At 59.9% G+C, this 121,896-nt stretch overlaps 3 protein-coding genes across 15 annotated transcripts in view; 2 read left to right on the top strand and 1 right to left on the bottom strand.

Moving 5' to 3' along the window:
- The first annotated feature begins 6,098 nt into the window (after positions 1-6,098).
- DCTN3 (dynactin subunit 3) lies at positions 6,099-21,428 on the top strand. Its single transcript, XM_045022094.1, is given in 9 exon segments — positions 6,099-6,221; positions 6,960-7,044; positions 8,188-8,220; positions 8,223-8,270; positions 9,411-9,494; positions 12,182-12,222; positions 12,672-12,749; positions 16,034-16,149; positions 20,919-21,428. Coding segments are annotated over 9 exon segments (567 nt in total). The 5' UTR covers positions 6,099-6,158; the 3' UTR covers positions 20,938-21,428.
- A 22,829-nt stretch (positions 21,429-44,257) lies between these two features.
- IL11RA (interleukin 11 receptor subunit alpha) lies at positions 44,258-109,691 on the top strand. Of its 13 annotated transcripts, none has more exons than XM_045021136.1 (13): positions 44,258-44,368; positions 93,103-93,202; positions 95,487-95,547; positions 96,016-96,182; positions 96,550-96,664; positions 101,277-101,309; positions 102,609-102,775; positions 103,006-103,169; positions 103,249-103,390; positions 104,939-105,034; positions 105,690-105,789; positions 107,622-107,704; positions 109,204-109,689. In XM_045021136.1, the coding sequence occupies exons 2-13, from the start codon at positions 93,103-93,105 to the stop codon at positions 109,218-109,220; spliced, it is 1,245 nt and encodes a 414-aa protein (XP_044877071.1). In that variant the 5' UTR covers positions 44,258-44,368; the 3' UTR covers positions 109,221-109,689. The 13 variants fall into 13 exon arrangements, with proteins under 13 accessions (XP_044877071.1, XP_044877070.1, XP_044877072.1 ...); XM_045021135.1 differs by lacking the exon at positions 44,258-44,368 and adding an exon at positions 44,763-44,826 and having other exon boundaries at positions 109,204-109,688; XM_045021137.1 differs by lacking the exon at positions 44,258-44,368 and adding an exon at positions 44,891-45,262 and having other exon boundaries at positions 109,204-109,691.
- A 7,020-nt stretch (positions 109,692-116,711) lies between these two features.
- LOC123373218 overlaps positions 116,712-121,896 on the bottom strand; it is a 6,612-nt gene continuing 1,427 nt past the window's right edge. The window contains exons 3-8 of the mRNA XM_045022084.1: positions 121,253-121,324; positions 121,074-121,151; positions 120,166-120,222; positions 119,700-119,776; positions 118,049-118,125; positions 116,712-116,893 (exon numbers count right to left, since the gene is read on the bottom strand). Coding sequence (XP_044878019.1) covers positions 118,053-118,125; positions 119,700-119,776; positions 120,166-120,222; positions 121,074-121,151; positions 121,253-121,324 — 357 coding nt within the window. The 3' untranslated portion in view covers positions 116,712-116,893; positions 118,049-118,052. The remainder of the gene's footprint in view (positions 116,894-118,048; positions 118,126-119,699; positions 119,777-120,165; positions 120,223-121,073; positions 121,152-121,252; positions 121,325-121,896) is intronic.

The following is a 121,896-nucleotide window of genomic DNA, read 5'->3' as shown; positions in this document are numbered from 1 at the left end:
CAAAGTGCTGCCTGGGTGTCACTGCACAGACTGGCTGGGTGCATTAGTCCCTGCAGAGTGCGCACGTCTCCGCCCGGGGTTTGGATCCGTGGGACGCGCTGGGCAGAGCTCACGGGGGGCAGTAGGAAAGCTGGAGCCCCGAGGCTCAGTGGCTTACCCTGGGGGCAGAGAGACACCCCCCGGGGCCGGGGGGCTGGCACCCTACCTCCCAGAGACTGTTGAAAGCCGGGGGCCTAGCACCGGTCCTGTGGCTGCGTGACCCCCACGTTGCCACGTGGCTGTCTGAAGGCTGGGCTGCCTGGCTCCCCAGCGTAGCCCCCGGGGGACCCCAGGCGGGGAGAGCAGGTCAGGACTGAGCGGCATCGGCAGAGCTGCAGGCAGGAGCAGGACACCACCTGTGCTATCGCCGCTCTGGCCGCAAGCAGCCGAACGCTCCCCCGGCTCCAGGCTGAATTCGCCCCTGCGGGGATTTCTGCTCAGGCCTGCCTGCTGCCTGGGCTAATGGGGGCAGGCAGGGCCGGTCACTCCAGGCTGGGCCCTGCACCCCCGGCCCTGGCATTGCCCCTGCAGCTACCGCACCTCCAGCCCAGCGCTGGGCTCTGGCCACCTGCCGCCAGCAGGCGGGTATTGAACCGGAACCAGAGCAGAGCCAAGGAGCATGTGGCTGAACCTGTTCGGAGGGGGCAGGGCCCTGATCCCCCTGGGCAGGGCCCTGTGGGGTACAGGGCGGCCCCGCAGACTTGGCAGTTCACCTGCTGCTCGCCCAGGGGTCCGGCCCAGGCAGAGGGATCTAGCCCCGTGTGCCCAGTCGCTGCGGGGGAGACGCAGGACAGCCACGGGGGCTGTGCACCCGGCAGGGCTCAAGGGGCCCCTGCTCCCCAGTCCAGCCCTGCCCTGGCAGCTCCCCGTGTCTCAGCCCCCTCCCCCCGCCATGCCCTTGGCTGCCCCAGGCAGCTGTGCCCAACTAACCCCAATTCCGTTTCAGCGTCACCCTTAAGAAACCCAGCCCAGTGGGGGCCGTGCCCCACTCTGTGCCCCCAGTGAGAGCCCAGGGAAGGGGGTGTCCATGGGGGCAAGAGAATAACAAGCCCCCACATCCGTCTGTCCCTCCCAGCAGCAGCCCCCACCTCTGCAGGCTGAGCCGCGCGTGCTGATTAGACACAGATTAAGTGCCATTGATTTCCTTTGCTCATTAACTCGTCCACTTGAGGCCGCGGTCCCGAGCCCCATCCCCTCGCTAATCCCAGGAGCCAGGCTGCCAGCAACTCTTTTCTTCTGCGCCGTCGATATCGTGCTGACACTCAGTCTCCCCCGCGCCGCCTCGGCGGGGAGAAATCGATGCTGGAAAGCTGCACTGTGGCTCCTTGGGCAAGGGGCCACCGGCCGGGTAGTAGCCTCTGATTGCCACAGGGGTGTGGGATCGGGGGTGCCAGGAGGCAGGGCTGGGAATGGCGGCCGGTGGGATCGGGGGGGCCAGGAGGGTGGGCATGGCTGGGAATGGTACGGGGCTGTAGCAAAGTTCTCCTTGTCCCAACCCTGCAGCAAGGGAGGAGAAAGAGGAGGAACTGGGACTCTAAGGGTCTCCTATAAGTGTGGTGCAGCTACCCATCACCATTCCTATAGGGCTGTGCCTAAAGCTACAACCTAGCCCTATATAGTTTGCGTCAACCTGTTTGTGCTCCTAACTCACTTAACCGCTTTTGAAAATCCCGCCTTTCCCTATGGCTCTGTGGCAGGGCTGCACAGTGGCTGGCTGCGCTAGCTCAGATGGAAAGGTTGCTTATCGGAAACCTTTATCCACAAAGCCAGCACGGGGAATCGATAAGCCCACGTGTGTTCTGTACGGCCGCTTTTGCTCAGAACGTTACATTGTTGAATGGGATGTTTTTAGGAGCACAGGGGATAGTCCCACTAAATATTCAAAATGCTGTAAAGCCCAAACTAAGGCTAAACACCACTTTTTCGCAAGGAGTAAATCCTTTTTCTACCCATTTAGGATTTGCTACTGGCCAAAGACCTGTCCCATGGCCTTGAACAAGGACTGCACTTGTTCCCGTATTGGTCACAGCTAGCTGTTGGTTCTACTTCTGGGCATGCTAAGCCTGGGGCTTGTGCTAACGTTCGCTTGAGCAGAATGAATGCATCCTGGTGTTCTAGTCCCCATTCCCACATATTACCTTTTATCGTAACTTACAGAGCAGACTGGCCTTTTCTGGGTAATATTCTATGACATCCCTCGAGAAATTAGGCATTCCTAAGGATGACCTTAAAATTGATATATCTGTAGGGGCTGGTAACTTTTGCAGTATTTCCACCCTTTGCTTATCTGGTGACCATCCTTCTTGCCCTAATGTTACTCTTGAGTAATTTACTTGTTGCTGACATATTTGGGCCTTTCCTGGGTTAACTTTGAACCCTGTTTCTTTTATCTTTCGTAGAACCTGATCTAATATCTCCAGATAGTACAAACACTAAGTAAGACAAACAAGGATATCATCTACGTAGGACATAACTGCGACGTTGCACTCTGTGTGCTTTATGGAATATGTCTGTAAGTGTGACTATGAGGTAACTGGAATATGCTTTATGCAAAAGGTCTCTTGTAAGGTATCATTACAAAGGTTATCTACTGAATACATGCATCTTTTTGAATGAACGTATCATTCCTGTATCTAAAACTAGAATAGGAAGTATAACTCTGAGGTCCTATTGTAATTATGCAAAGTGTGGGCCATTAATGGTGGTTTAAAATCTTGATGGCTCCCATTGACTAGGACAATTGGTTGTAAATGGCTCTGGTTACTTGCAAACCTTCCGAGGTACATGCAGCCCAGCCCTGGAAGAATGGAGACTAGGGATCTCACAGGACATGTGACCATATCACCTGATACTGGAATCCATTTTAAACCTGGTGCTTTTCCATTTAGAAGGAGGGGTGGGGACCCAGAAAGATAAAGGATTCCTGCCTTGTGCCAAAGCTATAAAAGGGGGTGGAACAGAACAAAGAGGGTCCCCAGTCCTAGGAAAACCCCTGCTTTTCACCTAAGATGCCTGCTGGAATTAACAAGGACTGTACCAGGGGAAAGGATTGGGCCAAGACTAGTCTTTGAAAGAAACTTATTGGAACATCTGAGATTTATCTGCAATCAGTTTCTTAATGTATTAGGCTTAGACTTGCATGTTTTGTTTTTATTTTGCTTGGTAACTTACTTTGTTCCGTCTGTTATTACTTGGAACCACTGAAATCCTACCTTTTTATACTTAATAAAATCACTTTGTTTCTTGATAAACCCAGAGTAAGTGATTAATACCAGGGGGAAGCAAACAGCTGTGCATATCTCTCTATCAGTGTTATAGAGGATGGACAATTGATGAGTTTGCCCTGTATAAGCTTTATACAGAGTAAAAGGGATTTATTTGGGGTTTGGAGCCCATTGGGAACTGGGTGTCTGGGTGCTGGAGATAGGTGACCTGCTGAGCAGTTTTTGGTTAGTCTTCAGCTTTGGGGGCATGGGACCAGACCTGGGTCTGTGCTGCAGTAGGTTAGTGTCTGGCTCAACAAGGCAGGGTTCTGGAGTCCCAAGCTGGCAGGGAAAACGGGCTCAGAGGTGGGTTCAGCACATCAGGTGACAGTCCCAAGGGGGTCTCTATGACCAAACCCGTCACAATAATGTTATCTTTGTTGCGTATAACAAAGAATGCATTTGCCAAATCCAAACCTAAACCACTGGCCCCCTCCCATAATAGAGGCTATTACTTCTGGATATTTGGCTGCCACTGGAGCAGTCATTGGAGTTACCTTGTAGAGTGGTCTGAAATCACTGGTTAACCTCCAGGTTTTACCATCTGCCTTCAGAACCAGCCAAATGGCTGCGTTATTTGTACTTTGTTCTAGTATAAGCCCTTGTCCAAGACCCCTTGAATAGTTTTTATTAGACTAGGTTCTGCTTCTTTGGGATACTGACACTGTTTTTGGGGTGGAAGATCAGGTCCAATAATTAAAACTTCTGCATTATTTTACCGCACTCTATTTTATTGGTGGCCCAAACCTCTGTTTCTGTGCAATCCTTAGTGCTTCTAGTGGCCAACTGGGTCATTCACCCTGGAGCTGGCTGCAGCTGCTCGGGGCCTGGAGACTCCTAATCTATGCAGAGTCAGGCAGGTGCTGAGGGGGGGGTGTCCCACCACCGTCGTGTGCATGGGCAGCACACGCCCGTCATCCCAGGCTCTGCCCCACTGAGAGCGTCCAGGGGGCAGTTGGGACAAGGCTTCGAGGCTGCTGCCCCCAGCACATTCAGAGCAGGGATAATTAGCCAGCCAGCCCAGCTCTGGAGGTTTCGGGCTGCAAGAGCAGCGCTGCAGAAGGGCCACCTGGGAATCTTTCCCTGATGGGATGAAACAAGCATGTGTGGTCACACCAAAAATATTGTTTAAATTCCACTTCAAACTTGCACAGTTGTTTCCCAGCTCTCTAATTTGTTGTGAACGGCAGTGCCCCAAGTGTGCCCATTTATTCTGCCAGTTAGTCTCCCTTGTCTCTGAGAGTCTTTCCTTTGCCTGCGATGGGCTTTGGGTCAGGTTACCAGGCAGGTCCATATAGGCTGTTACACAGAAACACTGATTCCTCTGGGAATGCCTTGATCTTACCAAATCTCCCCAGGGCTGCACTTTTTTTTTTATTACTCTTCATCGTTCACCTTTGCTAGCACGGTGCAGGTGCAGGACATTGTGCTATTTAATTTACATATTAATACTCAAATATTTATCAGTGAATAGTTGCTATTAGTTTTAGCAATGACCTTTGTTTCCAGTAGAGCAGTTGCTGTATTTTTTTACTGTGATTTTTAATTTGGAATTTTAATTTGACATTTGAGTGACTCTTTCCTGAGACACCAGGATGGAATGAAGTGGGTATCGATCGACCAGGTGGTGTAAAACCGTTGCATGGGAAGGCGCCTCTTTCTGCAGTGCAAATCAGAATTGATTTGCTTTAACTTTTTGTGTTTGGCTTTGAGATCGGCTTCACATCTCCCGCTTGGCTCCAGAAAGCCAACTTCCATGACCTGCCCTTGCGTATTTTGCCACCATGCTGTAGTCCCGACCTCACTAAGCCTCTTCTGAGGAGGCAGACACGTGAGCTAGAGTTTAGCTTAGCACCTGGGGGTTTTGATGCTTAATCCTTATAAGTGGTTCTTTTAAAATCTAGCAAAAAGCCTAAGTTCTGAATGTATTTTTTTTGTTTTTAATAAAATTTACCTTTTTTAAAAAACAAAAAACAAAAAAAAAGATTGGATTTTTGTGTCCTAAAAGATTTGTGCATGTTTAATTAGCTGGTGGTAACAGGTGATTTCCTTTGATTTCTTTCCCGGCTCTTCCCCGGGGGGGGGGGCTGAAAGGGCTTGGAGGGGTCCCACAGGAAGGGATTCCCACGTGCTCCTTCCTGGGCGCTTAAAGGGTTTTTTGCGCTTGGGTGGTGGCAGCAGCTGCCCAGCCACGGCCAGAGAGAAGCTGTAACCCTGGGCGTGGCCCCCACCTTCCGCAGTCCAAGTGCCGGGGGGACTCAGCCCTGAGATGGTGGCGGGATCATTTCACAGTCGCTGTCCCCACCCTGGTCCGGCGGTGGGTAATCCACCCCCACGGTCTGTGCTGTATCCGCGCAGGGAATCACCGTCCCCAGAGCCCGTGGGCCAGGCTGGCTCCTTTCACACGCTGACCCCGTGGATTCTGCGCTTTCCCGCCCAGCTCTGCGGCTGAGTTGGGGACCAGGCCCCAATCACTCCCCCTGGGACAGGAAGGGAGCACTCGGCCCCACAGGCGCGGGGCTGACAGGAGCTCCCTCCGCCCCGGGCCGCTGAGGGGGTCTGGACGGACAGCGCAGTGCAGGCCGCGGGCACTGTCTCCATGGCAACACTTGGAGCTGGGGAGCAGGGCATGCTGGGACATATCTCCATGGCAACACTTGGAGCTGGAGAGCAGGGCATGCTGGGACATATCTCCATGGCAACACTTGGAGCTGGGGAGCAGGGCATGCTGGGACATATGAGCGGTTAACCACTCCCCCTTTTCCGTCGTTTTTCCGTCACTTCCGGAGAGGCCGCGTTTCATTGGTTCCTGTGAGAAGTCCCGCCCCCACTTCCGGCTTGCTTGGTGTTGACAGGATGGCGGAGACCGGGTGGAAGCGCTGGAGCGCCGGGTGTCCGGCCCGGGTGGGGCCGCGCAAGGTGCGGGGGCGGGCGGGCTCCTCAGCACCCCCCGCCCGGCCTGCGTGTGACACCCGCCCCCGGAGCGGGGCCCAGGCGGGGAGCTGCCGCCCTCCCCCCCCGGGGACCGTCCCGGTGCGGGGCCCGTTCCCTGCGGCTCGGGGCCGAGTGCCGGGGCAGGTGGCTCCAGCCACTGCATTGGGGGCAGCAGCCCGGGGGGGGGGCTCGCGGTGGGGGGGGGGTTGGCCCCCGAGGGGTTCACGAGGCGGGGGGGGGTGTTGGCCCCTGAGGGGTTCACGCGGGGCGGGGGCAGCCAAGCTCTGGCTGTTTGTTCTTTCAGCAGCCAGGCCCCGCCCCGCCCCCTCCCGCCCCCCGGCTGCGGGTTCTTCTCCCGCGGGCCTTGCTCGCTCCACTCCTGCCCTGAGCGACGCTCACGGGGGGCCCGAGAATAGCGCGGAGCCTTTTCTCCCAGTGCCCCGGACGGGCCGCCTGCCTCAGGCTGCTTCATTGACTTCTGAACTGCAGCCACCTCTGGGGTGCGACCTGGGCGCTGTGCAGCAGCCTGTCGTGGCGTTACGGACCCATTCAGGCCGCTGGTTGAAATATGCTGCGTGTGAATGTCAGTCACTGAAACAGCTTTAAATAGACGTTTTATCTTCTCTCACCGCTGGTCTGTTCCTGACAGTTGAGTTGTGGGATCCTGGTTAGAAGTGTCACTTAATCACGGTTTGGTTTATAACACCATCGCTTTCCTTCCAGGCAGCAGATGGCTTGGTGAAAGTTCAGGTGGCTTTGGGGAACATCGCAAGCAAAAGAGAGAGGATTAAAATTTTGTATAAGAAAAGTAAGTATTTGTCCAGCATTTGTGTGTTGTGGTTTTTTTTTTACCCCCAGGGTTTAGATCCAAATTGTATTTTACATGGTAGTCTCAAACAGGCCACCCAACAAGATCATTTGAGTTGGGTTTTGGAGTGAGTTTAAAAACAACCCTCATCATTAGTTCCTTGGGAGGAAAAGGACTGAGTAGACAAGCTGGGATCTCTGGAGTGCAGTGCACCTCTCGAGAGGTGAGAGTAAGGAATCTGCTTTGGTTTCTGTGTCGGTATCAGAGATCTAAAACCTAAGGGTTCAGCTTTACTCCTTCCTGTGTGTGCTCTCCACTGTGATCAGATCCCCCTAGAAATCTGCAGCCCGTCAGGCCTGGTGTCGTCAGAAAGGGGTAGGATATGTTCAGTGTATGTCCACCTGCAGAAAATCGTGGGCTTTGACTTCTCACTGGCATTGGAGCTTATTTCTCCCTGTTGAGCCTATCAAGGACAACTGAGATTGCAAGCAACCTTGGGTTTTTTGTAACAGAGGAGAGGTGTCGCAGGAACAGCATGTTGTGCCTGGAGGAGACAGAGTGGTGCCACTTTAGCACACCCTCAGCCTGCTTCAGAAGGCAAGACTTGCATGTGTAGGAAAGACATTTCAGAGGGCAGGGGAAGTAGCAGGCCACATGATGGAAAGTGAGCACTCTGTGCCCTCTCTTTAAAGAATGGACTGTGAATTCTGCAGTTGAATTTAAAATTGGCTAATGTGATACTTAGCAGGTTAGTGGCACCTTCTGTAAATAATGGGCACCTATTGCTGTTGGGCCATGTGTACACACACTTTAAATAAAATCAAACAAGGAAACTTAGGGGGGCTTGGTGCAGCAGCAACTTTGTACTGTTGAGCTCAGCCATTCCTTTCTGATCCCCCACTGAGGATGCCTCTGCATCTTTGTACATCTGAATTGTTGTCTAAAATAGTTAGCTGGCTCAAATTTGTAAGCTCATTCATGTGGTCTATAAAATGCTGTGAATGGTCATGGTACTGTAGAAGTACTGTAGCTGCTGATTCTTTTTAGTGAAGTCTTGTAGTGAGTAGGAAATTGTGACAGGCAGTACTTCCAGAACTAGTCACTTCTCCTCTCTCCCTCTCTGTCACCTACTTCTGATCTTAGTTGAAGATTTAATAAAATATCTGGATCCTCAGTACATCGAATGGCAGTTCCTGATGCCATGAAACTGCAGTTCATCTTAGCAGGTACGTCATGAAATGGAAGGAGTATGCTCATTCCCCAAAAGCTCACAAGACAAGGTGGGGGGTGGGATTTTAATTGAATGCAATTCATTTAATCTCTCTCAGTCATGGGCTTAGGACAGAAATGCCTCCTTTGGTGTCTAGTCTTCCTCTGTAAACTGGCTAATGCTTCAGTAAAAGATCAGAAATGGAGAAACTACAGTCTGAATTGTACAGAGAAGAACAAGCGTGGTTCAGTCCCCAGGCTCTGGCTCCCTGGCAAGCACTTGGAATGCAGCTGGCACAGTGGAGCCAGTGCCCGCATGAGGAGTGATTTTCTCGCTATTGAAGGCCTTCCCTTAATGAGTGACTCTGAGTCTGTCTGGCCTTTGGTCAGAAGTTTGGAGGGGGAATTGTTGTCCTAAGTCTAGCAACTGTTACAGTAACAAAATGGCTCTTATGAACACTGAAGTGTGTATATACTGTGAACTTCTAACCCTGTCCAGCTCTCTCACAGGGGATCTGAGTCGCCCCGTTCCTGTGGTAGGTGGGTGTAACTCCATTGTCTCCAGTGGCATTTCCCCCGATTCAGACTGGTGTCAGTGAGGGAGAGTCAGAGCCATGAGGTTGACTTGTAATGGGACTCAACAACTGAGCCAATGAAAGAGCAAAATGCATGTGCTTTTTCCATCGCTAGCTTAGTGAGGAACATCCTGGCTTCTGCTCCTGGTTCTTCCCTTTATGTACTGTGTGCCGCCTTTGAGCTTCCGTTTCCCCATCTGATAATACCTACCCCAGAAAGGGCGGGGGGTGTTTGCGAAAGGCACAGAGATCCTTGGTTGGAAGGTGCAATAGTAACGTAAAGCATCATTGTGGTGACGTCTTTCTGCTGCATGTAGGTTTGATTGCCTTGTGAGAAGGGGAAGCTGAACCAGGCCAAAAGGGATAGCTCAGTGGTTTGAGCATTGGCCTGCTGGGCCCAAGGTTGTGAGTTCGACCCTTGAGGGGGCTGTCTGGGGATTGGGCCTGCTCTGAGTAGGAGGTTGGACTAGATACCTCCTGAGGTCCCTTCCAACCCTGAGATTCTAGGATTTTTTTTTCTCATCTGTGAAAAGCTGAAATAGTCTTTGACTTAAACTTCTCCTTCTCTGTCTTTTAAACCAGAGGAGCAGTTTATTCTTTCCCAAGTCGCCCTTCTGGAACAGGCGAACAACCTCCAGCCGTTCTTGGACAGTGCACACATCAAAGGTAACACATGCTCATCTGCAAGCTGCCTTTTCATAGCTGCTGTCCTGCAGCTAGTGAAGACAAGTGGCCTCTCTTTCGTTACCCTGGGCACTAAGAACAGTGTGGAAATGCTGTTTTTAAAAGTTCTCTAGCTGTCTGCCTCAAATAACCGGAAACCACTGTAAGTGTTTCCAACTCTGACGAGTTTGCAATCTAAGGAGGCTGTAGGCATTAAAGAGTGCAGCAGCTTGCAGAACAAATGCAGAATGTGGCGTGGTCATCTTCAGCGACATGGGCGTGAATGTATTCTCCTGGCTACGATACTGCCACTGTACAGGGAGGCTGAATTTAAGTGACCCCAGAGCCATGTTATACTGGCAAGGTATTCCTGAGATGCTGGTCCAGTGAGCCAGTGTAATTGTGCGGGGAAAATGGAGGCCAACAAATGCACACGTTGCTCTACACAATCCTTAGAATCTTATAGGGGAAAAACTCAGTAGAACGTCTCCTTTCTAAGGTGCAGCTTCCTGTTCACTGCGTATCTCTGCCCCTTGCATGGTGAGTCTCTGTAGTCTCCATGCAGTTGCTTATCAGTAATAGTCACACACAGTAATCCAGTTGCCTGCTTCATACAAGTCTCTTGGGCATCTAATCCTCAGTTTGGGACCCACATCTCATGGCCCCAGAGGCAGCAGAGAGGTGACTTTGGAAAGTTGTTTTCAGTTGGTTCTGATCAGCGTATACACAAACAACTAAAATGTTGGCATTTCACTTACTTTGCAGTAAAGTGGCAGTAAGCAGTGGTGGTCTGGTGGCCAGCAATATTTATCTTCGGGGCATTTCCGAGCTGTAATGTGCTTCGACTGACAAGAAATGTATTGAATTAATCCCAATAGAAAGATTTTAAATATGCTCTTAGACAGTCGTCTCTACTTTGGGAACTGCAATTCCTGGATATCAAAACTAAGCCGGGACTGACTTTTGTTCTGTGCTTTGCAGCTGCTCCTGACCATGCTGCCAAACTGCAGCGACTTGCTCAAATCCACATACAGCAGCAGGTAGAGTGAATACTATGACATTATCAGTGTAATATAATATTTCATTGAAAGGTGACAGGGCCAGAAAGAGTTAATCAACTCACAGACTGACCTGACCCATGGGTGAACCTTAAGGACTGGTTAGGAAGACATGTAAATGAGTAGAGCTTTGAAATGCAAGTCTGCATTGCTAGAGGTAGAAGGGTAGATGTTTGCTACATCACAAGACCTGAGCAAACAAGTCCTGTCTATTGCTATAGTTTTAATTCAAAGATCAAAAGAGAAATATTAACATGTATGATGATACTTGAGTGAAATAGTATTATTGTCTGTGTGTGTCTTTGAAGGTTGTGGTAACCTGTATCTGAACTGTTTAATAGATAAATTACCCTGTGCTAATTGCCAGGATGTTTGGGAGAGGGAGTTAAGCCTATTTTCTCAGGCCAAAAGGCTGCTGGAAATGTATAAAAACCCTGGGCCACGATCCTTCTTAATCTCAGATCTGCTTTGGGTTTCAAGAGGGGGAAACCTTAAGCCACAAGGATTGAGATCCCCAGTCATTGACTGGAGCCACCCTGAATATGGACATTGGACTGTAACCTATGGACTATTTCTAAAAGGACTTCTGGCAACTACAAGCTCATCTCTGCTATGCATCTGAACCTCAAGAATTGAATTCAAGTCTGTCTGTATATTAATCTTTTAACCAACACTCTCTCTTTTCTTTTTTAATAAATTTTAGCTTAGTTAATAAGAATTGGCTATAGCATGTATTTTGGGTGTGTGGCTGATCCTTTGGGATTGGAAGAACCTTTTCTTTCATATGATGAAGTAAGATTCTCAGGAATCATCATCATATCTGACAGGTGTGTCTGGACGGAGGCCTGAGGCTGGGCACTTTAAGGGAACTGCGTGGTTTGGACTTCTAAGTGACCAGTGAGGTACTGTAGAAGCTGTTTTGTGCTGGTTGGTAAATCTAAGTATTGGAATAACCACCAGCGTTTGGGGTTTGTCTGCCCCGTTTGGTTTGCGGTTCACCCTGATTGAGTGACCTCAGCTGGCTCCCACGGGCAGCACCGTCAAAAATACTCATCATGGTTAATCTTCAGTGGGCAGGGATGGGGCCTCTTGTTAACCATAGGTGGGCAAGGATGGGGTAATTAGTAGCACAGACTACAGCCACTCTAGTTAAGATTATCAGTGTTTCTTCTTTCCATTACGTTATTTTCAGTTTGTCCAGATCATGGAATTTCCAGGAGTCAGAAGAGATCTCTGCTCTGGAACATCTCAGTGTACAAGTAGCTTTGGGTGGCTTTTTAAAAGCCGCAATGGGCTACTAACGCCTAACTGCTAATTCCCCCAATACTAGGCCGAGACCGTGACGGCCTAGCGAGGCAGTGTGGCCTCCCTCCGACGCAGAGGGGGGAGACCACCACCACCCGAGTACAGTCCCCTTCCCAGTTCAGGTGGGTGGGAATCTGAAAGTCAGTTCACATAAAGTAAGCAGCTCGGTTTACAACACTGGGTAAAGGGCCTGGCTCAAGGCCGAATCCATTGAGCATATTGTGTCTGATTCCAAGGAGAGGAAGGAGCATTTGCCCTGCCTTCCTTGAGTAGTCTTCACTGAGGCTGTGCTAGTGGCTAATATATTTGGTTGCGTTTCTCTGACAGGAACTGACAGAACTGTTCCAAACAGAGCTGAAGTCACTGCGGTAAGAAGGATTTCTTGATGGTGAATTGATTCCCTACTTCAGTGGAGTTGTCACTGCAACTCTCTGGCTAAATGTGCATGATTGTCCCCTTCTGGTATCTGGTCCACTTGGAGGATTAGCGCTGGCTTACTCTGCTAACAGAGTAAGCAGTACAGGGGCTCTTGCGGCTGAAGGTCCTGGGTTCTATCCCTAGCAATGAAGTGGTGTCCACACAAATACAGCCTCAGGTTAACCACAGTGCTCCCAGTGCATGAATGCAGCAGGGGTCCCAGACATACCAGAGGTGGCCTGACAACTGGTACCAAGGAAAACTCATTCTCCTAAAAACAGGGACTATGGGACAAGCTTGTCCATCCAAACAGAAAAAAGAGGCACAGGTGTATTTGCAGTCTCCTGTTCTCTTTGAATGCTGAATGGTGTCTAATATCTGGTTTTTCCACATTTTCAAGGCAGTCAGAGTTTATTACAAGCAACAAGTCCAAGATAATGGAACACCGGATGTATTGACATCTGCACGCAGACATCAGGTCGGTGTTTGATGGCCTGCTGCACACAGTTAAAGAAATCATGGAGAAGAGCTACACCCCAGGAGAGATGTAAGAGGCTGGAATTGTATAATTAGACCTTTCTGTAGCTCTCTCCATTCCCTCACACTGCTTCCTGCCATACCCTTCCTTGCCAATGAGGTCCTGTCACTGCTTGCTATGGGCCTTTACGGATGGGATTTTCAGAAGCACTCAGCGCTACCCTGACAGCTATTGAAGTCAGGGGGAGACTGACCATAGACTTCGCTGGGAGCAGAGTTGCACCAGTGCAGAGCACTTTTGAAAATCTCACCCTAGGAACTTTCTCACTGCTGTGCCCTGCCAGGATCTGAGCACTCTTAACATGACCAGATGGATGGCACTACACCAAGGAAATGTTTAGGTTTTCACTTGTTCCTGGAAATGTATAATCTGGAGTTCCAAAGTCCTGCAACAGTTGGTCCCAAATTACATCTAGAGTCCTGAGGTGTCCCTTACAGGATAGCAAACATAATTACAGAGGCAGTGTGGTGTAGTGAATAAGGCATTGGATTGAGAGTCTGGAAAGCTGGATTGTATCCCCGGCCCTGCTACTGACTTGCTTTGTGACCGTGGGTATGTCACTTAACCTCTTTATGCATGTATGGTTCCATTTGTACAACTGAGATGACAATACTTGGCTTTCTTTATGAAGTGCTTGGAAATCCTTGGAAGGAAGCACTGTATAAGTACATCTTATAATACTAAGGGTTAGTGGGCTTTGGTTTTTAAACTTAACCCTCTCTTCTCATCATGGAAACTTGATCATTTGGGTTCCTTAGCCTTGAAAGACCAATGTTCCCTCTAATGTTTTACATCCATGTGCAGAATGAATTTTCTTATGTGATGGAGGTGAGGTGTGATGGGGCGGGGGGGGCGCGAGGGGTTGAGTGTGGGAGAAGGCTGGGGTGTGGCCCCTCCCACTTGAATTCAAGTGGTTTGCATGAGAGGTGCTGAGTCGCACACTTTGATTATGTAGAGTGGGATATTTTTCAAAAGCAGCCTGCATTGGCTTAACTCTGCTCCCACTGACGTTCTCCCATTGACCCCGGTGGAGGGGAGATAAGCAAACAGCAAGTGCTTCTGGAAATCCCCCCCCCCCCCCAACTGTAATCCTTCCTCAAATGCAGGTTTACTGACCCAAATGGGAGTAATGGAATCAATTGTAATTTGAAAAGAACTTTGTCATACCTCCAACACTGAAGCTGATTATTTAAAAAAAAAAAATAATAACCCAGACAACACCGCTGGTGTTTGCTTTTTTTAACTCTTTAAAGATGCCTGTGTAGAAGTTTATAATATTTGCTGTTACTTTGATTGGGCATTCGTACTTTTGATGTCAGGATATGCTCAGGGGCAGAGCATTGCTGGCGTAAAACCAGCAGAGGGAGCTGCATTACTTTTCGGGGTAGTGTAAAGGTTTTTACTAGAGATGGTCAAAATATTTCATACTTCTGAATTTGGAAAGCCTTTTTTCCTTGAAATTTTGACACATAGGAATAAAATTGTGCCGAAAAGTTGTTTTTTTTCCCCCTCCTATCCCCCCCCAAAAAGAGTTTTTTACTGGCTTCTTTTTGTACCAGATTTGTGTGCATTTGGTCCATGATGATATACAGAATTTTGCTTGATTATTCAATAGAAATCATTAAGACAGAGTACATTCCCAACTGAATTGAAGGTAGCACAGCTTTTTGTGCTCACGCTGTTTGATAATACTATTTCTTATAGTTGATAACTTTGCATCAGGAGCAGTCATTTAAATGACACCTTTGTGCTGGTAAAACGTGGCAGTAGTAGTTACAACTAAATGGCAGTTCATGGTACAAAACCATATAAACCTTGCCGTGTACACGTCTTTTGCACTCCCAGTTCTTTTCTAGTAGATGATCTTAAATAGGTTCTAATCTTTTAACCATTAGTAACCCCAGCACCCTTTCCCAGGAGTGTGAGCATCATAAGAGCCAAGTTTTACCCTTCGAAACTAGTTGAAGTGAATGCACGGCAGCTTGGAGCTGCTGCAGCAGGGAGAGGCGCCTTTCCCCGCCACAGCGCTGCACGCCCCAACTTGCTCCCTGCTCACCCCCTGCCTCTGTCCTCTCCAGGCCCTTGTGGCTGCAGTAGGGAGAGGCGCCTGTCCCCACTACAGCCCTGCACGCCCCAACTTGCTTCCCACCCCCTACCTCTGTCCTCTCCAGCCCCTGTGGCTGTGCGCCTCCGCAGCCCTTGATAGCCTGCCGAGCAGCCTCGCAGCTTAGGGGGAGCTTAGATTGTAGCCTATTGTCAAGGCTGCGCAGCTGCACAGCAGGCTCTCAAGGGCCATGCACGCCACAGGGGCCTGGAGAGGACAGAGGTAGGCGTGCAGGGCTGCGGCGGGGACAGGTGCCTCTCTCCCCACCACAGCCCTGGGGCAGCCAGCACCCAAACCCCCTCCCACACTCCAAACCCCTCATCCCCAGAGCCTGCACCCCCCAGCCAGAGCCCTCACCTCTGCCCTAGCCCTGAGCCCCCTTGTTAACCCCTCATCCCTGGTGCCATCCCAGAGTCTGCACCCCCAGCCAGAGCTCTCACTTCCCACATCCCAATCCTCTGCCCCAGCCCTGGGCCCCTTCCCACACTCCGAACCCCTGGGCCCCACCCCTGCCACACATCCCCTCCATATTGGTGCACATAACAAAATTCATTCTGCACATGGATGTAAAAAACTAGAGGGCACATTGGCAAGGATACGAATAGCATTCTGCTCTTTTATATAGTACCTTTACAAAGCTCAGTCTAGTTACTCCTCCTTACTGACTATGTTCAAAAAGGATGTCAGGGACATAACCTAAGTCAGCAGAATCCCTGTCCTCCCCCTGACCACTTTGCCATGATGTCTCTAGTAATGTTCTAACTTTTGAGAAGTATCTTTTCCTCTGCAGTGATTGACACCCTTGACCAAAGGTGAATGATGAGATCGTGATTTTCCTTACCAGAGTGTGACATCAACCCACTCTGTATTTTTATCCATCATTTATACCATGCTAGTCTCCACATGAGATCATCATGGGATGTTCTCAACATCCTATTGTAAGATGAATTCAGCCGTAAGATATTGTATCCACTGTTTTTCTTTGACACCAAGGCTCTCATACCACCATGAGGAATAGAGGATGGATAGACTGATGGTCTATCTGTGACATTAGAAATGCCTTGTAATCTGCTTGTTGCAGGGTCTGGCCTCTGTTAATCTGCTGATGTTTTAATTGCAGGTGCCACTGCTGATTCAGTCAAAATGTCGAAGACATATGAACTTGTCAGAACAGAGGGGTATTGCTGGAGCCCATCATTCTTTTCTTTTGCAAACCTTCCAGCTACTATTTCACAGGTAGAGCACATCTGTCCACTTTGGGGATTCTTTTGCACTGCTTTCAAATGTCCTCATTCAAAAACCTTCTCAAGAACCAGTTCTTCAGTGATGGACCTACAGAATTAGCCCACTAATTAAGGCTATGTTGAGGGGCAGTCAGATATAGATAATATGCATTTAGTCATGCTGTTCTGCTGTGGATTAATGAGTCATTGAAGCGGGGGACTGGACCCAGTGTCACTGTGCCTCAGTGGGTTCACTGCTGACAGTGCCAAATTCAGGACAAACTGCTGTGAAATAGGGTAGACTCACCCCAAACTGGTGGTGGTTCTTATTGGATCATACCAAACCAGTAACAAAAGTAAACTTCTGTCTCGCCACACCGGTCAACACGATGTCAAAAATACAGTCTCCAGGCACTCCAGCCCTTGTCTCACCATCCAGATACTGGATTCTGTGATGAGTGGTTACCAAAAACCAATTTAATCAAATATAGGGTCCTTCTAATCTCAAGAGATCTGCCACTTAACCAGGTCAATATATAACTTAGATCTTACCTAATAATCACGCTGATGCCAATCCTTGAGTAACTAAATACTAAAGTTTAATAATAAAAGAAGAAAGTTAATAAACCATCTCTCTCTCTCACACACACTCACTCACTCACTAATTGGCAAGTCCTTATATCAGGTTTGTAGCAGTGATGGAATAGACTGCTGGCCTGTGAAGTCTCTCTCTGGTAACATCCAAAAAATTGGCAGGGCTTCAGTCCATAGTTCAAAATGCTCCTTTTAGTTGTAAAGCCACAGTCCAGAGAATCAGGGCAGGAAAGAGACAAAATGGAGATAGCTCAGGGGTCTTTTATATCCTTTGCCACATGCTTGGAAATGTACTGGCCTAAGATGGAGTCCAGGGTCACATGAGCTTAACACATGTCCTTGCATAGCTTGATGACTCTCAGGGGGTAGCCATTGCCCATATTCTTGCTGAGGTGTCCACATGCCCTGCATCTGAAGTGAGGTTTTTTTTTTACCCATGAAAGCTTATGCCCAAATAAAACCGTTAGTCTTTAAGGTGTCACTGCACTCCTTGTTGTGTTTGTAATTACCTGAACTGAAATTTCACTAGGACACTGGAGGACGGATAAGTACACATACAAGAAATGCTTTAGGATCTTCAGTGACCACAACTGGTTTAACGTCTTGTCCAAAAGACACCTCTGTCAGTACAGCACCAGAGATGGAGAGTGGAGCGGTGTTGAATCAGAGAGGAATTCCTCGTAGGGTACATCTGCATTGAAAAACAAAACAAAAGCTACAGCGAATCTCAGAGCCTGGGTGTGACAGGTTCCCTGAGGTACAACCTAGAACTGAAGTACCACTGAGCCTTCTGTCCCAACAGTCTGGATTTCCTTTCACACTGAGATGTTGTGATGAACTGCAAACCTACTGCACTCGCACAAACATCCACAGGCTGGGACACACCCAGCTGAGTTACATGAATGCTTTTGCCAGCCACTCATGAACCAACACTAGAGAGGCTCCAGCCGGTTCTCCCAGCTCCCCAGTCTTGCCCCCCTGAATTGTACCTTCTTACCCTGGTTAATAGCCTGATCAGTGTAAGTTTATTATCCAGCCTTCCTCTCCCGCAAGGGGAAAAGGGTGTGTATAAGTTTTTGTTAACTGAGCTAGGATTTTTTTTCCATGCACTTCACGCAAGGGCCACTATTTTAGATAAAATATAAAACTGATTTATTAACTACAGCAAGGTAGAGTAGTGATTATAAGTAATAAGTGTACAGATCAAAGTAGGTTATACCTTAGAAATAAAATTACAAGCTGAGTTCTATAAACTAGACAGGATTTGAATCAAATCCTGTCTCATCTTGATGGTCTAGTTTCTTAATACACAAATTGGGATTCTCCTTTCCAGCTTGGGATCACCTCCCCAGTCAAAGGCTTTGTCCTCCAGGCATGTTTCCAGGAGCTGAGCTGGGAGGGGAGTGAGGCCAAGTGATGATGTCACTTCCCCCTCTTATAGTTTCTTCCAGCTTGCTGGCAAGATCTTTGCTTATGATGTGGGGGTCCAAGCTGCCCCCCAGTCCAGCGTCCTCCATTGCCTATGTGCTCCCTCTGAGAAGCCTCCATTGCAGGGGTCCCCAACGTGGTGCCCGCAGGTGCCATGGCGCCCACCGGGGCATCTAAGGGTTTGGCTACACTAGCAGCTGTACAGCACTGGGAGTTAAACCTGTCTTCGTACAGCTGTGTAGGGAAAGCGCTGCAGTCTGGCCACACTGCCAGCTGCCAGCACACAGTCGTGGCCACATTTGCAGCATCTGCAGCGGCATTGGGAGCGGTGCATTTGGGCAGCGATCCCAGCGTTCAGGTGGCTGCAACATGCTTTTCAAAAGGGTGGGGTGGGGTGGAGTGTGACAGGGAGTGTGGGGGGAGAGAGAGTGGATTTTTGGAGCCGACGCTGTGTCAGCTCCCTGCCTTTTAACATTAGCTTCGAAGCCATTGGGTTTTTTCTTCCTTTTAAAATATGGGTCTGTTACAAACAGTACAGTGGAAAAATTAAAATTACTCAAGTTTGTAATGAAAAAAAAAAAAAGTTCCGACCCCCCTACCTCTTCCACCCCTCTCTCACTCACTGAAAGCAAACAGCAGCTGTTTGTTTTTTTCCTCACATACCAGGTAAGCAGCCGCTAGCGGAAATGGACCCTTCCTCCTTCCCCCCGCACACCGCCTCTCTTTCAAGCAAACATTAGCTGTGGGCGTTCCAAAGGAAGCCCCCCTGCCTGCCTCTCACTCATTCACAGCAAACAGTAGTTGTGTTTGGTTTTTTGATAAGCAGCTCCCCGAGCCTGGAGTTCACAAAAAAACAGAGAGGCATCACAACAAAACAAGGAGAGGAACCTTCACCTAAAAGGATTATGGGGAATTTCCGGAGGTCAGTCACTGCGTAATAAGGTTACTCCCCGTTTACACTGGAACACCAGTGTCTCAGCCACTCCGCAGCAGCTGTTCTTCTTCTCTGGGAGGTGGAGTACCTGCAGCGCTGTAGCCATGGAGATCCAGCGCTGTATGTGCCTTGCCAGTGGGGACGGGGAGTGAGTTACAGAGCTGTGGGTGGCTTTATTGCACTGTAATTCTCAAGTGTAGCCAAGGCCTAAGTGCGCCCGCATACTGGCTGGCGGACGAGCATCTGCTGAAATGCCGCCGACAAGCTGCGTCATCCAGAGGCGTCGCTGATGAAATGCTGCCAATTTTCAGAGGTATTTTGGTGGCGACTCCTCTGGATGACACTGCTTATCAGCAGAATTTCGGCGGCGATGCCTATTGACGTTGCCGCTTGTCGGCAGAATTTCGGCGGATGCTCGTCTGCCGCCATGGTCCTCCATGGCTCACCAGATGAAAAAGGTTGGGGACTACTGCTTCATTGTATATAGTTCCTGAGGTGGTCCCTGGGTGTGTGGGTTCCTTTTAATGGGGCCATTAGCACTGTCTAGCTTCTCCATTGTTGTACCTGAAAGGTTGGTTGTGGGTGTTTCCAACTTCACGACATAGTTTGGTGAGACATAGCAAAACTTCATAACTTCCCATACAGTGACAGCACATACAATCCTACAGGCTATTAATGTTCAACAGATCATGGCTTTTAGATTGATACCCCACAAGGCCTACTTTGTACAAATATATAAGCATATCACCAAGGTAAATATGGGTGTGCCAGAGTGTTGCTTTGGGGTACAGAGTGTCACACTGGATCAGCTGACTTAGCTCATGCTCCGAGGCTAAAAACAGCAGTGTAGATGTTCCTACTGGGGCTGGATCTCAGGCTCTGAGACACCCTTCCAGTAGTTGGGTTTCAGAGCCTGAGCCGTAATGTCTATGCTACGATTTTTAGCTCAGTAGCAAGAGACCAAGTCAGTTGACCTGGGCTCTGAGACTTGGTGGCGTTTGGTTTGGTTTGTTCTTTTGCAATATAGATGTACCCTTACTGATTAACCAATCCCACTTGATACATAGATCTTCCCTGGAAGCCTCTGATACAGATATTGCCCCACTCCAACCCTGCTTAGTTTGAAACTTTAATAAAAATAAAATAAAAAAGCAATAATTGAATTTGCAAACCCTCAAAGTATTCCTTAACCTGACCATTCTTGTGCTACTAGCTGGTGTTATATCCCACAGAAGGTGGCTACCTGTCCCTTATTTTCAGAGATCCCTGATTCGGAGTCTGATGTTCCAAATCCCCAACAATTCAATGTAGGGCACACTGTCTTGTGCTTCATCAGTGCTGGGGCAATGACCAGCCACCGGGATGGAAATGTATGATTTTGTACAAAAGTAAGACATTGCAGGGTTGTTTCCCTTTAAAAATAAGATTCATCCTGTACTTGCCATACAGTTTCCCTTTATTTCAGAATCCTACAATACCACCAGCAGGGCGTCCCAGATCATTACACTCGTCTGTTATGACAGGCTTAGCAAACATGGGGTGGGATGTCGGGTTTGCCACTCATTCGGTGCAGGCTGCTTAACTCAAGAAAAGGCATCCTGTGTCAGTAGCAGCTTTTTCTAACTTTTGGAGACTTCCATATGGCTCCCCAAATTCCCAGGCTGTTTTCTCCTCACCACGATGATGGTTTATAAAGGAACAGTAAACTCACCGGGTGGACTACACCGTTCCCTAGCACCTACAGTGCTGAATGGAAAACATGGTTAAGAGTAATTTTGTTTACATTCCAATAATTGGTTCCAGCTCTCTTCCCACTCTGATTTTAGGTACTGGATGAGGAAATAAAGGAAGAAACTCTCTTTGGAAGTTTCACATATTCTTCTGGAAAAGAAGCTATTGAAATTTTCCAACTGAAGGTACTTTAAGGGGTGGCAAGATTGGGGCAGATGGCACTGCAGACAGAGGCTTGCCTGCAAGTCTTTGGAGAGGATGTGGAAATCTCTCTCTGCTGAGAGGGGATTTCAAAGTGATTAAACTGGCGGTTTTGGAGAACAGAACTGTATTGTGGGTGGGTGTGGGAAGGGATACCTGACACTGTCAGTTCCTGTGTGAACTTTGGTTTTAAGGGAGGCCCCTGGCTGAATTAACTGCTTTTGGCAAAGTCCCGCTCCCCTACCAGCCATCCTAAGTTGCAGAAGACAGTGGTTCTGTGTTAGGATATAGATATTCAGGCCTGTCTGCAAAGGCCTGTACTTTAAGAATGTAGGTGTGTTCTTATCACTTAGCTAGTTATAGAGGTATAAAAGAAAAAATCAAAAATCACTGTCTGTGGAATGGCCTTCTCTTACTGTGACGGTCTGAGGCCTGGTTCTTCGACTAAGCAGCAAAGGCAGCCGTAAGCTGGGAAGTGTATGGTCACATCCTCACATTCCAAACCAGTCGCATTGAAATAAGGTGTGATTGGGCTGTTAGGAATACAATCCTGCCCTGATATTCCTATCACCTCCAGAGAAAGGGAAGAGCCTAGAAGATTTAAAAGGAAACTTAGTTTAATAGCATCCTGTCTGGCAAGAACTCACTTATCAATAGACACAGCTGGAAAACCCTTATGTCTGTATAGATGTAGTTGTGAAATCCTCACTTCTGTATTGTTTTGTATGTTTATTTGCATGGTCTCTGTCTGGTTCTGTAATTGTTTCTGTCTGCTGTATAATTAATTTTGTTGGGTGTAAACCAGTTAAGGTGGCGGAATATAATTGGTTAAATAACCATGTTACAATATGTTAGGATTGGTTAGTTACATTTCAGTAAAACGATTGGTTAGGGTATAGCTAAGCAAAACTCAGGTTTTACTATATAGTCTGCAGTCAATCAGGAAGGTGGGGGGGGGAAAGGAAACAGGGACTGGGGGTGGGGGAATTGGGATCATGTATTGCTAAAGGGGGAAATGGGAACAGGGGATGGGAACAGGGACACAGGCAAGGCTCTGTGATGTCAGAGCTGGGAAGGGGGGACACTAAGAAAGGAAACTGGAATCCTGCTTGCTGGAAGTTCACCCCAATAAACATAGAATTGTTTGCGCCTTTGGACTTCGGGTATTGTTGCTCTCTGTTCATGCGAGAAGGTCCAGGGAAGTGAGAGGGTGAAGGAATAAGCCCCCTAACACTCTGCAGGGAGCAAAAGATTTGTAGGGCCAAACTCAGCAAGCAGGTGCATCCGCACCAACTTCAGAGACGACAACACATCAGAGTTGAATTTAGACTCTGTTCTTCTGTACTTCTACTTTTCTCCCTCAATCAGCCATCTCCCCCCCCCCCCAACATTTTGTACCCAAAGCAATGGAGGGAAAGTGCGAAGAAGCTAGGCAGCTGGACTGTGACACCAGGTGACACCTTTGCCCGGGAAATGGACAGAGGCTGGGGGAGGAGCCGGGGAGACGGCTGGAGGGAATTTCAGTTTGGAGCTGGCTGGGAAATGCAGGGGAGCCCAGACAGGGCTCTGGCCTCCCTGGGGCCCCCCACGATGGACCTAACTGAGGGGGTCCTGTGTCTGTACCTGCAAAACCTGTCTTGGACTGTGTTCCTGTCGTCTAAATAAACCTTCTGTTTTACTGGCTGGCTGAGAGTCACGGTGAATCGCAGGGAGCCGGGGATGCAGGGCCTTGTCTCCCCCAGCTCCGTGACAGCCTTTCCACCAGTGCCGTTGATCCACAAGGTCCTGCTAAAGGTGAAGCAGGAGAAAGCAAATGTCATCCTGATAGCCCTGACGTGGTCTTGCCAACACTGGTTCGGTGTGCTGCTGAGCCTTTTGTTAGCCGCCCCGCTGCAGCTGCCCCTTCGGCCGGGTCTGCTGTCCCAGAACCGCTGCAATCTGCTGCATCTGAACCTGGTGATGCTTCACTTGAAAAGCTTGGCTACTGCATGGCTAAGTTCAAACAGGCACGTTCTGCTGGTGTCCAACAGGTTTTTTTGGGCAGCAGAAAACCCTCCACAAGAGCAACCTACTTGACAAGGTGGAAACGGTTCATGTGTTGGGCCTCAGATTGGCACATTCGGGCTGAAGAGGCCCTGCTGCAGGACCTCCTGGACTGTTTGCTGCACCTTAAGCTCCAGGGCCTGTCGCTCTCTTCGGTCAAGGTCCACATGGCGGCCATTTCCCCTTTCCACCCTCCGTTTCAAGGCAGGTTGGTCTTCGCCCATTCTGTGACGGCACGGTTCTTACCTGCACGGCTGGGACCCCGTTTCCCCCTTGGGACCTGAATCTTGTGCTGTCAAGGCTCATGGGTCCTCCCTTGGAACCCTTGGCTTCCTGGTGGTCCCTCCTGCTTCTCTCCTGGAAGGCTTCTTTCTTGGTCGCTGTAGCTTCAGTCCACAGGGTGCGTGAGATCAGGGCGCTCACCTTGGACAAGGTTCAGTTGTGCCTGCACCTGGCATTTCTGCCGAAGGTCATTTCCCAGTTTCATACTGGTCAGGGGCCTGTGCGCTGGGCCACAGCCAATTGGGGGGCCCCTGGAAAAGTGGGCACCCCTGCACCCTGACCGGCTCCCGGAAGGAGCGCTGCGGGGCGGGCAGGAGGGGACTGCAGGCGGAATGGGTGGTGGGGGGCCACACTTGCTCTGGCTCAGAGGCCCCAAACCTCTAATCTGCCTCTGGCACCCAGCACCATCCTCCCCAAGTGACAGCCCAGTGCCTGTTGTGTCCTAGCCAAGACCAGTGTCAAGAGAAGAAAAGATTCCTGCTCACCTGTTACCTGCTATTTCCTGATTCTGTTCCGGTGGTTCCTTGTGGTCCTGGTCTGTGGGTGTGGTTCTAGTTCTGCTGAGTGTCTGCAAGACATAGATATGGTGATGTTCTGGTTTACCTGTTCATACCTACCTGTATTGTTTGGGGGGGGGGGTCCCCGGCTTCAGGCCAATCTTGTGGGGTTTAACAGCCAACTTCTCTGTACTTTGCTTATTGCTTTGAGATCCTGTTTTAATTAATATCTGTTTGTTTATACTTCATATTGCTTCCCTAGTATCTTTGAGTAACTCGGTCACCACTGGTGATAGATACGGTAGGGGGAAGAGACATGTAGGGTCTGGGTTTTGGTTGAAACATTAGCTCCCTGGGTGGAAGTTATCCATTTCAGTCTTCTCTCAATTAACAGCTGAGCATGGAAGGGAGATGCCTAAACCTGAGCCATTCTTTTTAGGTGATAAATCTAAGGAACTGCCCTGGTGTGAGGTGTCCTTAGAGGAGATTTTGGAGAGCAGCAGTCAAAAAAGCAAACAGTGTTGGGAATCATTAAGAACGGGCTAGATAACAAGACAGAAAATATCATGTTGCCTCTATATAAATCCATGATACACCCACATCTTGAATGCTGTGTGCAGATGTGGTTGCCCCATCTTGGAAAAGATTTATTGGAATTAGAAAAGGTTCAGAAAAGGGCAACAAAAATTATTAGGAGTATAGAACAGCTTCCATATGAGGAGAGATTAATCAGACTGGGATTTTCAGCTTGGAAAAGAGACGGCTAAGGGGAGATATGATAGAGGTCTATAAAATCATGACTGGTGTGGAAAAAGTAGATAAGGAAGTGTTGTTTACTCCTCATAAAACATGAACTAGGAGTAGTCAAATGAAATGAATAGGCAGCAGGTTTAAAACAAACATAGGACGTATGTCTTCACACGATGCACAGTCAGCCTGTGGAACTCTTTGCCAGAGGATGTTGTGAAGACCAAGACTATAACAGGGTTCAAAAAAGAACTAGATAAGTTCATGGAGGATGGGTCCATTAATGGCTATTAGCCAGGCTGGGCAGGGATGGTGTCCCCAGCCTCTGTTTGCCAGGGAATGGGCGACAGGGGAGGGATCACTTGATGGTTACCTGTTCTGTTCACTCCCTCTGGGGCACCTGGCATTGGTCACTGTCGGTGGACAGGATACTGGGCTGGATGGACCTTTGGTCTGACCCAGTGTGGCCGTTCTCATGTTCTTAATTACCCCACCCCTGAGTGTGCACCCCTCTGAATGACAGAGTGCTAGATGCTTGCTCACCTGGCTGTGCTGGAAGCTGGGGCAGCGCTTGGTTGGTCCAGTGAACCAGTCCAGCTAAGCCGAGGGCCACGTTTTGGTGGGGAAATTGTATGCAGGGCCGGGGCAGGGAGTTGGGGTACAGGAGGGAGTGTGGGAGGGGGTGCAGGGTGCAGGAGGGGGCTCAGGGGAGGGGTTGGGGTGCAGGAGGGGTGCAGCAGGGGGCTCAGGACAGGGGGTTGGGGTGCAGGAGGGGTGCAGAGTGTACAAGGGGGCTCAGGGCAGGGGTTGCGGTGCAGGACGGGTGCGGGATGTACGAGGGGGCTCAGGACGGGGTTGGGGTGCAGGGTGTACGAGGGGGCTCATGGCAAGGGGTTGCGGTGCAGAGGGGGTGCGGGGTGTACGAGGGGGCTCAGGGCAGGGGTTGGGGTGCAGGGTGTACGAGGGGGCTCAGGGCAGGGGTTGGGGTGCAGGAGAGGTGCAGGGTACAGGCAGGGAGTTGGGGTGCAGGAGTGGTGCAGAGTGTACGAGGGGCTCATGGCAAGGGGTTGCGGTGCAGGAGGGGTGTGGGGTGTACGAGGGGGCTCAGGGCAGGGGTTGGGGTGCAGGGTGTACGAGGGGGCTCAGGGCAGGGGTTGGGGTGCAGGAGGCGTGTGGATTTATGAGGGGACTCAGGGCAGGGGTGCAGGGTGTACGAGGGGGCTCAGGGCAGGAGGGTGGGGTGCAGGGTGTACGAGGGGGCTCTGGGCAGGGGGTTGGGGTGCAGGGTGTACGAGGGGGCTCAGGGCAGGGGGTTGGGGTGCAGGGTGTTCGAGGGGGCTCAGGGCAGGGGGTTGGGGTGCAGGGTGTACGAGGGGGCTCAGGGCAGGGGTTGGGGTGCGGGGTGTACGAGGGGGCTCAGGGCAGGGGGTTGGGGTGCAGGAGGCGTGTGGGATTTATGAGGGGGCTCAGGGCGGGGTGCAGGGACGAGGGGGCTCAGGGCAGGGGTTGGGGTGCAGGGTACAGGCAGGGAGTTGGGGGGCGGGGTGCAGCAGGGGGCTCAGGACGGGGTTGGGGTGCAGAGTGTATGAGGGGCTCATGGCAAGGGGTTGCGGTGCAGAGGGGGTGCGGGGTGTACGAGGGGGCTCAGGGCAGGGGTTGGGGTGCAGGAGGCGTGTGGGATTTATGAGGGGGCTCAGGGCGGGGTGCAGGGACGAGGGGGCTCAGGGCAGGGGTTGGGGTGCAGGGTGTTCGAGGGGGCTCAGGGCAGGGGTTGCGGTGCAGGACGGGTGCGGGGTGTACGAGGGGGCTCAGGGCAGGGGGTTGGGGTGCAGGGTGTACGAGGGGGCTCAGGGCAGGGGGTTGGGGTGCAGGGTGTACGAGGGGGCTCAGGGCAGGGGTTGGGGTGCAGGGTACAGGCAGGGAGTTGGGGGGCGGGGTGCAGGAGGGTTTTGGGCTCCAGCCTGACGCCGCTTACCTAAAGCGGCTGCGGGGTGGCAGCGGTGCGCACCGGGGCCAGGCCAGACTCCATGCCCGCCCGCCCTGTCCTCGGCCCCCCGCCACTCCAGGAAGCGCTGCAGCCCCGGGGGGGCGAAGGGATCCATGTGCACTGTCCTTGCTGTGCCTCCAGGTCCCTCCCCCGAAGCTCCCATTGGGGGCGGATCCCTGTTCCCAGCCAATGGGAGCTGTGGGGGGCGGAGCCTGGAGCCAAGGGCAATGCACGGAGCCCCCTGCCTGGGGGCCGCAGGGAGGTGGGGCCGGCCGCTTCTGAGAGCGGCGCGGGACCCCCGGCGCCACGGGGTGCAATGCCACGGGCCGGATCCAAAGCCTGAGGGGCCGGACCTGGCCCGCAGGCCGTAGTTTGCCCACCCCTGGGTTAAGCCGACAAGGGGGAGAGTGATTGTAACCTGGGCTCATTCCAAGCGCCCAGCCTCTCTGCGGCCAGGAGTTGTTCTAGGCAGAGGTCAGTAACCCAGCTGTGACAGCATGGGAAATTTCTGTAAATGCTGAGTGCTGTGTGCGCCCTGGGTTCCCCTACATGCTGCATTGTTAACAAGATGGTGGGGAAAGACTGTTTGTTTCTTTCAGGTGTGAATGGGACCTAGCTGTCTCGGGCTTGGGGGCCTGGGCCAATGGAGAGTCCATGAAGACAATGGCAAATCCAGGCACCGGGGCATCTGTGGATTGGTGACAGGTGGTGTCAGAAGTGGGATGCTGAATGCCCAAGATGCATTTTGCAGTCAGTGACTTGCAGCAGTAAAACAAGGCTTGGCAGAGGAAACAGCAAGAACATGGCAAATAACCCCCTTGCTAACGGACATCACCAACCTGTGCAGGGGGGAGAGTTAGGTCCTGGGACTCTCAACAAGGTGCAGCTCGCTGAGAAGGATGAGCAATCTAAGAAGCAGGTTTCAGACCCACGTGGGCTCCAAGGGGGACTGAGAGTGACCAAGATGGCAGCAGGAGGACGCCCTGCTGCTGCCAAGTTCCCTGTCCAGCAGGGGGTCTTCACGACCCGGCTCCTCCTCGACAGATCTGAGCTGGGTAGAGTTGGAGCTGAAGCCAAGGAGCTAGAGGACTGGGAGGAGCAGTGATAGCATGAGGCGAAGCAGCGGAAGCATAAACAGGAGATGGAGAAGCGGAGGGGCAAGAGGACCCCCCCTGAGGGGGAAGTGGGGAAGGACCAATTCCGCAGGGAACCTAGATACCAGATTGTTGTCCCAGTTTAAGGGCGAGAGGGATATAGATGTGACCTCACTGCCCTTGGGGCAAGGCCTGTGATTGGAACCAGATTCACCTTGCGGACCAACTCCGCTGACTCACCCTCTTACTCGGCCCCAGAGCCAGAGAGGTGCACAGCCAGAGGGACGGAGTGGACACGGGACTATGGACTCTTTAAAAGAGCTCTGCTGTCAGTTTGAGCTGACCCCGGAGGTGTGGAGGAAGAGGTTTCGGGGTATGCAAAAGACCCCGGGTGTGACCTGCATGGAAGTCACCATCTCTCCACAAATGGGGTAGGGGTGCCGGGGTCACTGCGCTGGCACATCTGTATAACCTGGGTGGGCCGGAGCAGCTGTGAGATCTGTCCTCGGGACCTGGCAATGCGGTTAGTGGACAGGAAGCCCAAAGACTTGTGGAGGGCAGTTTGTGGACCGTAGGTCTTGCTATGGAAAGAGACCCAAAGGGGAATGGCCTAAGCATGGCTGGGGCAAGGCGACCCATGGAGGCCCCCCAGAAGTGGGGCTCAGGTAAACCCAGAGTTGGGGCAGCGGCTGATGGGGGCAGACCTTCTCCAAGGGACCTCAGGGACTGAGCTGTGATATCTGCAGGCAGACAGGGCATAAGTGGGTGAAATGAGGTTTGGCCAAGGCAGAGAGGCTGTATCATCCTCTGTCCCCCCAGGGAGGCAGCCTGGAGCTCAGGCTCCAGGAGTGAGTATGTGACATTGTGACAGACCTTTCAGAGGGAAGCAGGCACCCAGGCAGCTCCTTGGGGGCACAGGGGGTGGCAGATGGGCTCCCACATGTCCTGTTGGACTCTCCTGGGCTCAGGCACATCTGACCCCTTGTGACGCAGTAGGGAGCGGGGTGGATTGACCTGAGAAATGTCGTCTAGTTTGGCTGGGACTGTCTGCATGGGGGATGGGAGAGCAGGGGATGACTTTATTTGAATGCTGACAAGCTGGGTGACCTGGGGGAAGGTCCCCTCTGAGGAGCCATTCGCCCTGCCTATGGCTCTGATCCCTGGGCAGACACAGGAGGGGTGGGAAGTTGGGGTTCTCCAGAATCGTAGAATCCTAGAACTGGAAGTGCCATCAAGAGGTCATCCAGTCCAATCCCTTACACTCGAGGCAGGACTAAGTATTGTCTAGCCCAGGGGTTCTCAAACTGGGGGTCAGGAACCCTCAGGGGGTCGCAAGGTTATTATATGGGGTTGTCGTGAGCTTTCAGCCTCCACACCAAACCCCGCTTTGCCTCCAGCATTTATAATGGTGTTAAATATATTTTAAAGTGTTTTAATTTGTAACGGGGTCGCACTCAGAGGCTTGCTATGTGAAAGGGGTCACCAGTACAAAAGTTTGAGACCCACTGATCTAGACCATCCCTGACAGGTGTTTGTCTAAGCTGCTCTTAAAAACCTCCAGCGATGGAGATGCCACAACCTTCCTGGGCGATTTATTCCAGTGCTTAACCACCCTGACAGGAAGTTTTTCCTAATGTCCAACCTAAACCTCCCTGGCTGCAATTTAAGCCCATTGCGTCTTGTCCTGTCCTCAGAGGTTAAGAAAAATATTTTTTCTTCCTCTTCCTTGTAACAACCTTTTACATACTTGAAAACTGTTATCATGTCCCTTCTGTCTTCTCTTCTCCAGACTAGACAAACCCAATTTTTTCAATCTTCCCTCCTAGCTCATGTTTTCTAGACCTTTCATCATTTTTATTGCTATTCTCTGGACTTTCTCCAATTTGTCCACATCCTTCCTAAAATGTGGTGCCCAGAACTGGACACAATACTTCCGTTGGGACCTAATCGGCATGGAGCAGAGCAGAAGAATCACTGCTTGTGTCTTGCTCACAACACTCCTGCTAATACAGCCCAGATTGATGTTCGCTTTCTTTTGCAACAGCGTTGCCTCATATTTAGCTTGTGGTTCACTCTGACCCCCAGATCCCTTTCCGCAGTATCCTTCCTAGGCCGTCATTGCCCACTTGTGTGTGTGCAACTGATTGTTCCTGCCTAAGTGGAGCACTTTGCATTTGCCCTTATTGAATTTCATCCTATTTACTTCAGACCATTTCTCCAGTTTGTCCAGATCATTTTGAATTTTAATCCTATCATCCAAAGCACTTGCAACCCCTCCCAACTTGGTATCATCCGCAAACTTTGTAACTGTACTTTCTATGCCATTATCTAAATCATTGATGAAAATACTGAACAGAACCGGACCCGGAACTGATCCCTGCGGGACCCCACTCGTTATGCCCTTCCAGCATGACTGTGAACCACTGATAACTGCTCTCTGGGAACGGTTTTCCAACCAGTTTTGCGCCCACCTTATAGTAGCTCCATCTAGGTTGTATTTCCCTAGTTTGTTTATGAGAAAGTCACGCGAGACAGTATCAAAAGCTTTACTAAAGTCAAGATATACCACGTCTACCACTTCCCCCATCCACAAGGCTTGTTACCCAGTCAAAGAAAGCTTTTGTTCTTGACAAATCCATAGTGATCGTTACTTATCACCTTATTATCTTCTAGAGGTTTGCAAATTGACAGCTTAATTATTTGCTCCATTATCTTTCTGGGTGCAGAGGTTAAGCTGACTGGGCTGTAATTCCCCGCATGGGCGGCGAGTCCTATGGACCCATGGTGCCCGGGCACCAGGAATATTCCTGGCCTGGGCCCAGCTCCAGCAGTGTTTGGGGCCAGGGCTCTCCCACGCATCCCCCGGGCCATTTAAAAGAGCCCAGGGCCCCCACTCACCACCAGCAGCGCAGCGGAGCTGAGCGGCTTCCTCCCAGCTCGCTCCACGTGGCTGCTGGTCCCTCCCTGCAGCCCCTGGGCGGGGTAGGCGGGGGCAGTGCCTGGGGATAGCAGCACATGGAGACTCCCAGCCTGCCCTGCCTAGGAGCCCCAGGTAAGCACTGCACCCTCCCACCCCCTCCCAGAGCCCGCATCCTCTCCCCCCCAGTCCAGAGCCAGCACCCAAACTCAGTCCCAACACCTGCACCCCTCACCCCTTCTTGCACACTCACCCCCTGCCCTAGCTTGGAGCCTGCACCCAGCACCCAAACTCCCTCCCAGAGCCTGCATCCCTCACCCCCTCCTGTACTCCCATCCCTTGTCCAAGCCCAGAGCCTGCACCTAGAACCCAAACTCCCTCCCAGAACCCAACCTCTCACCCATCCTGCACCCCAATCCCCTGCCCCAGCCCAGGGCCTGCACCCCAGACCTCCTCCCGCCCCAAACTCCCTCCCAGAGCCTTAGGCAGGTGGGGGGGTGGAGTTTGAGTGGGCGGGTTTGGGGCACTGGAATGTCTCCCATCTTCCATGACTTTTCAAAGATAATTGCTGATGGCTCAGCTATCTCCTCAGTCAGCTGCTTGAGTTCCTAGGATGCATTTCATCAGGCCCTGGTGACTTGAAGACGTCTGACTTGTCTAAGTCATTTTTAACTTGTTCTTTCCCTATTTTAGCCTCTGACCCTACCTCATTTTCACTGGCTTTCACTACGTTAGACGTCCCATCGCCACCAACCTCCTTGATGAAAACCCAAACAAAGACGTCATTTCCACATTTTCTGTTATTAGAACAGGAGTCCTTGTGGCACCTTAGAGACGTACACATTTATTTGGGCATAAGCTTTCGTGGGCTACAGTCCACTTCATCGGCTGCATGCAGTGGAAAATACAGTCGGAAGAAGTCTATACACAGAGGACATGAAACAGTGGGTGTTACCATACACACTCTAACGAAAGTGAGTGATCAGTTAAGGTGAGCTATTACCAGCAGGAGAGAGCAACTTTTTGTAGTGGTCATCAAAATGGTCCGTTTGCAGCAGTTGACAAGAAGTTGTGAGGAACAGTGTGGGGTGGGGGGGGCAATAAACATGGGGAAATCGTTTTACCTTGTGTAATGACCCATCCACTCCCAGTCTTTATTCAAGCCTAGTTTGATGGTCTCCATTTTGCAAATTAATTCCAATTCCGCAGTCTCTCGTTGGAGTCTGGTTTTTGAAGTTTTTTTGTTGTAATATTGCGACTTTTAGGTCTGTAATCGAGTGGCCAGGGAGGTTGAACTGTTCTCCGACTGGTTTTTGAATGTTATAATTCTTGACGTCTGATTTGTGTCCATTTATTCTTTTGCGTAGAGACTGTCTGGTTTGGCCAGTGTACATGGCAGAGGGGCATTGCTGGCACGTGATGGCATCTATCACACTGGTAGATGTGCAGGTGAACGAGCCTCTGATGGTGTAGCTGATGTGATTGTCTTTCCCTCCTCACTGAGTAACGGGCCTACCCTGTCCTTGGTCGTCTGCTTGCTTCTCATGTATTTGTGGAATGTTTTCTTGTTCCCCTCTATGTCTCTGGCTAGTTTGAGCTCGTTTTGTGCCTTGGCCTTTCTCATTTTGTCCCCACAGACTTGTGGTGTTTGTTTATATTCATCCTTTGTAGTTTGACCGAGTTTCCACTCTTTTTTGAGTTCCAGATCATTGAAGATCTCCTGGTTAAGCCAGGGTGGTCTCTTGCCAGACTTCTTATCTTTGCTACGCAGTGCGATAGTTTTCTCTTGTGCCCTTAAGTAATGTCTCTGAAAAACTGCCAACTGTCTTCAATTGTTTTTCCCCTTAGACTTGCTTCCCATGGGATCGTACCTACCAACTCCTGGAGTTTGCTAAAGTCGCCATCTTGAAATCCACTGTCTTTATTGTGCTGTTCTCCTCCTACCATCCCTTAGAACCATGAACTCGACCATTTCATGAGCACTTTCACCCAAGCTGCCTTCCACTTTCAGATTCTCAACCAGTTCCTCCCTATTTGTCAAAATCACATCTAGACCAGCCTGCGACGTTCTGAGTGTGATACAATATCTCATTGAAAGGTGACAGGGCCAGAAAGTTAACTAACTCACAGACTGACCTGACCCAGGGCCAAACTTTAAAGACTGGTTAGGAAGATCTGTAAATGAACAGAGCTTTGAAATCAGCCTGTATTGTTAGAGATAGAAGGGGAGATGTTTGCTCAGGTCTTGTGATGTACAGGGCCGACGAACGGGGGAGAAGCTGGTACAAATTACCGGGGCCCGGTGGTCCAGAACAGGGCCCAGGCCCCGGCTTCCCTGGCTTCGTCAGCCCTGTTTAGCCAGTCCGCCCTTGCTGGGAGATCTGAAGAAATTATTTCACCAGGGCCCGAACCCGCTCTCGGCGGCCCTGGTGATGTAAGCAAACAAGTCTTGTCTATTGCTATAGCTTTGATTCAAAGATCAAAAAGGAGTATTAGTATTTAGGAAGACACTTGAGGGAAACAGCACTATTGTCTATGTGTCTCTCTGAAGGCTGTGGTAACCTGTGTCTGAACTGTTTAATGGATAAATTACCCTGTGCTAATTGCCAGGATGTTTGGGAGAAGCAAAGTTAAGCCTGTTGTTTTCTCAGGCCAAAAGGCTGCAGGAAATGTATAAAAACCTTGGGACACGATCCTTCTTTTCATATCTGCTTTGAGTTTCAAGAGGGGGAAACCTTAAGCCATAAGGATTGAGATCCCCAGTCACTGTTTGGAGTCACCCTGGACTGTAACCTCTGGACTATTTCTAAAAGGACTTTTGGCAACTACAAGCTCATCTCTGCTGTGTATCTGAACCGCAGGAATTGAATTCACGTCTGTCTGTATATTAATCTTTTAACCAACTCTCTCTCTCTTTTTTCTTTCTTAATAAATGTTAGTTTAGTTAATAAGAATTGGCTGTAGCGTGTATTTTGGATAAGATCGAAGTTATCATTTGACCTGGGTCTGAGGCTTGGAGAACCTTTTCTTTTATATGATGAAATAAGATTTTCAGAATTTATCATCATATGTTTGACAGGTGTGTCTGGCTGGAGGCCTGAGGCTGGGCACTTTAAGGGAACTGTGTTGTTTGGACTTGTGAGTAACCAGTGAGGTACACCTCTATCCCGATATAACGCTGTCCTCAGGAGCCAAAAAATCTTACCGCGTTATAGGTGAAAGTGCGTTATATCGAACTTGCTTCGATACACTGAAGCGCGCAGCCCCGCCCCCCCAGAGTGCTGCTTTACCGCATTGTATCTGAATTTGTGTTTTATCAGGTCGCGTTATATCTGGGTAGAGGTGTAATACAGAGGCTGTTTTGGGCTGGCTTGGTAAATCGAAGTATTGGAATATCCACCAGCTTTGGGGGTTTGTCTGCCCCGTTTTGTTTGCAGTTCACCCTGACCTCAGGTGGCTCCCACAGGCAGCACTGTCACACAGCCTGTCCCCTGGTAGCTGTCTCCAGCTTCTGAAATAAAAAATTGTCTCCAATACAGTGCAATAACTTGTTGGATAATCTGTACCCTACTGTGTTATTTTCCCAACAGATGTCTGGGTAGTTGAAGTCCCCCATCACCACCAAGTCCTGTGCTTTGGATGATTTTGTTAGTTGTTTAAAAAAAGCCTCATCCACTGAGGGATAGCTCAGTGGTTTGAGCATTGGCCTGCTAAACCCAGGGTTGTGAGTTCAATCCTTGAGAAGGCCACTTAGGGATCTGGGGCAAAAATTGGTCCTGCTAGTGAAGGCAGGGGGCTGGACTCGATGACCTTTTGAGGTCCCTTCCAGTTCTAGGAGATGGTAATAATTGAAGGTCATCTCCAGGGGGCTGGACTCGATGACCTTTTGAGGTCCCTTCCAGTTCTAGGAGATTGGTATATCTTCAATTATTACCATCTCCTAGAACTGGAAGGGACCTCAAAAGGTCATCGAGTCCAGCCCCCTGCCTTCACTAGCAGGACCAATTTTTGCCCCAGATCCCTAAGTGGCCTTCTCAAGGATTGAACTCACAACCCTGGGTTTAGCAGGCCAATGCTCAAACCACTGAACTATCCCTCAGTGGATGAGGATGATGGTCCTGCTAGTGAAGGCAGGGGGCTGGACTCGATGACCTCTCGATGTCCCTTCCAGTTCTAGGAGATTGGTATATTTCCAGTTATTACCTTTATTACCTCTTCTTCCTGGTTTGGCGGTGTGATGTTATTGATATAAACTGGGACCATATAGAACATGGTTTGCAACCAAGGTCCTGTAGTGGCACCAAATCTTAGGTAAAGGGGGTCATATAAGGTGTCTAAGACCAGGTTATGGGTTGCTGGTTAGGATTATGCTGTCTGTATGTCTGTGTATCATTTTGTAGTTGAAGTTATGAATATTGGCTCTGTACTGTCTATATTTTGTATTTGTGCTCTGCTTCTGGGTGACATCCCAGACAAGTTGGTGTTAGCTCTGCCTGGCCTGCTTGATGGCCCATTAAGGACCATCAGCTACACAATTAACCCATGGAGAGAAGGCGACACGCCTTGTGACTCAGCAAAGTATGCAGGGACTGGCCCATGTGACTCCAGACTCCATTTTGCTGTAATTTTCCACAGTAAGGACAAAGAAGTTCTTACACCTGGAAAAGTCTATATAAGGCTGATGCCTCATCTTCATCTTGTCTTCAATCCTGCTTCTTACCTCTGGAGGGACTTTGCTACAAACTGAAGCTCTGCACAAAGGACTGAATGACCCATCCCAGCTGGGGATGTTCCAGAGACTTGATTTGAACCTGCAGTTTACTCCATCACTGCTACAAGCCTGAACTAAGAACTTTGCCATTACTGTATGGAATTGATTCCATTTAACCAATTCTAGCTCTCATCTCTACCTTTTTCCCTTTATGAATAAACCTTTAGATTTTAGATTCTAAAGGATTGGCAACAGCGTGATTTGTGGGTAAGATCTGATGTGTATATTGACCTGGGTCTGGGGCTTGATTCTTTGGGATCGAGAGAACCGTTTTCTTTTATTGGGGTGTTGGTTTTCATAACCATTCCTCCCAGGATGAGTGGGACTGGTGGTGATACTGGGAAACTGGAGTGTCTGAGGGAATTGCTTGTGTGACTTGTGGTTAGCCAGTGGGGTGAAACCGAAGTCCTTTTTGTCTGGCTGGTTTGGTGCCTTAGAGGTGGAAAAACCTCAGCCTAGGGCTGTGACTGCCCTGTTTGAGCAATTGGTCCTGAATTGGCACTCTCAGTTGGGTCCCGCCAGAACCGCCTCGTCACAGGCGGTCTGTAGTAGACCCCTACCATGACATCACTCTGGTTTTTTACCCCTTTTATCCTTACCCAGAGACTTTCAACAAGTCTGTCTCTTATTTCTATCTCCACCTCAGTCCAAGTGTATGCATTTTTAATATATAAAGCAACACCTCCTCCCTTTTCTCCCTGCCTGTCCTTCCTGAGCAAGCTGTACCCTTCTATTCCAATATTCCCATGTGTATTATCCCAGCAAGTCTCTGTGATGCCAACTAGGTCATAGTTGTGTTTATTTACTAGCATTTCGAGTTCTTCCTGCTTATTCCCCATACTTCTCGCATTAGTATACAGACATCTAAGCTACTGATTTGATTTAACGCCCCAGTTCTGACTTCTCTCCCTTATTTCTGCTATAACTGCCCATGCTCCCACCAGATTCCGACCCTTCTCCCAGGTCTCCATGTTTTTTACTTACCTGTGGGCTTTGGTCACCTGCCCCCGTTGAACCTAGTTTAAAGCCCTCCTCACCAGGTTAGCCAGTCTGTAGCCAAGTATGCTCTTCCCCTTCTTCAGTGGGTGGACCTGATCTCTGTTTAGCAGTCCTTCTTCCTGGAACAGCATCCCGGGGTCAAGGAAGGCAAAGCCCTCCTGGTAACAGTCTTCGCAGCCAGGCATTCACCTCCAGGATGCATCTGTCTCTGCCACGGCCCCTACCCTTGACTGGAAGGACTGAAGAGAACACAACCTGCACTCCCAACTCCCTCACCCTTACTCCCAGAGCCCTGTAGTCATTTCTGACCTGCTGAGGGTCAGACCTCGCAGTATCATGAGTGTCCACATGGATGAGTAGCAGGGGGTAGTAGTCAGAGGGCTGGATGATCATCCAGCTCCCGCTGGTCAGAAGGCTGGAGACAATCCCTCCGTAATGTCTCAGATAGGGGCCCTGGCAGGCAGCATGCCTCCCGGGGTGCCATGTCAGGGTGACAGATGGGTGCCTCCGTCCCCCTCAGAAGAGTCTCCACTTCCACTACCCTACATTTCCTCCTAGGAGCGGTGGTTGTGATCCTCCCAGCCTTGGGGGTACATGGCTTCTCCTCCTCCCCTGGGGGTGATTCCTCGTCATAACCAGCAGCCAGTGTCCTCCCTGTACCAGAGCCATATCCTCCTCCCCAGTGGTGTGCCAGCAATCCTCTCTAGCTGCATAGTGTCCTCAGCCTTGAAGTCTCCATATGAATACTCGAGGGATTCCTCATGGGCTCAGAGGAAGCTCCTCAGCCCAGCCACCTCCTCCTGTAGCTCTCCCACCTGCTTCCTGAGATCCCACCAGCAGGCACCTCTCACACGGGATGGTCCCCCCAGCCTGGCGGTCTGAGAGTGGGAAATGCAAGTCCAGACCAGGATCTGGGGAGAGGCATCCACGGCTAGCTTGTCTGGCTGGATACCGGCGCAGGTGGAGGAGACAGGAGCAGCGCTGGCACTGGTGATAGTCGCTGTGGTTAGGAAGGGCCATATCTCACGTCTCCCTCCCATAAACTCCCTCTCAGCCTCCCCTGTTTGCTAGTCCCCTTGGGCGCTTGACTGGCTTTTAAGGCCTTTTCTCTTAGGCCAGTCCTACCCCCTCGTTAATCACACGGAGGGGGGTGATCACAAAGCTGATTGAGGCTGATCAAGGATGATCCAGGGAACAAAAGCTCAAACAGGCTCCAGCCCCACAATCCCAACTGACCCAGTAACTGAAATAACCTGAAAGAGAGAGAAAAACACAAACACCCCAACAGACTCACTCGCCCCTTCCAATACCAGCTCTGACATCACAGGCATGAGAACTAGGGCTGCGGGGGGGTAGGAGGCCCAGCTTGGGGGGGGGGGGTGCGTGGACAGGGGGAAGGGGACTTGCTTTCAGCTTCCCCACTATTAAATATGTTCCAGCGCCAGGTCGGGGAGTGCCTATCACTTTAAGACAGGATCTGGTCCCGGCGTGTAATGGCCAAGGATGTGAATGCAGGAGCCAGAAGGCTGCGGGTGCAGGTGTCAGGGAAGATGCAAATAGCCCGGCTGGCAGGGAGGGGATTTCCCCTGGGCTGGTAACATACAGGAAAGGCTGCTCAGCCCAGGACACCTGCCTGTCTGTAACCGGGGCCCTGGGCCTGGCGGGGCAGAGGATCCCTCCCTCCCCCATCTCACACAGGCTCAGATGCGGTGACGGAGGGGCCGGCTCACCGCCTGCCCTCGCTGGGAAACCGAGGCAGAGCTGAGACCCCAGCTGAGCGCGGGGAGAGCCAGGCAGGGCAGGACAGCTGCCAGGCATAGTCGCCTTGTCCTGGGGTGAGAGCGGCCCCAGGGGAGGCGGGCGGCTGGCAGGACGCTGCTGGTAACAGGCGCCTGGTCAGAGGGTGGTCACAGCCATGGGGGGTTTCCTTACCCAAGAGACCCCCGAATCTCAGCCCTCCAGGAAGGGGGGCTGGGAGGGGGCTCTGCCCTGGGGGTGAGGGTGACAGGGAGCCCCCAAAAGGGGAGATGGGCTCCTGGCACACACAGCTCCAGAGGGGGCCTGCCCCAGATCATCAGAGCCCCAGAGATCTGGCTGGGGTAAGAACCAACGCTCAAGGGGTCACTCCCTGTTCCACCCTAGGGGTCAGGGGACCCCAGGCTGCGGCCCAGACGCTGACACATGGAGCAGGTGGGGTCACTGCCCTCCCCACTCCCTGGCAGACGAGGGGAGGAGGCAGTGGCAGGACCCCAGCCCAGTTTCAAACCCAAAGGTGTTGGGGTGGGGAAAGGGCCCTCCTGTGCCGCCTGCTAGAGCCACACTCGGGCTCAGAGAGGACGTGACGCTGCTCTGAGCCGTGTGGTTTTGGTGTGATTGGTTAGCAAGGCCTCGAAATAAATCTCGCAAGCGCCTGGTGGAACAGCTGCCAGGGACATGGGAGAGATACTGTAGCATCTGTGGCTAACGCTGGGGAGTTTGAACTTCCCCAGCTGTGACGTTGTGAGTGAGATATAATATTTCACTGGAAGGTGACAGGGCCAGAACGAGTTAATTAACTCACCTCCCAGACTGACCTGACCATGGGTGAACCTTAAGGACTGGTTAGAAAGGTCTGTAAATGAACAGAGCTTTGACATGCAGCCTGCACTGGTAGAGATCTCAAGGGTAGATGTTTGCTCAGGTCTTGTGATGGCAGCAAACAAATCTTGTCTATTGCTAGAGCTTTGATTCAAAGATCAAAAAGGGGTGTTAGTATTTAGGGAGGCACTTGAGGGAAACAGCACTATTGTCTCTGTGTCTCTTTGCAGGCTGAGGTAACCTGTGTCTGAACTGTTTAATGGATAAATTACTCTGTGCTAATTGCCAGGATGTTTGGGAGAAGGAGTTAAGCCTGTTGTTTTCTCAGGCTGAAAGGCTGCTGGAAATGTATAAGAAGCCTGGGACACGATCCTGCTTCAGCTCAGATCTGCTTTGGGTTTCAAGAGGGGGAAACCTTAAGCCACAAGGATTGAGATCCCCAGTCACTGACTGGAGCCACCCTGAATGTGGACATTGGACTATAACCTCTGGACTATTTCTAAAAGGACTTTTGGCAACTACAAGCTCATCTCTGCTGTGTATCTGAACCTCAAAAACTGAATTCAAGTCTGTCTGTAGATTGATCTTTTAACCAACACTCTCTCTCTTTTCTTTTTTAATAAATTTTAGCTTAGTTAATAAGAATTGGCTGTGGCGTGTATTTTGGGGTAAGATCTAAATTATAATTGAACCTGGGTGTGTGGCTGATCCTTTGGGACTGGAAGAACCTTTTCTTTCATATGATGAAGTAAGATTCTCAGGAATCATCATCATATCTGACAGGTGTGTCTGGACGGAGGCCTGAGGCTGGGCACTTTAAGGGAACTGCGGGGTTTGAACTTCTGAGTGACCAGTGAGGTACTAGAGAAGCTGTTCTATGCTGGCTGGTAAATCTAAGTATTGGAATAACCACCAGCGTTTGGGGTTTGTCCGCCCCGTTCTGTTTGCGGTTCACCCTGATTGAGTGACCTCAGCTGGCTCCCACGGGCAGCACCGTCACACCAGCTCACTGGTTAATGTGACCCTGCTCAGTTCTGTCTCAGAGGGGAAGAGGTGGGCCGGAATGGAAGTTTTCTATAAATATTTTGTATAACGACTGTGTGTGGCTCAGTTTCCCCTACGTGCTGCATTAGTGAGGTGGTGGGGAAAGGCTGTTTACTCTCGGGGAGGCTGTGACAAAGGTGTGAATGGCCCCAGGTGTCTCGGGTTTGGGGGCCTGGGTCAATGGAGAGGCCGTGAAGACAATGGCAAGCCCAGTCTGGTTCCAAAGCCTGGGCCATAGCCCCGATCCTGGGGATCCGGGACACCGACAGGGCCACTTTGCCGTCTGCAGCCTCAGAGGAACCCCGTTACGGTCTCTGTGCCGCCCCAAACAAACCGGCAGTGGCCGACCTCGCTCAGTTCTGGGCCCGGCAGCTGGCTCTGGCGAAGCCCAGCAGCACCTCCTGAGGCTCCCCAGCGGGTTCCCGTATCCTGCGGCTGAGCCCGGGTAAACACCCAGCAACCCAGCACATGGCACACGCCGCTCCAGAGCTTGGACAAGCTTCTGCTGGCCTCCGAGAGCAGAGCTGCCAGCTCGCGGGGGGAGGGCTGGCTGGGGGGTGGAGATGTCGGGGTATCCCCAACTGCAGGCAGGCCTGGGGTCAATGGGTGTCGCTTGGCCATTTCTCACCAGCTCTGTGCTGCCAGGCGCACCTGAGCCCTGTCTGTGGGCACGCTGCGTGGGGACTGGCACGGCTCCCCGCTTTTTGGCCATTCGCCCTTTCGGGGGGGGCTCCTGGCCTGAGCCCGGGGGCGTGAGGAAGAACAGGGCCTGGCTGCGGTGGACTCAAAGCTCTGGCAGCCAGAAAGCAGGGAGCTAGACCGGGGTGGCACAGGTGCCCTGGCATTTGCCCTGGCCTGGGCCAATCTCAGCCCTGGGGCCGTGAGAAGAGAACGCGGCCCCTTGAGCTTGGGAGACAAAGGCCGTGCTCGGAGACGGGAGAGCTGCAGCCCTGGCCCCGCTGCGGAAGGAACCGACTCCCCGGGGTTGCTCTGAAGTACCCGGTCCAGAAGAGGGCAGCCGGGCACAGAGCCACCAGCTGGCGCTAGCAGCGCTCGCCCCCGGGGCGCACATTGCCCACTGGCCTGTTCTGGGGGGAGCCAGCAGGGGGCAGTGCCCACTGCAGCACATCTGGCGAGGGCAATGGGGGGCTGGGTGGAGGCATAGACAGAACCCCTCTGCTGCGCTGTGTGCCAGGTGTGTCGGCTTCTCCAGTCCAGCCGTGCCCCCTCCGGCTCGTCCCCAGGGCACAGGGCCCCAGAATACACGGCTTCCCCTGTCCCACCCTTGCTGGGGGGACCCCTGTGCCGGCTTCGGTCAGAGGCTGGAGGTCACTGAAGAATGAATTTGGGGCTTGGCTCCCAACCCTGGTCACTGAGGCCTCTGTCTCCTGCCCAGAAGCTGCATGGGCAGTGCCCGTGCCATGGTGCCCCGCCCACAACAGTGCAGTGCCCGTGCTGTGGTGCGCCATGCCCAGCGGCACAGTGCCCGTGCCATGGTGCCCTGCCCCCGACAGTGCAGTGCCCGTGCTGTGGTGCGCCATGCCCAGCAGCGCAGTGCCCATGCCATGGTGCCCCGCCCACAACAGCGCAGTGCCCGTGCCGTGGTGCACCATGCCCAGTAGTGCAGTGCCCGTGCCATGGTGCCCCGCCCCTGACAGCGCAGTGCCCGTGCCATGGTGCCCCACCCCCGACAGCGCAGTGCCCGTGCTGTGGTGCGCCATGTCCAGCAGTGCAGTGCCCGTGCCATGGTGCCCTGCCCCTGACAGTGCAGTGCCCGTGCTGTGGTGCGCCATGCCCAGCAGTGCAGTGCCCGTGCCATGGTGCCCCGCCCCTGACAGTGCAGTGCCCGTGCTGTGGTGCGCCATGCCCAGCAGTGCAGTGCCCGTGCCATGGTGCCCCGCCCCTGACAGTGCAGTGCCCGTGCTGTGGTGCGCCATGCCCAGCAGTGCAGTGCCCGTGCCATGGTGCCCCGCCCCTGACAGTGCAGTGCCCGTGCTGTTGTGCGCCGTGCCCAGCGGCGCAGTGCCCGTGCCCAGCGGCACACTGCCCATGCAGAGATGGGCTGCAGAGTTCCACAGGCTGCCATGCCATCCGGCTCCGCAGCCACACAGCCCTGTGCCCGGGCTTCTCTCTCCAGCTGGGCAAAGGCTTCTGGGCCGTGGCGGAGCCCCTCAGGCTGCAGCTGAGTGGGACTGAGCAGCGCCAGGGAGCCGCTGGCGGGTGGGCCAGGACCGGCCGGCCAGGGACCCTGCGCCAGTGCAAAGGGTCAGGAGCAGCCTCTTGCTGAGTGGGTGCAGCCACCCTCACACCAGCCCCTCAGCTCCTCAGCAGCAGCTGCTCCCCGGGCCCAGCACTTGTGCTGAATCGACTCGGGGCCCTGAGCGCCCCTCCCGCACCCACCCCATCTGCCCCTCCCTGGAGTGGCTACTGCTCAGCTCCTCCGGGGGGGCCTGGCCTCCCTCCCTGCTCCCAGCCCGCAGTTCCCAGCCCAACCCCGGCCCTGCTCCACCACTGGCCCAAGAGCCCCCCGGCCTGCTTCGCGCAATGCAGCTGTTTCCATCGGCAACCCAAGGTCTGTGCCTCTTGGGCTTGGTCCCGGGGGTCCCAGCGATCCTGCCCTGATGCCCTGCCAGGCCCTGGCAATGCTGCCTCCTGCAACAGCCGCAAGCTTGGCACCCAAATACAGCCATGCCTCTGAGCTCCAGAGCGCCTCCTGCAGGGCGCCTGCCAGCCCCCCCGCACCTGTGTCTGGCCAGCGGGGACCCTGCCTTCGTCTCAGCCACCCATTTACCTCCGGGCACGCTGCAGCTGGCACGTCCCCGAACGTATCACCTACACGTGCTGCCTCCGGCACCTTCACCGCTCCAGCCCCCCAGTCCCATGGAGGGGGCGGCCGGCTCTGCTCCCGGGCAGCCCTTCCCCGGGCCCAGCCTGCAGAGGGAGCCGCCGGAAGGTACCGTGCCCTGAGCATGCCGGGGCTCTCACCCGCCCTGGGGCCCTGGCCCCGTCCAGGAGCAGGGCCAGAGGAGGCCAGCAGGGCTGCAGGAGAGAGGAGGCTGGGGCAGGGGGGAAGTTTTGTGGGCCCAGATCTGCCTGTGTGTGCCCCGGTGCCAGCCCCCCCGGCCGACCCTACAATAACAGAGAGCAGCGGGACTGAGCCATCTGGCAATAACCAGCCATCCTGCAGCCGTACAGTCCCAAGCAGCCTGGGTGCCTCCGGGTGCGTCTGCTCAGCTATAAAACACCCGCCGCTGGCCCGGTGCCCAGCCCCGCCGTACCGCGGCAGCGCTGTCAGGTCTGCGTGTCTGGGGGAGGGTTACGGTGTAACTGGCTGGGTTCAGCCTCCCGCCTGGGCTGTGGAGGTCATGGAGCAGTGCCCTAACCCTGCTCTCCTCTCTCCTCCCCCATTTGGGGGGGGGAAGCCCCCAGGCTAGAACCACTGCCCGTCACGGGGGTCCCTGCTCCGGATTCCCGTTCGGAGTGTCCGGCTCGTTCAGCACATCACAGGCCCGGCCGTGCCCGGTGGGCGGCGGTGTGGCCCCCGGCTGCGGCTAATCCCCGCCTGCTTCTCAATGGCAGCCTGGGATGCTGGGGGGCTACCAGGGAGCAGGGGAGCTGCAGCCCCTTCCCCAGGAAGGCTCCTGACCTCCGGTTTCTGCGTCTTGGAGGGAAGTTGGGTTTGGTGATTTGAGGTGAGCCCACCCCAACCCCCGCATCCCCCCAGCCCAGCAATTACCAGTGACACTAACGACTCAGAGCAGCACAGCTCACTCCCCCCCATCGCCCCACTCCCCCCCGCCCCGGTGGCCCTGGAGTGTGTCTGGGGGCTCCGTGACGCGGGTGAGTGCCAGGCCGAGGGCCCCAGCTGCTAGTGCTATCGGAGCACCGGCTCCCCCTCGGGTGGCACGGCACAGGGAGGGAGTGGGCTCTGCTGGGTCCGGCCCTGCTGGGTTTAACACCGTCTCCTGCAGCCGGGGCTGCGGTGGGTGAATAGGCCCCTCCTGGGGGTGGCGGGACCCAGTTAGCACCCAGTGGAGCCCTGCTCCAGCTAAGCGTCTGGCAGACAGCAACACGCCTGCTGCCAGGGCCCTTGGCAGACCTGCAGCCTCCCGTGCCCACCCCCGCACTTCAGCCGTCCTCCATGACCTCCGCGGCTCCCCTCCCCCAGGCGGGAGGCTGAACCCAGCCAGTTACACCGTAACCCTCCCCCAGACACGCAGACCTGACAGCGCTGCCGTGGTACGGCGGGGCTGGGCACCGGGCCAGCGGCGGGTGTTTTATCGCAGAGCAGACGCACCCGGAGGCACCCAGGCCGCTTGGGACTGTACGGCTGCAGGACGGCTGGTTATTGCCGGATGGCTCAGTCCTGCTGCTCTCTGCAGGCTGGTGTGTTATTGTAGGGTCGGCCGGGGGGGCTGGCACAGGGGCACACACACTCCTGGGCCCTGCGATCAACATGGGGCGTCGCTGGGATGTGGGTGTTGCCGGGATGTGGCTCAGGGCATCGTTGGGACATGGGTGTCACCAGGACGTGTGTCACCGGGACGCGGCTCAGGCCGTCGCTGGGACGTGGGTGTCGCTGGGATGTGGCTCAGGATGTTGCTGCTCAAAACTTTTTTGCTGAATATTTTTTTAATTAGAAAATGGGGATTTGACAACCACGATTTTTTTCACTGAAAACAAATCATCTTCATTGTAATTTCCAAGGAAACCAGAAACATCCTCTCTCTCTCTCTCTCTCTCTCTCTCACACACTTTTTAAATTGCGGTGCAAATCTCATCGTGTCCCACCCCCTCCCCCGGCACCTTCCCCCGTGGAGGAAAAGGAGGGAAAGTTGTGCAAAGTGAGGAGGAAAAGGGGATTTTGCCCAACAAAACGAAAATGAAAAAGAAAAAAAAAGAGGTTGTGAAAGTTTCCCTCAAAACACCCGCGTTTGGCGAAACGTTTCACACAAACCGACAAAGCTTCATTCTGACCCCCCCGATTCCCGAGGCCGCGCCCGCCGATCGCCCGCGGCGGTGGGGCGGGTCCGGCCCGGGGCCAGGCAGGGGGAGCCCGCAGGCCCGGCCCGGATTGGCGGGGCCGGGGGGATTCTGCCATTGGGCTGCGGGAGCCCCCGCCCCGGGGCAGCGCCTCCTCCGACGGGCCGGGGGGAGGCTCCGGCAGCCCGGCCGGGGCGCGCCGTGGCGAGGGGCGCAGCGCAGCGCAGCGGGAGCCCCGGAGCGGAGCGGAGCGCGCCCGGCCGCCATGCGGCTCCCGGCCCGGTGACGGCGGGGAAGGTAAGAGCGGGGCGCCCAGACACCGCCGGGATGGGCGCGGAGCGGCCACCGGGGACACCCCGGCCCGTTTGCGGTGGGGGCTGGGGCGGGGCCGGGGCTCCCCCCCCTGCGCTCCGGGGTCCCCCGGCGGGACACGAGCGATGCGCCGCTGTTTGTGGTGCGAGCCCCGAGCAGCCCCCGCGGCCCGGCCCGGCCGCCCCGGGGGAGCCGGTCTCTGGAGCCGGACTCCCGCAGCCCAGGGCTGCTCCGAGCCGCCCCAGGGAGAAGCCTGCGCTGCCAGCTGCTACTTGTGGGTCCGGAGCTGACCCAGCCCCGCCCCGCCCCGCGTTGGGGGTCAGGGCCGCAGGGGGCTCGCGGTGGGGGCCGAGGCCGGGGCCGGGGCCGGGGCCGGGTTTCGCTCCGACCTGCAGCGGGAGCAGGACCAGAACCGCTGCCTGGCGAAGGGACGCTCAGGGGCCCGTGGATCCCGGGCTCGGTGCCGCCGCCCTGCTGGCAGCTGGCGTGGGACCGGGCTGGGCCCTGGACGGGGCCAGCCCCTCGGGCCGGAGCTTGCCCCAGCCCCAGGTGTTTGCCCCCGTGACCCCGGGTGTTAGTGCGGGCGCAGGTCACTGCCAAGCCGTGCCCGGGGCTGCGGGCGCTGCGGCGCCGTCCAAGGGCCTGCACGGATCCGCCGGGTCCGAGCGAACCTCCAGCCGCCCCGCGCTGTGGCCCAGGATCCCCTGACGGGGGCCAGGCCGAGGGGGCAGGGTCTCTGCTGATCACCAGGCAGGGGTCCCGGCGCACAGAGCACCCTGGGCCCCGCAGGGCTGGGGGGCATCTCAGACAGGGCCCGGCAGAGTGGGGGGCCCTGGCGGAGCTGCGGGGGGGAGCCTGGCACGGGAATAGCAGGGGGTCGTGGCTCAGCATTGAGGGGGACTGGCCCAGCCCTTCCTCTGCCTGCGCCCAGGGTGCCCAGCTGGCCCCAGCTCTTGGCTCTTGCAGAAACCGAAGGGGGAAAAGCTGACGCGCAGATGAGTCCTGCTAAGCCGCTTTTTCCCCGGCTGGTGAAGTCCCTGGGCTCGGTGGTGGCCCGGGGGAAGGGCGCTTGGCCTGTGCGGCGCCGGCTGTGAGGGAGGTGAGCGAGTGACTCGTGCCCACGGAGACACTTGAACCCAGCCCCGGTTCCCCGTCGCAGCTGCCGGGTTTGTGGGAAGCCCCTGCGCTCAGTTTAGCCCCCGTGGCCCTCCTGCTGCAGAACATCCAGGAGCAGAGCCGGGCCCCAGCCCTGCCTGGCAGCTCCGCTGTCTGTGCCCAGCCGAGCTCTGCCAGGGGGCGGCGCTGGCTCAGCAGAGAGCCCAGCTCCCTGGGGAACGCGTCCTCCTGAGAGCAGGGCAGGGCTGGGAAGCAAAGGGCGTCGGCATCCACCGGAACTGAGCCCAGGTCCCAGGTTTCCACTGGGACATGTCATAGAATCACAGAATCTCAGGGTTGGAAGGGACCTCAGGAGGTATCTAGTCCAACCCCCTGCTCAAAGCAGGACCAACCCCAACTAAATCATCCCAGCCAGGGCTTTGTCAAGCCTGACCTTAAAAACCTCTAAGGAAGGAGATTCCACCACCTCCCTAGGGAACCCATTCCAGTGCTTCACCACCCTCCTAGTGAAATAGTGTTTCCTAATATCCCACCTAGACCTCCCCCACTGCCACTTGAGACCATTGGTCCTTGTTCTGTCATCTGCTACCACTGAGAACAGTCTAGATCCACCCTCTTTGGAACCCCCTTTCAGGTAGTTGAAAGCAGCTATCAAATCCCCCCTCATTCTTCTCTTCTGCAGGCTAAACAATCCCAGTTCCCTCAGCCTCTCCTCATAAGTCATGTGCTCCAGCCCCCTAATCATTTTCATTGCCCTCCGTGGGACTCTTCCCAATTTTTCCACATCCTTCTTCTAGTGTGGCGCCCAAAACTGGACACAGTACTCCAGATGAGGCCTCACCAATGTTGAATAGAGGGGAATGATCACATCCCTCTATCTGCTGGCAATGCCCCAACTTATACAACCCAAAATGCCGTTAGCCTTCTTGGCAACAAGGGCACACTGTCGACTCATATCCAGCTTCTCGTCCACTGTAACCCCCAGGTCCTTTTCTGCAGAACTGCTGCCCAGCCATTCGGTCCCTAGTCTGTAGCAGTGCATGGGATTCTTCCGTCCTAAGTGCAGGACTCTGCACTTGTTCTTGTTGAACCTCCTCAAATTTCTTTTGGCCCAGTCGTCCAATTTGTCTAGGACACTCTGGATCCTATCCCTACCCTCCAGCGTATCTACCTCTCCCCCCAGTTTAGTGTCATCCACAAACTTGCTGAGGGTGCAGTCCACACCATCCTCCAGATCATTGATAAAGATACTGAACAAAACCGGCCCCAGGACTGACCCCTGGGGCACTCCGCTTGAAACCGGCTGCCAACTAGACATGGAGCCATTGATCACTCCCCGTTGAGCCCAACGATCCAGCCAGCTTTCAATCCACCTTATAGTCCATTCATCCAGCCCAGACTTCTGTAACTTGCTGGCAGTGTCAGGTACATTGGAGCCTGGGGGCTCCCCCTTCCTCCCCCAAACTGGAATGTCCCTGGGCATTAGCCACAGGCACTAGATTGGGAGTCTCAGGCCAAGTGTGTGTGTGTGTGTCCGTCCGTCCGTCCGCCCTACAGGAGGAATGGCTCAGAGGCACTGCGATACAGGGCGCTCATACCCACCTCTGGGTGTGTGCCCACTGGGTAGGGGCACGCTCCTGTCTCCCCGGGTGCAGGTGGGGGCCCCCATCTCACTCAGTGGGGCAGGACGCCCAGATCCCTTCCCCACGGGTGCCCGTATGCAGCTGGCTGACAGTGGATGGTTACGCTGCTTGTGTGATGGACGCGCCTCTCTCCAAGTATCCGTGCGGCCCTTGTTGCCAGAGCATCTGACCGCCTCCCCGTCGCTGGCGTAGTGACCCGCAGGCAGGGCAGTGCCCCCCCCATTGTACGGACGGGAACCGAGGCACAGAGTAGATTAAGTGACTTGCCCAGGGTCAGGTAGGAAGTCTGTGGCAAAGCAGGGACTTGAATCCAGGTTTGTTGGGGCGCCAGTTTAGTGCTCCACCCACTAGCCCTTCCATCCCCCTGGTTTCCCCGGGGAAGCGCTGCAGAGGGGAATGGCTCCCACGTCACGGCAGGAGACGCAGGCCAGCGGCGGGAGCTGCCAGTGGCTCTGAGTGTCATAAGTGCTCCGTCCCCCTCCCCAGCTGGTGGCTGAGTGTCCCTAGCAGAGGGCGGGGCGAGGCGGGGGAGAGGACGTGTGTTGTGCTCTGGCTGGGATCTGCGGGGCTGGCAGTGGCTCTGGACGAGCCCAGGCGCTGGTTATGCCGGCGCAATCATTTTGTGACATGGTTCTCCAGGCAGCCCCCTCTGCGACCCGACAGAACCATGTTGCATACAGCGCTGGCGAGACGGGGGGCCCGCGCTGGTGTGATGGGGTCTGGGGGGCATTGGGCCTCAGTCGGGATGAAGGCTGCTTGGATTGAGAGCAGCCGCTTATAAACTTCCCATCAGAAACTTGGCTAAAGTCTGATTTTGTGCATGCACACGCGTGAATGCACAGACCCACGTGGGGGGGGGTGTATGCCTGGGGGCGCACACGGACACGGACCCACGCTGGGGGGTGTATGCCTGTGAGCGTGCACAGACACAGACCCACGTGCGGGGGGTGTATGCCTGTGAGCGCGTACGGACACGGACCCACGCGGGGGGGTGTATGCCCGGGGGTGCGCACGGACACAGACCCACGTGGGGGGGGTGTATGCCTGGGGGCGCACACGGACACGGACCCACGTGGGGGGGTGTATGCCTGTGAGCGTGCATGGACACAGACCCACGTGCGGGGGGTGTATGCCTGGGGGCGCACACGGACACAGACCCACGCGGGGGGGTGTATACCTGTGAGCGTGCACGGACACGGACCCACGCGGGGGGGTGTATGCCCGGGGGTGCGCATGGACACAGACCCACGTGGGGGGGGTGTATGCCTGGGGGCGCACACGGACACAGACCCACGCGGGGGGGTGTATGCCTGTGAGCGTGCACGGACACAGACCCACGTGGGGGGGGTGTATGCCTGTGAGCGTGCACGGACACAGACCCACGTGGGGGGGTGTATGCCTGGGGGCGCACACGGACACAGACCCACGTGGGGGGGGTGTATGCCTGGGGGCGCACACGGACACAGACCCACGTGGGGGGGGTGTATGCCTGGGGCGCGCACGGACACAGACCCACGTGGGGGGGTGTATGCCTGGGGGCGCACACGGACACGGACCCACGCGGGGGGGTGTATGCCTGTGAGCGTGCACGGACACAGACCCACGTGGGGGGGGTGTATGCCTGGGGGCGCACACGGACACAGACCCACGCGGGGGGGTGTATGCCTGTGAGCGTGCACGGACACAGACCCACGTGGGGGGGGTGTATGCCTGGGGGCGCACACGGACACGGACCCACGCGGGGGGGTGTATGCCTGTGAGCGTGCACGGACACAGACCCACGTGGGGGGGGTGTATGCCTGGGGGTGTGCACGGACACAGACCCACGCGGGGGGGTGTATGCCTGTGAGCGTGCACGGACACAGACCCACGTGGGGGGGGTGTATGCCTGGGGGTGTGCACGGACACAGACCCACGCGGGGGGGGGTGTATGCCCGGGGGTGCGCACGGACACAGACCCATGTGGGGGTGCACATGCATAACGTCCCCGCCCCCCCCGCCCCCTCCCCGCCGCAGTGATTTTTTCCCTGTGCTCTGTTCCACTAAAGGAAAATCCCTCTCAGGGGAACTGGCTGGAGGCCAGGCCCACAGGACGGGAACTTCCCTTGTTTCCATCTGCCCCAGCTTGGCACTTCCCTTTTTTCCCAGAGAGGCGTCTGAGCTGGGGGTGGATTCGGGGCATGTCCGGATCTCAGGGTTTGGGGTAGGGTGACCAGACGGCCTGAGTTTATAGGGACAGTCCCCATTTTTGGGTCTTTTTCTTATATAGGCTCCTATTACCCCCCACTCCCGTCCCGATTTTTCACACTTGCTGTCTGGTCACCCTGGTTTGGGCTCTGCCCATTCCAGAGACATGGGCCAGGAATTGGGGTGCAGACAGGGACTGCCCCGGACGCCGAGTACGACGGCTGGTGCCTCTGCCCAAACCCAGCAGTAAGTAGTGGCTCCAGGCTCTCCGGGGATCTCTGGGCTGGCTTCAGAGGTGATGTTTTCGTAACGAGAGTGACAATAGTTTGAACATTTTCCATCTGGTTTTGTGCTGTTTGTAAAACCAATCAACCAACCAAAAAACCCTCTCCGTGAAAATTCATTTCATTTGTAACTTTCCTTTTTTGGATGCAAAACCAAGACTGGTTCAGTTGTTAAAAGCCCGGCAGTGTTTGGGTTTCAAAGAAAAAGAAAAGGGTTTGTTTCTGCAGAATATCTTTGTGGGGAATTCGCCCGCTCTGAGGCAAACGGGGGACCCGGGGAGAGGGATGTGAAAATCGGCCCCTTCCCATCCAAACAGTGCGGAAACTCTGACACGGGCTCTAAGGCACATTTCTCCGCAGTGTGACACGTGTGCCTGGGGCAGGGGCCGTCTCTTTCTTCTGCCTTTGTGCAGCACCTCCTAGCGTGACTGCGGCACGACAAACGATCAAACGAATCGAGTTTCACCTGCACTCCTGTGGGAAGAGCTGCAGCATTCCTGCCTTTGCCCTTGTCATTAACGTGGTGAGCCCAGGTTCTCCCTCAGACTCTCTGCACCCCGCAGCCACGTTTCTGTCTCTCTCCCCTCGTCACTCGTGAGGGTGGGAAAATGTGCCGATGTCGGACAGTTGGTTCGCTGATGGCCTGGCCTAGCTGTTGCTGCAGCCAGTGGAAAGGCGTCCGGTGACTGCAGTGGGAATTGGACCAGGCTCAGCGCTAGACAAGCCTGCGAGGGGATGTGACAAAGTGGGGCTGTTCTTAATGTTTCCTCTGAATACCTTGGGGGGGCCTCAGTTCCTGGCCGACCCTCTGTCTTCATGGCAACTAACGGCCAGGCCCTTCCCCCCTGCAAGGGGTTGCTAAAGGTGGGGGAGAACAAAGAGATCAGGTGACCTCCTGGCCTGGGAAAGAGAAAAGGTCAGAAAGGAGGGGCTGGAGGGGGTCAGTCTGGGGCTGGCTGGGGACGGGAAGTGAGGGCAGACGTGGGGATCTGCCTCGCTGGGCCCCAGAATGGACCTGGCTGAGGGGTCCGGTTCGCGGTACCTACAAGCTCTGTTTTAGACCCTGATCCTGTCATCGAATAAACCTCTGTGTTACTGGCTGGCTGAGAGTCACGTCTGACTGCAAGTGGGGGGGCAGGACCCTGTGGCTTCCCCAGGACCCCGCCTGGGGCGGACTCGCTGTGGGAAGCGCACGGGGGGGCAGAGGATGCTGAATGCTCCAAGGTCAGACCCAGGCGGTGAAGCCGTGGGAGCTTCTTGCCCTGCAGACAGGCTGCTCCGAGGGAGAGGAGGCTCCCAGAGTCCTGCCTGGCTTGGTGGGGAGCAGTTCCAGAGCAGCGCCCGGGGACCCCATGACAGGGGAGCTTCAGAGGAACTGAACACAGCTGGGTGCTTGGGCTGTGTGACGGCTGGTTAAACAAGTGCGAGGAGGGCAGGTTGGAAGGATGCTTTCAAACGATCACACACGGTTCTGGGTTCAGTTGACTGTAACCGCTCAGGAGAAATATCCAGGCATCATTGTGGGCCGCTCGGTGACGTGTGCAGTGGTGGGCAAAAATGCAGGAAAGTTGTTCGGCCCCACTGAGAGAGGGCTGGAGAATGCAGCTGAAAATATGGTGGCGCTACCCTCTAAATCAGTGGGATGCCCTTACATGGGCGAGCGTGTTCAGTTCTGGTCCCCTCGTCTCAAAAAGGATAGAGCAGAAATAGAAACAGGCTAGTAAAAATGATTGCCGGCCTGGAGAGACTGGCTTAAGAGGAGCCTGGCAAAGACCAGGGCTGTCACACCGAGCCAGGAGTGCTGTGGACGGGTACAGCGCGTGAAGGGGGGGGTGAGTCACTGGGCCTTTCTTTCTACCCTGTCTTGTAACACAGGAACAAGGTAACGTTCAGCAAAACTGAAAAGCAACAAATTCAAAACTGACCCAGGACAATGTGTTATTAAGTAACCCGATGAACCCGTGGAACTCACTGCCACAAGATATCGCTCCAGCCAAGAGATCAGAGGGACTCAATAATGTCCGAATAGTGATGATAGTGACGTGTGTTGGGGAACCAAATCTATAGCTTAGGATACAGACCTATCAACGTCTGACAGGGTGTGACAGTGCGGTTCTGGCGGGACCCAACTGAGAGTGCCAAATCAGGACCAATTGCTCAAACAGGGCAGTCACAGCCCTAGGCTGGGGTTTTTCCACCTCTAAGGCAAACCAAACCAGCCAGACAAAAAGGACTTTGGTCTCACCCCACTGGCTAACCACAAGTCACACAAGCAATTTCCTTAGACACTCCAGTCTCCCAGTATCACCACCAGTGCCACTCGACCTGGGGATGAATGGTTATGAAAACCAACACCCCAATAAAAGGAAAAGGTTCTCTCGATCCCAAAGGACCAAGCCCCAGACCCAGGTCAATATACACATCAGATCTTACCCACAAATCACGCTGTTGCCAATCCTTTAGAATCTAAAATCTAAAGGTTTATTTACAAAGGGAAAAAGGTAGAGGTGAGAGGTATAATTGGTTAAATGGAATCAATTACATACAGTAATGGCAAAGTTCTTAGTTCAGGCTTGCAGCAGCGATGGCATAAACTGCAGGTTCAAATCAAGTCTCTGGAACATCCCCCGCTGGGATGGGTCGTTCAGTCCTTTGTGCAGAGCTTCAGGTTGTAGCAAAGTCCCTCCAGAGGTAAGAAGCAGGATTGAAGACCAGATGGAGATGATGCATCAGCCTTATATAGGCTTTTCCAGGTGTAAGAATCTCTTTGTTCTCACTGTGGAAAATCACAGCAAAATGGAGTCTGGAGTCACATGGACAAGTCTCTGCATACCTTGCTGAGTCACAAGGCGTGTCTGCCTTCTCTCCATGGGTCAATTGTGTAGCTGATGGTCCTTAATGGGCCATCAAGCAGGCTAGGCAGAGCTAACACCAGCTTGTCTGGGAGGCTTCCCCCAGAAGCACGGCACAAACTTGAAATACAGACAGCATAATTATAACCAGCAACCCATAATCTGGTCTTAGACACCTTAGATGACCCCCTTTATCTAAGATTTGGTGCCACTGCAGGACCTTGGTTGCAACCCATGGTCTATATGGTCCCAATTTATATCAATAACGTCTCACAGGGTTAGACAGAAACGTCCCCCGGACGCATGTATGGCATGTGGTCGTTCTCGGCGTGTGCCATAGTCCTCCTAAGTGGGGCACTGGTGGGCGAGGGGACTGGGTCGGCTCCCAGTGACGTCCATGGACCGGCATTGACTCACCCGAGCTTTCTGCAGCACTTTCCTGTGGGGCTCAAACCCCACACAGGTCGTCTCAGCCCCGACATTATTAACAAAGTTCTTTGAGTCCCTGTTATGTGTGGGGAGCAGAGGGGAGGGAAGGGGCTCGTAGGAACATACGAATGGCCGTACTGGTCCAGCCAGCCCAGGATCCTGTCTGCCAGCAGTGGCCGGTGCCAGGTGCTTCACAGGGAATGAACAGAGCAGGGCAGCGATCGAGGGACCCACCCCCTGTCGCCCATTGCCAGCTTCTGGCAGCTTCTGGCAGGCAGAGGTTTAGGGACACCCAGGGCGTGGGGTTGCACCCGGCCCCTCCTGGCTAACTGCCATTGATGGACCCGTCCTCCAGGAACTTGTCTAGCTCTTTCAAACCCAGTTATGCTTTTTTCTGCTTCTAAAAAGAGCGATTGAGACGAGTTGTTTTTTCTGCTCAATTAGCAAGAAGAGCAGAAGGACTTTGACGCCAGCTTGGGGCCGTGGCGAGCCCTGCGCTGGGGGGTGGCAGGTGAGGAGAACAGCGCTATTCTGAGTGCCGAGCAGTGCGGGGGGGCCCGTGCGGGCACGTTCCCATGCAGAGGACGCAGCGCAGAACGTTCCCGTAACGCTCCAGTTGGGGCATCTCAGCTGTTACCCGTAAAAGCCCCGGGCCTGCTCTGACCTGTGTGAGCTGAATGCAGCACCTGCACTGAATTCATTCCTTGCAGGCTCGGCCCTGGGGAGGGGGAGTCTTTCCAGCGACGCCCATGGGTTTTGGATCCAGCCCCAGATCTGAGACGCTGCAGATGGGCGTGACCTGCTCTCGCATAGCGCCTCTCCCTGGGGTTGATGCCTTTGCGTTCTCCAGGGCTTTGGCCTGTCTTGTGTCACGGCGCCCACCGTGCCCCAGTCCGCAGCCTCCCTGGGCCATCCAGTGCCATCCGCTTTGATTTCTGGGCACAGTTCAGCTGAATAACTGATGGCCCGAGGCAGCCCCCAGCTGCACCTAGGCAGCCTCAGGTTCCCGGTCCCGGTTCCCTCCCGCCTTGGGGTGCTTTGCCTGTTATCATGTCCTTGGAGTGGTTACCGACCGTTACCCTGATCTGAACCCCGCCTAGCCGCGTCTCTTCTCAGCTCCCTTGGCCTCTGCTCTGAACTCGCTCCAGTTTGTCCGTATCCTGGGGTCCCGACCCAGCGCGTATCTCAGGCCTGGGCTCGGCTGCCCTGTCATTTTGATCCCTGTACACACGTGGCTGGCCGGGTGCGAAGTCCAGTCTACCCTCAGGGGACGACGGCAGCAGCGTCCCCTGGGTGCAGCTGTACAATCTCCCCGGCCTGAGAGAAGTGACCCCGGAGCATGGAACTTTGACCTCACTTAGTTGACTGAACGTGCTTCAAAGTCACCGAGTTCCCCAGACTCTGCTCAGGAACTTCAGCCGGGACCTCACTGCAGCCCACACGAATGCTTTAAACCTGTGGTCCCCAACCTTTCTGTTGCAATAGCATAGTCATGTTCCCAGAAGAGTGTGGTGGGCGCCGGACGACCAGCCGCCGAAATGCCACCGAGAAGCAGCCGCATTTCGGCCGTGACGCTTCTTGGCATTGCTGCTTCTCGGCGGCGTTTCGGCGGCGGGTTGCCCGGCGGCCGTGCTCCCTTGTCAGGAGGCGGGTGCACGTAAATGCCCCGGCGGATGCCATGGCACCCACGGGCACCCCATTGGGAACCACTGCTTTAAAATGGCAGACAGTTGTAAAGCCTCCATGGAACAGAAACTGCCCAGCGCTTGGCCGGGGAAGCAACATCCAGCCTTGTGGGCCGACCCGGCCTGGCCCTTCTGGCGTGGCAGGTGTGGTGGGAGGCACACGCAGGCGCTGGAGCAGAACCGGTTCCCCGGCCAATAACGTTTGTAGCTGTGCGTGAGAAAAGACTCAGCCCGAGGGACCCAGCAGGCTGCCTGGTGAGCTTGTCTAGCCCCGTCCAGCGACTGGAGGTGCCCAGATGCTCATGACCGTGTTGAGCACCATGGAAAAGCCCCAAATCCTCCTGAGCCACCAGAGGGGCCCTCAGCCCGAGCCTGGAAGGATCCGTTGGTCACTTTTTCTCTGTGAGGTTAGTAGACTTCAGGGCAGGCCCCCGGCATAGCCCGGGCCAGGGACCCGTGTCACGGAGTGTGGGGGGAGCCAGGCCCTGCACCCCCGGGCTCCCTGCGATTCACCAGGACTCTCAGCCAGCCAGTAAAGCAGAAGGTTTATTTAGACGACAGGAACACAGTCCAGGTCAGGTCTTGCAGGCACAGATAACAGGATCCCCCCCTGTTAGGTCCATCTTGGGGCCCCAGGAGCCCCACAGCCCCCAGTGGGGATCAGAGCCCTGTCTGTGCTTCCCTTCTTTCCCCAGCCAGCACCCGTCTCCCCAACCCCCTCCGGCCCCTCCTCTCTGCTCAGCTTCTTTCCCGGGCCAGGAGGTCACCTGACCCCTTTGTCTCCAACACCTTTAGTTGCACCTTTGCAGGGGAGGTGCCCGGGCCATCAGTTGCCAGGAGACAGAGTGTCAGGCATTGGCTGCTGTGGCCTTTTGCTTTGCTAGATACTTAAGATCTGCACCCAGCATTCCCAGCCCCCAGTACGAACAGTCCCACTTCGTCACAGCCCGAGATCAGGTCAGCAAAGCTGCAGGCACGCGGAGGGGGGGGTTATCATTCGGAAGATTCCTCAGGCCGCTGGCATTTCAACCCTCTCCCGTCTTCCCAAACAGCCGCATGCGGCAGCTAATGAACCCTGGGTGACCCGCCAGATGCTTTTCAAGTGACAGGCGAAGGGCAGCAGCTAGATGGGTCCTGCAGAAGCAGCCTGTGCACCAGCCTGCGCAGGCTCCGGCCTCGGGCAGGGCGGGCAGCGGGGAGGACAACGTAACTGAGCTCCTGGCGGAAAAAATCCCGGCGTGGTGACCTCATCCCAGAGAAATCTAAACAGGAGGTTCAAGGCAGCCGCGTTTGGGTGGGATCCTGCCTTGGCACACGTGTGAACCACTCCGGATTTACACCAGTGCCAGAGAGCAGAATCTGGCCCTTAGCCATCTTCCTGCTCTGTGCCAAGTCCCCCCAGGTTGGCCCCTTCGGAGCGTTTGCTGGGAGTTGCCCCCAGAGCAGAGGGGGCTCGGTGGGAGCGGCTCACGGCCAGCAGGAAGCTCCCACCTGCCGGGAGGGATGGGCTGGGAGCAGGGCTCGGATCTGTCCAGCTTTCAGCGGGAGAGGCCTGTTCTCTCCTGTCCAATACAGCCCGGGAGGGCCCCTCCATCCGGCCTGAGCCTGGGGCGTCTGTCAGCCGGCGCGGCATCGCCAACCAGCTGGGCCCCCAGCGACCCGCCTGGGCTGATCACAGGGTTCCCATGCGCCTCTTGGATCCCTCCTGTCTGATCGCTAATGGCTCCCAGGTCTCCAGCCAGTGCCAGGTGTTCCCGGCTGTGTGTTCCTCAGGCCCTGCCGATTTGCAGGGAATGTCTCCAACCCCGCAGGGTCCCAGAGCCCCCGAACCTGGGCCTCTACGCAGCAATGAAACAGCCCCGCAGCCCGAGGGGCTACTACTGCGTAGACAGACCCTTGGCCAGGTAGCTCTGAGCTGCTTGTTCTGGCCTAGCCGCCGATCCTACCCCATGTGCCCGGGGGTCGCTGTGTTAGTCGTCCAGTCGCTGCTGCTGGAAAGGGAAGGAAACCAGGCGTTTAACCCTTCGCCCATCGCTGAGGTTTTCTGTCACTGACTTTCCCTCCTCGCTGAGTAAGGGGCCTGCCCCGTCCTTGGTCTTCCTCTGGCTTGTCTCCCTTTGCGCCCCTTTAATCTCACTTTGTCCCTCCAGGCTCAGGTTCATCCTTCGTAGCCCCCCCACCCCCTCTCAGGGTCGCTCGGGCCCCCGTCCTGCTCCAGCTCTGGGTCTCTCGTCAGCCCCCTGAGCTTTACGATGCCGGACGCAGTTACCAGCCTGTGTTCCCAGGCGCCGCGTCCTCCAGAGAACTGTGCGTGTGTGACAAGGGCAGGGCAGGGGTTCGGCTCGCGGGAGCGGCTGCTGCTTCGGAGCTCCAGCACGGTCATCGCTCGGGTAGGTTAGTGGCAGCGCTGGGGGGGCCAGTGCGAATGGGGTGAAGCGGAGGTGAGGGAGGCTGGGGGCTGAGGGCATCGGTGGTTGTGGCACCTGTCAGGGAGCAGAGGTGTGTGCAAGGGAGCCCGTTTGTGCCTCTGCTTCCCCAGCCCTAGCCCCACTCCAGCTCGCTTCCTGCTCCAGGTTTAAAGAGACAGGGCCGCTCGCCGCACCCCAGATTGGGACTGGTGCCGGGTTGCCGCGATGGTGCTTAATGCATCTGGGCAGACGCGCTCCAGAAAGCCAACAGCGTGCCCGCCAGTGCCCAGCATGCCGGTTCCCGCTGTTGCTCTGCTGCCAAGCGTCACAGCTCTGCAGCCCATTGCAAACAGACGGGCAGGGCTGGAAGCTGCCCACCCGCCAGCCATGCATCTGAGCGCGCTTAACCCCTGCACCGGACGTGCTGGTGTGGCCGCCTGCTGCTGGGAGAGCCACAGGGGCCCGGCAGGCAGCACTGGGCCGTCACGCGGCCTCTCTCTGCTCAGGGTGGGCACTGCCCGACGAGGTGACGCTATGCCGAGGGCCGGGTGGCAATGGAGAATGGCAGCCACCGCACTAGAGATGGGCCCTTGCAGGCGAGGCATGGCAGTGCCCCCTGCTGGTTCGCCGCAGCAATGGCAGGGCTGCCCTCAGAAAGTCACCACGTTCCTGACTTCGCTCTGATGTGAGCTTGGGGGTGCTGGCCCGTGCCCTCGAGTGGGCACTGTGGGTAGCCCCTGTGCCAGCATCCCACAGGCGCCCAGCAGCACACACAGCTCGTCCAGACCTGCCCTTTCCCTCCCGCTTCGCCAAGGGAGATCAGCTCCTGGCCCTTCCGGCCCGGGCCTGCTCAGTGCAGCTCTCCTGGTGCCCCTGAGCCCTCCACCGGTCCTGAGCGCCGTGTAGCCAGCTCTGCCAATGCCCCTCAGTCCCAACTGTTATCCCAGTCCTGGGCCCTTCACACACAAGCAGTACTGATCCTGCCGGCTCTTACCTGGCTGGGAACAAACCGGGGAAGGAATGGTGGCAAGTGGTTCTCTTTGTTCGCGAATGGCCAGGGCAGGATTCGAACCCAGGTCTCCAGGAGGGTAAGGCTCGTCTGTTAATCCCTGAGTCACCCAGCACCTGCCTTCCATGGGGCTGCTAAACGCAGCATTTGCCTTTTTAAGACCCGAGCTGTAACTCTGTGCAATTCCCAGGCAGGTCCCTCGCACGGGCCCGCTCAGCCGGGAGCCCCGGGTTGGGACACTCCCCGTGGTTCCTGTGGCCTCGTGGGCAGAGGAGAGCCGCGGCCGCAGAGACCAGAGAAAGGAAGCTAATTAAACCCTAACGAACACACGCTCCGGTGCCTGGAGGAGCCCTGAGAGAGTAGAGTGAATCACATAGCTGGGCATGGCTAACGCCGGCTTTCCTCTGCTTGCCTGCTGTCCGGCCAACGCGTGGCCACCCTCCCCCCGGGCGGGGCAGGGCAGCTCACGGGCCGGCCCGGCTGGGGTGTCGCTGGTGAATGCACGCCGAGGAGTTGGGACTGGCTGTTTCCACCCCAGGCTGTTTGCTATTTGTGGTGCGTGGGGGCAGGTTTCGGGTCCCTGGCTGGGCACATGCCCCGTGTCATATAGACTAGCGCGCTTTCCCCTGGGGGGTTGTAGCAGAACAGTCTGTTGATGTGAAAACGTGGGGTCTGGTGAATATCTTCCACCCGTACCCAGGGTCCGTGCAAATGCTTGTGAATGCCACGGGCAGAATCCAGGCGGGAGCAGCTGCAGGCACCTGCATGGGGTTTGGATTCTGTCTGGGCTAGTTCTAAAACGCGCCGGGAGATGCAGCGTCTACGGCAGGGGTCGGCAACCTTGCAGAAGTGGTGTGACGGGTCTTCATTTGTTCACTCTGATTTAAGGGTTCGCGTGCCAGTCATACATTTTAACGTTTTTAGAAGGTCTCTTTCTATAAGTCTATAATATAGAACTAAACTATTGTTGTATGTAAAGTAAATAAGGTTTTTAAAATATTTAAGAAGCTTCATTTAAAATTAAATTAAAAGGCAGAGCCCCCCGGACCGGTGGCCAGGACCCGGGCAGTGTGAATGCCACTGAAAATCAGCTCGCGTGCCGCCTTCGGCACCCGCACCATAGCTTGCCTACCCTGGTCTACAGAGCCCAGGGCCAGATTCCCCCTGGGCTAGGTCGTGCAGCGTGCACAGCCTTGACTATGGCTGCGTGTGCATACGAAGGCTTTGCCGTCCAACGTGCCCTGGAGCAGGTGCAGTGGTGGTAGCTGTGCCCGGGGGTGTGAGCACACATGTGTTTGTGCACGTGCCGTTCCCAATCGACCATTGGCCCTTCGAGTTGTGTGTCCCCCCCTCCGTGTGCAGTGGGTCGGCTCTGAGGGCTTGGCATTTAGTGACACACAAATCCAGCGCAGAGAGGGGGGGTTAGGGCCAGGGTGACCCGCAGGGTGGAGACATGGAGGCCACGGTGCAGCCTCCTGGGTCCAAGTGGCTGGGGCCCCCCTCAGAAGAGCCGATGAGAAAATCCACGATTGCTCCACCCGCCTTTGCTGTGTTTCCACGGCTCAGGTTGGAGGCTGCACAGAGGGCCCCGGGGGAGCCGTGATTATGATTCTTTACATCTCGCCAGCCCTCGGTCGCACAGTGCTTCGCCCAGCAGGTTGCGTATCCATTTCACACGGGGGAAACTGAGGCACTGAGCTGACGGGAGGTGGGGCAGACCCACAAATAGAGGCCAGGCCTCCAGACTTGCCATCCCTTGGTCCCCTCCCCACCCCCGGGATGTGAGCCGGAGTCGCTTCCCCTTGCAGGGAACAGCAGAGCAGGGCATTAGCAGCTCCCTGCGCTCCCCTGGGGCTGCGCTGCTCCAGAGAGGTCACGAGGCGGCCAGAGGTCTCTGCTCGCTGGTGCTCAGAGATTTACGAGCGTGCGCTGGGGCGCGGCCTCCCTGGCAGCTTCCGCTCGCACAGGAATCCATCATCAGCCCTGCACGGTTCCTGTCAGGCCAGGAAGCCCCCCCCCCCGGTCTGCCCTTTGCACGCACCCCACCTCGCATGCTGCATGGCCCTGCAAAGCAAGCCCCTCGCTGCGTCCCCCGGCAGGCTCCAGGGAGCGAGCAGAGTGGGGGTGCGGAGACGGAGAAAGGCAGGGCAGAGGGGGAGGGAGAAAGGGGGAGTGTTTGGGGGACCCCCAGCTGCAGCCTGCGAGATTCCCCTGCAGCCCCCAGCTCTGCTAGGGAAGCTGGCAGGGGGTGCTCCTGAGCGCCCAGCACCTGGGCACGAAGCACCCTCCCCCCTTAGCTTGTGGGGTGAGGTCCCCCCCGCCAGCACAGCCCAGGGCTCGGAGGGAGTCAGGCTACCATGCCCCCTTGGTGAAGGTTTTGGGGGTGCCCAGGCTGGCCTCCTGCTGACTTCCACCCGGCATGGGCCCTGGCACACTGCCCTCCAGGAGCTGGGCGCGTGGGGTGGGCAGGGAGGCAGTCTCCGGGCTAGGAGCAGGGGGCTCAGAGCCTTGCCCAGACGTGACTTCACCCGCCCGGGGAGTGCAGCCAGTGGCAGGACCCCGCTAGCCCCAGGGGCCACCCGCTCGCTGGCAGAGAGTTAATCCTCCCGCCTGAGCTGCTAACGCAGACGCGGTCTGGGCCGCCGGGTGCAAAGGGGGACAGGGTCCCGGCGCTGCGAGCTGGGGGGCCCCAGTCTGTGGTCTCCCCCCTCCCCGAAGGCTGGTGCTAGAGTGTGGGGGCAGGGAGCCCCTCTCTGAAGAAGGCACCGGAGCCAGCCTAGGAGCGGAGGGGGAGGTGCCCACCTGTGGCGTGGGGGTGAGGGGGGCACCCGGGGCACCAGAGAGCCAAGGGAGCGTGGAGGGGGCAGCACCGTCCCACGGGCGCTGTTGGAAGAGGCCCCGGGGGGCTCACCCTGGCGCCTGTCCCAGTTCCGCAGGCTCGGGCCTCTGTTCTCCCACCCGGGACCCTCTGGCTCCCATCCAGCCATGCCTCCATCCCAGGCCTAGCCGGGGGCCAGGAGCCCAGGCTCCCCCATTCAGTGGGAAGGGGAGGTGCCAGCCGGGCCCCCGGCCTGTGCCTCAGGCGCCGCTTGCCAAGCAGGAAAGGGCAGGGACTGCGCTGAGGGACCCGCGGCTGCTCCCAGCGGGGGGGCCAGGCAGGGCTGGGGGGGGGGGGGGCTGCAAAAAAGTGAGGCCTGGGGGAGTTCAGGGCTCCGAGGGAGGGAGGGGGGCCGGCCGGCCGGTCCGGACGAAGCCCCAGCCGGGCCGCAGCTCCGCGCTCTCGGTGCTGGTTTCGCTCAGCCCCGCGGGACGGACGTGCTGCCCCAGCCGGTGGTGCTGGGCTCTGGCCACTAGCCGGCCCCTGGGCTAGCAAGAGGCTAAAAATCCGGGGCCCCTCGGAGGGGGCCAGCTTGGTAATATTTAAAAGCCAGACAATCCAGCAGGAACCTCCCCTGCCCCACCCCCGAGGCCTGACCCCATCCAGTTCCCTTCCCCCACCCCCCCCCCCCCCCCGAGTCAGGAGGGACTCGCCTGCGGAGCCGGGGCTGGGAGCTGCAGCCGCCCAGGGTGACCAGACAGCAAGTGTGAAAAATCGGGACAGGCGATGGGGGGTAATGGGAGCCTATATAGGAAAATGCCCCAAACTCAGGGCTGTCCCTATAAAATGGGGACATCTGGTCACCCTGCAGCCGCCCGACGCAGGTGGGAGGTGGCCCCGGCTGAGCAGGGGCTGGCGCGGGTGATGACCCGACACCTCCCGTCCTCCCCCGCCCAAAGCAACCAGGCATTGGGTGTCCGGTCAGTAGATCTGACTGGACACTGCCCGTCCCCTTTGCGACAGGACTTTCCTGTTGAAACCTGGGCACCTGGCCCCCCTAGCCCCTCGTCCCCCCTGGCCACCCTCTGCTAGCTCTCCGGACCCCTGGGGCAGGGACACCCACACACCCCTCCCCGGGAGGCTGGACCCTCTCCCAGAATCAGGCCCTGTCTCCCAGAGCCTGCTGAAGCCAAAGGGAGATTTGGGCAGCGCAGCAGGACTAAGGCGGCTTCCCGCCTGCCCTGGCCCTGGGCCGCTCCTGGAAGCAGCCGGCTCCGTCCCTGTGGTCCCTGGGGGCGGGGCAGGGGATCTCCGTGTGCTGCCCCTGCCCCGAGCACCAGCTCTGCAGCTCCCATTGGCTGGGAACTGCGGCCAATGGGAGCTGTGGGGGCGGTTCCTGTGGACAGGGGAGCATGTGGAGACCCCCTGGTGCCCTCCCCCGGAGTCGCTGCTAGAAAGGTGAGCCTGTCACTTTGGGGAGCTGCTGGAGGTAAGTGCTGCCCCCTCCCGTACCCCAAACCCCTGCCCCAGCCCAGAGCCCGCACCCTGCACCCCACCCCCCTGTCCCAGGCTCAGCCTCCCGGAGCCACTTCCTACACTCTGAACCCCCTGGCCCCGAGCCAGAGCCTGCAGCCCTTCCCGCACCTCCACCCCGTGCCCAGCCCGGAGGTGGGGGAGAGCGAGCGATGGAGGGAGGGGGGCGGGGGCGGGGCCGGTGTGGTTTGGGTTTGTACCATTAGCCAGCTGGCAAGTCGCGCTGTGCAGTGCACTCTCCTGGAGCCCAGCCCTCTGCTCCACGCTCAGGTTAAACGCCCGCCGAACACTGGCGGCTTGTTCTCCCTGGCTCCGCGCCCGCCGTGGTGCCAAGTCCCAGCTGTGTCCAGACACCTGGGCTGGAGGGGGCGGGGCGGAGCTAGCTAAGGGAATGGGGGGAGGACGGGGAGGGAGAGAGGACACACGGGGGGGGAACTTTACTTAAGACGACTCTTCAAAGTGATGCAGTTCAGCTCTTGCGGATGCCCCGGTGGTTGAACCTGGGCTAGGGGCAGGGTTCGGCCCTCCTGCCACGGATCCCTTATCCCAAAACCGGAGCGTCCCCAGGAGTCTGCCCTGGACTCCCTGCACTGCCTGGTGTTTGCCTGGAGGCCCCCCCTTCTCTGTGCCCCCACGGGCCCAGCCTCCCGGGGAGGGGTGCGTGGGGCGTCCCTGCCCGTGGCGAACACGTGTGACGCTCCTCGCTGGCTGCCTGCCTGCGGGAGGGTGTGGAGAGCCCACGGCACAGAGCGCCTCGGTCAGCCCTGGTGTAATGTCACCGACCGCCCTGGGGTCGCACCCGCCTGTCACTGTTTTGCGTTACCCCCCGTGCTGGCTGTGGTTGGGGTCCACGCTCCTCCCCCGGATCCCTGCACTTGGCCTCCCGGCTGGCAGCGCCCGGCTGGCTGGCTGCGTTGCTCCCTGAGAGACCCGAATGCGGGCGAGACCCAAACCCGGGGCCAAGCACAACACGGAGCTGGCAAAGGCTGAGCTGAAAGCGGCTCCCTTTCCACCCTCTGCCTTTGTCAGCAGGACGCTGAGCTGGGGAAGCTGGGTTCTGGCCACTCCCCGGGCACGGCCGCTGCCAGGGCAAGGATCGGAGGGGCTGGGGGGAAGGAGCCAGCCGCTTACTGTGTGTCTGGGCCTAGAGGTCAGAGCAGAGGGGCTGGGAGCCAGGACTCCTGGGATCTAGTCCCACCTCTGGGAGGGGAGTGTAGTGCAGTGGTTAGAGCAGGGAGCCAGGACTCCTGGGTTCTATTTGTACCTGTGCCACTGACTCTCTATATGACTTTGGGCAAATCATCTCCGTTCCCTCTGTTGTCAGAGGAGGGAGATGACGCCTGACTTCCCGGGGGGGCTGGGCGGGTTCTCTGCTCTCTGTACGGTGCCCTGAGAGCCCTGGGCTGTCCTGAACCCATAGATATTAGCAGTGCCCGAGCTGGCTGCCCAGATTACGCTGCCAGCGGCAACCCCCACCCCCATTTCTCTTCAGGTGTCCCTGAGGTGAGGAGGTTTTAGGAGCTCGGCAGCAGGGAATCAGCCCCTCCCATGTAAGCAGGGCGGGGGCATAAGGCCCATCTCTGCTTGGAGAGCCCTGGCGGGGGGGGGGTGCATTGCCTCCCTGCCCTGCCGGGGGAGTGCGACTGCCCTCTCGTGGCTGGGCTCAGGGACAAGACAAAGGATCTGCTACTCCTACCCCTTCGAGGTGACCCCCCTGGGCTCGGCTGGCCGCAGCCTGTGCTCCCAGCTGCACGGCTTTACTAGCAATGGGGTGTTGCCTGCAGGACGTGGCTTGTTCCTCCTGCTGCATCAGCACGGGGCATCCAGCGGCGGCCTGTGGACCCCCAGGTTTCGGGGGGGGGGCAGGGCGATCCTGCTCCAGCTGGCCACACTGGTGGCCCCTGAGTGGGGCTATTCCAGCTGCCTCTCCTGGTGACCCAGCCTGCACCCCAGGAGGGGAGAGGCCTTTTCACTTTCTGCTCCTGGCCAGGCCTGGGTTGGGAGGGGGCGATTCAGCCTGTGCTCAGCCAGCGAGAGTCCCCGGCCGCCGTCTCCTCCCGGCGTGCGGCGCGAGGGAGAGTGTCTGTGTGCGTCCGCGCCAGGCTCATAGAGTCGTCAAGTCCATGGCCAGAAGGGGCCAGTGTGACCATTGAATCTGACTTGCTGGAGAACGTGGGCCAGAGACCTTCCCCCAGGACTCCCCAGAGCAGATCTCATCACAAAACAGCCGCCCGGGAGTTCACAATGGTCAGGGATGGAGAACCCCTCGGTACATTGTTCCAGTGGTTAATGACCCTCCTTAACAATGTGCCTGGATTTGTCTGGCTTCAGCTTCCAGCCCTTGGGTCGTGTTAGACCTTCCTCTGCTGGACTCACGAGCCCTTTCTCGCTCCCATGTAGGTTCTTATCGATAATCGCCCTGGAGCCTTCTCTGGGTCTGGCCTGCATTCCTGGTTCCCGGGTGTATGAACATTTACGTTTAGCTGTATTCAAATGCGTATTTTGTTGCTTACCAAGTGACCAGGCCGCTTGGTATCCGTAACCTGCCCCCTTCGGTAGTCGCCCCTCCCTCACCTGCGGCTCAGCTGTAAACGGTATCCGGGAGGATTTGATGTTGTCTGCCGGGACCCCACTGGAAACAGACCCGCTGGATGAAGGGTCCCCCTTGTCACGGACTCACAGATCGTGCCCACTCGTGGCCCCGTGCGGTCCCTGGGGGGAACCCCCTTCAGTGCGACAGCCCTTCCCGGGGGGCCGCTCTCTCCCGGGGTCAGGCCCCTCCAACTCCTGGAGCCGCACCTCTCTGAGCCTCAGCACGTCTGTCTGTGCCGTGGGCCCCCCCCAGGGAGTTCACAGGCTCTGGACCCCCCGGGCCTCCTCACCCCCAAAGGGGTTGATGCCCCCTGTTCTCTAGCCCAGAGCGACTCTCAGCCAGCGTAACACAGGAGGGTTTATTGGGGGTTGAACCCAGCACAGGAAACTCTCAGGGCCTCAGGCCTGGCCTCCCTCAGCCCAGCACATCCCAGTCCCCCTGCAGCCAGGGGGGCTCTGCCTGCTCCCCCTCTCCAGCCCCGAGCCCCCCCTGCTTCCCAGCTGGGCCTCCGATATCCCCCGCCCCAAGCCCCCCTCCCCCCATCCATTGGCTTCTCTCCAGGGAAACACGGTCGCCTGGGCCCCCTCTCCCCTTTTCTGTCCTCTGGCCCCTGTGGCTGGACCCGGCTGGTCCGGTCACCGGGGTCCTCTCCCCGCAGCCCATTGTCCCCCACTGGGCAGAACCAGCTGCGACTCCCGAGCGGGGCCTCCCGGTCCCCAGGTCCCCAGTCGCTGGGGTCTCCAGCCTCCAGGCCATCGGCTGGGATCCCACGTTCTGTCGCTGGGCCTGTGTAACAACAAACTCCCTCTCGCCTCCCCTCGTGAAACCAGTAACACCCGGGGACACTGAGTCCCACCCCCCTGCCTGCACCCACTGGGAACCCAAGAGAACCCCCCACTCCGTCACACCCCTTTACAGCTACATTTCGGGAAGGAGCCGTCCGCCGGCTTTTACTCCGTTTGCTGTGTGCCGTGGTTGGGTTCTGCCCGAGCCGTGCCGGCGGGCGGGGACGGGGCGGGACGGGACGGGATGGGAGCAATCCCCCTGTGGCGGGGCGGTCTCACGTCTGCAGGTGTGAATGGGCTCCTTCCTTCCCCGCCCCTGTTCCCACCTCCCCTCCCCAGTGACATGCACCTGGGGCCGGGTTCCCCCCACCCCCCGAGCTGAGTGCCTCCGGCTCCCAGCAGTTTTGGGGGGCGGGGGGAGTTGGGGGACAGGGAGGGGGGTCTCTATTGTCCTCCCAGCCCACGCCCCCCAGCCCAGGTGCCGGGCATGCTGGGAGATGGAAGTGCCGCAGGACTCGCTCCGCAACAAGGCTGCCCTTTCATGGCCCCTCACGCCACTGCCAGCCGGGCCCGGTCGTGCCAGGGCTCAGCCTGACAAGGACCTTCGGCCCAGCCCCGGGGCCCAGCGGGGGGAACGTTATTTTTCTCCTTGGTTTTTAATAGCTGTTTTCTGTAGCCTAATTGGCTTGGCTTGAGCGGCGGCCAAGGCAAATGCACCTGAGGGAGGTTTGCTTTACAATCTGCATCCGCAGGCTCCCCCTTCCCGAACACCAGCTCGGCATCTGGCCTCTTTTAGAGGGGCCGGGGTGGGGGCCGGCCTTGCCGATGGGGGGGTGCTCCCGGCGCCGCAGCAGCTGTGTGCGTCCCATGAAGGGCCGTCTGTGTGAGGAGGTGAGAGGCCGGGGCTGCGTCTGGGCACGTGCCAGGACGGTGGTCGTGTGGGGGTCGTTCCGGAGACGGGGCAGAGCCGACACCCCGAGCTGAGAACAGAGCCACGGCCTCGCCCTGATCCGGCCCCCAGGCTGTCGCAGGGCTCGGAGCGAGAGCGGCTGGAATGTCTCACTCGGGCGTAAGGGGCAATTCTCCTGCTGTCTGCACGCAGGTACTAGGTACCTCCGTTCTCCAGCCAGCTGGGGGTTTCTAGGCTCGTCCGGCTGAGCGCACGTCTAGGGTGGGGAACTGCTATTGAAAATGGGGCCCCTTGCAGCCCAACAGGAATCTGGGCCCGGCAAAGCCTCCGCCCCACCTAGGCAGGAAAGGGGGCTGTGTAATGGGCCGGGCCAGGGAGCCGGAGGCCTGCTTTCCATCACCAAACGCTCACTGAGGCTGAGCTCACTGGGGCAGGGTCCCTGCCTAATCTCCTGCCATGTCCCTTCCAGCACAGAGCACATTTGGGGCTCAGCGAGTCATTTCTTCTTCTTAATGAGCAATGGCCACCTCAGTCGGTGGCTCACTGTGGGCAAGTCACTTAGTCGCCCCGTGCCTCGGTTTCCCCATCTGTGTCCTGAGCATAGTTCCCCGACCCTGCTGGCAGAGTGAGGGCTGACTAGCTGCACTCGCGTTTGCGAACCCCTTGGAGGCCCGAGGAAGGGGGAAGCACCGTGCAAGCTGTGGCAGCCTCTGGGGGAGTGGCTATGTCTCTGCTCCTCGGCCTGGGGCAACGAGGGAGCCTTGTCTGCTGCCCGATACTCTCCCCACACGTTGGGGGTGGAGGATAGTGAACCTGCAGAGAGTGCGGCCTGGCCCGGCTTGAATCAGTGTCTGAGGTGTTGGCTGTGGATCAGGGCGCTCTGCAGATCAACTCCCGGACCCCCCTGGGTCTGTGGGATTTGGCAGGAACCCCGGGAGCACCGCCTGCCAAGCTGCCCATCCTGCCCCTGCCGGGAGCGAAGAGCCAGGGAACGTAACCCGGGCTCAGGGGTAACCGAGCAGCTCTGCTCCCGAAGGTCTGATTGCAGGACTGGGGCCACAGCTGGCCCATGCGGTGCTGCCCCCTCCTGGGCGAGTGTCTCCTGCCCCATCACGTGCATGTCAGCTCCTGCGCCGGCTGTGCCCTCTGCGGAGTACGGCGCATGCACCCTCACGTGGGGCCAGGTTCCCTCGTCCTGCTGGCTGGACGTTAACACGCGGTACAACTTTCAAACCAGAAGGTGGTTCTGCCCTTGCCCAGCCTGTCTGACGGCCTGGGGACATTCTCAGACTGGAGCCTGCAGCTCCCACGGGGAAGCCAGAGACACTTGGGCTCGAGGGGGGCTGGAGCTACAAAATGCCTGCGTTCTTCCTGCAGCGTTTGTGCAGCTACACACCATTGCAATCGGCTGCAGCTGATGGGGGTCAGAGTGTGTGTGAGACACCAGTGGAAGATAAAGGAGCTACTACTGCTGCTAGCTACGGATAGGCTCCTTTAGCTCAAGTGTTAGGAGCCCTTGTTCCTGCAGCTGATGAGACTCGGAGCAGGTTTCCAGCCCCGCTGCCCTCGTGTGTGAGGAGGTTTCTGTAGCAATTGTGCCTGTTGTGCACAGCATAGGGGCCATGATTTTTGTTGTCCAAAGCTAGCGCTGGGCAGAGACCAGGAATTCCGTTGCGTGGAGGATTTGGAGATTTTGAAACTCGGCTTCATTTTGAACTGGAGCGAAACGTGAAAACGTCGACATTTTCCAAAGGGAAATTTAAAAACAAGTTTTGGTTGATGGAAATGTTTCCTTTTTAACCCGTTGTGGTTACGCCCCGTTCTGAGATGCGCCGTCGTGTAAAATCAGCCCGTTCACAACGAGCACCGGGAATGTTCCAGTCTGCACATGTGGCAAGGGGACGGTAGAGACCAGGGGGGGGAGAGAAAACCTTTGATTGGACCAACCTGTGTTGGGGAGAGAAAAGCTTTCGGGGGTACGCAGAGCTCCTCCTCAGCTCTGGGAATTGAGCTGTCCGCTGGCCACTGCCCCTCGAATGTCTCTTGCAATGCGGGTGAGCGACGTCCGCTGAGCGGTCCGTTCCCCCTTGCACGTACCTTCCCGCGGGTCCCAGCGCCGAAGAAGAGCTCTGTGGTGCACGACAGCTTGTCTGGGGATGAAAGATCTCACCTCAGCCCCCTTGTCTCTCCGATATCCTGGGGCCAACACGGCTACTCCAGCCCGGCAGACAGCAATGGGACGCAGGCCTTGGTTTCTGTTTGTGGAAGGGTGTGGATTTGGCCGCAGCTGCGTTTGCGACAGGATGGGGACCTGTTGGAGCTTTTCTGACCGAGAACCCCCCGGGTGCAGGGTGATTCTTGAGCCCCGGGTTCGGGGCACCTGCTTCCCATCACACCTTCCTGTGCCTCGCTCCACGGCTGCATGGCTTGGTCAGGGACTCTGCTGAGAGGGAGGCGTCCTGCAAGGAAGTGGTGCGGGTGGATTAACTCTGTCAGCCATCACCCCCCTTCTTTGTCATGCCGGTAAAGTCACCGAAGAGAGATTAAGTCAAGGGACCCCCGAGGGGCTGCACGGTGCTGCCAGGCTGATGGAGACCAGGGCGGGGCAGGGCTGGAGGCAGGGCCCTGTGCCCAGGGCCAGCAGAGCCTGCCGCTGTCGGTGCCCGACTCCTCTGACTGATTCCTAGCTCAGGGAGTGGCCATTGACAGTTCGGAGGTTGCCCCAGGTGCCCTGCCAGCTGCGCCCGCCCTCAAGCCTCTGGCCACGGGCAGAAGCAGCTCAGTAGGGGATCTGGCCAGCCCCAGGCTGCTGGCATGTGGGGACAGAAGAGTGAACCTGCCCCCATTGAGGTCACTGGGGGCGCCTGCCGGATCGGGCCCTACGTCCACCCGGGGTGCCCTCCTGCCTCTCCCTCTGGCTGACATTGTGATCATGGCAGGCGGCCACAGGCAGCATCTGCCCACGGCTGGCTCCTGGCGCGGGCGCTGCGAGCTCCGCAAGGCGGTTGCCCGGGCGGCTTGGAGGGAGAGAGCTGAGTGGCGGGGCAGGTGCGGTTCCCTGGGACCGGGCCGGTGCTGAAGGCCATGGGGGAGGCACCGTCTCGGGCGCCTGGTCTCAGCGCTGCAGACGTGGTCCCTCCCCACCCTGCCCCGGGCTCTTGCGTCCCAGGGGGCACTGGCCCTGCATCCCGGGTGGGGCTGGGCTGAGCAGCGAGGACCCCTTTGTCCCCCCATCCCTTCTGTGACACTGCCCACCCCGGCCACCCTCCTGCAGGCTGGCCAGCCCCCAAGCCCCTGGACTTCAGCAGGGGACAAGGGTGCTCGGCATCTGTCTAGCCACTGCGCTGCGTCCGGCCCCGGGAGGGGTTTGGGGATGGGGCGGGTGCTGCAGCCCTGGGTCCTTCCACCTCTGCCTGATGACCGGCCCAGGTTGCTGCAGCGCCAAGGAGCTGGCAGGGTTGGTCCCCAGCAGCCCCCAGAGACCCCGTGTGTTTGGGGGGGGAGGGGTGTATTTCACCTGGCCCCGCGGGTGCCCAAAGGGGCTTTGTTTTGAAAGGGAGGGACGGCACATGGCCGGCTGCAGGCTCCCCTGTGCCCCAGCGCCGGAGGCCAGCAGGAACGGCGGCTGTTTGGGTTGGAGCCACCTCGCTGCAGCGTTTGGCTGACCCGGGAGCCTTCGTGCTTGGAAGGGAGCGGAGGCCGTTTGCCAGAAAGCTTCCCGGGCCGGAGCACGGCTCCCGCTGGTGGGGGCAGTGCCGCGGGGCTGGCTGGGGGCAAGGCACGGCAGCGGGCAGGCGAGGGACAGAGGGCATCCCCTGCTTCTGGGTCCCGGGCATGCCACCGGGGCAAAGTGGAAGGTGGGTTTGTAGTGGGATTTATTTAGGGCTCATGGCTCCGAAGGAGGCAGCTAAGTGGGGGCTGAGGAATTGGCGTAGGTGCGAACCAGTGGCTGGCACGCGCTGGGCACAGGGACGTTGTGCGGCTTGGGATTCGTCCTGCCCTGGTACCCTGCTCGGGCTGCGGACGCTGCTGGCTGGGTCGTGAGCCCCATCACGGCTCCAGGGCTGGTCCGGGCACTCACCAGCCTTCCCGTGGCTGTCGTGAGGCAGGCCACTTTGCCATGCCCGGGCAGCGCCCGCTCTCAGCCTCCGGCAGCGCCGCTACCCTCATCCCCAGGCCCGTCTGCACCCGGCCTGGCAAACGCTTCATATACTGAGGGCTGACGATGGCCAGGCCCGCTACTGACACCCCCTCCCGGCAGGGTTTGGGGGCCTGGTTCAGATCCATTTTGGAGCCGTCTCTTGTAGGGGTTCCCAGGCCTGCATCTCTCCCTTCTGGTGGTGGGACATTCCCCTCCCCCTCCCTGCAGGGGGGCTGGAGGAGCGTCTGTCCGGGGTCCCAGAGGTTAATGAGGGGAGGGGCCCGTCCCACGCCCGGCTCCCGGCCGGTCCCAGCGGGCGGTGCCACGCGTGTTTATCCCGTGGGGAGCGAGAGGGGGCTCACTGCTGGACCAGCTCTGCTGGGTACTGCTGGACCTGCGGCTGCTGGGTACTGAAATCGCCCCGCTCCCCCAGCTGCTGAGCTGTTACTTTGCCGGGAGATTATTTTTAGGAATTTCTGGAGCGTGCGGTCGGCGTGGCTGGGGGCCGAGGGGCGGGCGGCCTGGGCGGGAGGGGGGCGGGGGAGGGGGCGGGAAGAAGGGTTGTTTTTTTTTTGTTTGGAATAAAAACTATTCCCAGCTGGCAGCGACTCCGGGCTTGGCTGCCGGCCGCGCTCAGTGCCCTGGTGTGCAGCTCTGCCAGCGCCTCAGGTTACCGCTGGGAAGCGAGAGGCTCCGGTTCCCTGCAGCGGGGCCGGGGGGGCCGGGGGGGTTTCTGGTGTGCGCTGTCGAGCCTCCCGCCGCAGGCAGGGGGGAGAATCGCCCCTTCTCTCTGCAGCCGAGCGCGGGGCCGGGGCAGCCGGGCCAGCATGGCGAGCCGAGGCCGAGGCAGCCGGCTCTGAAGGTAGGATGGAGGGGCGGGGAGCCAGGCTGGCGCAGGGCTGGTTTGGGCTGGGCCCGGAGGAGGCTGCTGGGGGTGGGCGGCATGGGGGGGGGGGAGAATAGTTGTGTATATGAGACAAAGCCCCTAATATCAGGATGGTCCGATGGTATCGGGACGTCAGGCCACCCGAGTGCTCGTGGGCTGGGGCCGCACAGGCGGCACTGCCAGCCAGGCTGCCCGGAGCGCCCTGGGGCTGATGGGGCGGGGGGGGTAAAGCTGATTTACCCCAGGGCAACCAGAGCCAGGCTCGGGGGGTTGCTCTGGGTTTGCCCCAGGGGGTGACCGGATCAGGGTCAGGCCTGGCGGGGGCGTTCTGGGTTTGCCCCGCAGTGACCAGAACCGGGTTGGCTGCGGGGGGGGGCAGGGGGCGTTCCGGGTTTGCCCCAGTGTGACGGGATCAGGGTCGGCTGGGGGAGGGGTGTTCTGGGTTTGCCCCGCGGTGACCGGATCAGGGTCAGGCCTGGGCAGGGGGGGCTGTTGTGGGTTTGCCCCAGTGTGACGGGATCAGGGTCGGCTGGGGGAGGGGTGTTCTGGGTTTGCCCCGCGGTGACCGGATCAGGGTCAGGCCTGGGCAGGGGGGGCTGTTGTGGGTTTGCCCCAGTGTGACGGGATCAGGGTCGGCTGGGGGAGGGGTGTTCTGGGTTTGCCCCGCGGTGACCGGATCAGGGTCGGGCCGGGGCAGGGGGCGCTGTTGTGGGTTTGCCCCAGTGTGACAGGATCAGGGTCGGCTGGGGGAGGGGTGTTCTGAGTTTGCCCCGGAGTGACTGGAACCGGGTTGGCTGGGGGTGGGGGGGGGACATGCCGGGTTTGCCCCGGCTGAGTCCATGGGGTGACTCCGGCCATCCCCTGGGTGAGTGTCCCTGTCTCAGTGGCCTGCCCCAGTGAGAGGGACGGGGGCTCTGTCTCTGCCACTGAGGGTCATGCTCTGTCCCTGGCTGGCTGCCCCCCCACCCCCGTGCAGTGTGAGGGGGGCAGGGTGCCCCAGGTGGAAGCAGCCATTCTGCAGCTCAGTGTGATGGGGAAGGGGGCAGCAGGGGCCGGGTGGGGACCAGCAGCAGTGTAAACGCCAGTCTGGCTGTGCACACGCCTTCGCCAGCCTCCTGCTCGGCCTCCCGTCCGAGCCCTCTCCTGGTGCCACCCCAGCGCCCCCCTATGCCAGCTGTGGGTCTGGCCAGCCACGGGCTCATTCAGATTTCCCCAGCTGCCTTGGGAGCTCGTTAATCTGTCTGCATTAACATTTGTTGGCTGCTTATGTCTATTGTCTTCTATTTTTGTGCGTGCCCGGAGCCGGCCGGATGGAGGCCTTTGCTAGCGTTCACAACAAACGCAGCCCTTTCACCCCGTCCCTCCGAGGGAGTGTCCCGCCTCTGGGGGAGCCCTGAGGCAGAGAGGGGATTGCCGAGGGACGTCCTGCTTGCCCCCGGTGCCAATCCGGAGTCACTCTGGTTTAATGCCGATGTACCTCAGCTGACTTTGGTGGAGTAGCTGAGGTGGAAACCTGGCCCCTGTCCTGTCCTGATGGTGATTGTATGAACCTTGTCCCCATCATGGCTTTTCCACTCGACCCAATCGCGTGTGGGGCCAGGTCCTTAGCTGGTGTAAACCAGCCACACTCCAGCAGGTCCAGTGGAGACGTGAGCTGAGGATCCGGCCCTGGTGTCATTGCTGCAGGGGGTAGCAGACGGCTTGATGGAGCTTGGGGCGTGCTCCGCCGACAGTCACTGGGTGAGCTCTGCCAGGTGTGCCAGGCTGGGGAGACGAGGGACTGGCACCCCTCTGCCACCTCCCCGCTCTCTCCCTGGGGAGACCAGAACAGCCGGTGCAGTCACCGCACTCTGCTGGTTCGTGTCACCAGGGCACCGCACCGGGGAGTGGCACAATGTGCAATCCAAGCGGCGTCCTTCTCCGGCCGGTTCTGCGCTCGGGCAGGCTCTGTGGGCAGCAGTGCTGGCAGCTGGGCGGTGCCCCTCGGCAGGTGGTTACAAGCCACGCTGGAGCCAGGCACTCGGCCTGCTTGCGGGTCGCTGGATGTCACCATTGCAGGGGATTGCTGCTGGCTCCTGCCGTACGGCGCAGGCGGGGTGCTCCGGAGTGGCAGCAAGCAGACAAGTATGGGGGGGGGCTTTCACGAGTGAGACACGAGTCCGTACGAAGGGATTTGGGGCTCTCTCGTTCTGGCAGTGTTGGTGTCCTCACCGGCCGGGCTCAGCCCATTCGGGGGCCCTACAGTGTGAGGGGAGCTGGGGGCCCCAGAGACGCTCTCTCTGTTTGATCCGAGCGAGGGGTGCAGCTCTGATCCCAGAAGCCAGGCAGGGGCGACTGTCCGCCTTGACTCGCCCTGCGCTTGTTGCAACAGAGGGGGTTGAGTTTCTCGGAGAGCCGGGTTCAGAGCCGTCTCTGGGGGACACAGACAGACAAACGAACGGAAGCCGTTCTAGTGCCTTCCCGTCGTTCCGAACCCCCGTGGGCTCCCCGGTCCCTAGGCATGGCCCACGGCTGGGACGGGCAAGGGGCTTTGCTCTGGGCATGGCAACACGCACGCACGCCGCCTGGGTAATTCGGTGTCGCTCCACTCTCTGCTGATTGACACCAGCTTGGGATTGGGGTTTCTGCCCCCGCGACTCCGCTGGAAACGGACCGAAGCTGGCGGCAGAATGACGGGCAGCCGGCAGCAGGCTCCAGGTCCACCTCTGCACCTGAGATCTGCTGCATCTGTTCTGCGCCCTGCATGCCAGGCCCACTGGGCCAGGAGGGGTCAGCCGCATGGCCGGTGGGGGCTGCCCGAATGCCCTGGTCTGGGTTATGCCTTGGTCCCTTCTGGCCCCAGCACCCAGGAGAACCCCACTGCGGAAGCAGGCAAGGAAGTGACTGGTCCTCGGTGGGAGCCCCCGCGCCAGAACCCTGCTGCAGGGCTGGCGGATCCGCATGGGTGTTGGCTGGGGATAGTCCTGGGAGAAGCGCTGCGCTTTGGCGGGAGAGCGACTGGGGCTAGATCTGCAGCGGGCACATGGGCACAGCTCTGTCAGCTCCAGCACGTTCACACCCGCTGCAGAACTGGCCCTGGCTTGGCGGGCAGGCGCTGGGGCACGCCGGGCGCCAGGCTGCTCTGGGGTCACGTGGCTGCAGGCCACGTGGCCGTACCTGGGCTCCCAGCTCGTGTGTGGCTCCAGGGCTCTGCTGTGGCGCTCGGAGCAAGGGCAGCGTCTGCAGAGTTTTTCTTGATTTAATTGGCATCTTCCCGGGGGGGAACCGCTTCCCTTCCACGGCCGGTAACTCGGGGGAGCGTTAAAGACGGGCCATGCAAAGGCAGCGCCGAGGCGGGGAGGAGTCTGTCCCCCCTCCCCCAGACATCAGGGGTTGGTGTCCAGGGAGGAAGCGACGGGCGCGAGGCTTGCTGGGCCAGAGGGGTATTGCGGGGGGGTGGCGGGCGCAGTCCGACACAGGTTCCATCCTGGCCGGGACTGGGCCGGCGGAAGGAGCATCCCTCCTCTCGAGAGGCAGGAGGCGGTAAGGCTCCCTGGGCCCCGCTGGGGATCTGGGCCGGGGTCTTTTCCAGGAGCACCGAGGAGAACGGAGGGGTTGGGTGGGGATCAGGTTTAGCCCCAACCACCTCCCGCGGAGCTCTGCAGCTGGGAGGGCGAATTGGAGTTTGACCTGGTGCGAGTCCTCGCAGCTCCGTGGGGTGAGGCCCAGGCTGGTGCACCCACAGCAAGACGTGCGCTCGCTGCCCGGGCTCTGTGCGTGGGTAGGACAGTGCGCGCCCCTGCTGCACTGCGGGTCGCAGGCTTCCCGCTGGTGGATCCCCGTCTCGAGCCCTCCATCGCCTCGGGGCCCCAGTGGCTCTTTAAGGGACACCCCTCCCGCGGGTTTGTTTCTCTTTGGGACCCACAGCCTGTGAAGTGCTGCATGAGGCTGTTTGGTTTGAACTGTTCGCTTGCCGGGACGGCTCGTCCCTTAGGCGTCAGGGCCGGAGGGGCAGATCCCCGGCTCCGGTGCAGAGCGTGGGGGGAGTCAGTGGAGGGGTGGCCCCCGGGTTGGGAAGCACTTTGGCAGCTGTCGGGGTAGCCAAGCCCAGGATGTGGTTCTAGCTTATTCTCCAGGTGCTTGGGGCTGTCTGATCTCCTTCGTCTCGGGCCGGGCGCCCTCGTCCCGCGGTGCGGGGTGGAGAGACGGGTGGGCCCGGGGCTTTCCCTGGCCAGCTCGGAGACAGAAGCGGCTGCGTTGCCCCGAGCGAGGCGCAGCCTTTGATCCGTGTCCTGAGCAGCGAGTAGCTTTGAGCCCCGTGTCCTGGGCTGGCTCAGACGGGCTCTCACCAGCCAGTCGGGCTGGAAGCCCGTTGGCTTCTCGGCTGCCGCTGCAGCCCCAGCCAGACGGTGCCCGGGGGCATTTCCCCAGGACGCCCCCCAGGGCTGAAGGCCCCATCCAGGCTCGTCAGCGCGTGGGTCCTGGTCGCCCGGCACTTGGCCCCCAGCCCAGCCTGGATCCCTCTGCCATGGCGAGGGCGCCGTGGGCGAGACGTCGCCCAGCACCCAGGGTGGCTGACGCTGCGTGTGCAGGCGGGTGACCCTGGTGGCGGCAGGCCCGTGCCAAGCATGCAGGGGAGAAGCTGCCAAGCCCACTTGGCTCCCTGTGCCGCCACTTCGCTGGGTCTGCCCTAGACCACCCTCGGGGAGCGGTGGCAGCAGGGAGCTTCGGAGGCCCCCATGGCGCCTCGGCCTGGTTGGCAGCGGCCTCTCTCCCCACCCCAGTCCCCGAGCGTCTCTTCCCCCCTCCCACCCAATCTCTGCCCGCCTCTCCCTTTCGCTTTGAAGAGCGACATCAAATGAAGCAAAAAACCCCCAAGCACAGAGCACTCAGTTCAGTGGAAAGTTGGCCCGACCCTGGTGCCTCCCCCAGGAATCCCTGCCGTCGCCTTGCCAGGCCACTGCGGGGCATGGCACAGAATGAGTGTGTGTGTGTGTGTGTGTGTGTGTGCGCCTGTGTTCATGTGTGTGTCTGCGTGTGTGCATGCGTCTCTGTGTGTGTGCGTGCATGTGCATGTGTGTCTGTGCGTGCACGCGTGTGTGTGCGTGTATTTGTGTGTGTGTGTTGCGTGTGCACGCGACGTGTTTCATCATCCTCAGCAGGAAACAAAACAAGCAGCAAACCCAGCCGAGATTCTGGGCAGTGGATGGGCAGAGCAGGGCAGCGGGTGCCGATGGGCCATGCCAGGGGCCATGTGCCGGGAGCAGGTCCTGCCCATAACTGCTGGGCGTTTTGGGGTGCTGGCTGGTTCAGGCCCCCCAAGAGGCGCTTGGGGATCAGGTCAGCATTTAGATAGGCCCAAGGAAATCACAGACACGCCGTCTGGAAAGCGAGATGCTAGGTTCCATTCCCCTGTCCTCGGGCTTGGCAGCCAGCGGGAGCCTCCCGAGGGGGTGACACCCTAACTTGTGTCCAAGTGGCAGCGGGCACTGGCACGCGATGGCCTGCAGGGGGTGCCGTGTGGCGTGGCATTCGGGAATAAGCCAGGACAGTCGGGCTCGCGTCGTTTGAAAGGGGTCGGTTCTTGTGGAGGGCCGTGTTAGCAGCTGCCCGCCTGCCCTGGGATCAGCTGGGACCGGCGGTGTGTGTCCAGCCTCAAACCTTCCAAAATCATGAGTCGGGCTCCCCAGAAATCACGAGACTGGCTTGAAAAATCATGAGGTTTTGGGTTTTTTAAGTAACCTGCTTGGGGGTCTGGTCAGTCGTCCTCTGGGCTTCGAGGATGTAGGGGTCACGTTTCCGAGCTTCTCCCTGCAGACAGGAGGGCTGGAAACTCACTGCTTTGCTTAATGCAAGCCAAGGGTCCCCTCGAATCCCAGGACTCCGGGAGGTGGGGCTGTAAGACAACCGCCCCACGCTACGAGGCTTGTGAGAAAACGCGAGTGAGCCACGCTGATCCGGACCATGCTCAGCTCAGCTCTCGCTGACGCTCCGGGAGCTTGGCTGGGAGCAGCTAGGCCCAAGGGCCTCACTGGGGTTGCAAAACTGTAAGGAGGGCCGGGTAGGGAAGGCTGTGCCTCCCCAAACAGCCTGGCCCCCCGCCCCCTATCCGCCCCCGACTGCTCCCCTCAGAACCCCGACCCATCCAGCCCCCCCTGCTCCCTGTCTCCTGACCGCCCCCTCCTGGGACCCCCTGCCCCTATCCGCCCCCCCAGGACTCCACCCCAACCCCCCACCCCGTTCCCCATCCCCTGACCCCCCCCCCGAACCTCCGCCCCATTCAACCGCCTCTGTTCCCTGTCTCCTGACTGCCCCTCTGGGAGTCCCTGCCCCTTATCCAGCCTCCCCGGCCCCTTTGCCGTGCCGCTGGGAGTGGCAGGCCTGGCGGCCGCGCCCCCACCCTGCCCAGAGCGCTGCCCGCACGGCGAGCTGAGGCTGCAGGGGAGGGGCTGGGGGCAGCCTCCCGGCTGGGGGCTCAGGGGCCAAGCAGGACGCTCCCGCGGGCCGTGGTTTGTCCCCGTCTGAGCTAGGCCAAGGCTGGGCGCTTTGGGCAATTCCCACCCCCGTTACTCAGCCAGCCTGGGCTCGTCTGTGCTCTCCAGCTCCCTGCTGGCAGGTTTCCCCCCGCGCCTGCTGCCCAGCCGGCAGATGTCTGCACGTCGCTGCCGCCGGCGCAGATCCGAGCAGGCAGCGGGCGGCCAGGGCTGCTGCTGGCGGCTTAGCCCAGCTTTCGCCTGCATCAGCCAGCAGGGCGAGAGGTAAGGAGCCCCCTGCTCGCCACAGCTCTGTGCCACGCTGGGCTTTGCCAGGGCGGACACTCGCCAAGGGCCAGGCGGCCCCGTCCACGCCCAGCCCTTCCCTTCAGAGCCAAGCAAGGGGCACGGGGCAGTGGGGGGCAGGGGACCGCCCAGGCTGCTGCCTCGAGGCTCGAGTCGCCCCCGGCCAGCAGCTTGGCGGCTTGCCCAAGCTGGGCTGCCAAGGCCGCCCCTCGGCTGGCTGGATTCAGCCTGGGGGCGGGGGGAGGAAGCTGCTTGGACCCGCGCTAGCCTCCAGCTGCATGGAGGGTGTTGGGATGGGAGGGGCAGCTGGCTCCGGCCGTCGCCCTGGCGCCGTGCAATGGAAGATGGTGACCCCCCTCCGCCGACCCTCCCAAGGCACCACCCTGATTGTGTGTGCGCCGAGCACGGCTTCCCACGCCCGGGGAGGGCTGGGAGCAGCTGCTGCATTTCAGCTGGGAGCCAGCCCCGCCTGCCGTGGCAAGGCCGGGCCGGGGTGAGGCCGGTCATGGCCTGGAGAGCGCCCGGCTGCACCAGGCCGTGGGCAGCCGGCGCCTCTTGCTCTGTAATTAGCAGCAGAGGAATCCACCGAGCGGAGGAAGAAAGTGTCCCATTGTTTCCCCTGCTGAGGCCTGGCTCTGCGGCCGCCGGGCTGGGGACTCCCTTTGCGGGGGATTAGGTCATCGCTGGAGCAAATCTAGACGTGGGGCATCTGTATCCGGCCTGCTTCACCTCGCCAGACCCTCCTCTGCTGCCTCTGTCTGTCTGTCTGTCTGTCTATCCCCAGCCACCCCCGCTATCTATCTATCCCCAGCCACCCCCGCTATCTATCTATCTATCTATCTATCTATCTATCTATCTATCTATCTATCTACCTATCCCCAGCCACCCCCGCTATCTATCTATCTATCCCCATCCACCCCCGCTATCTATCTATCTATCCCCAGCCACCCCCTCTATCTATCTATCTATCCCCATCCACCCCCGCTATCTATCTATCTATCTATCTATCTATCTATCCCCATCCACCCCCGCTATCTATCTATCTATCTATCCCCATCCACCCCCTCTATCTATCTATCTATCTATCCCCAGCCACCCCCTCTATCTATCTATCTATCTATCCCCAGCCACCCCCGCTATCTATCTATCTATCTATCTATCCCCAGCCACCCCCTCTATCTATCTATCTATCCCCATCCACCCCCGCTATCTATCTATCTATCTATCTATCTATCTATCTATCCCCATCCACCCCCGCTATCTATCTATCTATCCCCATCCACCCCCGCTATCTATCTATCTATCTATCTATCTATCTATCTATCCCCAGCCACCCCCGCTATCTATCTATCCCCACCCCACCCCGCTATCTATCTATCTATCCCCAGCCACCCCCTCTATCTATCTATCTATCTATCTATCTATCTATCTATCTATCTATCCCCAGCCACCCCCGCTATCTATCTATCTATCCCCAGCCACCCCCTCTATCTATCTATCTATCTATCTATCTATCTATCTATCTATCTATCTATCTATCCCCATCCACCCCCGCTATCTATCCCCATCCACCCCCGCTATCCATCCCCATCCACCCCCTCCCTATATCTATCTATCTATCTATCCCCATCCACCCCCTCTATCTATCCCCATCCACCCCCGCTATCTATCTGTCTATCTATCTATCCATCCCCATCCACCCCATCTATCTATCCCCAGCCACCCCCGCTATCTATCTTATCTAGCTATCTTGTTTTATCCTGCCACCCATCACCGTAGTATCTAAGCACCATCCACACTAAACTCCACAGTGGATCCCTTGTGAGCTCCGGGGGTGGGGGGGGGACTTTCTCCTCCTTTGGGGTGCTTCTGCCTGGGGAAGGCTTGTGGGTTTCACTTTGCTCGCCGATGTTTTGGTGGCTGGTGGATGGGGCGGGCGGGGGATCGGCATCGCGGGGGCCGTTCGGATAGAGGTGATGAAGTCGTTTGTATGTAGATTTGTGGCTGCCAAGTTTTGTGCAGCTCCACGGGTGGCATTTGATGCCAGTTATTTGTAATTAATGGCGTTAACTGTCTTTGCCCGGAGGGGAACCTGCCCGCTCCGCCCAGTCCCTGCTCTGCGGGGAGGCTCTGCGTGGGCAGACCCTGGGTGCTCGTCCGTAGGGTTCAGACGTGTCTCACCCTTTGCAGTGCTGGGTGCCCCCCAGGCTGCAGGCTTCCGGCGCTGAGCTCCCTGGCAAAGCGCCCTGAGAGCGGCCGGGGCCGAGCCCTGTCGGTGGAGCTGGGTGTTACTGCTTGGGCCATGCTGGGTTTAGAGCTGCGGTTCCGTCTGCGCTGAGCCCTGGCTCAGCCCTGGCCCTGCAGGCTCTCGGGGTGGAGGCACGGCACAGCCAGGGGCAGGGTTTTGCCTCGTCCCGCTTTCTCGGGGCTGCTCCGGGCTCCTGTCCTCGCAGCGGGGCAGGAGCTTTTCGAGCTGGCAGCTCTCGGCCTCGTGACTTTGAGCCAGGCCTCTTTGGGCTGGGCGCTGCCGCTGAGGGTGGCAGCGTCGTTCTGAGCTGCGCCAGCTGCCCGGAGCTGCCTGACGGGGGCGCTGCGCAGAGTTACGCTGGGGCTGTCGTGTGTAGCATTCGCTTCCATCTCGGCCCCGCTCCCTTGCCCTGCGGGGGCCTGGAATTGTGCAGTGTCCCAAAGACCGGCAAACTCTGGTGATGGCGGGCGCCTCAGGCCGATACCAGGACAGGTGCCTTTTGGGGAAGGCCCCTCCCCAGGGTTCTCCAGGGGCTCTGAGCACAAAGCCCTCTCCCTCCTCGCTGCTGGGGCCGGGCCGGGAGCTGCCAGCGCCGGGGCCGCGCCAGAGGAGCCGGGAGAGGCACAGAGAGCTGGCTGTTCTGAGCCGCTCCGGCTCGGCATGTGGCCCCGCACTGCAGGCTTTCATAACCGTGCCCTGCGAAGTATGCGCTGGCACCGGGGCTGCCTGCCACATGGCGTTTGCCAGCCCTTAGCCGCTCCAGCGCCGCTGCCCCCCCCCCGCAGCGACGGGCACAGCGGCTGGCATGCAGAGAGCAGGGCAGGGCGCCGCGCTCAGACGCTGGCACAGGGCTTCCCACGTCCGTCTCTCTGCCCCCCACGAGGCATGTGCCCTCTCTGGGCTCCTCCTGGCGAGGGCAGGCACCCCATGGTGCCAGGCCGCTGTGCTGGCTGGCTGTGCTCGGGGATTAGCAGCCAGCTCCAACCCAGGCCCGGCTCCCCTCTCTCCGTCATCCCTCGGCTCTGGGCTGGCTCCTAGTGGGGGTCGGTGTCACCTCCGCAGGCCCTTGTCCTGGGGGCTTTCCCTGCGGGAATCCGCAGGTTCAGCATTTGTCTGGGGCTTGGCATGGGGATGTTGCCTTCCCAGAGGCCCCCCCCCGCCCCCGATCGGGTCCCACCAGGCGCTGCCCAGACCCAGCCGGTCCCTGGCTCAGAGAGCTCATGGTCTGCGCAGCCAGGGAGGCAGGCGGGAACGGAGACGCGGACGGTGAAAGCGAGCGCTTGCTGTGCAGTGTCACCAGCGCCCAGGGTAACCGACTCAGGACTGGCTACGGGAGGGGGAATCCTCATCGAACGGGGTCCTGGCGGGATGCCGCCGGGCTCGGTCCTAGGCCTGACGCTTTTCAACGTCCCCCCGTCCCCCCGCCCCGATCGGGCAGTAAATATAACCCCCTGCTGGTAAGACGAGCGGCTGGCACACAGAGTGGCGGAGTGGCAAACAGTGACGAGGCCGGGGAGCCACACCGGGCGATCGGGGCCGCTGCGTAAGCTGGGCCTGTGAAAAGCGAAGCGGGTTAATACAGCCAGGCGGAGTTCACCTCTGTCTAGTTAATCAGTGAGCAGATTGAGATGTGACTCGCTCACTGCATCCCCGCCTTCACCAGAGGAAACTCCCGGGCACTGACGGGCGCTCGAGTCTAGCAGAGAACAGCTGGACAAGAAGCAACGGCTGGAAGCAGAAACCAGACAAATTAGAAACAAGGCCCAAATGTGTAACCGGGGGAGGGGGGGTGACTAACCCTTGGAACAGACTGCCAAGGGGCGGGGCAGATTCCCCAGCGCTTTCTGACTTTGGACCCAGCTGGAGGCTTTTCTGGAGGGTCTTAGCCAAGCCCAAGTGTTTGGGCTCAGTACCGGGGTCACGGTGAAATGTGACGACTTGCTCAGACTAGACAATCGAATGGTCCCAGCTGGGCCTCGAAGCTCTGAATGCTGCTGTGGTTCTGTGTGTAGCTTGTATCTGAGTTCAGAGTGGGGGGGGGGTTGCACCCCTACCCCACACACATTGTGTTGTGCTGAAAATGGCAAGTCTCCAGCCGGGGGTGGGCCCGCAGGGGAGGGGTTCTGGGGAAGTTTCAGTGGCTTTTGTGGTGAAGCCAAGGGCCCTTGGCACCCAGTGACATATGCAAAAACTCATGAAAAATATTTCCTGCCACACAAGCCCAGCGCCATCAAAGCAGTGCCAGCCTGGGCCTGCCTCGGGGACCTGAACTAGCTGTCTCAGCGAGGCAGGCCAGGCCAGTGATGGGGCAAACCCCACTGTGGGGGCTGCCCCCTGTACCCGCTGCCGTCTGGTGAATGGGCCCCTGAGCTCCTCTGCTGTTCTGTCCCCTGGGAGCTGCGAGTGCCTTTGGCCACCAAGGAGTTAACCTGAAGGGTTTTCTTTATCGTAACCTTTAGCGAGCTCTTGCTAAGGCGGGTAACCACAGCAATACCACCCAGCAATTGTGGTTTCACTCCGTTAGGTAATCTCCCAGCTACAGTGCGCGGCACTGCTTCTGAGCTCTCGGCTGCGTAAATCCCCGGCTGAACTGGCCTGCAAGGTGATTAAGGGGATTAAGAAGAGAGTGAAAACTTCATCAGTACTCTGTGTGCATGCACAGACTCTCCCCAAAGCAAAGCAGCTCGGCTCGCTGAGCAAGAGCCCCATTGCATCATTGACAAAAGCCAGGCATTTGGCAGCAGGAGGACGAATAGCTCCAGCCATCCTCTGTTATATGCCCAAAGAAACACCCTGTGCGTAACCACTATACAAATGCCCATTTTGTCACAACACAACAACCTTAGCTCTGGCCTAGGGGCTGGTTCTGTTGGTTTTAAATCCTGATTTCAGGATCTAACGGTTTCATTGTGTGGATGGTGCCAGTTGACATGTCAGTTGTCACTAGAACGTTTTTGGCAGAGGTCTGGTAACTGCTGTGTCTAGGTTTGGCCATGTGGTTTAACAGGAAAAGCTTGTGCCAGTCTCAAGAGTTACAGACGAATTCTTTACGCGTGGAGCCGGCATTGGAGGCTGCCGAAGGATTTTGTGTTGCACGTGTACTGTGAGACGAGTGACAGAAGGGCTAACGTGCTGGAGGTTGTGTTGTGGGGAAATAGGCATTGTGGTGCATTGTGGTGCTGCGGGGAGGAATAATGGGTTTATGTTGATCATCTGCCTAGGCAAAGGTCTATGCCCTGAACCATCCATCCAGGCCTTTGCCGTTAAATGCTGGAGTGTTTGTGTGAGCTGATACAGGAGGCTGTTGTTGTCATGTAGCAACCTCATCTAAGGGGTTTTTTATGTGGAGTTTTTTGGCTTTTCCCAGGTTTTTCGCGTGTTGCATTTTCTGGTCCGTGTGGGTAAACGTCCAGCGGCCAAGGCAGTCTGAGAACCTAGCCAGAGAGAAAAATCGATCCTTTCTGGACGTGCAAACACTTCTCACCCTGTCAATACACGAACAGAGCGAGCGGGGCCAGCCAGCCCCTAATGGCCGCTCCGCCATCTTTAATACACGGCCGCGCAGCCTGCAGTGTGTTTTTCCAGGCGTGCCATTCACCCAAATCCAGAGCTGTTTGCACTAGAATTCTCCAGGGCAGTTCTCACTCGGCCAGGCCCCGTCTCCTGCCAGATCTCCGTGGCCTGCGCCTCACATGGGCGGCCAAGCTGTGCAAAATGAAGATCCCACCTTTCTGATTGCACAAAACCGAACCCCGAGCCCTGCCCCCTGCCCAGCCCTTCCCCAAGGCCCTGCTCCGGCTGGGGGTGCAGGCTCTGGGGTGGGGCCAGGGATGAGGGGTGCAGGAGGGGGCTCTGGGATGGAGCAGGGGGTTAGGACACGGGAGGGGGTGCAGGATGCGAGCTCCGGGAGGGAATTTGGTGCAGGCTCTGGGAGGGGGCTGGGTCAGGGAGTTGGGGTGTGGGAGTGGCTCTGGGGTGTGGGGTCCGGCAGGGAGTTGGGTGCAGGAGGGGGCTCAGGCCTGGGACAGGGGAGTGGGCCCCAGGTGGTGCTTACCTCAGGGGGCTCCCCGGAAGTGGTGACATGTCCCTTGGCTGCTAGGTGGAGGGGCGGCCGGGGGGGGGTCTGCGCACTGCCCACACCCGCAGGCACTGCTCCTGCAGTTCCCATTGGCCACAATTCCCAGCCAATGGGAGCTGCGGAGCCGGTGCTCGGACAGTGCGCGGAGCCCCCTTGGCTGTGCCTCTGCTAGGAGCCGGGAGGACGTGTTGTCGCTTCCGGGGAGCCTTGCAGAGCCGGACAGGGAGCCTGCCAGCCCCGCACCATCCAGACTGTTAACGGTGCTGACCGGGTCCCTTCTCGCCCGGCCGTTGTGGTTGCAGCCAGGCACCTGGGTTTGGTTTAATAACGGGGCGGTGGGTTTTTGACATGGGTTTTGTTCTCCTCCGGCTCCGTAGCAGCTCGCCTGAGTTTGCTCAAACCTTCCACGCCCGTTTGCCCCCTGGGCACACACAAACCTGGGGATTTTCAGCCCAGCAGGTGAGTCCTTTAGGCAGTTCAGAGCAAGTGAAAACCCAGGGGCTAGAGGGGAGGGTACTGGGGCACCCTCAGCAGGCCGGCTGGGCTGCAGCGCCACACGAATGTCGGAGCCGGCTGCACACGTGCTTGGTGGCGCCTCCTACAGTTCAGAGGTTGCTAAAGCAGCCCCCGGTTTCCAGGCCCTCTGGATTTTGCCCAGCGTCCCGCCATTGGACAGTGGCAGCGCGGCGTCCAGGGCAGGTTTAATCTGTAACTCGCAAGGACTCTGGGTGCTGCCCGAGGAGACAGAAATACAAACATCGCTGGTCACAGCTTGTCCAAATAAATCCCGAGCAGGATGTGGAAAAAGAAAACCCTGGCCTGGGCGGACGATAAACAAACAAGCCAATAATAAACTGCATCGAGTAAACCCCGGCCCGAGCCGAGCCCCCCAGGGCCCTTGCTGCGCTCCAGGGCCGGAGCAGCCCGGCCCAGCCTGCCAGGCCAGAGGGCCAGCGGGCACTGGCAGCGCCAGCCGTGTGATTTTCTGCAGGACACTCTGTCCTGCTCAGCGCGGTGCCGGGGCTGGAGGGATCCTGGCTGCGAGAGCCTTAGCACAGTGCTGGAGCTGGGTTCAGGGGCTGTTCTCGCCGCGGCACTGCGGCTCGGCTCGGTTCCCCTGCCCTGCGAGCTCCCCGCGGTGTAACTCGAAACCAGGCGCGTCTGGGGGAAAGCCGGGGGCACTCAGGCCAGGCCGACTCTTCCACCCGGGCTGTGACAGAGGTCAGTCCGAGGGCTGGACTTACGCTGCCACTCGCACGTTCCCGGCTGTTTGGGTACTTCCGGGAACCACCTGGGCCTGGACCTGCCCCTGCCGGCGTGACGGACCCCCACCTGCGTGAGCTCGGACGCACGGTGCAGGCGAGATCCCGCCGGGGGGGCGGAGCGGGGTGCTCTTTAAAAGGGATGTAGAGTTGCTCTGGATTGACTCCGGCATTAAGGGAATCTGAATCTCCCTCCACCCCCCTCTTCCCTGGCCTCTTTGAGACAGTGAGAATCAGCCCCACCGGCCTCGTGGATTTCATGTGGGTCCTGAGTCATGTTTCGGTGCCCGGTGCATGGAGCCTGGCCTGCCTGCTGCCATCCACCCCCCCGCACGCTGAGCCCAGGAATCTGTGTGTAAACAAACACTCCAGCCTTGGGACGGGAGCTGCCTGGTGCTTTTTCCATGTCAAACTATTTCAGACATCTCGGTGCTCTGCCCTGCGCCCGGCTGGGGCCGGCCAAAGGGAGCGCGACCTCGCTGCCTGCTCCGGGCTCCGGGCAATGACCGGAACCAGTGGGAAGTTTCCCACGGTGAACGCTGAGACGTTCCCAATTCCGAATTCCCGATTTCGGAGCGTTTAGATGGGAAATTATCGACACTCTTTGTGTTTCTATCCGGTCCAGGGGGTTGTTCCGTGGGGACATTGACATCCAGTGGCCGTTGGGTCACGTGCATGCGCTTGGCCAAGGCTGGGTCAGTGTTTCTGAAGTGAACCGTGTTTGGAAATGTCACCGTTTCGTGCCGAGTAGGGCCCTGCGGGATGGAAGGCTTGAGCTGCGCCCAGCTGTAGCGTGCGGCTCTCTGGGTTGAGGGGGGATCCCGCCGCACGCTGCTCTCCGCACAGTGGGGGGTCAGGGAGTCACGTCCCCACTCTGTGCCTCAGTTTCTCTTCCCACCCTGTGCCTGTTGGGATAGTTACGTGTGTGTACAGAACCTAGCGCACGGGGAGGCTGATTTTGCTCCGAGCCGCTCCTGTGCACAAACGCTGTCCTTGCACGCGGGAGGCGTGTAATTGTCGTTAAATGACCCTGACTGTCTGATTATAACACTCGTTCCTTGTACTCCACTCGCACTCAGAGGCCCCTGTGAGGCATGAAGCCAGGTGCTGTACGAACACACAATACAGGCAGCGCCCCCCCCCCCCGCCGCAGCTCACAACTGCAACAGACGAGCCAGGCAAAAACAGACGCCAGAGAAATGAAACCTCACCAGTGCAAAACACGCCAGTCACATCTTTTTCTAATTTCCGCCCCCCCTCCCCCTGCCCCCTCCACACCCCCGGCTGCTCCCGCCAACCTGCTGTGCCAGGACTGCAAAGCAAGATCCTAGAGGGATTGCGTCCTCCAGGCCATTCGTACATTGCCACCTTTCCGTGGCCCTAGTCCAGATCCTGCCCCGAGGGAGGAGTTTGGGCTGATCGGTGCCTCTGGCCGCCATTGCAGGGGACCTATTAATACTCAGAAATCCAGGCCTGTCTGTCTGGCACAGGATGGAAGCCTGGATCAAGCAGCAAACTTGTGAGAACAAACAGTACCAATTTCTAGCCGCTGGTCTGTGTGTGGCGCCGGGCGCCGTGGGGTCCGTGGCTGGTGGTCCAGGGCAGGCCCACACCATCGGTAATAAACTGCGGTGTCGTCTCCGCTCCCCTCTTGCCCTGTAGGCACTTCGGGGAACGCTCCCTGCCCCGGCTGGCAGACACGTCTCCGTAACGGCCGTGCAAAGGGTTAATGGCAGCCGGGGCTCCTGGCGCAGGGCTCCTGTTTCCCAGTAAGCGCTGTGGAATGGCCAACGCACCGTCAGCTGTGCCGCCTGCCCCCAGCCAGCACACCGATTCCCCGGGCTCCCGGCGTGAGTCATGGGGCCCTGAGCCGCTCGCAGTGTTCACAGCCCGGGACTTACAGGCCAGCCAAGGCAGCCGGCCAAGTTCCAGAGAGAGACTTTCATTCAGTGCAGCCTCCGGCGCCTCCCTCCCGGGGACCGACCTTTGCCCCGTGCACGCCCCGGAGCGGCCTGGCAGCCTTCCGCAGGGACCTCCCCGCCCGCCGGCTTGCCCCAGCCCCCGGGAGCCGGCTCTGACACGGACACCCGGGAACGGAGCACGGTGTGGCCCGGGAGCCCTTTCCCCTCCCCTGAGCTGAGCTGCGTGTCGGAGATATTTGTATGTTGTGGAACTGAAAGCAGGGCCTGGGTCCCTGCCCTGCTCAGCTCACGGTCCGACCAGCCGTGACAGACACAGGGCGGGAGGGCAAACAGAGACACAGGGGCGGGGACAGGTCTGAGGTATGGAGCCAAGTCGCCTGATGCCCAGGCCAGTGCTCTGCCCACTAGGCATCCTTCCCCGTGGGGAGTTCATTGCAATGTTGCTGTCTCTGCTGGGAGCCTCTCCATGAACCTCGCCTGCCCCGTGGGGGCAGAGGCAGCCAGAAGCCCCCAGCCAGCCTGGCTGGCGGTGGGAAGCGGGGACATTTCCCCTGGGTTGGATTAACTCACGTGACAACATATTCCCAACACGCATGTTCCGTGTGCGGTGAACAGTGATGCATTTGGGCTGCTCTCCTCGCGTGGCAGATGGGGGCTGGGCCAGGACAGACGCTGGAGCTGCCGATCACTGCAGGCCATGCCCGGGTGGCCAGGAGAGCCAGAAACCCACGCAGGGCCAGAGCCGAGCCCTCCGCCGCCCTGGGGCTCCAACCGCTTCCCCTTGGCAGCCCCAGCTCCCCGTGGGGGTCGGGCAGGGCCCAGGCGGCTGCGGCTGACTAGCCTCTGGAGGCGCCGGCGGCGAGTGACCTGATGGATGGGCCCAGAGAGTCAAAGGGGTAACGTGGCCCTGAAGCTGTCCGGGATCAGAGTCAGACATGGCCCAGGGCTTGGAGAACCGAGCTCGGCCTGGCAAACGCCCCGAACCAGCCGCTGACCCGGCGAGGCTCCAGCCGCAGCCCGCGAGCTGCCAGTGTCTCGTGGTGCGTCTGCTGCGGCTCCGTGCAGCACGTGGGGTAAAACACGGGCTGATTTCAGTGGTAACCGAGCCAGTCAGGAAGCTTTTACTCTCTTCTTAACCAGTTCAGTTATGAACGTCCTGATTTGCCGTGAGACTCTCCTCTCGTCCCCCCCTGGCTGTGGGAATACGAATCTCGAGCACGGGAGTAAAGGGAAGTGACCCCGGACCGCTGAGGTCGGAGTCGCGCTGGCTGGGCCTGTTCTCCGAGGCAGGGAAAGGCAAGGACAGGGCTGAGTCCGGCTTCCGTTCTGGCGGCGCCTGGGCCTGGCCACTCCTGGCTGGTATCGGGCGGCGCTGGCTGCCCCTCTGGGCAGTCGGGGAGTTCGCTGAGGTGGCTAGAACCCGACAAACCCACCCAAACGGGAGAGAAAAGAGGCGCAAAGAGGGAACCTGCCGCGTCCGGCCCTGGCCCTGCGACCCCACTGACCGGCCCCAGCCAGACCCGGCCATGTACCGACCGGCACCGCTGCCTCTCTGCTCGCAGGCTACGCCGGGCGCTCGTCAGCCCGAGGCAGAAGAGGCAGGGCCGCCCGGGGGGGCCGGGCAGGAGGGGCAACAGGCCCCGGGCCCCGCAGGGGCCCCCACAAGAGTTTTTCGGGGCCCCTGGAGCAGGGTCCTTCACTCGCTCCAGGGGCCCCCGAAAACTCTCGCGGGGCCCGGGCCCCCGGAGCTTCTTCCGCCCCGGGTCTTCAGCGGCGATTCAGTGGTGGGGGGTCCTTCCACCCCAGGTCTTCGGCGGCGATTCAGCAGCGGGGGGTCCTTCCAGCCCAGGACCTACCGCCCAACTGCCGGGTCTTCGGTCGCAATTCGGCGGCGGGGGGCCCCTGCTGCCGAAGACCCCAGGCCCCTGAATCCTCTGGGCAGCCCTGAGACGGGGGATCGGAGCGAGAAGTGAGGGGGGGAGTGAACACACGGGGAGGGGGCGCACGTGGGATTTAGAGGGAGGTGGCGATGACGTCTGGGTCTCTCGCTCTGGCCGGTGCCGGTCAGGACGTCTCTCAGGACTAGGGTGAAGAAGGAGCCCGGTCCCAGAGACAGCTGGGGTGGGAGGGGGCGGTGAACCTCGCTCCTTCCCCTTCTCTCGCCTGTCAGCCGGCGCCGCCCGTTTCTTTTCGAGGACCCCGATGGGCGTGGGGGGGGGCAGTTACTTTGGTCCCCCGTTAGGCCTGGTCCCAACGCACCAGGTCCGGGTCTTCGGTTTCTGGGCTGGGGGTCCTAGGGCAGGCAGGATCCTGGCGTTGTGGCCGTGGCCTTTGTGTTTGGAGTCATGTCTCTCACCCGGCTGTGTGAACCAGCCCCTCTTCCCCATGCCAGGCGCAGCCCCCTCCGCCCCCCACCTGCTGTCCTTGTGCGGCGACGTGGGCACCTCCACCGCCTGTTTCACAGGGTTACCGGGCAGCTTCCTGTACGGGGCCAGGCCCGGCGGCCGCTTTGGTCTCCCGGGGTCCCCGTGCCCCTGCGTCTGCCCGGCGAGGACGTGCCTGTGCCGGGGTTCGGCCCTGGCGCTGGGGGGCGGCAGGCCAGGCTGTGTGCCGTGGGGGTGGGGGGCTGACCCGGGAGACCGGGGGAGGAGGCAGCTGGGTGCTCTGCCCTGGGGGCAGGGAGCCATAGGGGAGCTGGGGGCGTTTCCGGGGCTGGTCCCGATTCTCTATATTGCCCACAGCAGCTGGACACTCAGGCCCAGACCCTCAGAGGTGTTCAGGCTCCAAACTGTCCCTGACGCCCAAGGGAGTTAGGAGCTGGGCCGCGGCTCCTCGCCCTCAGACACGGCGCGGAGAAGGCCAGTACTGGGCGGCTTGTCCCTGGAGCTGAGCTGGCCCAGACAGCTCAGGTCCCACCCCCCAGGGCGATGGGGGGACCCCGGAGCCCTGTTATCCCACCCCCCAGTGCTGCGGAGAGATACTGTGTCCTGAGAGAGGGGCCGGGCCGCGAGCCGAGCGGCTCCGTGGCACATGGGTGGCATTGGCAGGAGCCAGGGCAGAGGCCTGTGGCAGGGCAGCTGTTGTCTCCTAAGCTCCTGGCTGGGGGTGCGGCGCGGTGCCCCGGGCGCGGAGGGGGAGCCACGCACCGGGCTGCGCTGGCCCCAGACACGGCACGTCTCTGCAGGGCTCTCCCACCACGGCGCCTGGTGGCCACGTTCCCCGGCTCGGCTGGGCAGGGAGGGGCAGGTGGCCAGGGCCCGGCGCGGCTCTGTGGGAGCCCGAGGCCCCGCTCGCTCTGTCCCTCCAGCGCGGCTCTGCAGGGAACTGGGGCGAGCCGGGGGCTGGTGACGGGACCCCTTCACCCGAGGAGCGGCTCCCGCGGGGCGCTGCAGCCGGGCAGAAAGTCTCCGAGCCTCAGGCCCCTGGCTGGGGCAGAGGCCGAGCTCAGGGGCAGGCACAAGGGGCGACCCTGCCGCTCTGAGCCGGCAGCCAGCCAGAGCCAGAGCCAGAGCCAGAGCCAGCTGGGCCTGGACAGCCGCTGGCGATGGAGCCGTCCCGGCTGGCTCAGGGGTGCCACCCGCCTGGGAGGTGCTGGAGACGGGAGTGGGCTAGGCAGATCCCTGGCGGGGGGTGTGTGTGTGTGTGAGAGAGAGAGAGAGAAGGGCTGTGTGTTCAGGGCCGTGTGTGTGTGTGTGTGTGTGTGTGTGTGTGTGTGTGTGAGAGTAGGGCTGTGTGTTCAGGGCTCTGTGTGTGTGTGTGTGCGCGTGTGTTCAGGGCCGTGTATGTGTATGTAGGGCTGTGTGTGTGTGTGTGTGTATTTGTAGGGCTGTGTGTTCAAGGCTGTGTGTATGTGTGTGTGTGTGTGTGTGTGTTCAGGGCTGTGTGTGTGTGTGTGAGTGTGTGTGTGCGTGTTCAGGGCCGTGTATGTGTGTGTAGGGCTGTGTGTTCAGGGCCGTGTGTATATGTGTGTGTGTGCGCGCTCAGGGCTCTGTGTGTGTAGGGCTGTGTGCACACAGGGTTGTGTGCCTCCATGCCCGTGTGTGCCGGCTGCCCTCTGTCTGATTTCCCCGGGACCGATCTGATACACAGGGAAGCCCGGGGTGCTGGCTCGGCGTGGGGCTGTTTCCCGCAGGGAGGGGCTCTGGGGCAGGCAGCCCTGGCCAGTGATTGCTGGAGCCCAGCCCTGGCCGGCGCGGCCAGAGCAAAGGTCTGTGCGTGGGAGTGGCTGGGCGCAGGGGACTCTGCGCTGGGATAACGGGGTGTTTTCTCTCCCCCCAGATGTGCGCTCCCACCCCAGGCCTCAGAAGGGTGATGGTGCTTCTGGCTGCAGCCCTGGTGTCGGCCTCGGTCACCGCGGGGGAAGGCTGGCGAGAGGAAGGTGAGTGGGAGGAAGGCTCGGCTCCTACCAGCCATGCAAGCCGAGCACAGCACTGGCCCCCCCAGACCCCTGGGTGGGGGCTCAGAAGGACCATCCCCAGTTTACACATGGGGAAACTGAGGCACGGTGAATTTTCCCCCGGTCCTGGAACGAGTCAGGGTCAGAACCAGGATGAGAAACCTGCTCAGAGCATCCACCCTTGTGACCTCCCAGCAATGGCCAGGCTGCTGGGGGGGGAGGGGGGGGAGCCTGGTCCTGCTTTCAGGCTAAATAACCCGGCAGTTCATCCTCTCTTCTATACCAGCTCTGGCGGTGCCCCTCACTCCCGACCCGCAGCCCCCTGTTATCCCAGCCCTGAGCCTCCCCTTTCCTCTGCCCCCCCACTCAGCTGTGCCGGTGCCCCTCACTCCCGACCCGCAGCCCCCTGTTATCCCAGCCCCGGGCCTCCCCTTTCCTCTGCCCCCCCACTCAGCTCTGCCGGTGCCCCTCACTCCCGACCCGCAGCCCCCTGTTATCCCAGCCCCGGGCCTCCCCTTTCCTCTGCCCCCCCGCTCAGCTGTGCCGGTGCCCCTCACTCCCGACCCGCAGCCCCCTGTTATCCCAGCCCTGAGCCTCCCCTGTCCTCTGCCCCCCCACTCAGCTGTGCCGGTGCCCCTCACTCCCGACCCGCAGCCCCCTGTTATCCCAGCCCTGAGCCTCCCCTTTCCTCTGCCCCCCCACTCAGCTGTGCCGGTGCCCCTCACTCCCGACTCGCAGCCCCTGCTGTTCCTCTCCCCACCCAGCTCTGCTGATCCCCAGCCCCCGCCCCCGTTCTGCTCTCCTGGGCCAGGCCCCTCCCAGGCTCTGGACGGTGTCGCTTGCTTTTGGGGCCCCTTCAGTTCCATGTTTGTAAGTAGCTGTGACGAGGCGGTTCTGGCGGGACCCAGCTGAGAGTGTCAATGCAGGACCAATCGCTCGAACAGGGCAGTCACAGCCCTAGGCTGGGGGTTTTCCACCTCTAAGGCAAACCAAACCAGCCAGACAGAGAGGACTTTGGTTTCACCCCACTGGCTAACCACAAGTCACACAAGCAATTCCCTTAGACACTCCAGTTTCCCAGTATCACCACCAGTGCCACTCGTCCTGGGATGAATGGTTATGAAAACCAACACCCCAATAAAAGAAAAAGGTTCCCTCGATCCCAAAGGACCAAGCCCCAGACCCAGGTCAATATACACATCAGATCTTACCCACAAATCACGCTGTTGCCAATCCTTTAGAATCTAAAATCTAAAGGTTTATTCATAAAAGGAAAAAGGTAGAGGTGAGAGCTAGAATTGGTTAAATGGAATCAATTACATACAGTGATGGCAAAGTTCTTAGTTCAGGCTTGCAGCAGTGATGGCATAAACTGCAGGTTCAAATCAAGTCTCTGGAACATCCCCCGCTGGGATGGGTCATCAGTCCCTTGTGTAGAGCTTCAACATGTAGCAAAGTCCCTCCAGAGGTAGAACCAGGATTGAAGACAAGATGGAGATGAGGCATTAGCCTTATATAGGCTTTTCCAGGTGTAAGAACCTCTTTGTCCTTACTGTGGAAAATCACAGCAAAATGGAGTCTGGAGTCACATGGGCCAGTCCCTGCATACTTTGCTGAGTCACAAGGCGTGTCTGCCTTCTCTCCATGGGTCAGTTGTGTAGCTGATGGTCCTTAATGGGCCATCAAGCAGGCTAGGCAGAGCTGACACCAACTTGTCTGGGGTGTCTCCCAGAAGCACAGCATAAGTTTGAAATACAGACAGTACAGAGCCAATATTCATAACTTCAACTACAAAATGACACACACACACAGACAGCATAATCCTAACCAGCAACCCAGAACCTGGTCTTAGACACCTCATATGACCCCCTTTACCTAAGATGCCACTACAGGACCTTGGTTGCAAACCATGTTCTATATGGTCCCAGTTTATATCAATAACGTCACAGTAGCGTGTTGGGGTGGGGGGGTGGGGGGGCTGTGGGAGAGGAGACCTGTTCCGGGGCAGGGGATCCCCGGGGTGGGGCTGGGCTCTGGGGGGGAGGGGAGGGGAGGGAAGGGGTCTCAGGGGAGGGCTTCCCAGGCGGGGGCTGGGCTCTGCAGACACCCCCCCCCCCAGCTCCTGCCTGAGCGTGGGAAGCGCAGGGCAGCGGCATCGCCCTCTGACCTGCAGGTCTGGCTGGTCTCCGCCCCCTAATCAGCCCCTGGAGCCGCCCCCCCTGCCCCCCACGGCACCCGCTCACGCTCCGCTCTGTGCCCGTTCCAGGTGTGCAGTACGGCCAGGTGGGAGCGGACGTCGTCCTGTCGTGTGCCGGCCACCCCGGACGGTAGGTCCCCCCGGGCGGGGGAGGGTGCCTGGTCCCAGGTCCAGGGCTGCTCACACCAGGGCTGGAACGGATCCAGCTCCCAGCGGGAGGGGTGGAGGGGGGACCCCGACCCCCAAGCTCTGCCGGTGCCCCTCACTCCCGACCCGCAGCCCCCTGCCAGTCCAGCCCTGGGTCCCCCATCCCCCAGCTCTGCCAGTGCCCCTCACTCCCAACCCACAGCCCCCTTCGACCCCAGCTCTGCCGGTGCCCCTCACTCCTGACCCGCAGCCCCCTGCCAGTCCAGCCCTGGGTCCCCCATCCCCCAGCTCTGCCAGTGCCCCTCACTCCCAACCTGCATCCCCTGCTATTCCTGTGCTCACAAACCAGCCCTGCTGGGTCTGGATGTGGCAGTGCCAGGTGCCAGCGGTTCTGCCCTGGAGCCAGGCCCTCTCTCTCTTGCTAACCGAGTGCCCGGCCTCTTGTCCCCAGCTCGGGGGTGGAGTGGCGGCGGGACGGGGCGGCCGCGCTCCCAGAGGGCTGCATCCTGCGGGACGGCGACCTGCTGCTGCCACAGGCCAAGCTCGCTGCGGGAGGAGCCTACAGCTGCCATGACGGGACCGGGCAGCTCCTCCGCTCCGTCTCCCTCCGGCTGGGCTGTAAGTCAGCTCCCAAGCGGGGCCCCCGGGGGCAGGGCTGGGCACAGGGATGCCCCTTCTGGGACCTGACTGGCCCAGCTTGCTGCTTTCTGTGTCGCCGGGAGGCCGGTTGTGCCGGGCGTGGGCTGCCTGCTCCCGCGTCTGCTCCATGGCCAGGGGATGGGCCTCAGCGGGCAGCGCCCCCCATCCGTTCACCCAGGCACCCCCATGGGCGCCCTTGGCTCCATCCGGGACACTGGTACCCAGCCCAGTGCGGTTCAGCACAGCGCCCCCTAGTGCCCTCTCACCACAGCACAGCCCAAAGCCCCGGGTGTCGGGGCAGGAGGCTCTGGAGAGTCCCCTGAATGTCTCCTCCCTCCGGCACCAGACCTGCCCGGGATCCCGTCCGTCACCTGCCGAGCTTCTGACTACGAGAATTTCTCCTGTTCCTGGACACCCAGCGTGGAGACATTCCTCCCCACCAGATACATCACCACCTACCGGTAGGGCTGGGCCATGTGTGCGGGGTAGGCAGGGGGTGGGTGGGGAATGCCACTCGCTTTGGGGCGTTAGCCACGGCGGCCTCGCCCGGCCTCAGCTCGGGGAACACCTTCGGTTCTCCCTGCAGACGGGAGTCCTTGTCGCGTCCTGGCCTCACGCGCTGTGCAGCGTTCCTGTGCACTGCGCTCCACCCCAGACTTGGCTGCAGTTCAGGGGAGACGCAGAGTCCAACCTTGTTTATGCAGATGAGATGGAGGGAGCTGTAAAAGTATTGCTGATGAATGGCTCCGGGTGTGGCTGGTTCTCAAGGCGCCTGGAGGCGTTTCGTCCCCAGGAGAGTTATGCTTATAAGAAGCACATGGGAAAAGGCAACACGCTGCATGTATTGAAAATACATCAGTTAGCATATGCCTTTAATCACACACACACACACACACACACTCCAGTCACTCTAACGGCTGGTTAGATTGCGCAGGAGGGAGGAGCTGGGCTCTGTCGGTCGCGATCCGAGGCTTTGCAGGACTGAACCCAGAGTTCTGTGGCAAAACACCCCAGCTTTATACTCGTAAATGCCCATTTTAGTCTCTGGCTTTTGCAATGTCATTCTGTGATTGTTAGTCCTTCCGTGGGGTTAATCTTGGGGTTTTCCGCTGTTATCTCTGATTCGTTGTCTCACCTTTGGTTGGGGGGGGAGTGTTTGCCTCACCTCTGAGGTTGTCGGCGCTGCTAACTCGTTTAGCATCAGAGACAATGGATGTTTCCTGCTGTCTCTCCAAGTCTCTCACTTCCTCCTGACCATCTGGCCAGTTGGGGTGGCTTTAACCATGCACCCTCCTTTAGTGACCCCAAACAATTGCCCAGAGGATTTCAGACAGGATCCATTCTGGAAAGGGTTGTATGGTTACTGAAGTGATTACAAATGAACCTTACACAACTTCGTTTGCACTGCAGATAAGAAACAAGACCTTCTAGCAAATACTGTAATGAAAACTTAGCCTAAAACCAAAGGTACCAGAATCAGCCATAAGGACTGTTCTGCTCTGTTCCTGCCTTAACATCAGCCTGACTGATGTGTTTTTTCCAATGACCCAGGGTCGTTCCTTCCTGCTTTCCAGTTCGGGTGGCAGCAGAATCCAACCCAGTCATACCACGCAGCAATACACTGAATACATACGACATGATTATCCTTTATCCTTCATCCTACGTTACACAAAATACAAACAGGAGGGTGAGGTGGTTTTGCAGATGGGCTGAGATCAGAGTGACTGAGGTTTGCTGCCTGTCGCTCAGGAAGTGCTTTGAGGCCCGCGCGGATGACAGGCGTTGGGGAAATAGAATTGAACCGTGTTTTTCATTATCTCAGTTATCCGACAGGGGTTCTTTGAACCCAGCCCTGCTTATTAAAACAGGCCGAGCGGCGTTTTCTGGCGGCTGTTGCGGGGCGCATGCTCGAGGAACCTGTTTTCCTTCAGTTAAAACAACCCCAGAGCTGGGGGTTCGTGGCCAGGCGCCTGGAGCCGGTCCAGTGCCACGCCCAGAGCGCGGCTTTCACGAGGCAGAAATCCGGCCCAGGGCGGCTGCTGGCGGCGGTGGAAGTCGGAGCTGGGAAGGCCCTGTTCACGGCCCAGCGCCATCACCCCCCCCCCCTGGAATGCTGGCCGGGCGAGCAGAGCGCTCCCCAGGCAAAGCCGCGGGGGGCGGGAGTCTGCACAGGGATCGGTTTGGAAGCGAGGATGGAAAGCACTGGGAGTGCTGGAAAAGGCAAAGCCAGCTGCCAGGGAGTGGCCGAGTGCCTCTGTCTGCTAGTGTGTGAATGAGACATTCGCCAGAGCCGCAGCAGATAGATCCTAGGATCATAGACTAGCAGGGTGGGACGGGACCTCAGGAGGTATCTAGTCCCACCCCCTGCTCAAAGCAGGACCAACCCCAACTAAATCATCCCAGCCAGGGCTTTGTCAAGCTGGGCCTTAAAAACCTCTAAGGAAGGAGATTCCACCACCTCCCTAGGGAACCCATTCCAGTTCTTCACCACCCTCCTAGTGAAATAGTGTTTCCTAATATCCAACCTAGACCTCCCCCACTGCAACTTGAGACCATTGCTCCTTGTTCTGTCATCTGCCACCACTGAGAACAGTCTAGATCCATCCTCTTTGGAACCCCCTTTCAGGTAGTTGAAAGCAGCTATCAAATCCCCCCTCATTCTTCACTTCTGCAGACTAAACAATCCCAGTTCCCTCAGCCTCTCCTCATAAGTCATGTGCTCCAGCCCCCTAAACATTTTCGTTGCCCTCCACTGGACTCTCTCCAATTTGTCCACATCCTTCTTGTGGTGGGGGGCCCAAAACTTGACGCAATATCCAGATGTGGTCTCACCGATGCTGAATAGAGGGGAACAATCATAGAATCATAGAATCTCAGGGTTGGAAGGGACCTCAGGAGGTATCTAGTCCAACCCCCTGCTCAAAGCAGGACCAACCCCAACTAAATCATCCCAGCCAGGGCTTTGTCAAGCCTGACCTTAAAAACCTCTAAGGAAGGAGATTCCACCACCTCCCTAGGTAACCCATTCCAGTGCTTCACCACCCTCCTAGTGAAAAAGTTTTTCCTAATATCCAGCCTAAACCTCCCCCCTGCAACTTGAGACCATTATTCCTGTTCTGTCACCTTTTACCACTGAGAACAGTCTAGATCCATCCTCTTTGGAACCCCCTTTCAGGTAGTTGAAAGCAGCTATCAAATCCCCCCTCATTCTTCTCTTCTGCAGACTAAACAATCCCAGTTCCCTCAGCCTCTCCTCATAAGTCCAGCCCCCTAATCATTTTTGTTGCCCTCCACTGGACTCTCTCCAATTTATCCACATCCTTCTTGTAGTGTGGGGCCCAAAACTGGACACAGTACTCCAAATCACTTCCCTCGATCTGCTGGCAATGCCCCTACTAATGCAGCCCAAAATACCATTAGCCTTCTTGGCAACAAGGGCCCACTGCTGACTCAGATCCAGCTTCTCATCCACTGTAGATAGATGGTGTCACGGAGTCCCTGGGTGATGCTCTGGAACTGCTCCCCACCAAGCCAGGCAGGACTTTGAGGAGCCTCCTCTCCCTCGGAGCAGCCTGTCTGCAGGGCAAGAAGCTCCCACGGCTTCACCTCCTGGGTCTCTCCTTGGAGCATTCAGCATCCTCTGCCCCTCCGGGCGCTTCCCACAGCGAGTCCGCCCAGGCGGGGTCCTGGGGAAGCCACAGGGTCCTGCACCCCACTGCGCAGTCAGACGTGACTCTCAGCCAGCCAGTAACACAGAGGTTTATTCGATGACAGGAACAGGGTCTAAAACAGAGCTTGTAGGTGCAGAGAACCGGACCCCTCAGCTGGGTCCATCCTGGGGCCCAACGAGGCAGACCCCCACGTCTCCCTTACTCCTCGTCCCCAACCAGCTCCAAACTGAAACCCCTCCAGCCCCTCCTTCTCTGGCCTTTGTCTCTTTCCCGGGCCAGGAGGTCACCTGATCTCTTTGTTCACCTTTAGCGTCCCCTTGCAAGGGGAAGGGCCCCAGCCATTTGTTGCTAGGATACAAAGTGTCGGCCATCTATGCACACTTAAGAACTGCACAGGGGAAACTGAGGCACCCACACAGTATGCAGAGGAAACATTAAGAACAGTCCCACTTCGTCACAGTCCCTTCACGGGACGTCACCAGCAGCCAGACGGCCCAGGCCAGTGCATTGCAGGGGGGGCCGTGCACGGCGGGGTCTTCCCTGGTGGGGCCGCTCCCAGGATTCCCAGACTTGCCCCGGGACACGTGGACGTGTGACGTGACTGAGGTTTGGTGCCGGGGCTGGGGCAGGGCTGTCGGGGGGCGAGGAGGCGCCAGCGGGCTGCGTGTGGGGCAGTCATTCCTCTTCACGCCCAGGCACTTTGCCAAGTGTTACATGCATGCTTCCCTCAGCACAGACATGCAGCCACCTCTGGGGTGGAGCACAGCAGCTGTTGTCAACACGGGGCAGCTCCATGCCGCTCTTTAGGCCAGGAAGTGACAAACTGCGGCCTGTTCCCAGGAACGGACGAGAGACTGAGCAGGGTTCTCCCCCACCACCGCCCCCGCAAGTCCCACCTGGGATCCTGGTGCTGACAGCTCTGCCCCCGGCGTTTGAGCTACCGTTCACAGCTGCACGGTGCAACGCCGGCTCTGCCCTAGGAACTGGCGGGCTAATGCTGGCACAGACCCAGCAGCCTGGCACGTCGTGAGGCAGCGCCCAGCTCCCAGGCGCGGAGCACTAGTGATCCTGGTGTGCGAGGGACGTGGCCAGTGTCACAGCGCCCCCTAGCGCCGCACTGGGACCTGGGCGCCTGCATTGGCTCTGAGGGGAGAGCGCCCCCTGCTGACTCCATCCGGCCCCCTGCAGTTCCCCGGGGGTTCCGCTGGGCGCACGGGTCTCTCCAGCCCCTGGGCACCAGGACCAGTGACAGCCGGAGCCCCCAATGCCAGCTGGGTGCCCTCTCCCTCCCCGCCTCTGCCCCTGGTCCTGGCCCCCCGGCTGGGTTTGCCGGCACGTTTCCAAAGCCCCTTCCTGGGCCCGAGACTCATCGGCTGCAATTCCCGTTTCTCTCCACGAACAGGAAGAAATTGCTGATGGGCGACGAGAAATGGAGGTAGGACCCAGCCCCTCCCCTCCCCCCTACAGCCCAGTCCGGACCCTGCCTGCCTGCAGCTCCCGAGGGTGCCTTTGCCCCGGGATGGCTGGCACTGCGCCGGGGCACCGCTGCGCTCGCTGGGGCTCTCTGATCCACGCCACAGCGCCCACCGTGTCTGTGCTGCCCAGTGCCCAGCCTGGCATGGCATAAGCAATTAGCCGGCGCGTCCGGTCCCCCAGGGCAGGCGAGGCATGGGGCTGGGTGGGGGAACCTGCCTGGCACTGCCCACTCTGGGGGGGCTGCAGACTCTGGAGCTGTCAGAGCACCCCCTCCCCTGGTCCCAGCCCCTGGCCAGGGACTCAGAGACCCGCCCCTAGTCCTGGACCCACGGCAGCCCGGCAAGCCCTTTGCCAGGGGCCCCGGCTCTGCCCACAGCCGACAGCCTCTGCCCAGCATGGAGCCGCTCACCCCCGGCCTACCGTGTCCGGCCTGCGGAGCTGGGTCCCCGCCTTACAGCCGGAGCCCGTCTGCGCATGGCCCAGTGCCCCCCGATCCGGCCCCCACACGTCACCCTGCAGCCCCCGTGGGAGGTTCCAACCCGATAAACATCCCGGCCCGTTCCCTGTTGTGCCAGCGTGTGAGAGCCACGGCGGCTATGCCCAGCCCTGGTGCCCACCTTCCTGCCACCGGAGGAAAAGGCCTGGCTGGAACCGCTGCCCCGGCCCTCCTCCGGGGCTCCCCGCACCATGGCCCGTGCCCCATCCCCAGAGCACCCCGTCCCATGGCCTCTGTGCCCTGCCTTCCCTTTGCTGCGGTTCCCAGGCCAGCTGCTCCGCCGGGCACGGGCATTCGGGCCCTAGACCTTGTGCTAAGGTCCGGCTCTCAGTGCCCGGGCTGTCTGCATGAGTGTGAGTGTGCCACGCACGGGCCTGCACGCACGGGCCTGCACGCACGGGCCAGCCCCTCGCAGGGGTGTGCCTGCTCCTGGGTGCCTGCGTGGCTGCCAGCACGGCTTTGCACGAGGGGCTGGTGAGCAAAAGTGAGTGGGTGTGTGGGGGGGGCAGGGCATGCCGGGGCAGGGGGTTACCTGGCGCATGCCCATCTAGACTGGCTGGCCCAGTGCTTTGGTGCAAGGGGGCCCCCTGTGCCCGCTATTTGGGGGGCAGTTGGGACACGGGCACTCCCAGCTTCCCTGGTTTGCAGTGCAGGTGTGTGGTACTTTGGGGCCATGGCTCAGGTGCCCGGGCGCCCCGACCCGGCTGTGTTTGCCAGCTCTGCCTCGGCCACCTGGCACCGACTGCCCTGTGCTCTCATCAGCAGGACCCAGAGCAGCCAGGTGGGGCCGTGCGTGCAGGACCCCGGGCGCCCGCGCACCTGCACCGTGCCCAAGTGTGAGTTCTGGAGCTCCTACCGGCTCAACGTCACCGAGGTGAACCCGCTGGGCTCCAGCTTCCGGCTGCTCGACGTCACCATGCAGGCCATCAGTGAGTGCCCCCGCCCCCCCACCCCCGGGCACCTGGCAGGCTGCCCCATGGGCAGGCCGCTCCGTGCCCCTGGGCTGCGGCTGCCAGCAAGGGGCCGAGTCGTGCCGAGTGGGGGGGCTGTGGTGCACTGGGCTGAGGGCGCCGGGGTCCTCCCCCCTCCGCCCGGTAGAGCCCCCGGGGGAGCCCAGCGGTGTGGGCTCACGGTGCTGCCCATGTCTGTCCCTGTCCAGTTAAGCCGGACCCCCCGGAAGGGCTGGTGGTGGAGCCGGTGCCGTCGGCCCCGCGGCGGCTGCGGGTCCACTGGCAGTACCCGGCCTCCTGGCCCAAGGAGCCCCACTTCCAGCTGAAGTTCCGGCTCCAGTACCGGCCCGTCGCGCACGGCTCCTGGTCCATGGTGAGTGCCGGGGGCGAGGGGATGGGGGGGGCGGGGCTGGCTGGCCTCACGTCCGAGCCTCTGCCCGCTCCCTGCCCAGGTGGAGACCGTGAACCTCTCTGAAGTCATCACCGACGCCTTCTCGGGCCTGGAGCACGTGGTGCAGGTCGGCGCCAAGGACTTCCTGGACGCCGGCAACTGGAGCGAGTGGAGCGCTGAGGCGCGGGCCACGCCCGGGCCAGGTGAGCAGGGGCGGCCGGGCCAGGGCCAGGCGAGGAGGGGAGGCCGGGCCGGGGCCAGGCGAGGAGGGGAGGCCGGGGCCAGGTGAGGACGGGAGGCCGGGCCGGGGCCAGGCGAGGAGGGGAGGCCGGGGCCAGGTGAGGAGGGGAGGCCGGGCCGGGGCCAGGCGAGGAGGGGAGGCCGGGTCGGGGCCAGGTGAGGAGGGGAGGCCGGGGCCAGGTGAGGAGGGGAGGCCGGGCCGGGGCCAGGCGAGGAGGGGAGGCCGGGGCCAGGTGAGGAGGGGAGGCCGGGACGGGGCCAGGCGAGGAGGGGAGGCCGGGGCCAGGCGAGGAGGGGAGGCCGGGGCCAGGCGAGGAGGGGAGGCCGGGCCGGGGCCAGGCGAGGAGGGGAGGCCGGGGCCGGGGGAGGAGGGGAGGCCGGGCCGGGTGAGGACGGGAGGCCGGGCCGGGGCCAGGCGAGGAGGGGAGGCCGGGCCGGGTGAGGAGGGGAGGCCGGGGCCAGGTGAGGAGGGGAGGCCGGGCCGGGGCCAGGCGAGGCGGGGAGGCCGGGTCGGGGCCAGGTGAGGAGGGGCGGCCGGGGCCAGGTGAGGAGGGGAGGCCGGGCCGGGGCCAGGCGAGGAGGGGAGGCCGGGGCCAGGTGAGGAGGGGAGGCCGGGGCCAGGGGAGGAGGGGAGGCCGGGCCGGGGCCAGGCGAGGAGGGGAGGCCGGGGCCAGGTGAGGAGGGGAGGCCGGGTCGGGGCCAGGCGAGGAGGGGAGGCCGGGGCGGGGCCAGGCGAGGAGGGGAGGCCGGGCCGGGTGAGGAGGGGAGGCAGGGCCAGGTGAGGAGGGGAGGCAGGGCCAGGGCCAGGTGAGGAGGGGAGGCCGGGCCAGGCGAGGAGGGGAGGCCCGGCCGGGTGAGGAGGGGAGGCCGGGCCGGGCCAGGGGAGGAGGGGAGGCCGGGTCGGGGCCAGGTGAGGAGGGGAGGCCGGGCCAGGCGAGGAGGGGAGGCCAGGCCGGGGCCAGGCGAGGAGGGGAGGCCGGGTCGGGGCCAGGCGAGGAGGGGAGGCCGGGCCAGGCGAGGAGGGGAGGCCAGGCCGGGGCCAGGCGAGGAGGGGAGGCCCGGCCGGGTGAGGAGGGGAGGCTGGGCCGGGCCAGGGGAGGAGGGGAGGCCGGGCCGGGGCCAGGCGAGGAGGGGAGGCCGGGTCGGGGCCAGGCGAGGAGGGGAGGCCGGGCCGGGGCCAGGCGAGGAGGGGAGGCCGGGGCCGGGGGAGGAGGGGAGGCCGGGCCGGGTGAGGACGGGAGGCCGGGCCGGGGCCAGGCGAGGAGGGGAGGCCGGGCCGGGTGAGGAGGGGAGGCCGGGCCGGGGCTGAAGGGACGGGGCAGGGAGGCGTCTCTGGGGACCCTAAGCTTCTCCTGGGCCAGCGCTTGTCACTGTGAAGGTCTTGCAGCCCCCACCTGCCCTCCCTCCGCCCTGCCCTCCCCCCAGCCTGGCACGGCCCCCACCTGCCCTCCCCCCAGCCTGGCACGGCCCCTGGCCCAAGTAACCTGCTTCTCTCCTGCCCTCGGTTGCAGGCCTGACCATGGCGCCAGGCGACGAAGCCACCACCGACGCCGGCCTGGAGAGCCCGGCCGAGGAGCCCTCGCTGGCCCCCAACCCGGAGCCCGTCGGTGAGCGGCCCCCTCGCGGCGCTGGCAGGGGAGGCGGCTGGGGCCGGTGGTGGAGGCAGGGGGCTGCGAGGGCGAGATCCCGGCCCAGCCAGTGCAGCGGGCAGCGCCTGGCACCCTGGTGGGGGGAGCAAGGCCCCACCCCGTGCCCACACCTGCCCCGCATAGATTGAGATGCCCGGGGGCAGGGAGGGCAGCCCTGGAGCCAGCGTACGGACTGGCCCCCTTCTCTGGGTGCCGTGGGGCGAGCCCATCTCCACGCTGCAGGGACCCAGCTCCCCACCGGCTGCACCCGCCTCACCCCCGCTGGGCCCGCCAGCCGCTGGCCTCGGTCCCCTCCCTGCCACGCGCCCTGCAGAGGGCAGCCTGGGAGCCAGGTGGGCCTTGGGGGAGTTCAGGACACCCAGAGCCTGGGGTGGGGGCATGAGCACGCGGGGTCTGAGGGGGGGAGGAGCTGCCCAGGGCAGGGGGAGCTGCAGGGGCTGAGGTTCGCAGGGGGCTGCCTGGCTTGGCAGAATGAGCCGGCCGTCAGCATGGCACAGAGTGAGCCGCCCGGCCGCTGTCCCCGGGAAGGGGCACGTGCCGCTTTCCCAAAGGCCAGGCAGTGGGTGGGGAGCCCTGGCACCCCGGCAGTGACGTCCGTCCCCGCTGCCCGCAGATCGCAGCGACCCCCTGGAGAAGGTGGCCGTCCTGATCTCGCTCGGGATCTTCGCGTTCGTCATCCTGGCCGTGGTCCTGGGCATCGCCAGCACCGTCTGGTAGGTGCCCCGCGCCCGCGGCCGGGACGGGCCCTTCGGGAGCACAGGGCGAAGGGGCTGGGGTGCTGGGCTCACCCTCTGGGTTCGGCCCGGATGCGGCCGTGTCCCCCCCACCCGCCAGGGATGCCATGGAGCTCTGCCCCACATAGCGAGGGCAAGAGACTCTGCCAGCCCCCGTCCCGCATCCTCCGATCAGCAGTGAAATGGTTAACGGTGACCCCACCCGCTTCTCCACACGCAGCTCAGCAGTGAGCCGCAGCCCCCCACACCCAGCCCCGCCGGTGCCCCTCACTCCCGACCCGCAGCCCCTGTTAGCCCAACCCTGTGCCCCCCACACCCAGCCCACCGGTGCCCCTCACTCCCGACCCGCAGCCCCTGCTCTGCCAGCCCTGTGCCCCCCACACCCAGCCCCGCCGGTGCCCCTCACTCCCGACCCGCAGCCCCTGTTAGCCCAGCCCCAGCCCCCCACACCCAGCCCACTGGTGCCCCTCACTCCCGACCCGCAGCCCCTGTTAGCCCAGCCCCAGCCCCCCACACCCAGCCCTGTGCCCCCCACAGCCCAGCCCCACTAGTGCCCCTCACGCCTGACCTGCAGCCCCTGCTCTCCCAGCCCTGGGCTCCCCACAACTCTGCCGGTGCCCCTCACTCCCGACCCGCAGCCCCTGGGCTGCTCGACGGCAGTCGGTCAGGCGAGCTGGGTCTCTGGGTGGCTTTTTTGTAGGAGAAATAGGGCAGCCAAGCCCCTCAGCCCAGTGGGGCAGGGCCCTTGGCACCCCGACGGCCGCAGGCACCAGCAGCGGGCGGGCTGAGGACGGGCACCCGGCTGGAAGGAGGGCAGAGCCCGGCCCCTGCGGGAAGCTGGCTGTGGACGGGGGGCTCCAGGCCTTGCACTGACTCATGCCAGGCCGCGGGCACGTGGCAAGGGAGGGCGGCTCCACTAGGGAACCCCTCAAGCCGGAGCCGGCCGGGCACCGCGGGGACGCAGCCTGAGCTGGCACTGCCCAGCCCCGCTCCCGGCTCCCAGTTCCCAATCCTGTCGCCACCCCACTGCCGGCCGGCTGCATCCCGGCACCCCCAGCCCGGGTCCTGCCCTGCCCCCGGCCTGCTGCGCTCGGTAGGGCCAAGCCCGGGGTGGGGGGAGGGGGGCCTGGCCTGGAGAATTGTCTCTGGGCCACAGTGGGAGCCGGCGATGGGCCTGGATCCCTACCAGGCTGGGGCGCCCCCTTCCCGGGGGCCGGGTGTCTGGCTGCACCCCTCCTTGCTGGTCACCCCACATGCCAGGGAAACCCCCATGTGCCCCATTGTCACCCCACAGCCCAGGGACCCCCCCCATGCCCCAGGGTCACCCCACATCCAGAGTCACCGCACACATGAGGAAACCCTCTCCATGTGCCCCAGGGTCACCCCACACCCCAGGGAAACTCCCCCCGTGTTTCCCAGAGTCACCCACACCAAGGCACCCCACATGCGAGGGAAACCCCCCCATGTGCCCCAGGGTCACCCCACACCCCAGGGAAACTTCCCCCGTGTTTCCCAGAGTCACCCACACCAAGGCACCCCACATGCGAGGGAAACCCCCCCATGTGCCCCAGGGTCACCCCACACCCCAGGGAACCCCCCCATGCCCCAGGGTCACCTAGACCCCACTCCCCAGGGGTTGGTGAGCCGGGGGGACAGTCCTGGGCACCGAGTGCCAATCCTTGTAAGGGGTTACGGAGCAGGGGGTGGCACCAGCTGGCCGGGTGCCCTCTGGGCTGCGGGGGGCCTGGCTGAGGCTACGGCCAGCGCGTGGAGACCCCTGAGCGCCCCCAAACCCTCTGCTCTGCCCCCAGCCTCCGTCTGAGAAAGCCCAGCAAAGACGAGACCAAGAAGCACGACTTCCTGGCAGCTGCCGTGCACATGAGAGCCCTGCCCAGTGAGTGACCTGGGCTCCGGGGGGAAAGGGGAGGGCGTGGGGCTGTGTCGGGGGGGCGGGGCAGTGTGCTGGCGGGCGGGCGTGGGGCTGCACAGCGGGAGGGCGTGGGGCAGCGTGGGGCTGTGTCGGGGAGGCGTGGGGCAGCGTGCTGGCTGGCAGGCAGGTGTGGGGCTGCACAGGGGGAGGGCGTGGGGCCGGGTGGGGATGTGTCGGGGGGCATGGGGCAGCGTGCTGGCTGCTGGCATGGGGCTGCACAGGGCGAAGGCGTGGGGCTGTGTCGGGGGGGTGTGGGGCAGCGTGGGGCTGTGTCGGGGAGGCGTGGGGCAGCGTGCTGGCCGGCAGGCGGGCGTGGGGCTGCACAGGGGGAGGGCATGGGGCAGCGTGGGGCAGTGTCGGGGGGCGTGGGGCAGCGTGGGGCTGTGTCGGGGGGGCGTGGGGCAGCGTGCTGGCCGGCGGGCGGGTGTGGGGCTGTGTCGGGGGGGCGTGGGGCAGCGTGGGGCTGTGTCGGGGGTGCGTGGGGCAGCGTGGGGCTGTGTCGGGGGGCCGTGGGGCAGTGTGCTGGCCGGCAGGCGGGTGTGGGGCTGCACAGGGGGCGGGCGTGGGGCAGCGTGGGGCTGTGTCGGGGGTGCGTGGGGCAGCATGGGGCAGTGTCGGGGGGCGAGGGGCAGCGTGCTGGCCGGCGGGCGGGCGTGGGGCTGCACAGGGGGAGGGTGTGGGGCAGCGTGGGGCAGTGTCGGGGGGCGTGGGGCAGCATGGGGCAGTGTCGGGGGGCGTGGGGCAGCGTGCTGGCCGGCGGGCGGGCGTGGGGCTGCACGGGGGGAGGGCGTGGGGCAGCGTGGGGCAGTGTCGGGGGGCGTGGGGCAGCGTGGGGCAGTGTCGGGGGGCGTGGGGCAGCGTGGGGCTGTGTCGGGGGGGCATGGGGCAGCGTGCTGGCCGGCGGGCGGGTGTGGGGCTGCACAGGGGGAGGGCGTGGGGCAGCGTGGGGCTGTGTCGGGGGGCGTGGGGCAGCGTGGGGCTGTGTCGGGGGGGCGTGGGGCAGCGTGCTGGCCGGCGGGCGGGCGTGGGGCTGCACAGGGGCGCTATGGGACCCCACGGCTCTGGGTGGGGGTACGGACTGGCGCTGCGTGCCATGGCATGGAGTGTCCCGGGGCAGCGTGGAGGTGCCATAGGCTAGCAGAGGGTGGCGCTGGGCTCCCGGGCCGTGGGCCTGTACGGCCGGGTGCAGGACGTCAGGACGGTGCGGGTGAGGGGGGCAGGCGGTGGCACGGGGGCATGGCATGGGGGCAGGGAGACAGGGCCGAGGGGGGCAGCGGGTTGGTGGATCAGAGCTGGGATGAGGCCGGGGCGCAGTGTCTGCCCTGAGATTGGGGCCGGGAGGCCGGGCACTGCCCACAGGCAGGGCGGTTCTGGGTGACTACGGGCACGGGGCAGTGCCGATCAGTGGGGCAGGGGGTCCCCTGATCCCCTCCCTCTGCAACCTGCTCTCTCCCTCTTCGCAGAGGCCCAGATCTTGTAGCAGGAGCTGCAGACACCGCCGCTCGCCCGCCCGCCCCGCCCAGGACTGTGCCACCCGCCCCTGCCAGCGCCGCGCCCAGACCCCAGCACAGACACTCGCTGGCGTGGAGGGAGACGACGGGGTCGGTGCCATGGTCCGTCCCTGTGCCGTGGGTGCCGCTGGTGCCAGCGTGTGGACCTGAGCCGGATCCGCACCTGATGGGGACTGGCCGGGGGGGTGAGGGGTCCGCGGAGCTGAGAGGGGACACGGGGACCCCACCCCAGCCCGCTCTGCTGCCAGGCGCGGACGGGGTCCTGGAGGATCTGTGGACATTGGGAGCCTGGCTCGGGGTGCCGGCAGGCGAGTGAGGGTGACACTGACCCCTCCCCACCCTGAACCCCCCCTCCCGTGGCCGGGAGGACTCCCCCCTCCCCCCCCCGGGCTTGTCCGGCCCCTCGGGGCAGCGCGCCGGGATCCCAATAAAGGGGGTTGTGACAGCGGGGTCCAGGCCGGCTCTCTGTGCCCAGCGCCGCGGGGGCAGAGCCAGTGGGGGCTGGGCTGGTTATTGCTCGACCCCTCAGAAGAGAGGCCTGAGGGGGGGCCGCCAGCCCTGCCGCTGCTTGTTCCAGGCGCCATGGGGGGCCCTGGCGCCATGGGGGGCTGCTTTGTGCTGACGGCTGGGCCCCGGGGGAGGTTTGACGGGGCCCCCTGCCAGCCAGAGGGGCTCAGGCAGGGGGGCAGCAGGGGTGAGGGGGGGCGGCCGAGGTGCTGCCTGGATCCACTCTCCAGCCGCCCGGGACTGGCTCCCACGTGTTGGCACCTGGCTGGGGCTGCAGCCACATCCAGACGGAATCTGCCGGAGCTGGAGCTGGCGGGGAGCGCGGAGGAGCTGGGGGGCGGGAAGGGGGACGTGAGGGCTCAGTTCCCCCGGTTCTTGTCTCAGCACAGGCCCAACGTGGCTCCGGCAGCCCCTCATGCCCTGCGTGTGGTGGCAGCCGCCCCAGGTGCCAAGCCCCATTCGGGGGCCCCTCTGCTCAGGGCCATGCGGGGCCTGGCGCGGGCACTGGGCACAGTGTCTGGCTGAGGTTGGCAGGGGTCCGGGCTGCCCGGCCCTGCTGAGAGCGGAGGCCTGGGCCGGGTGCAGCGCCTGGCAGGCGTCGGGCGCGGCTCCAGAGCTGAGGGGCCGGGTGGGCACCCCGGGAAGCCGGGGTGAACGTGCAGGGCGCCCGTCCTGGCGCACGCCCTGGGAGTGGGCATGGGGCACCGCTGGAGGGATCCGCACTGTGTGTCTGGGGGCCCCCTTGGGCCGGGCACCCTCAGGCTCTACAGCTCGTTAACACACCCGGCTAATTGGGGCAAAGCCAGGGCCAGGCCCAGCATGCTGGCTCCCCCTGCTGGCTCTGTGGTGGCATTTCACAGGCTAACACCATCCTGGCCACGTGGCCACTGCCCCAGCAGGCCACGGCTACCCTGAAGGCTGGCCCTGCTCTCCCCGTCCCACCGTGGGCACGGGCTCTGGCCAGGGCCAGAGCCGCACACAGATTGCCACCCGTCCCGGGGGAAAGGCTGGGGTGGGGGTCTCTGCGCTGGCTCCAGGAGCCTGGTTTGCTGCTGTGTTACAGGCAGAGACTTCCATGGGCACCGGCGGGGGGCACTGCAGAAGCCCGGGCTTCACAGCCAAGGGCAGCTCCCAGGCTGCTGCACCGGGCAGCACGGCATGGGGAGGAGGTGAGCAGCCCTCTGTGGTGAAAGAACAGGTCAAGGACTATTCAGAAAAGCTGGACATGCACAAGGCCATGGGTTGAGATCTAATGCATCCGAGGGTGCTGAGGGAATTAGCTGATGTGATTGCAGAGCCACTGGCCATTATCTTTGAAAACTCGTGGCAATTGGGGGAGGTCCTGGACCACTGGATAAAGGCAAATATAGTGCCCATCTTTAAAAAAGCGAAGAAGGAGAACCCGAGGAGCTACAGACTGGTCAGCCTCACCTCAGTCCCTGGAAAAATCATGGAGCAGGTCCTCAAGGAATCCATTTTGAAGCACTTGGAGGAGAGGAAAGTGATCAGGAACAATCAGCCTGGATTCACCAAGGGCAAGTCATGCCTGACCAACCTGATGGCCTTCTCTGAGGAGATAACTGGCTCTGTGGATATGGGGAAAGCAGTGGATGTGATAGATCTTGACTTTAGCAAAGCTTTTGATACAGTCTCCCACAGTATTCTTGCCAGCAAGTTAAAGAAGTAAGGGCTAGATGAATGGACTATAAAGTGGATTGAAAGCTGGCTAGATTGTCGGGCCCAACGGGCAGTGATCAATGGCTCCATGTCTAGTTGGCAGCCGGTATCAAGTGGAGTGCCCCAGGGGTCAGTCCTGGGGCCGGTTTTGTTCAACATCTTCATTAATGATCTGGAGGATGGGATGAATTGCACCCTCAGCAAGTTTGCGGATGACACTAAACTGGGGGGAGAGGTAGATACGCTGGAGGCCATAGTGACCTAGACAAATTAGAGGCCTGGGCCAAAAGAAATCTGATGAGGTTCAACAAGGACCAGTGCAGAGTCCTGTACTTAGGACGGCAGAATCCCATGCACTGCTACAGACTAGGGACCGAATGGCTGGGCAGCAGTTCTGCAGAAAAGGACCTAGGGGTTACGGTGGACAAAAAGCTGAATATGAGTCAACAGTGTGCCCTTGTTGCCAAGAAGACCAATGGCATTTTGGGCTGTATAAGTAGGGGCATTGCCAGCAGATCGAGGGATGTGATCATTCCCCTCTATTCGACATTGGTGAGGCCTCATCTGGAGTACTGTGTCCAGTTTTGGGCGCCACACTACAAGAAGGATGTGGATAAATTGGGGAGAGTCCAGCGGAGGGCAATGAAAATGATCAGGGGGCTGGAGCACATGACTTATGAGGAGAGGCTGAGGGAACTGGGATTGTTTAGCCTGCAGAAGAGAAGAATGAGGGGGGATTTGATAGCAGCCTTCAGCTACCTGAAGGGGTCCAGTATCAGAGGGGGAGCCGTGTTAGTCTGGATCTGTAAAAGCAGCAGAGAGCCCTGTGGCCCCTTATAGACTAACAGACGTATTGGAGCAGGAGCTTTTGTGGGTGAATCCCCACCTCGTTATGGGCAAGCTCCTGCTCCAATACGTCTGTTAGTCTATAAGGGGCCACAGGACTCTCCGTCGCTTTTTACTTGAAGGGGGTTCCAGAGAGGATGGAGCTCGGCTGTTCTCAGTGGTGGCAGATGACAGAACAAGGAGCAATGGTCTCAAGCTGCAGTGCGGGAGGTCTAGGTTGGATATTAGGAAACACTATTTCACTAGGAGGGTGGTGAAGCACTGGAATGGGTTCCCTGGGGAGGGGGGGAATCTCCTTCCTTAGATAATGGCAGGTGTCAGAGTAGCAGCCATGTTAGTTTGTATCCGCAAAAGGAACAGGATCCTTGTGGCACCTTAGAGACTAACACATTGATTTCAGCATGAGCTTTCGTGAGCTGAAATCAATGTGTTAGTCTGTAAGGTGCCACAAGTCCTCCTGTTCCTTCCTTAGAGGTGTTTAAGGCCCGGCTTGACAAAGCCCTGGCTGGGATGATTTAGTTGGGGCTGGTCCTGCTTTGAGCAGGGGGTTGGACTAGACACCTCCTGAGGTCCCTTCCTACCCTATATTCTGTGATTGACAGGAGTGCAGCCCCTCCCCTGCCAGTGCACCTGAGAGCCCCTCCCCGCATGCCCCAGGCGATGCCCATGGGGAAGGACAGGTGGGGAAGGACAGGACTGCGCCCCATGCCGCTGGGTCAATCTTCGAACCCCTCGAGTGCTCATGGGCAGGGGTCTCTCCCTCGTCCCAGTGCTGACTGGTCCCCAGCCCCCTCTGCCCTGCTGCACTGGGCGGGGGGGCTCGCCGCAGCCAAGGAGGTGCTAAGCAGAGACATGGTGGGCATGGGCATCGCCTGGGGCATGCGGGGAGGGGCTCTCAGGTGCCATTGGCTCCTTGGAGAGCTCCCCAGAGTCCCTCTCAGCCGGCAGCTGGGCGCCAGCCCTGAGCACAGCACCCCGAGTCACCCCTTGTGCCTGGCCCGCCCAGCCCCCCCCCAGAGCCCAGCTCTGCACAGTGCCACGAACGCCTCCCCCTCCCCAGCCCCGGAGCTGCCACAGCGAGAGAGAGCTGGGGGGCGGGGGCGGCAGCCTGCACCCCAAACCCCTCATCCCCGGCCCCACCCCCGAGCCAGCCCTGCACCCCAACCCTCTGCCCCAGCCCTGGGCCTGCTCCCACACGCTGAACCCCTCGGCCCCACCCCCACCACATGAATATTGTTCTGTGCACCAATATGGAGGTGAGGTGTCACACAGGGGGCGTATCTCCCAGGTGTGAGGTGTCACGTCACCTCCAGGTTGCTGCACAGAACAAAATTCATGGCGCACGTGGGTGGGAAAGTTAGAGGGGTCGCTGGGCACAGCCCCCTGCAATGGTGCGTCACCCGGGGCTGGGTGGCTGCGTGCTGGGAGCCCTCGCCAAGCTGGGGGTTCAGAGGGGAGCAGTGACTGGCGCAGGGGTAAGGCAGCCACTGGGCTTGGTGCCTCGAAACGGGGAGCTGTTCCTGGAGCCCCAAGGGGCGACGCTAGGAGAACTGGGGGAGGGAACTAAGGGGCCCCTGGAGGGATGAGGCTGGCAGAGGCTCCTGAGGAGGTGTGTGTCTCTGTGTGTCTCTGTGCGTGTGAACACGTGTGTCTGTGTGTGCACACGTGTGTGTTACAGCACCCAGCACTGTGGGGCCTGGGGCCAAGCCGTGCTCCTGCACTAGGACTGATTTGGTTCTTTAGAGGCTGCAGGTCTGAGGGGGAAGCCACGTGGCTGCAGCCGGGCTTTGTGCAGCCAGATCCCTCCGCCGAGCACATGCGGCGAGGCGGGGAACGGCGGTGAGCACACGTGCGCTGCCTTGGCCCGGGCTCCGGCACACCCAGCATGCTGCCACCACATGTGAATCCCTGCTGCTGCCAGGCCGCAGCCCTCCCTACCCGTGCACAGAGCTCGGCTGGGGAGCGGTAAGGCCGGCGCTGGCCCTTCCTCCTGCCCCCTCGGGGCTCCATTGCCCCCCCATCGCCAGCCATGCCCCCCGTGCATGGAAACCCTCCCTAAACCCCCTCCTCGGCCACACCGGCACCATGGGAGGCAGGTCCTGCCTGGGGCAGAGTCCCCCCAGTTCGTGCTTAGCCCCCTCACTCATGGCCTGGCCACGCTCCAGCCTGCCAGCTCGCCGGGGCCGGGGCCTGGCTGGCAAGGCTCTGTCGAGCCCCAGCACACGTGGGGGCACCAGAACTCCACCCTACTAGGACTGCTGGCCCCTGCTCAAACACCAGCAGCCGAGCCTTGTTCCCATGCAGCTGGGGCTGGCTCGGAGCCTGACACCCCTTCCTGGCGGCCAAGCTGCTTGGCTTATAAACATGTAGCGTGAGGCCCCCCAAGCCCCGTCTGCCTGAGCCACGTGTGCATTTCTACAGGGCTACAGCACTGTAACGGGCAGGGCTTGGCGGCAGGCACGGCCCAACGGGACCCCCCCGAGTCTGGCACACAGGCCCCCGCCTGGCAGTGCCTGCAGAGTGCAAGCAGCCCTCAGCCCAGGGGAGGAAGGCTCTAGTGCAGGCGTGTGGGACAGAGCACCCACCCGCCGTGCGTGGGGTAAGCCCCCTGCTCCGAGCACGCCAGGGATGTGCCAATTTCTGCCAGCTGAGACTCTGCCCCGAGCATCTCGGAGCCGAGGTCTGTGCGCTTGGTTTGGGATGAGCCACGAGCACCGGGCGCGGATGGTTTGGCAAGCTGTCCTGGGCCCCAAAGGGGGCAGGTTCTGCCCAGCGACACCGGTGCACCCCCCCAAACCCGCTGAGCACCGTCGGGCCAGGTTTTCAGCCGGGACAGCTCCCGTGTGCCGGCTCCCAGCTGCACCTGGTGTGAGCGTGCTCCTGAGGACCTGCCCACTTACCCAGCTGGGCTCTGCACCCCGCTCGCTGGGGAGGCTCGGGAGCCGGTTCTGCCCGAGGCTTTGGGTCGCAAATGGGCCCCACTCAGCAGCTGGTTATGGCGGGGTCCAAGTCTCGGAGTCGGCCAGCGAATCACTGCTCTGGCGGAAGGTGGCTTCAGCGTGCACTAGCCCATCCTTGGTCTGCCCTGGGCCTGTGACGGTCTCGGTCCTGGGCAGTCCTGCTAGCCAGCCGGAGGGGCCGGTTTGCCCGCTGGGCCCGCGCCGTTTGAACAGCGGGTGGCTAGCCAGTGTGGCGTCTCCGCCGGTGCCTCGCAGGCAGGCAGCTGTCTGGCCAAGTGCGCGCTGAGGGCGGGCTGGAGTCGGGCCCACCCGCCAGGCAGGGAGGGTGCTGGACCGTGCGCTGCCCAGCTGGCGCCATCGGCTTTAGGAACGATCTCCTGGCTGCCCCAGCCGTGTACGTTCCCTTCCCCAAATGCCAGTTTTACAGCTGTGGGCTGGTGCCCTTTCCCCAGTGAGCGACACGGTGGGGCGGGGGGGGGGGGGGGACAGCGCGTGCCGGGTGCCCTAGGCGCACACACGTCCTGTGTTTCGCTGCAGAACAGCTATGGCGGCAGGGCTGCCTGCCCGGCTAACCCCGGCGTGGCGGGGCCGTGCGGGGAAGGGTGGCCAAGCCCTGGGACCCCGTCACTCCCTGCCAGTCCTGCTGGCTGAGCTGAGGTGGGTTTCCTGAGACCCCCCCACCCCAGCCTTCCCTCAGGTCACTAGAAGCCCAGAGATGGGACCACGTGGGCAGGATTCACACCAGAGACCAGCCAGCCTCTGTCCCCCATGCACAGGAGCTCGGCCCGTCCCTGGCAGCTGGCTCTCCGTGGCACCGGGGCAGGGACTGGGCACTATTCCTCTGCCCCGCCCAGCACCGCACCAGCCTTGGCCCAGGGCCTCAGCCAACGCTGGCTTGTTTAGGCAGCTGCCGTGAGCCCAGCTCACACCGCTCTCCCCTCCACCCCCCATGGGCACCCAGCTGCTCAGTCAGCTTGTGCCAGGCCCAGCACCGGGAGACACAACCCCCCGCCTGCCCCGGAGGCTGATGGGCGGCTGGGTGAGCAGGCCAGGCACGGGAGGGGTCACAGCATCTGCCTGGAGGAGGCTGGAGCGTAGCCGGGCTCCAGGCCTGACCATCGGCCTAGCAGAGCGAGAGGCTGTGGTGGGGAGCGGCCCCCAGCCCCCGTGGGAGGGGGGCAGGACTCGCCCGGTGTCTATACGCTCAGGGCGCTTTGGAAACGTCCCATTTGTAAGGGGCAGGAGGAGAGACCTGAGCAAGCCCCGTGGGGAGCGGGGGAGTGGCCCAGAGACGGGCGCTTTACCCTGGACCCAGAATAACGTCGAGGACCCGAACAGCGGCTGATGCCCCTGGCCCAGTGCCGCCCCCTCCTGGAGCAGGCAGGTACTGCAGCCCTGCATCGGACGGGTCTCAATCCAGGGGCGAATTAGTCTTATAATTTGATTTCTACATTTGCACGAGCTGTGGTGTCAGGTGCTTTAATCCTGGGGGTGCCATGGGCGGTGGCTCAAGGTGGCCCGAGGGGGCGGCTGCTGCGCTCAGCAGGGTCAGTGGAGATGCAAATAGAGGCGGCTGGGCCAAGTGCAGCCGCACGGGTCTGCGTATAACTCTGGGGAGGGGCTGGGGCCCGCTCGCCCCCGGTCACAGTGAGCTGTAAGGAATGGGCAGAGCCATTAAAGCAGCCCCAGTTCTGACCCCTCCCTGTCGCCAGCACCCCCCTACCCCAGGCCCCGCCTTGGGCCCGTTCCCAGCCCCCCCGAGGCCTCCACATGCCCCTTCTTGTGGGACACACACCACGCTCAGTGCACGGGGGAGGCTAGTGCAGGGGCATGTCCCCAGCTGGGGGGGGGGGGCTGCCGTAACCCCCCCTCCCCGCAGCAGCTCAGAGCTTGCCTCCTCCTGTTAGACCTGCCTCTGCCAGCCTGACGAGCTCGTTAATAAATATCCCCGTTGGAGCTCTCAGACTGGGATCAGGCCACCCCGTAACCTTCCCCTTGCCCAGCTAGGCAGACCGAGCTCCTGGGGGCTCTCATCCTTTCATCAGCCTCTGACCCCCTCCAATCTCTCAACATCCTTCTGGGACTGTGGCCCCAGACCTGGGCCCAGGAGCCCAGCAGCAGTCGCACCAGTGCCAGGTGCAGAGGGAAAATCACCTCCCTGCTGCTACTGGAGATTCCCCGGTTTACGGCCACAGGGTCACACTGGGAGCTGCTGATCAGCTGATTGTCCATCCCCACCCCCCAAATCTTTCTCAGAGTCGCTGCTTCCCGGGGAGCCCCCGTCCTGTAGGTGTGGCTGAGGGGCTTTGTTCCCAGCTGGCTACACTTGCACTGAGCTGTATTACAACGCACGGTGGGGGCACGCTGCGGGAGGGGCGCCGCGCCCAGCCCTGTGCCCCACGGCCCCCCTTCGGGGACAGAGCCCTGGCTAGTTAGTGCCAGGCCCAGCGCAGTCAGGTCGCTCCAGAAAAGCCCCTGGGCAACTTATTTCACACTGGGGCCACGAGCCCGGCCAAGGCGGCCAAGGCGTGTCCCCGTGGGGAGTGGGAGCAGGTCGCCCCTGCCCCCCAGGGCAGCAGCCCCCTCCCTCTTGGGAGCTGCTGTCCAGCCCTCCAGCAGGGCTCTGCTGGGGTCTCGCTTCCAGCTGCCACTTGGGGAAAGCCTGGCCACAGGGCTCTGGCTGGGTTCGGCAGGGTCGATGCTGCCCCTTACCCTGAGTCCGCCCTTCCCCTCGTTCCCTGCCTCCCTCCCCAGCGAGGAGTCACCTGCGTGGGGTGGGGGTGCAGGGCCAAGCAGTCACTACGTACCCCTTCACGGCTGCACCCGCTTCCCTTTCCTCCACATCCGGAGCCAAGGAAAGAAGTAAAAGCAGCCCCAGTAGATCCTGGAAAATCCACAGGCAGGAGAAAGCAATGTTATTATTAGCTGTGTTACTGTAGGACCTAGTAACCCCAGCCATGGACCAGGCCCCCCTGTGCTAGGCAATGTACAGCCACAGGGCAAAGACGGCCCCGTGCCCCACGGAGCTTCCAATATATGCATGGCTGGATGCAGGGGCTGACATCGCTTGAGCTGTAGCTAGCTAGATACTATTGGATGGATGGGTCAGTGGGGGGAGCTGGATGGATCAGTGGGGGGGAGCTGGATGGCACATGCTCACCCTACACATGGTGAGTGTCCCAGATGCTGGCATCCTAAGCACCAACACCCCCGGGCAGGCGGCCAGCTTTGCAGGGCCAGGAGAGCCCCGTGGGTGTAGCCTGGCTTGGCACTAGCTAGGCCGATGCTGCCCGTGCACAGAGCGCTGCAGGCTGCAAGCCCGCGGACGGGATGGGGTGTAGCTAGCAGTGACGGGGTAGGATTATGAAAGGGAAAACCCAGGCTGCACGGCCCGAACACAGGCTGGAGCGAGCTGCGGCCCCCCCCCCAACAGGAACAATGGGGTCCCCAGCCCCAGGACAGCTAAAGCCCAGCTAGACAACACCCATCTCGCTACAGCGGGGGTGAGTTGGGAGACAGGCTGGCTGTGCTAGTGGGGCTGGGATCTGTGCCAGCGCCCCATGGCTTGCACATTACTGCGCATCCCCTCCGTCCGCCCAGGCCCCCAGATCGGCACCCAGCCCCGTGGTGTCGGCGCAATGCGTAGCCGTTGTGACGAAGTGGGACTGTTCTTAATGTTTCCTCTGCATGCTGTGTGGGTGCCTCAGTTTCCCCTGTGCAGTTCTTAAGTCTCCAGTGTGCATAAATGGCCGACACTCTGTCGCCTGGCAACAAATGGCTGGGGCCCTTTCCCCTGCAAGGGGACGCTGAAGGTGAACAAAGAGCTCAGGTGACCTCCTGGCCCGGGAAAGAGACAAAGGCCGGAGAAGGAGGGGCTGGAGGGGTTTCAGTTTGGAGCTGGCTGGGGGTGGGGAGTGAGGGCAGACATGAGGATCTGCCTCGTTGGGCCCCAGGATGGACCCAGCTGAGGGGTCCCATTCTCTGTACCTACAAGCTCTGTTTTAGACCCTGTTCCTGCCATTGAATAAACCTCTGTGTTACTGGCTGGCTGAGAGTCACGTCTGACTGCGCAGTGGGGGGGCAGGACCCTCTGGCTTCCCCAGGACCCCGCCTGGGCGGACTCGCTGGGGGAAGCGCCCGGAGGGGCAGAGGAGGCTGAATGCTCCAAGGAGAGACCCAGGAGGTGAAGCCGTGGGAGCTTCTTGCCCTGCAGACAGGCTGCTCCGAGGGAGAGGAGGCTTCCCAGAGTCCTGCCTGGCTTGGTGGGGAGCAGTTCCAGAGCATCGCCCGGGGACCCCGTGACAGCCGTAGTGACCCCTCCCTGCTGGTCACCCGAACCGTCACACACCTGCCCCCGGCTCGCTAGGAGCGGCAGACCCCGCACCCGCCGGGCTGTGACAGTATCTGCGCCCCCGCCCCCGCCCCGTCTGACCGCGGGCCAGCCTTGCGGATACTCACTCCTCCTGGTCGGGGTCCCCCGGCAGCTGCCAGCGCTCTGCCCCCGGCTCCTCCTTGCCCACCATCAGCTCTCCTGCCTGAAGAACAGAGCTCTCCTAGAGGGGCGCCTGGCAGCGGCGCGAGGCGCCATCTCCCCCGGCCGGTTTAGCAGGGGCCCAGGGCTAAGCTCTGTCTGTCCCTGCAGTGTGCCCCGGGGCAGGGCAGAGCACGGAGCAGGTCTGGGGGCAGCTCCGCTCCCTGCTTGGAGGAGAGTGAGCTGGGCCGTGGCCTGGCCGGAGAGGCCTTGCTGTCCTATAGCCCCGTGGCTCAGGGAGAAGGGGAAGGGGCTGCCAGGGGTGCCCAGCTTGGCCCCGCTCTCCTGTGTCGATGCCAGGCAGGGGGCCTGCCAGGAGCACACCAGTCCCAGCGCCAGTCCCAGGTGGGGGGCTCCTCCGAGACGCTAGCTGGGATGAAGGTTTCCACTCACACGCTGCAGAGCCGCGTCCATCACTCGATAGGCCTCCCGTGGGCCACGCACCAGCCTCTGCAAGGACGGGACCTTGGTCAGCATCAGTGCTCGGCCCCCTGCACCAGGGTCAATGGGCTGCGGGGGCGGGAGGATAGCTCCAGGGGCCCAGCCCCTACGGCCCACCTATACCCACCGTGCCAGAGCCCCGGGCAGCCCCGCTCGGGGAGACACAGCCCTGCCGGGGACCAGCTGCTGTTGCCAGGGCACTCGTGCGGCGGAGGGCAGGGGTAACACCTCACCCTGAGCGCTGGCCACCCCCAAACAGTGCTGCCATGAGGGAGCAGCAGCGGCTGCAGGGAGGGGCCTGGCGGCTGTTGGCAGGAGGAGAGCTGGGACTAACCCTTGCTGCTTTTACGGTGATGCCCTGGGTGGGGGTGGTTAATCCTCGTTTTCTGGGGTTCGACCCCCTTCCTCCTCTGGCGAGGCCGGTCTCCGTGAGGCCTCCTGCCGTCACCTGAGCCAGGGGAGCTTGCACTGGTCGGGGGGGGCCTGGGCTTCGCTCCCTCCCCAGTGATTGGGGGTGGGACAAGGCTAGCAATGTGGCAGGCCCATGAACCTTGCAGCGACTTGCCCGTCTCCCCTCCAAGCAAGCCCTGCAGTTTGCACCCCGGCTTGCTAAACCCCGGGAGGGACGCTCAGGTTCTGCGGGCGTTGCTTGGAAAGCGAGGGGTTTGGGGACCGTATTCCACCGCCCGCCGGGTTCCGCCCAGGGAGGGGGTGAAACGCAGGGTCGGCTGGCTCTGAGCTCGTGCCGTGCCCCGGGTACTTCCCAGCACCCCGCTGCACTGCCTCTGCTGGGTGACACCTGAGCCCTCCATGGGCCTGTCCCCACCTCCCGCCCCATTCCACGCCAGTGCTTCCCCTGCCTTGGGGCGGCGCTCTGTCCCCTCCGCCTCCGGCTGAAACGCCAGCTTCTCCTCGAAACCGCTCTGGAAGAGTTGCGGCTGAAACAGAGTGAGAAATGCTTAGAGTCCCATCCCAGGGGGCCGGGGGGACTCCCCAGCAGGGACACCGGGGGAGAGACCCCGTCCGCCCCCAACCCTACCTGCTGCTCTCCTGCCATCAGCTGCTCCTTGCACGCCCCTCCCTCCACCAGCTGTCGCGCCAGCTGCTTCTGCTGCAGGGAAAGGAGAGGCCATGGCCGATGAGAGCCAGGCCAGGGCAGCGGGGACAGGGCTGAGACACTCTTTGGGTGGGTGGGATTGCCCTGAGCCTGCGTGGGCATTTCCCTTTCTGTGTCACAGCCGCTAGATTACATGGCTGGTTGGTAGGTATCACCTAGCTCATCTAGACAGACAGACATTACTCTGCCTCGCGTCGCCTGCCAGCCTCCCTCGGGGCGCCTTTATACAGCCACAACAAATGGCCTGCACCAGGGTGTTCACACCCTGAGTGGCTGGGCTGGGTCTTGCTGGCTGGAGGTGGACATGGTGCAGTCACAAGCAGTGAGCGACTGTTGCTGGACCAGCTCTGACTGTAACGTGGGTCGGGAAGGGGGAGTCTCGTTAGTGAGTTAAAAAGTCAGTGGGCTCTGCCTACGCTGCGGGTGGCTCCAGGGCGAGGGAGCTGGCTAGACAACGCTCGCCGGCTGCCCTGGTTCTGTTCTGTAGCGTGCCCGTCGGCGCTTGGATCAGGTCTTTGCTGAAGTCTGGGGTCCACCCCCCCCTTTTCTCAGCACTAGCACGTTCC

The sequence above is a fragment of the Mauremys mutica genome, chromosome 6 (genome assembly GCF_020497125.1).
Source record: "Mauremys mutica isolate MM-2020 ecotype Southern chromosome 6, ASM2049712v1, whole genome shotgun sequence".
Taxonomy (NCBI): domain Eukaryota; kingdom Metazoa; phylum Chordata; order Testudines; family Geoemydidae; genus Mauremys; species Mauremys mutica.
Note: the sequence above shows the minus strand (reverse complement) of the source record. Positions and strands in the feature narration are given on the sequence as shown.

Coding starts and splice junctions, on each gene's coding strand:
- IL11RA (XM_045021124.1), top strand. CDS start 92,855: ATGCCCGTGTGTGCCGGCTGCCCTCTGTCTGATTTCCCCGGGACCGAT. Junction 103,170..103,248: donor CGCACGGCTCCTGGTCCATG/GTGAGTGCCGGG, acceptor CTCCCTGCCCAG/GTGGAGACCGTGAACCTCTC. Junction 105,790..107,621: donor GGCATCGCCAGCACCGTCTG/GTAGGTGCCCCG, acceptor CTCTGCCCCCAG/CCTCCGTCTGAGAAAGCCCA.